Below are 130,765 nucleotides of genomic sequence, written 5' to 3' on the forward strand. Positions count from 1 at the left end.
CATTTTGATCACACCGGTTAAAATCACAAACTGCAAGATGACATGACAGTTAAAAAAATTGACACAGTAACACATTTAGCCCTCAAATTTTACATATTATATCAAATTAGTCATAATTTTAAAAAATTAACCTTCAAATTTTACAAATAATTTCAATATGATCCTAATTCTAAAAACTATTAATATTAAGATTAGTATTAAATAAATAAAAAAATGCCCCCTCAATGAAGATGATGACACATTTCTTTAATATCTTTAAAAGTAGGCAGAGACAATTCCAACGACTCAAACTCAATATTCATTATCTTACTTTCTCCGATCCTCATTTTCTCCTATCTCTTCCTTATTTCCTTCTTCTTGTTCTTTTTCTTCATTGTTTCTCTCTTTTTCTTGTTTGTCATCATCTTCATTGATCGTGGTAGATTTTTATTTTATTTAATATTAATATTAATAGTAATATTAATATAAATTTTAAATTTATTATTATATATTTTTAAAATGTTTATGTATTTTTATATATTTTTGAATTTTTAGAATTAATATCAAATTGTGACCATTTGTATGTTTAGAGAGTTAACTTTTTAAATTATGACTAAATTGATATAATATGTAAAAATTGAGTGCTAAATTTATCATTCTACCGACTTTTTAATTGTCATGCCATCTTGCCGCTTATAATTTTAACTGGAGTGACCAAAATGATCGAACTATAAAATATAGGTGGTTAAATTATAAATATTTTATTTTAAGTGCCTAAAATAAAATTTCTATAATTAAATGACTATTTGTATAATTTACCTTTTAAGCAAAAATGTTTTGTTGTATTCTAACAAGATATTGTAATTTCAACGTGCAAAGTGCCACCGCCACCCAGATTCTCTGTCGCCTATGGATTCTTTTTGAGCTATTCCCATCCAAGCCATCCAATTCTCACTTGAGTTCACGTTGCCCCTTCATTAAGTATTAGTATTTTCTTTTTATGATTAAGAGTGTAAAAAACTTTCAAGCTTAAAAAAAAATTAATTAAGTCATTATTTTTCTATTCAATTGGATATTTGAACTATTAAAATACATAAAAGACCCTTAATTTTAAAAATAATAATTAAGTCCTTTTTTACTAAATTGTACCTTAAACCATTAAAATACATCAAAAGATCATTTGACTATTAAAGTTAATCGCTTCAAAATTTTTTCAGTTAAAGTCACCCGTGTCACAACCACAATGTGACATGTGGTAAAAATTATAAAAATATTTAAATTTTATTAAAATTAGAAAAATTATAAAAATCGTAAAAGAAATATAAAAAATAGTGAAATTTTATAAAAATCATAAAAATATATAAAATGCATCAAAAAGACTTTTTAACCATTGATCGTTAAAGTTAATGACTCTCGTTTTTTTAAGGTAAAACCATAACGTGTTGCAACAAAGCGTGACATGTGACAAAAATGATAAAAATAAAAATAAATAAAAATTATAGAAATTTTATAAAATGATTCTTTTGGTACAAAAATTTATATATATTTTTTACAAATTTTATATTTCTTTACATTATTATAATTCTCTTACGACTTTATAAAATATTACAATTTATAATTCTCTTACGACTTTATAAAATATTACAATTTTACATTTTACATTTTATGATTCTTATAAAATTTTGTAATTTTTTATATTATTTCTATTTTTTAAAATAATTTAATATTTTATTAAAATTTAATAATTTTTATAAATTTTATTAGTTTTTTATTTTTTATAAATTTTTTTGCCACATGTCACGCCGTGATTGTGACACGGGATGGCTTTAACTGAAAAAATTAGTGGCAGTTTATTTTAATGGTCAATCATTAAAGTTAAACGTTAAAGAGCCTTTTTGATGCATTTTGAGAGTTTAAGTATCCAATTAAGTGTAAAAAAAAAAATAGAAGCTTAATTGCTTTTTTTGAAAAATGTTGAAGGCCTTATTTATATTAAATAAAAAATACAGAAATTTAAAATTTTTTTTTTAAGTTTGAGGCTTTTTACCCTTAAGCCATTTTCTCTACCTCCTTTCTTTACCCATCAAACAGTTTCCACCGTTCCCTATATTGTGATCGGATCACGCGGCCAATGCTGGCTTTGAAATCCCACGCCTACTGTAAAATATTCTCCACTGCTTAACACAATAATTTTCCTCCTCAACCGAATTTATAGTTATATTAGTAATTTAGTAATATTCAATGGGTGGATTTCCTAGTGTAATAACGTCTCGAATCAGTCTTTCTTTTTTAGTATACGCATAATTATTTTAGCTACTATTATTTATTTCATTTTATCACATTGATGTTAATTTTAAATATTTTACCTCTTAAATTTCAAATTTTAGTTAAATTATTCTTTTATATGAAGAAATTGATTGAAGGTTAAAGTTCTAACGATAATATGTGGAAAATCGTATGTACTTCAAATAAATATATAAAAAATTATTTAAAAATTCAAGAATGTTAAAAATTCTTAATTAAAAAATTATCCATACTAATAAAGTATATGTCAACTGACATGTAAGTTATCGTTAAAATTATAACATTTTAATATTTTTTTTGGTTAAAAATTAATTTGAATAAAATTTAAAGATTGATGTAAAAGGAGTAAAATCAAGTCGATCTCCTAATCATTTTAATATGCCATCATAATCAGATGCAACAAAGTGTTGGGTGGTGGAAGAGATGATACTGTGGCTGGAAGCCAAGAGCAAAGGAATGAGAAGAGAAATGATGGAAACAAGGGTGGCAAGGAGGGGAAGAATGGGTTAAGTAAGAAGATGATGAACACTAGTGGGGAATAAAGATAGTATAAAAAAAAAACGATAATATCAATTGTCATTAAAGGTTTAATATTTTAGTGACTAAAATAAAAAATTATAATAACGGTAACGAAATTACAATAATTTCTTTTACCAAAATGTAAACGCCCTAAAATTTGAGTGACCAATTAAATAATTTACTAAAACTTATAGAATTTACATATTATAAATAGGCAATGCTGATCAGTTACCACATTTACTATGCCAACAACATGAAATTTATGAAAATTTATACGGTGCGAGTATATCAAATATAAATAATAAATTAAATGTATAAGACTCTTAAAAGAGAAAAATTATTGCTTTTAACCATATATAAAATGCAAAATGACAAATCTACTTGATATTTTCCTTTTCTTTATGATAAAAATTCTCTTAAATTTGCTTCACGTGACTTTTATATCACAATACTCAATACATTCATTGATATAGATCTAAACATCCATTTTAATGTAGTCCTAACACTTGAGTTGCCATGTGGAAGAAAACCTGATTTAGATAGGGATTGTATAATATAAATTTACAGCTCAGATTGATTAACTTTGAAATTTCTGCCAAATATTTTTAAAAATTTAATTATAATAATATAAAATAATTTTAATAAATCAGTAAATTATTATTTTGAAATGATAAAATGATTTATTTCTCATGTTTTACCTGAACAAGCTCAAAGACATTTAAAGTATTAAATGGATACAGTAAGGTTTTTGAAATTAATTTCCTTTAATATAAGATGTGTTTGATAAATGATTGGAATTGAAAATTTTCAAATATTTAAGATTTTAAAATATTTAATAATTGATTTAAGTTTTACTTGATAAATATTTCAATAAAAATATTAAATAAAATAAGTAGTAAAAATATTAAATTCATGTTATTTTATTAAAAATTAAAGTAAATTATCTTTTTAAAAAACATATTCAAAATACACATCTAAAACTAATTAAAAATATAAAATATTATATTAAGAATATTAAAAGTAAAATAAAATAATATTTATTTTTATCAAATAATATAAATATATTTAATACTTCTATTTAATAATTATTTGGATAAAATATCGATACTTAATATTTTAACACTTAAATCTTTAGTTTATCAAATACACCCATAATTAACATAAAATGTTTGAAGAGTTTAGTCTAATCTTATTTAAGGTGGGAAGTATCTTATAATCTTGCGGCACTATATAAAATTATAACCACACTCTTTGTTGAAAACATATTAATAGGAATATTTTTTAATATATTGAAAAACCATTAAATTATTACATTTGTTTAAATAAATCTTTAAAGTATTTTTAGTTAAATAAGCTCTATTTAGTGATTTTATCTATAAATGCCTTTAAATTTAATATTAAAGTAAATTCATTTAGAATTCCAGGTTTTTATATTAATTTTTATTGATACAATAAAATTTTTATATAATTTTAATATTAATATAAAATTCAAAAGAGTAATTTTTTAAACAAGTGATTACGTGTGTTATGTACATAATCACTTTAAAGAAAATTTAAAATATTATTTTATTTTACTTTGAAAAAGTATTATTTTATTTTATTCAATAAATTATTCTTATCAAATTCACAATAATATAAAATATAAATTAATTTAAATTTTTAAATATTTTATATTAAAATAAAAAGGTTTTCAAGAGTAAAAATATAGGTTAGGACATATTTAACTACAATATAATAAAACTTTTATTTAAACAAGGTATAATTTTTTAATATATTAACTAATAAAAAAAGAAAAAAAAATTCAAAATATTAGAATTAAATGCGACGATGATTTTCAGTTAACCCCAACCTTTCTTTTATATTTGAAAATGACTAGCCACCTTCGCTTAGTTGGGACTTAATTTTATGGCAAAATACCGTAAATAATAACAAGTATAAGACTTAAAACATTAACCAAAATCGAATAAAAAACACTTCGTTTAGTGTAAAAACTTTCACTAATGTCGGTTTTAGAGCCGAATACCCCACTATTTTTGCCATGGTGGCGACCGCGAATGTACAACTTGACCTTCTTCGCCACCTACTGTCTTTGGACCCCCGATGACCAGTAAAAAAAAAACCTTTATGCTTTTTTGCCTTTGTATATAAAACCACATCGACATTTTTATTTGCTTCCATTTTTTTTAATAAAAATTGGTCTGTGAAAAAAGTGGGAAAAGAGAGCAGAAATCTTGAAAAAAATTGTTTTCTTCTTGTTATCGTCTTCTTGTGAATTCAACTGCCATCTTTCTGTTATTCTTCTTTTCAATTATACTTTTGCTGTTATAACTCTTGAGCTACCAGTCGGTTTTGGGGTCCGATCTGACTCGCCGAGTCTGTTTATCATCGACTTGGTTTTTTCTCGAATGAGTTGATAGGAGGAAGATCGCTGCATATCGTCATGGTACTCAATTGCTTTGACTGTTTTACTTTCTTTTTGGCTGAGTTGAATCGGTTGAACGTCGCATCTTGCTATTTGTTTTGTACTTTACTCTTTTTTTGAGTTATTCTATTTAGTTTCACTTATATTCAATATATCTTATCGTTTTGCAATCTTAAAAATATTGGTAGGAAATTCTTTGATGTATTCCTTGCTATTTCTTCTTCGCTTTTTCATGTTATATTGGAAAATGATGAATGGCTCTTGAATTATATATTACCAACATTCAAATGTATCAGTTTCTAAGATTAGAAAATTTGAATGTTTAAGCTGACTTAAAAATCGAAATGCATTCAAGATGTAAAGCTAGGTTTGATTGGTGTTATTGTGTTTTATTTTTGCAAGTGAGTTTTATTTAAATGAAGTTTATGGTTAGGATTATTTTATTGGATCAGTCTATGAGGATATAAGTGTAATCTAGTTTCTATATGTTTAGGATCATAAGATTTGAAATCCTTTTTGTTACCAATTATTATTAGCTCTCACTCGATGTCTAACTATTAATAAAATACTGGAGATATTAAGTTGGCAGTATCAAATGAATAACTTTTAGTATTGGGTTTTGGATGGTGAAAATTGGTGGTAGTTATTTGAATCATAATTAGACTTAAGTTGGCAGTTGAAATGGAGGTTGAGGTTGCCATGCTGAGGTGATGCCACTATGCCAGTTAGTTTGGTGAGTGGCATTGACTGTCAATTTATGATTCTTTTGGATTTTGAATACTCATGTTATGCTGCAAATTTGGTTCTCGATGAGGAATTACGTTCTTACGAACAAAGTTTAAGCGGTAGTACTTGATAGAGTGTCATGCCATTGTTAGGAAATTCACACAGAATCTAAGAAATATTTCTTTGTTATAAGCTTTTCTTTACTTCATTTACAAAAAAATAGCACTATTTTACTCCTTGCCAAACACTTAGGTTTCATTCTTGCTCATCTTAAACTGATGTGCTTTGTTTATGATATGTAATGTTCACTACTTTGACATACTGCTTGTTTCAGGAAATCAAAAATAATTCATTCTTGATCTTTTTCATGACCTATTCTTTTTTGCATTATTGCTTCAGACAGTCAGTACTGTTTGTGTTTCTAATTTTTTTTTTTTTTTTTTTGTGTGGCTAATACTTTCATATACTCGCAGGCTGCTCCAGTTAACATTATTGTAGGTTCTCATGTATGGGTTGAAGATCCTGCACTTGCATGGGTTGATGGAGAAGTTTTTAAAATCAGCGGTGAAGAAGTTCATGTCCACACAACAAATGGAAAAACCGTGAGTTTATCTTATTGTTGTTATGAATATCTGTAGTGTGCCACATAATTATTTGAAAAAAAAAATTGTATTAGATGTCAATATGTTTGTGATTATTAACTCTACTATTTCAATCCTACTACATAACATACAAGTTCTAAAGGCAGACACAGCCGTATCAAGCAACTCCTATCTTAGCCATTGGTCTGCAGAATCTGTTTGTATCTAGTTTGAAACGTGCGGAGTTCATTTAGTTATTTCAGAGTGAACTTTGATATTTAGAGTTACTAGATTGTCTGCTATTTTTTCTTATATTTTCTAGTCTGTTTTTAGATGGATTCTACTTTTAGTCTCTTACTATTCTTACTGACCAAAGAACTGATGGCAGGCTGTGGCAAATATCTCAAAGGTATTTCCAAAAGATACTGAGGCACCTCCCGGAGGTGTCGATGACATGACGAAGCTTTCATATTTGCATGAACCTGGAGTGCTGCATAACTTGGCCATGAGATATGAACTTAATGAAATCTATGTAAGATATTTTTTGTTCTCGCTTTTCTATTGGCATGCTGAAGTAGATTTTGAGCAAAGATAATTGTCAATTTGATTTCAAAGCCATCATAGTCTTGCATGCTGAACTGCAGTTCTTTTCTACTTTCCTCAGACATACACTGGAAATATCTTGATTGCTATAAATCCATTCCAAAGGTTGCCACACCTCTATGATACTCACATGATGGAACAATATAAAGGGGCTGGATTTGGCGAGCTGAGTCCTCATGTTTTTGCTGTTGCAGATGTTGCATATAAGTAAATTCCCTCTTTTCTACATCAGATGTTTCCAAGTAATAAATACCCTCTGTTCTACAACAGATGTTTCTGAGTAATTCTGTCACTGATTTATGGTTTAAATAGGGCAATGATGAATGAGGGAAAGAGCAACTCAATTCTCGTTAGTGGAGAAAGTGGTGCTGGTAAGACTGAGACTACAAAGATGCTCATGCGATACCTTGCATACCTTGGTGGTCGATCAGGAGTTGAAGGGCGGACTGTTGAACAACAAGTTCTAGAAGTAAGAAAATCTTAAACCTAACAACCTTCTTGGCTTCCTTGTTATTTGCTTAAATTCGTCATTCTTGTGTAGTTTCTGCTGTGGTTACCAAACATCCACCTGACTTGGTACATATGGATGTTTAACATTTGCAGTCTAATCCTGTTCTTGAAGCTTTTGGAAATGCAAAAACTGTTAGAAACAACAACTCAAGGTGAGTGTCTATAGGATTTGAAAATTACAACCTTCTTCATACATGATAGTCTATTCCACTCCCCATTTATAATATCAAATATAGGGTCTAAGGAGTTTTTCAAAGATGGGATTAAAGGTCAGTTCATGTTTTAGCCATTGCAGCTGGTTGGTCTATTTTAATACAACATGATGGCTTTTCCAATCAATTGTTTGATTTATCATTTATATGAATTAGTTTTTGTGTTTATCTGAGTTTTCTTGCCTGTTGGTCTGTTGGTTCTATGTAGTCGCTTTGGTAAATTTGTTGAGATTCAATTTGATAAGAATGGGAGGATTTCTGGGGCTGCTGTTCGTACATATTTGCTGGAACGGTCTCGAGTTTGTCAAATTTCAAATCCTGAAAGAAATTACCACTGCTTTTACCTTCTTTGTGCAGCACCGCCTGAGGTACTGATCTTTGAACTTATAATGAATATATCTGTTTTTGGCATCAACCTTAATGTGCATTTAGACTTGTCTATGATGCTAATGATTAGCAATTATTGGTTATGTTTTCTGACAATTTTCAGGTTAGAGAAAAGTTTAAATTGGGAGACCCTAAATCTTTCCATTACCTCAATCAATCGAGTTGCTATGCATTGGATGGGGTAGATGATGCTCAGGAGTACCTTGCAACTATAAGGGCCATGGATATAGTTGGAATCAGTGAAGAAGAGCAGGTCAGTCTTCTTTTCCATTAGTTTGAATTTGAAAATATAGTGAAGTTGCAGTTGCATTCATAATTTTCACCATGAATGATTCTTTCAGGAGGCAATTTTTTGTGTTGTGGCTGCCATTTTACATCTTGGAAATATTGAATTTGCAAAGGGAGCTGATGTTGACTCTTCGGTTATCAAGGACGAGAAATCTAGGTTCCATCTTAATATGACAGCTGAACTGCTCAAGTATGATCTATTCCTCTTCTTGTTGAATGTATTTCTTTATTGTATTATTTCTTTAATCAGTATGTCTCATAAACAATGTATATAACAGATGTGATATCAAGAGCTTGGAAAATGCATTAATAAAGCGTGTGATGGTTACCCCAGAAGAAATTATTACAAGAACTCTGGATCCAGTTGCTGCAGTTGGTAGCAGGGATGCATTAGCTAAAACAATCTATTCTCGCTTGTTTGATTGGTAAAGGAACTTCATTTCTGCTTTATATTCGACCATGTGCATGAATTTCTAAAACATTTTTCTTTGTTTCCATCAGGCTTGTGGATAAGATCAACTTTTCAATTGGACAAGATCCAAACTCTAAGCAATTGATTGGAGTACTTGATATTTATGGGTTTGAGAGCTTTAAGCTTAATAGGCAAGGCATTTTCCTCTTTAAGTACAATAAAATAAAGCGCTTGCTATTGTAGCTAACAAGGTTTCCATTATTTTCTTTTATCTACAGTTTTGAACAGTTTTGCATAAATTTTACTAATGAAAAACTGCAGCAGCATTTCAATCAGGTTTGTGACTTTTATATAGTTATTTTCCCCTTCTTCAGATGCTAACTTGAGCATGCTTATTCTGAATAATTTTGTCTTTGCAGCATGTTTTTAAAATGGAACAGGAGGAATACACAAAAGAAGAAATTAATTGGAGCTACATAGAATTTGTTGACAACCAGGATGTTTTGGATTTGATAGAGAAGGTCTGAAATTGTTGCTTGCTTATCTCTTCTTCGTTTATATGAGCTAATCTTTTGAAGAATATGATATGTTTTTGTTTCTTCATAAGTATTCTTCTCCGTCTTGTCATGTGTCATGTTGCATAATTACAATCACTTGGTTCTATCTTTCTGCAGAAACCTGGAGGAATAATTGCGCTTCTTGATGAAGCTTGGTATGCTTCTATTATTTTTCTTTATTTGATATTTATTTTTTTCGTATTAAGGGACCCAAGTAGCTATAGTTGCTGTGTAGCTTATAGTGCTTCTGTGAACATGCATATGATGCTTATTTAGCGAAGAAGAGATTACTTCCTGTATCAGTTACCATCCTGTACACTGTTGTTACTTTCGGTTAATTTCATGTTTACTTGACTGCTTCATGCAGTATGTTTCCTAAATCCACACATGAAACATTTGCTCAGAAGTTGTTTCAGACATTCAAAAACAACAAGCGCTTTATCAAACCGAAACTATCTCGTACTAGTTTTACAATTTCTCACTATGCTGGAGAGGTAACTTGTTTCGCCTTACAAGTTATATATCTCCAAAGTTTCTGTGACTGATGTTAACTTAACTGAATGTTTGTTGTCCTCTCCATAGGTAACTTATCTGGCTGATTTGTTCCTTGACAAGAACAAAGATTATGTAGTGGCTGAACATCAGGATCTCTTGACAGCCTCAAAATGCTCCTTTGTGGCTAGTTTGTTTCCTCCTCCTGCTGAGGAGTCCTCAAAATCATCCAAATTTTCATCCATTGGATCACGCTTTAAGGTATTATTGGTCCATTTATCAATTCTATTTTAAGTTGCACCTTGTGAAAAGTGAAGCTTTCAAAATGTTTCAAACCTTAAATAAAGGGATTAAAAATGCTCAGGCATCTAATTTAGAATATGGTCTCTATAACCCAGGTTTTGGGTGTCAGCATAGAGTACCTGTTCCTGGTCAGAAAACTAATAATAGGACCACGAGAAATAGAATTCTAAGTTCATCAGTATGGTTTATATAGACGCCAGACTTTTGACCTAGTGTTTCTTTTTGTATCTTGGATGAAGTTCTTTTTTTTTTTTGTGTGTGTGTGTGGGTGTGTGTATGCACGTATTTTTTTTTGGGGGGGGGGGTTGATCCGCTCATTCTAATAATACAATTATTATGCACCTATTTTGGTGGGTATATGGTATTAACATGAATGATTTCTAGAGACAGATGACCTGGTTGATAGATTCTTCTTCATTTGCAGTTGCAACTACTAACTTGGAATTTTATATAATTTCCTCTGAAAAGTAAATATATATTTTTAAATTGCAGCTACAACTTCAATCTTTGATGGAGACGTTGAATTCCACAGAGCCTCACTATATTAGATGTGTGAAGCCAAACAATGTCCTCAAGCCTGCTATTTTTGAGAATGCCAGTATAATTCAGCAATTAAGATGTGGTGTGAGTATAATTTAGCAGTTTAATAATTCTATTTGTTTTGCTCCAAATTATCAAATCTGGTCCTTTTGGTGGTTGTTATGAAGTTATTTGTGTCTTTTCTTTCTTGTAGGGTGTTCTTGAGGCAATTAGGATCAGCTGCGCAGGATATCCAACAAGAAGAACATTTTATGAGTTTCTTCATCGTTTTGGTGTTCTTGCTCCAGAAATTTTGGCGGGGAAGTAAGTTGTATAGCACAGAGATGGACATTTTCATCCAATGGATGCTAACCTTGATAATGTATAAGATGAAAAAAATGCATCACAGTTTTGCTAATTTAACATTACATGATAGACCAACTAAGATCTTTCTATTTAATATTTCTCATGAAGTGGGTGGTATAGAACTTCAAGTTGTGCTTTTGAAATTTTTGAGCCAAAGACTTGTACAATTGTACTATAATCCCCCCCCCTCCCTTTATGTTATATTGATTGATGTTGATATTAATGTAATGCATCTTTTGTCTACTTTAATTTCTCCCTACTATTGCATATGGTTTTACTTGATGATTTTACCATTTACTTTTTCTTTCTTTGCATGTGCAGTCATGATGACAAGGTTGCATGTCAAATGATCCTTGACAAGATGGGATTGAAAGGTTATCAGGTAACTGAAACACAACCTTACAGTTTTTTATTATGGTCATGACATTTAGGAAGTATAATGGGATGAGAGGATTAAGGGGAGGTCCTGTCCATCATAGAAATCTAATTTCACTTTGTCCTAGCCCTTGTCAATAGGAATAGGTGTTCTCACTTCCCAGTCTTTGCTCCAACAGGTTGTTGTTAGATCTGTGAGAAATGGAGAATAGCTAGAGGATTACCGATTTTCAAGTACCATAATCTCTTGAGCATGCCTCTAACTGATAATTGATACATGTGATGTATTTCTCATGCCACACCTTTTTTCTGGTTAGCTTGGGCTATTAGCACCGCTGAGTTCATGGCAGTAGGAATCAAGAGATGATTTATAATGAAAATATCTGCTTGTATCTTTGAATCCTACTCGTAAACTGGGTCAGTAATGGCTGATTTGTCCTTAACATGTTCCATGCAAAACAGGGCTGGAATATGTGAAATCCTTGATTAATTGCAGTTTACTCCAAGTAGTATGACCACAGGAAAAAAGGCTCCATGTTGGGCCTTGATTTGGCTTTAAAGACTACCTCACCCAGTTGTTATAGCCTGCCATCTCTATCGCTAAAGTACCTAATTTGGTTGGATTGATCATTGTTTCTTTCCATTTTCATTATGAATGCTGCTCATTTGAGTGGTTTGATGAGTGAATGTACCTTTGGTGAATTATTGTCAATTGCTATCTAGCATTTTTAGCTCTGTTAGAGGTGTAGCCATCTGTCTCTAATGTCCACTGTGATTAAAGACCTTGAGGGATCGTCCATGCAAAACATACACAACAATTAGTGTGCATTCACCGGTGGGTTTTTAATTTTGTGCATTACTCTGTTTAACATGATTGGCATGGCAGATAGGTAAGACCAAAATTTTCCTTAGAGCTGGTCAGATGGCTGAGTTAGATGCCAGAAGGGCAGAAGTGCTTGGAAATGCAGCCAGAACCATTCAAAGACAGATTCGGACGTATATTGCACGGAAGGAATTCATTGAACTACGTAAAGCTGCAATTATGTTGCAGTCACATTGGCGAGGTATCTTTTTAGTGTCATTTGAAGTTCAAAAAGCAATGTGTGAAGCTGATGATATTCACTCTTCAGAAGTAGGAAGTGTAGAAGTATTTTTTGAAATGCAATCGTGGTTCAGATTCTCTTAGTTTTGACATTTTAGCACGCTGAAATGCATATCCGGTTTATGTCATGACCTGTTTGTTTTTATTTTTCGCTGTATAGGTATACTAGCCTGCAAGCTATATGAGCAGTTGAGAAGGGAAGCAGCCGCTTTGAAGATTCAAAAGAACTTTAGGCGGCACATTGCCAGGGAATCCTATTTAACAGTAAGGCAGTCCGCAATCACATTGCAGACTGGCTTAAGGGCAATGACTGCTCGGAATGAATTCAGATTCAGAAAGCAAACTAAGGCTGCAATTATCATTCAGGTTCTGCTATAACTACTTAATCATGTTATCTTAGGCCTTGTTTGATGGACTATTGAAAAAATTAAATCTATTGAAAATTAATATTTTCAATGATTTAATTTTTTATACATGTTTGATAATCCAAAATAAAAACAACCTGATAGAATTTTTGTCTGAAAAAGTGTGGAAAATAATAAATAGATAAGAGCTACTTATCACTTAATGGAGAATATTTTCAATTAATTCAATTTTATTTTATTTATTTTAATATTATATTATCCTATAAAAACTTTATGTTTAAAATTTGATTTTTGTTTAGAGGAAAGTGAAATGTTTAAAATTAAGGATAAAATGTAGAATATAATTTTTTTGTAATTTAAAATCTATATTTATAAAACAACCTAATTGTATTCCGTAATTAATTTTAAGTAATAAACAATTTTATAACTTAAATTCAGTACTTAAATTTTCAATATTTAATTTTTCAACACTTATTTTTTCAGCACTTAATTTTTCAGTTTATCAAATAACACTTTAATCTTTATAAAATTAATGTGATTTTTGGATGAAAGTTGCACCTTATTGTGAAGCAATGAAGTTGTGGAACTCAATTTGGAGAATTAAATATTTACTTAATACTTTTCTTAACATTCAGGCTGCTTTCCGTTGCCATGTTGCATACTCTTATTATAAGAGTCTCCAGAAAGCTGCATTAACTACTCAATGTGGTTGGAGGAGAAGGGTTGCTAGGAGAGAGCTCAGAAAGCTCAAGATGGTTTGATCACTTTTTTTCTGTGCAACTTTGCTCAAAAAACCTTTAATGCACTTTGCATTTTAAACAAACTAATCATTACTTTAAATTTATTTAGGCTGCCAGAGAAACAGGGGCTCTCAAAGAAGCAAAAGACAAGCTGGAAAAACGTGTAGAAGAACTTACATGGCGTTTGCAGCTTGAGAAACGTTTGAGGGTAATTTATGCCATTTTTATGTTCTATCATACATTATTGTTTTTTTACAATTTTCTGTAAAACGTCATCATTACCTGTTTTAACCAGTAAAACCTTTACTTTTGATTTAATGACAGACTGATTTAGAAGAGGAGAAGGCACAAGAAATTGCCAAGTTGCATGATGCTTTGCATGCAGTGCAAATACAAGTGGAAGAAGCAAATGCTAGAGTCATAAAAGAGCAAGAGGCTGCTCGGAAAGCTATTGAGGAAGCTCCTCCAGTTATTAAGGAGACTCCTGTTATTGTTGAGGACACAGAAAAGGTTAATTCCTTGGCTGCTGAAGTAGAGAATTTGAAGGTAAGAATTCTAACCTTCGCAATTGTGGTCGGTGTATGTCTATTTCCCTCCTCTGAGATTCTCTACAAATATATATATCTATCTATCTAGAATATATGCTCTCAATGAATCTCAACTGTAGCACCATATGCTGACATGTTTAGTTGCTGCCAGCGGCTACAACATCATTTTGTTAGGGTGTAAAATTGAAAACCAGATGAAATTGCCAATCAAGACTGAGAATAGATGAATCAATTTATGTCAATGAATCTATGAAGTTACAGGATAAATGTCAGTCAAGGATTACAATAAATCAGAAATTATTTACTGTTTTTTTCCCCCCTTGTGTTTAATGTGGATCGACTTCTGCCTGCAAAAGATATTGGCAAACAACTAGCTCAAACATTGTTGGCTATCCTGGAGTCTTTAGAAACTTTAACTATGACAGCAAGGATGAAATGTTCATTTGTCATTGTAGGCTTCGTTGCTATCTGAAACAAAGGCAGCAGAAGAGGCTCGTAATGCTTGTACAGATGCTGAAACCAGAAATGCAGAGCTGGTGAAGAAACTTGAAGAGTCTGAGCGAAAAGTGGACCAACTTCAGGAATCAGTGCAGAGGTCTGTGTAGAAAAGAAAGTTGTTTGAACACAAACTAGCTTTACTTTGTATCTGTTGAGCATCCACCCTAAAGCCAGCTGGCAATTACAAGGCAGGCCCAACTTTAATATAAGACCATAGGGAACTAGTACTTAACAGATGTGGGATAACACCACTTAACAGTATCAAAATGTGAAAAGAAAAACAAAGGAGGTAGAAACGGGACCCAATCCCAATAATCTCAGAGCCGACAAATTGCAAAATTAATTCTCCTTTTTCGATCCTGTCTGGTTTTCAGTTGTTATGATGCACTAATTTATCTGCCACACATATATTACTTTACCTAATGCTTCAGTTTGCAAACACCCTTCCTTTGCCTTTTTCCCCCTTCTATGTCTAATTGAAACTTCTTGATTCAATATCGTTCAACCTATTAAAGTTGATTTGTTCTATGCTCAGGCTGGAAGAGAAGCTTGCCAATTCGGAATCCGAGATTCAAGTACTTCGCCAGCAGTCACTGGCAATATCTCCAACCGGGAAATCTTTGACTGCAAGACAAAGAACAATGATTCTTCCTGTACAAATTAGATATTATTAGTTCATTACGCATTCTCATTTTGTAAACTTTAATGTACAATCTTAGAGAAATATATTCTGATTATTTGTTAACTAATTTGCAGAGGACACCAGAGAATGGAAATGTTCTAAACGGAGAAACAAAGGTCCCATCGGTAGTGAACATCATTATTTGTGATAATGGGAACTTAAAATTCGTAAGATAGATGATCTTCTAGATTTTATATTATATTGCTTACTGCTCAATTTCTTCTCAGGATACAACTCTTGCCTTATCAAATGTACGTGAGCCTGAATCTGAGGAAAAGCCTCAGAAATACCTCAATGAAAAGCAGCAGGTTAGTGGCCGTTGAAATTCATGAAACTTTTTATGAACTCGTTCTAATATCTTATCTGAAACTTAATTTTGAATATGATATTCCTATTCATATGGATGTACCGGTTTTGATTATTGCTTCTAATCTGCCTTTTGTGTTTCAGGAGAATCAGGACCTACTGATCAAGTGTATATCACAAAATTTGGGATTTTCCGGGAGCAAGCCGATTGCTGCTTGTGTCGTATACAAATGTCTTCTTCACTGGAGGTCATTTGAAGTTGAAAGAACAACTGTTTTTGACCGCATCATTCAAACAATAGCTTCTGCCATAGAGGTAAGCTATAATTTGGCTTTTAAAGTTTTGTGCATTATTAGCCAATAAATTTTCATCAGCTCTGAAAAGCACATTCTCAAGGCTGATAGGATTAGATTGGAACCAACTGCAAGTCACCACTAACTTGTCTTTATATCATTTCTGGATGAAAAGATGAAAAGAATATCATTAATGTAAGCTATGTCTGCTTTACTGAAGGTCCAGGACAATAATGATGTCTTAGCCTATTGGTTATCTAATTCATCGACATTGTTACTGCTGCTCCAACACACACTTAAAGCAAGTGGAGCTGCCAGTTTGACACCACAAAGACGAAGAGCAACATCAGCTTCACTCTTTGGGAGGATGTCTCAAGTAAGCAACTATTATCTTGCTGAAATAATTATCCTAGCCTTTCCATATATTAAAGTAATTATCTTTTCCTGTTTTTCTTTTCTTTTAATATGAATACTAGGGTCTACGGGCATCTCCCCAAAGTGCTGGACTTTCATTTCTCAGTGGTCGTGGGCTTAGTAGATTAGATGACTTACGGCAAGTTGAGGCCAAGTATCCTGCATTACTGTTTAAGCAGCAGCTTACTGCCTTCCTTGAGAAGATATATGGAATGATAAGAGACAATCTGAAGAAAGAGATCTCTCCATTGCTTGGCTTGTGTATTCAGGTTATTGCTAAGTTATCTCTTTTTCAGTTAACGCTTTTTGTTCCCTTTTCACTTTTGAAAATGAAAATGAGAATGACAATTTTCTTTTTGGGAGAAGAGGGGGAGATGTGTGGTTGTGGGGGTTATGCAACATGGGGTCTCACTGCTATGTTGTTTATGGTTATCTTGTGACTAAGGATGCAAATAAGTATGAATAAATACACCGCAGCACCTTTAATTGCATATTTTCAATACATTGCAGGTTCCTAGGACATCACGGGCAAGTTTGGTGAAGGGGCGTTCTCAATCAAATGCTGTTGCTCAGCAAGCTTTAATTGCTCATTGGCAAAGCATTGTGAAAAGCTTGGATCGCTATTTGAAGATAATGAAATCTAACCACGTGAGATCTCAATCTTTGCTTGCAATTAAAAAATATATGTAATCTTTCCTCTCAGGATTTTACAAGTCTCACTTTTCTGGTCATACAGGTACCTCCCTTCCTAGTCCGTAAAGTATTCACTCAAATTTTCTCATTCATCAACGTTCAGCTATTCAACAGGTGTGAATATGTATGCACATTTGTTTTACTTGATTATATGACAAAGTAAAGGTTGTGTTTGCTTCCCATGATTGGCATTTGTCTTACACATACATATGCAGTCTTCTTTTGAGACGTGAGTGTTGCTCATTCAGTAATGGGGAGTATGTGAAAGCTGGTCTGGCTGAATTAGAGCAGTGGTGCAGTGAGGCAACTGAGGAAGTAAGCCATATATATGGAACCATTTGTGATTGTTATAACCTGCCATTTTTTCTTGTTACTTGACTTGAATTCTTGTAAACAGTATGCAGGTTCGGCATGGGATGAACTGAAACACATAAGACAGGCTGTTGGATTCCTGGTTAGATTCTTCTTATAGCATTTCTTGTCCGGTAACTGCTCCGAATCATTGATCTCAAATGACTAACTGATGGACCATTTCTTTGCAACTCAGGTTATTCATCAAAAACCCAAAAAGTCCTTGAATGAAATAACTAAAGAACTTTGCCCGGTAAATGACTTTCTCATTCAAGATTCCTCACCTCTTAAACATTTTCCTCCTTTAAACCTTCATCATTTTGTTTTGTTGCTGCTGTTTCAGGTACTTAGCATTCAACAGTTATACAGAATCAGCACAATGTATTGGGATGACAAATATGGCACTCATAGCGTGTCATCGGATGTGAGTTCAAGACACTACATAAGAAACGTGTTTATTTTGCCCCTTTTTGGAGCTTTGGAAATTTCTTCTTTCCAGACTTCTAATTTTATAGATAAACTTGCAATTGTGCAGGTCATTGCAAAAATGAGAGTTATGATGACCGAGGACTCCAACAATGCTGTTAGTAGTTCTTTCCTATTAGACGATGACTCAAGGTAGTTTTTCCCTTTTCGTTTAGAAGAGTACTTAAAGCCCATTTTGTCTTCACCAAACATATTATGATTTCTATATTAAAACTCATGTCAATGCAGCATCCCATTTACGGTGGATGACATCTCCAAGTCCTTACAACAAGTGGACATAACTGATATTGATCCCCCGTCACTAATTCGTGAAAACTCTGGTTTTGGGTTCTTACTTCCACGTTCGGAGTGATAAATACAGTGCACTCTATCCTGTAGGTATCAATTCTCTGAAACCAGTGTGCTAGTCTTGTGCATATAATTACATTCTCTTATCTCCATGTGTATACTATCTTCTTTTTTTTTTAATCCTCCCAGGCTGGTGGTTTTAAATGTCTGGGTCACATGATTTTTTCCCATGTTAAGAAAAAGAACATAGGGTATTTATTAAGAATAGGGTTGGTCTTCTGCCCACAACGGGCGTTTTGCTTTCCCTTTTTTCATTTTTTTACCGTCTTTTTGGGGCAAGGGGCTCCTTTTGCAATTTTTTATTTTTTTGGGTTGAGCTTGTGGTTTTTTCCTTTTTTGCTTCGAGTGTAATTACCTACCAACAGTTGCATTTTATAGGTCATGATTTGGTCAGTGTTGTAAATTCGATTTTCATTTAGTAGTGAATGAATCTATCTAACTTTTACTTCCGTCTTTGTATGCGGGTATTTTTGGAAGAAACTGTTTCTGTTTTAACTAATTAGTTTATGCATGAAGAATGGGCTAACCATAATCAGTTAGTGGTACTCCAATAGATAATTATCCATTTCTATACTGAGCCTATATGCATTAAAAGTATAATCCAGACTTAACGTAGAAGTTGCATCATGTTGTAATTAATGCCATTGAAAATTAAAGCTTTTTAAATCTAGCATTGAAAATTAAAAATCAAGGCTTAAACGCATCTAGATTTGGCTGGTTGGTAGGTACTGATTCCATAATTTTTTTGTTGGTCCACTATTCTCCACAGCTACATCACATCTGATAGTTGCAGTTTACAGCTGCATAAACATGGCATGTGAATAGAATTATTTGTTTGTTTTGAGTTGTCATTTTACTTGAACATGAATAAACTAAAGATATTTAAAATCTGCTTTTACAAAAAATTAAAAAACTCTGAAGTTTCAGTCACGTGATTTTCGGAGGGAAAGGGCATATCCCAAAGAATTTTTAGAATTTTCGAGTAATGCGGGGAAGGTAAGTATGGAGGGGAATTCAAATTTTCTATATTCTCAATTTTCAAATTATCTTCACCCGAATATCATGCAATTAATTCTTACATATTCTAAGCAAGGGCACTATCAACTACAGATAATTTTAATATTTTTAATCAATAGTGCACTATTCAAATATAATTAATTTGATTATTTAATATTTTATTTCATGGGTGTTCGAGTATTGGGTTTAACGTAAGAAAGGCTAATAAAGGAAAGTCATTGAGTTGCTTAATCATGTTAAGCAAGGAATTTATGCCGTGGCGAACTTGCATATTGTCAATGGGACAGCTAAGCCTAAGCTTTAAGCCAGCCAGCCGGCGACTACAAAATTCAAAATTCCAACAATGAAAGGAACTTTTTTATATTGGTAAGACCAAACCATGTATTTTTCATTAATTACGTTTCTGCCTACACTTTTTTTTCTCCTTACCTCAATCCAAATTCCACCCTCTTACATTCTTTTTTTTTCTCTTTACTCCATCAATTTGTACAGAAAATATCACTGAATGAATTTCCTTGTGTTCTAAAATTATGATTGATTGTTTTATTAGATTATTAGCTTAGTAACTTCATGCAAGTCTGTAACCAAGTGAAACCTTTTTCAATGACATCTACTTAAAACAGTAACTGAAATGCATAACCTTTATAATAAGTAGTATAATTATTGACACCAAATCTTCCCAGAGCTTCATATTTATTGCGATTTAAGGTTTTCGTTTTCCTGTGATCTTACTTTAACACCATGGTTGAGCGGTGAACAATGATAAAGAGGGGGTAAACTGCAAAAAATGGAAAATAAATAACCGTGGAAGCAAATTTCAGACAAAGATGAGACCCGCAGACGGTAAATACATGCAAAATAATTATAAATAATATATAATCTGTAATATGACATGTGTAGTCTTTTCGTAGTTTGATTTGAAATTTTGGACTAAGAAAAAGGCAGCGGCAATTCAAAGACGAAAGGGGCCAGCCAGTAAGTGATCCGTCGAGACAAACGCGGCTGAACAGTCTCAGGCACTTGAACTTTTCGTGTAACATTTCTTTCTTGTTTGCTTGTCTATTTGTTTGTTTTTAATTGATTACAAAATTCTTAACTCGGTTCTTGTAAGATTTCGAATTCTCCGCCCGGTTCTATTTCAGCTTCTATGTTTTTGTGGTTTCCTTTTCTTTTTCAAAATTTTCCGCCGAATTTTTTTTTTTGAATGGAGAGAACTTTTTTAAATTTTGGATAGGCAAAGGCCAAAGAGAATCTATGTATAGAACTCGCTAAAACAAGGCTTCTGATCGGGAACTTTTGGTCGCTGGAAAGATCAATTTGGTAATTTGATTTAATTTAATTTCGGAGTTTTTACTTGATTCATTTGGTTATTCTATGTTTTCTTAGATTTGGTTTGCTTAATGATTTTTTTTATTACAAAGGGAGTCTCTTTTTATTGCTTAATCTAATTATTTTATTTTGATGTAAAATAGATGATGTTGTCCAAAGTTGAAGCTAAGAAGAAGAATGGTGAAGATTCTGGTAATAGGAAGTTGTTGAATGAAATTGAAGCTATTAGCAGGGCTTTGTATTTGGACAAGAACCCTCCAAGGACTTCATTTTCTGCTTTGAATACATGGTCAAAACCAGCTGGGAAAACATACTATCCCGAACCAAAATCGAAGCTTAAGAATAGTAATGAGGACTCATCTCGTAAAGACAAGAAATCCATTTGGAATTGGAAGCCTTTGAAGGCATTCTCAAATGTTAGAAACCGTAGGTTTGCTTGTTGTTTCTCACTTCAAGTACACTCCATTGAAGGTTTGCCGTCTAGTTTTAATGATTTTAGTCTATGCGTGCACTGGAAGAGGCGGGATGGGGGGCTAATGACTCGCCCTGCTAAGGTTCTTGATGGAACTGCTGAATTTGAAGAGAAGCTGACACATACATGTTCAGTACAAGGTAGTCGAAGTGGACCTCATCATTCAGCCAAGTATGAGGCCAAGCATTTCTTGCTCTATGCTTCTGTGTTTGGAACACCAGACCTTGATTTGGGGAAGCATCGACTTGACCTTACACGGCTGCTTCCACTTACATTGGAGGAATTGGAGGAAGAGAAGAGCTCAGGGAAGTGGACAACAAGTTTTAAGTTATCAGGGAAAGCCAAGGGTGCTACAATGAATGTTAGTCTTGGGTATATGATCATTGCGGATGATTGTGTGCCACTAGGAAATAGTCAATACAGCTCCAATTTGTCACATCTGAAGAGTATGGGAAAATCAATTACTAAGTTTGCTAATGGTGACCAGAAGGGCACAATGAGGCGTGTTGAGAGTCTTCCCGGTTTTGTTAATTTTGGGTCTTTTGGCTCATCTCTTCTTGCAGAGGAGGTAAAAGATCTTCATGAAGTTTTGCCAGTGTCAAAGTCAGAGCTCGATGATACAAAAAGGGTAGATCAGAAATTTGATGACGACAAGGCAGATGCTTCATCTGCTTCTAAGCCAGGACCTGATGTGTTAGCTGAACAGCTTGAGCCCATCAAACCTCCATCTTACTTTGGACCTGAATCAAGTAAGGAGAATATTGAAAAGGAAACTGAAGATAACGACTTCTGTATTGTGGAAAAAGGGATAGAGGTATCTTCAGAAAAGCAGGCTCTATTGACAATGGAAAGCCCTGAAGATGTTAAAAGTAATCCCGGTATGGGAGTAAATCAGGAAAAATTCTCTCATCTTCATTCCTCAAATGAGGCGAGTAGTAGTAATCAAAGTGACGTGCTTGTGGTGCAAGACTGCAATTCCAAAGAGGATGATCAGTGCTCAAAAGAAACATTGATGAGAGAATTGGAGTTAGCTTTAGATGGCATTACAAACTTGGAGGCGGCATTAGATTCTCCTGATCCTGAAGACTACTTGGAGAATAAAGCTAATTATAAAACAAATAGGAAGGCAAAGTCACTTAGCTTGGATGAAGTTACGGAGTCCGTGGCAAGTGACTTCTTGAATATGCTGGGTATTGATCATAGTCCATTTGGCTCGAGTTCTGACATTGAGCCGGAGTCTCCAAGGGAGCGTTTACTTAGGGAGTTTGAGAAAGATGCTCTAGCCAGTGGTTTTTTGTTATTTGATTTTGACATGGCCGAGGGAGAGGACTTCGACACTTCAACTACATCTGGTTGGGGGAACTTGACTGATGATCTGTCATCTTTTATTTTAGATGGTGAGCAAGAGCGTCAGGTGGCAACTAATCAGAGCAGCAAAACAAGGGCTAAAGTGTTGGAAGACCTGGAGACAGAAGCTTTAATGCATGAATGGGGATTGAATGAGGAAGCTTTTCATCATTCTCCGCCTGGCACTTCTGGTGGATTTGGGAGTCCAGTTCATTTTCCTCCTGAAGAGGCACTTGAATTGCCTCCTCTTGGAGAAGGGTTAGGTCCATTTCTTCAGACAAAGAATGGAGGGTTTTTGCGGTCTATGGATCCCTCGCTTTTCAGCAACGCTAAAAATGGTGGGAACCTGATCATGCAGGTTTCTAGTCCTGTTGTGGTACCTGCTGAAATGGGTTCTGGTATAATGGATATACTTCAGCGACTGGCCTCAGTTGGTATTGAAAAGCTCTCTATGCAGGCAAGTAAGTTGATGCCTTTGGTGGACATAACCGGCAAGAATACGGAACAAGTAGCATGGGAAACTGCCCTTAGTTTGGAGGGACCAGAGAGGTTTGTGGCTCCATATTTCTTTCTTAAACTTTTTTTTTTGCTAAATCATCCTATGTACTGATATTGTATGTTACTGGTTCTTCTATCCAGGCAGTGTCTGTTGCAGAATGGGTTTGAGGTTGGGCAAGATCTGTCTAGTGGGCAAAAGGAAGTTAAAAGAAGATCACCTCTACTCAGCTCTAACAAATGTAGTTCGACCTCCGTCAACGGGATGGGCTCAGATTATGTATCCCTTGAAGATCTTGCTCCATTGGCAATGAATAAGATTGAAGCACTCTCCATGGAAGGCTTGAGAATTCAATCTGGCATGTCAGATGAGGATGCGCCTGCAAACATCAGTGCGCAGTCAATTGGGGAAATTTCGGCCCTTCAAGGCAAGGGGTTTGGTGTTAGTGGGTCTCTTGGTCTGGATGGAACCGGTGGGTTGCAATTGTTGGACATAAAAAACAATGGTGATGATGTTGATGGATTAATGGGTTTGTCACTAACTCTTGATGAATGGATGAGACTTGATTCCGGTGAACTCGATGATGATGATGATCAAATAAGTGAGCGGACTTCTAAAATCCTTGCTGCTCATCATGCTACATCATTGGACTTGATTCGCAGAGGGTCAAAAGGAGAGAAAAGACGGGGTAAAAAGTGTGGTTTGTTAGGAAATAACTTTACGGTGGCATTGATGGTGCAACTTCATGATCCTTTAAGAAACTATGAGCCAGTCGGTACACCCATGCTTGCACTTATTCAGGTGGAGAGAGTATTTGTGCCACCAAAGCCAAAAATATATACTACAGTATCAGCTTCGAGGAATGACAATCAAGAGGATGATGACTCAGACTCCGCGGTGAACGAGGTGGAGGAGGAGGAGATAAAAGAAGAAAAAGCTTCCCAAGAGGAAGAGATTCCTCAATTCAGAATCACAGAAGTCCATGTTGCAGGCTTGAAGAGTGAACCTGGCAAGAAGAAACATTGGGGTACCAAGACCCAACAACAGTCCGGTTCCCGTTGGTTGCTTGCCAACGGAATGGGAAAGAGCAATAAACATCCATTGTTGAAGTCCAACTCCAAGGCTGCTCCCAAAACTTCAACCCCTTCAACAACAAAGGTTCAACCAGGTGACACTCTCTGGAGCATCTCGTCTCGTATTCATGGTACCGGAGCCAAATGGAAAGAATTGGCAGGCCTTAATCCCCATATTCGAAATCCCAATGTTATATTCCCCAATGAAACCATCAGGTTGAAATGAGATGCACATGCATTGGAATCTTGTTGAAAGGGTTAAGCTCCTAAATTAGATGACATGACTGATGGAGAACCACATTATACAGATTTGAGATCAAACAAGGTTGATGGGTTCCGCCTCTGGAGATTATCTTGTGTTTATGTTGAATGTGTTCGTTCATGTAAATTCAAGTCAAAAGCAAAAGGTATGGTTACATTTCTCGTTTGGGTCTTGTAAATTATATGTTTTCAATGATCATAAGTGCTTGATGTAATTTATGTCTCACTTAATGCAATTGTGTTTTGCAAAAGACGGCCAAGTAAGGAAATTTTGTGGCATAAATTCTGTCGCGTTGGCCAGGCCTTGTTTCTTTTTACTTTATTGCTGCTGCTTCGGTTGTAGGTCAAATCCAACATTAAAGAGTTTATCTTTTACTCAAAAAATCATTAACTTAATTCCTACATGTTAGATAAAAAACAAATTCTGTTATTTTTTTTTAAATATTATTCATTTGTATTATTAAAAATTGGCACGACCAACAAAATAATCAAATAATGATACTAGGTTGTTATGTGTATCTCATTCTGATGCACAAAGATTATTTTTTAATAGCAAAAGTTATTGAAATTTTTAATAAAAAGATCAATTTGTTTTTTAATTTAACTTATAAATGCTAATTTTTTTTTTTTTTACTTTAAATCAAATGCATGATTGATGCACAAAAGTACTAAACTCTCATTAGCAGTAAAAGATCTATTTCTTCACAGCATGAGATGATGGCAAAGTTATGTTTTTGGATCTGCTTTTGAAGTGAAGGAACATTTTATATCTAAGCCCTACTGTCTCCCGATAAGGCCAATTTTGTGTACCAGAGGTTATTGGGGCTTCAAAGACTGGGACTAAGCCCATCAATCAACCCAAAGCCGAAAAGGTAAAGCACAGCAGAAAAGAGGATCAAACAGACACCAATCAATTCATCAAGAAGAGTATAAAAATGGAAAACATCAGGCGAGCCCAGACAATTACTACCATAAACCAATCTCTCTTTCTCTCTCTCGATCTCGATCCCCTCTTCACTTCTTGTAGTTCCATTACATGTAATATATATAGCAAAACCCCGCCAATTTCACATGGCATTGCAATGTCGATGAACACTATCCCGTTATAACGATTCCAGAGCCGTCCCCTCAAAACCCTACTTGCTTTTGCTTCCTCTTTTGCCTTACCCAAGAAAAGAAAAAAAGCAGCCTCTCTCTCTCACAGAACCGAAAAAGCAGACTAAAGGCAACTACTCGCCTCCGATGAGATTGAGAGGTGGTTTTAGTTTTTATTCTTTGCTGATTTTATCTCTTCTTTCCTTTTATTATTGTTTTTATATTGGGTCAGTGCAGAGAATCTCTGATCGCTTTAATTCTAACGTCGAATTAAAGAGCTCCTTACCCCCTTGACCGAGTCTCGTAACTCGAGTTCACTCAAACTCCAACTACTCATCTTCAGATTTCTGAGTACATTAGATTTCCGTACGGTAAACTTGACACTCATTTACTACTAATTATTATTAAAGTATTTATTTTACTCTGTTCAGAGTTTGATCACCAAGTTCTGACAAATTGTAAATGTAGTTATTTAATGTTATTTATTTGCTTTTTGTTCCTTTCACAGAAGACTTCTCGTTTTTTTTTTCTGAGAATTTCATAAACAACAATGCTGACGTGCATAGCTCGGTCCAAGCAAGCTGGTGATGACGCACTGGCTCAACCAGAGGAAATCGACTCGTCCAATAATCCGAACACTAAGCACAACCAAGCCATGAAATCCCTCACATCTCAGGTAAATTCACTGTTAATTTCACGGTGTCAAGCAAGATTTTTGAGCTCTTTGGTCTTTGTTTTGGCTTTAATGAGACGCGTTTCCCTTTTTTTCGTTTTTTTTGCGTCCGGGTGTATTAGTTGAAGGACATGGCACTGAAAGCGTCGGGGGCGTACAAGCACTGCAACCCCTGCACAGCACAGACTCGGTTAAAGAATCCTGGTGGTTCCGACGCCGACTCGGATCGTTACAAGTGGTCGTATCGTAGGACAGGGAGTTCGAACTCGGCGACGCAGAGGACTTGGGGAAAGGAGATGGAAGCGAGGTTGAAAGGTATATCGAGTTCAAGCGGAGAAGCGACGCCGAACTCGATGAGTGGACGCCGTGTCGAATCGATCGTGTTCGTCGAAGAAAATGAACCTAAAGAGTGGGTAGCTCAGGTGGAGCCGGGTGTACTTATCACCTTCGTTTCACTTCCTCATGGCGGCAACGATCTCAAGCGTATACGGTTCAGGTGCGCCTTTCAATTTTTCGCGGTTTCTGATTTATCTTCAACCGTTAGATCTTTATTTATCATTTGCATAAAATTTTAATTTAAAGGAGTTGGCTTTAATTGTTCTTTTTAGAATTAAATAAATAAAGATTTGGGCAAAGAAAAAGACAATTAAATGGAATTTCTTTAGTAAAAGGAAAGGTATTGCTTTTAAAATTGTTGATTTTCAGTTCACGAATTTTTATGCTTGAATTTAGACAGCTGTGAAATAAAAATACATATTTTGAGAGATTCCTTTATTCAATATTACATTAGCTACTATTTCTTTTTGTCGGTGTCCCAAATTCATTATTTTTAATTGTTTTTCTAATTAGGTTTAAGAAAAATAAAATATTTTAATTCAAAATTAGGAAATAGTTGGGAACTCTAATAATAGTAAGTATCGGATGTAATGCTTCATAATTTTAGGAGATGGACGTAATCACAAATACCAAGGATAATTTAACATAAAAAGAATTTATTGAAATTTTTAACTTAATTATTTTCTACATTTTTTATATTTTGTTTGTTTTAACTTGGCATCCAAACATTTGGCTGGCAACCTGGGCAAGAAAATGAAGAATTTTAGGTTGAGGGAGGGGACCTACAAAGAAACAGTAGGCTTCACTCACGCCTAATGAAAAGCAATCATCTGATAAAAGTCTAAAAGAAAGAACTCAAATTGTGCCTTAATTATCACATCCATGGTGGGTGGGACATTACAGGATTGATTGTGTTGGGATTGGAAAGCTTTTTCACTGTGCCTTGTCTTCTTGTCGGGGAAGCCTCTTCCTTCCCTTCTTTTCTTTCTTTTTTTCATTTTGAATAAAAAATACCCCCTTCCATACAGAGCCATTTCTTGTCATATTTGCCTACTATTATTAGCTAGGGACTGCCCACATCATTATCCACCCCAAAACTACATTCAAGACAAAAATTTAACCCTTGTCTATGCTTATCTGTTACCAACAAACAAACAATACCCGTCATCATCTTTGGGATGAAAATACACATTTAAAATCTGTTGGACGACTCTTTTGATAATATTTTTGTATCTATTGTAGAAATTTTATTTCAGTTGGTTTCTTAATTGACTGTATTTTCCACTTCCATTTTTCATGTTCATATGATTATAAATAGTTTAATGGTTGATAAAGCTCCTGATTGGTTCTAGACTCCTGATGCTTTCTTTCTTTTTTGGAAGATTAGTGTTCTTACTACTTTAAACACAATGATTACACTTAGAAAATATTTAATATTCCCCTTACCTAAGGTTGGTTGACCTTTTCTTTTATGATTCAAAGAAGGGAAAATGTTTAGTCAAAAGTTGCTTATGAGACGAATCTAGTGGCCCAATATTATAATTTAAATTTTCCATCCACAAAGAAAAGCATAATAATGCAATGATACTGTTCATGGTTGGATTTTCAAGTTATTGACCTGTGAAAAAAGAATTAAAGGTAATAATAGGATGTTATAGAGTAGTATCTTACTTTTACAACTAACGTTGAGGGCAGCCACAAATATTGAATATAGACCATAAAATAGATATAAATGTTCTTCTCTAAATAAAAAAAAAAAAAAATTGTGCTTGACATCCCTAATGCATGTTTGCTGTTACTGTTTTTTCTTAAACCAGTCATTTTATTTTTTAGTTACATGCTCAAATGAAGAACTAATTTCTGATTTCGGGTATGCTAATCTTATGAACATCAAGAATGCTAAAATGTAGTTTATTTTCTTTTCGTCAGCCGGGAAATGTTTAACAAATGGCAAGCTCAAAGATGGTGGTCTGAGAACTATGACAGGATCAAGGAACTTTACAATGTTCAGAGGTTAAACCGCAATGCATTTGCACTACCCACACCACCTATATCCGAAGATGAGGCAAGTTCTTAGGCTGTTGCCTGTTTAACAAAGTTTGGATGAATCAACCTTTAATTTTTTTCGATGTTAATAATGACGGTTCCTTTGATTCATTCCAGAGCTCAAAAATAGAATCAGCAGAAGCAAGCCCTGTAACACCGCCATTGACTAGAGAACGATTACCTCGTAACTTATATCGTCCAACAGGGATGAGTGTGGGCTACTCATCCTCAGATTCACTTGATCAACATCCAATGCAGGCTCGGAATTATTGTGATTCCGGTGTTACCTCAACTCCAAAACTTTCCAGTATTAGTGGTGCCAAGACAGAGATATCATCAATGGATGCCTCTATGAGGAGTAGTTCATCAAGAGAGGCTGATCGCTCCGGTGAGCTGTCTATTAGCAATGCCAGTGATCTTGAGACTGAATGGGTTGAACAAGATGAGCCAGGGGTTTACATTACTATCAAAGCCTTGCCAGGGGGTAAAAGGGAGCTTAAGCGAGTTAGATTCAGGTATGGTTTTATGACAGTCTTCTTCAACTTCACTAAAATTGATGAACAAATGTGCTTCCATGAATCTATCAGCCTAAATCAAATTTGGATTAGTTCGTACGCTCTCATTGCTAGTTTGCATCATAGTTTTGATGTTTCCCATGTGATGATTTCTTTTTATTTGATGGCTTTTCTTGAATTTTAAGGACCATGATAGGGTTGAATCTTGAATGTGATGTAACTTGCAATCTCCTCCTCAGTGACTAAACAGACTCTCTGTTTTAGAGATTGTTACCAAAATCTGCTATCCATGGAGGCCAAAGCTAGTGATCTATTATATGCATTGTCGTCACTAGGAAAAGTATTTCTACTTGATTGAATTAAATGAGAAATGTTGCATATGCTGTACCATCTTTTCTCCCCCAAAAACAGTTAAAAGGCTGATTAGAAATGCTCCAAAAAAGCCATATTTTTCTCCATTGATAGGCTGATGGGTTCAACACAAGTCAATTCTATGATTGAGGTCCACCTTAGAAAAACAACTATGATATGATATGATATGATATGAATTACTGATAGTCAGGAACAGATTTATGAGCTGGAAATCTTTGTATTTTGACAGCATCATTACTGCTTCACTTATTCTGCTGTCACCAATGATTTTACTCGAATCCCATCCCATGCGGAGCCAAATCTACCATGAACTTTTTATTTTTTGTTTTTACTGAGGAAATGTATTCGTCTTTCATTTCAATCACTTTATGGTTACATAATGCAGCCGAGAAAGATTCGGGGAGATGCATGCTAGACTGTGGTGGGAAGAGAACCGAGCCAGGATCCATGAACAGTACTTATAAATGAGCTAAACAAAGAAGGAAGGTAGCCATGTTCTGGGGCTATTTTTATGGGGGGTGAGTATTTTCATAGTTCTTCTGCCATACTTGTACAATCCCTTTTACAGAGATCTAAGCCAGGTGTTTATGCCTACTATGCACCTCTGTGTTCTTATTTGAGCAGCTAAGTTTTCCCAGCTTCCTAGTAGCTTAGAAATGTCATGGTGGGATTTTATATTAATATTAATAGTTTATTTAAAAAAAAAAGGCTGGTGGTTGATCATAAAGAGCATCAACTGTGTATTTGGGTGGTGGTAAAGAAAAATCAATATCAATGAGAGAATGTGTTTCCTCGTTTCTTCTTTGATACTTGATGCTCTGTCTGCTTACATGAAATTTAAGGCACTTAAAAAAGCATCAGTATCAAAACTACACAAATTTCTGGGACTACACCCTAAATTTTCCTATTGTTTAATCTAGAGATAACATAGTGGAGAGTGCTCAATTGAGTTCCTAATTGTGTTCCTCACCCTAAGGTCGAGGGTTTAAGCCCTAACAATCTCATCCCTCCCCCAATTTATAATGTACCCAAAAAAATGTGTTGCTACTCACCCCTACCCTTAGTTGGGTAAAACAGCAGCTTCAGCGATTCATCAATCTTTGTTTGTTGCATTTAATTTTTCATCTTCTAATTCTGATGTTGTAATTTAAACACGGCATTGGCCCAATAAAATCGTATCTAAAGAACTTGCCAACGGCCCACTGAATTGTGTCCAAATTGCTACCAACCACAAAAGTGAGTTAGATTTCCAACAAACTTGTGCATGGTTTACATTATTCGTTTGAATAAAATCATTTAAATATTTAATATATGTATCAAATAATAAAAACAACTTTTTTAATTTGAATAAACAACAGAATTCCCCTTGGCAATACCCCACCTTACTCACACCAGCTAAGTCACTGAGTGGCCAACCGTGAACTTAGATTCTGTCCCCAAATTTCAGAGTTGATGAGGCATTGGACCAATTAAAGATTACCTTATCCATCATTTCTACTTTAAAAAACCGCCACGTAGCATAGAGATAAAGATGACAAGGCAATTCCCCTCCCTCCATTTCCCTTCATACTAAAAACACTCACAGAAGAAGTTGCAGCGTTGCAGGTTTTCAACTCAGAGTGAGAAGAGAGAAATCAATGGCTTCCACTTCAGCAGTTTCAATGGCTCTGCCACTAACTCGTGCTACCCAAAACAGGGTGCCTGCCTCTGAAGCTTTCTTTAAGCCGTTGCCACTCAAGCCATCGGGGGCAATCCCAACTACAACATCCAATGGAAGGCTTCAAGTCAAGGCTGCTGCTTCTTCACTCAAGGACAAGGCAGTCACAGGATTGACAGCTGCTGCAATCACAACATCCATGGTCATCCCTGAGGTGGCTCAAGCTGCTGATGGAGTTTCCCCTTCTCTCAAGAACTTTTTGCTTAGCATTGTGGCTGGTGGTGTTGTGCTTGTTGCCATTGTTGGAGCTGTAATTGGTGTGTCCAACTTCGACCCTGTCAAGCGGACCTGAACCATATAAGCTCTCAGATGCTACTATGCTATGAGTTTTTTTTTTCCAACCTGTGTGTCTGTTTAATATTTCCTGTAATGAATTGTCTTTGGCTAATACCCTATGATTTCCTATAAACTTCTACTCTTCTTAACACAATTGTGGCGAATACACATCATCTAGGGATGGATTGCTTGGGCACAAAGTCTTGCAGATCGATAAATGTAATGGTAAACGAGTGTATTCAACCTCCATGGAAAATCCAGGCAATACTAGCTACTCATACCATTTTCAATATGAAAAGCACTGACAAAATTGCAAGTGAAAGATTGCCTGCGCAGTGCGCCCTACAATCCAGGCTTCTTACATTTGCTCAGCTGAAGTCACTACAACTTTAATGTGAATATGCAGATTTATATCATCTCTACAAACATTTGATCAACAGGCACCCCAAATTTTGAATCATTAAATAAGCGATAATGCCGTGAATACTAACATGGAACCACAGCTCCACCTCCTAAAATCATTAATTTGAAATTAATAAATTATTAAGGGTTTGAAATTTTCATATTTCACCAAACCAATCTTTGGAACACCATGATATATTAAAATATCGTGGAAGATAAAACCATATCTATGTAACTATATACGGTCCAAATTCTTTTTGTTGACAAGTGGCATTTCCACCATTTTTTTTATTAACATTTTATAAAAATATTAAATTTTAATTTTGATCTCTTTAATATACTTAAATTTGATATTTAATCTATAGTATAGACTTTAATTTTTAATATAATCTTATCTTTATAGTTTGATAATGTTATTAATTAATTCAAATAGTTAATATTATTAACTTTTCAATTAAAATATTATGTGGCTAAAACAGATATTTAGTAAAGAGATTAAATTCTTAAAAATAAAAGTAAAAGAGCTAAATTCTAAATGTATAAAGGATAGAGACTTAGAGTCATAATTATTTGAACCAAACCGACTCGCTGAATCGAGAGCTAACGGATATATCAGTCCCAAGAGAGGCACCAGATCAATTGTTCCATAAATCGATATGAACCACTGAAAAATCGATTGAACTAATTCTTTATTTTAAATATATATATTATGATTTTTTAATTATTTAATCAAACCGTACAAAAAAATAAACACATTGCTAATATATATTTTAATTCTCAAATTCTTACTTTATAATTTGATAAAATAAATAATTAACCCAACATAATGGGTAGATAAATCATACTAGTAATGATAAAGTGGCATACCCACCATCATTTCCTTTTTATATTTTATAAAATATTAAATTTTTAATTTTATCCCTCTAATATGCTTAAATTTATATGTAAACTTCTAATATAAATTGGCATACCCACCATTTCTTTTGTTGTAAAGTGGCATATCCACCATCATTTCTTTCTTTTATATTTTATAAAATATTAAATTTTTAATTTTGATCCCTATTTGAGATTTAATTTATATATATGTTAAACTTCTAATATAAATACAGCATATTAATTAAAAGTTGAGTAATTATCCATAAACTTAAAGGCTTCCATTCTTTTTAAGATTTGCATCGCCTTTTTATTACAGTATAAAATAATTGTCAAATTTTACTGAAACTTGAAATTTAATTTTAATATAATTTAAATAATTAATATTGGTAACTATTTGAATCAAAATGTATTCCAACATAAAAAAAAACATTACATCATGCTTTTAAGAAACAATCCTAATCAGTGTTAGTTCCATAACTATTGAGTGAATTTTTTTAATTTCAAAATGTTACACCAAAATTTTAATAAAATAATTTTATCAACGTGGCAATTAAATCAATATTTTTTAATTCAAGCAAAAAATGCGAATCATACTACACGAAGCAGTAGTGAATCATACCAGTTAAGGATTAACCGATTACGTAATAACTATAGTAGGAGAAACATTAAAGTACAAAAAGAAGAAACCGCAACCAGCAGCGGTCTTTGAGGCCAAACTTTTAGCTACATAAAACTAAGAAACTCGCATACTTCCTAAAATAAAAAAGATGTCAACCAAAACAGTATTTAAGCCATAACTGGAACCTCAATATTAGTTGGCTCAGGCTCTACTCTCCTGATTTCTTCATCCTCCTTGGGAGGGTGGATTGTGACTAGATCAGGTAGGGGAGTAGTAGGGCCTTGCTTACCCTTAGGATCCCAGTCAAGCATGATCTTGACCTTGATACCAAGCACCCCCTGTTATAAAAAAATCCCGATAAATTGGTCAAAACTGAAGGATCAAAAGGGTCATAGAAGAGTAAATACTAGACAAATTGATAGCAAACCTGTCTCAAAAGAACATGTCTGACAGCAGAGTCAATATACTCATTGACAGGATGACCAGAAGAGATCATATATCCATCCTTGAATTTCATAGATTTGGCACGCTGTGCCCTTAGCTTTCCACTAACAATAACCTATTGCAGAAGGAAGCAAATAACATAAGTTCTCAAAAGAAACCAAGTCAAGGAAAACAAAATAAATTAAAAACAAATTGGGTTTGGTATATAAACCTCGCATCCCTTGGCACCACTCTCCATGATGAATCTCAGTACACCATAGCAGGCCCTGTACAAACCATCCTAAAATATCTCAGCTTGAATGCAAGAATAAGAATTTACCAATCCATACCATTTATAATATCATATTCAAATATTCAAAATCAGTATAGAGATAAAAAATTACACCAAGAACTGAATAATGATTTAATGGAGGATTAGATTAAATCTGCCATCTTCCGGCACAATATCAGTATAGAAACAACCTATTTGCTTTATAGACCACTAAATATAATGTCAATAAATTTAAACAAACAAATGGAAACATTCAATTTGGATAAACAATAAATCAACATTTAGCATTTTCAAATTAATCTAAATCGGATGAAAATTGATTTCATTTTGCAATTAGATTTTAATAATAAGAAAAAAATTACAATGTTCCTTCCCCTAAGTTTACTGCACGAAAACCAAATGCATTTCAGCAGTATAAAATAAAAGAAGAACTATATTATTTGATTACTTTTGTCACCTTCCGACACAAAAAATGGCAGTGAAGTACCAAATTGCTTTGTAGATGACATTATATTAACAAACCCAAATATAAAAAATACAATTTCACAACAACAATAATAGAATGCTTTAAATCTGTAAAATCGAATACGTTTTGAGTATGTACCTGCGAACGGCAAGACCTCCGAGTAGCTTGTAGCGAAGAGACTCGGCCTGAGCAATAGCGCAAAGACCTCTGTTGTTGACCTTCTCAGCGTAAAGCTCGACGCTGTTTTCTGGGAACTTGAATCGCTTCTGAACCACTGAGGTAAGCTCCCTAATCCTCCTACCTTTCTCACCTATAATCCCCAATTATCAAAGTTTAAATCCGATATTGAAAAATAATTATCACAGTAGTGGAAATAATATTGTTTTTATAGAAAGTACCGAGAACGTTTTGGGTGCGGGTGGCTCTGATGATGATCTCGGTACGCATAGGAGTAACTCTGACTTCGACTCCAGAGTATCCATCCTCAGCCAGTTCCCTGGTCAATACCTCGTTGAGTTCCGCGAAGAAAACTCCATCAGCGACGAACTGAACGCAATAGAAAATAAGCAAGAACTACTAAGGAGAAATAATGAAACAAATGGAATAGTAAATAAAAAAAACCAGATCGAAGAAACACAATACCTTTCGCTTTTTGCTGATTTGAGCTGTCGCCATGATTTTTTAGGCTTGGGTGGAGGGAAAAAGAAGGGAATTTGCAGGAATATAAGATCTGAAGAAGACGGCTGAAGTTCACAAACCGTAGCAAGATAGATATATTGGTTCTGACTAGGGTTTTACACGGCTTCTTGTGCTTGGGCTCCAAATTTGGGCTTTTGTTGAATACTTTATTTAAGCAAAGTTCGTGATGATAGTTCTTGGTAACCACTTATCAAGGCCCGTAAAAGGATCCATTAACCTATTAATGGGCCTACATCGTCTCTCTTATCAAAGCTATCTAATTTTATTTGCATGTGCTGTCACTAAAATAAGATATGGACATCCACATTGACCATACGGAAGTTTGTTTCGCAAAAGGTATAATGACTTTTGTGATCTTCCAACTTTACAGAAAAATTCATTTTAGTCCTTCACTTATTTTTTCGCATTTTTAATCCTTAAACTTGCGTTTTTTATCAAATCCCCCAAAAAATGGATGGAAAAATTAGTGCTTTCTAACTTTTTTGATGTGACATATATGTAAATTATCACGTGAATTACATGTCAGCATTTAATGAATTTTTAAAATTTTAAAAATATTTTTAAAATTAAAAAAGGTATAAACAATTGTAATTTTTTGTTAAATTTTAAAAATTAATTAAATGTTGACATGTCATCCATATGGCAATCAATGTGTATATGTTATGTCAAGAAAATTAACAAACAAGAACTTTTTCATCTATTTTGGGATAATTTAATAAAAAATGTAAAATCAATAACTGAAAAAGGTGAAAAATAAATAAATGGATAAATTATTTTTTTATAAAGTTGGGAGACCAAAAAAAATCAATATTTTTTTTGTATGATTAAAAAATTAACACATTCTTACACTATACACACATACTATGGAGATAGTTTGCAATTAGACAAAGCATTAGTTTTGCCTTGGATACTGGCATGTCCCAGCTCATTGTGAAAACTGATTGCCTCCATGTGTTTTTTTTTTTTTTTACAGAAAACTCACTAGAGGATTGAGTTGCAATTTTAGAAAAGTTTCATAGACTTTTATTAAAAGAGATGGGAACTATGTTCCCCATGGATTAACTAATTTTACTTTGAAGGTTGCTTATGAACTTGTATGGATCAAGTAAAGTCCTCCTTTTGCTGGAGGGCTGCCTTGAATGCGCTCTTTCTTGATTATAATCTATATTAATGGACATAAGAAAAAGCTAAACTGAAAACAAATGTTAAATAATACATCATTTGGAAGACCCAGCGCACATGATTTTCACATGCGGATGTTATTGTCATACATATGTATGTGAGTTTTAATTTATATTAGTTTTTTTTAATTTAATTTTACTTTATAATTGTTTGATTATGTGTTTTAAATTGCGATGGCGTTATAATTATATTGTATTTATAGTTATAAACTAAAAAAATTGCACATTTTCAATAAATTATTGTAAAACTTATTAATTAGTTTTGTGCATTTTATGATTCTATAAATGCTTAATATGTTACAACTTGATTGTCATGTTTAATGTTATATTTTGTAGATAATGTATTTTTTTGTTATAAAATAAAAATATGTAATCATTTATTTAATATAAAATATTTTATTTATTATACATAAATTTAGAGTTACGTTCATCTTACATATCAAACTTCAAGATATTCTAATTACATATTCAATTATTAGTGTTATATCAATCAAACTATATTGTCATTAAAATCGTTGAATGACACAATAAATATTATATAGGAAAATTAAAAGAAATGTAAAATATTAAAATAAAAAAGTAAACGATGGAAACAAAATAAAACTAAAAATTATCAAAATAAAAATAAAAACTTTTTTTGCAGCTTTTAGATTTTTGGTATCAAGGTTTCGAAGTTTTACAGGAACTTCATTGTTGTCTCCTTTTATTTAAGTTTTGATTTTCATCTATTGTTATGTGAATTTTAGTAATGAAATGATTTGATGGATATAATATCAATAATTTAAGAATATAATTCAAATATTTTAAAGTTTAAGAATTAGTTTAAAATTAAAATAATAGTTTAAGGATATTTGATGCAATTAACTTATAAAATTTCTAAATATATTATTCTGAATTCCCATGACAAGAAACCATAATGCACTAAGTTATATAGGATTAAAGTAATACAAATGTTGTATAAAATATAATAAAAATATTTAAAAAAACAAATGGTAATTTTTAAGTTTAGTTATAGAATTAAATAAATATGTTGACATTTCTAAAATTGCTAAAATATAAAAATTTATGAAAAATATAACGTGTATAAGTAGGATTGGATAACTCCTCTAACGGATGATGTTTGTTTATAAAAGAAAATGCAGTTTAGGAAATGTTAGAAATTGGAACATAATTGTCCGACTTTTTAAGTGTCAGTGATGATTGCATGAATTAATTAAATTTAATTCTAAAAGATTAAAAAAGAGTGAATTTGAAGTTAGGTAGGAAATAATGCAAATCTATTTTCACTACATTTAATTGGTATAAACCAACAATCTTAAAATGTAAATTATCCAACTAATGATGTTGATAACCCCATTTAAGATTTTAGGATAAAGAGAGTGGGAAGCTTTTAGACTGGACATTAATTTCTTCATTTTCCAACCTAATTGCTGGAAATGTAAGGAACAAAAAGGAAGAAGGTGAAAAAGTAGATTCCCATTCTCACATGTTATGTTTTGTCTTTAGCTTTCAAGCTTTAGTATTATAGATTAGACCCTTTAGCTAGCCACCATCATTATTTAATCTTCAACACTTTCCATGATTAATTCCCTTAAACAAATTCAAATCGTTATTATCCAGTGTTTCTTAAACAATTGCATTTCATTATTATTATTTTTCAAGGGTCCCATTAAAATGGTTTTTATGAATTTAACCTAAAATTTATTATATGTCTATCAAATATGATGTTTTTGTCCCAATAATGTACATTTACATCATTAATTTGGTAATAGGATGGAATATTCTTGAGACTTGTTTTGGGGGCCGGCAAGACGACGTACGTAAAGGTAATCAAGATTTATGTTTAATTTAATATATTATCACAAATCTTAATTAAATTTTATTAGACGTTAAGTCTTTAGATTATGACAATGATTTAACATTAGGAAACTTATGTACAACGTTGTGTGTGATGTGTATTAGAATTCAGAAAAATAAGAATATCACAGCATTTGTTTATTCTTTTCAGACAGGAAAGAGCCTTAGTGTTCGATTCTAATTTGAATCCTCTTTATTCCTTTGTCCTTATGTCATCTTGTTTCTGACAATATAATCACCGCAAAAGGAGTTTAGGACTTGGGTGTACCAGGTTTAATCTCTCAGCTAGAGTTTAATTTGAAATTAGTTGGACCTCCCAAAATATTTTCACTTGTATATAAAACATCAAATTTTATATTATTTCTTTGTCATGTTTAGAATAAAAACAAACCATTTCCATGTGAGAGTGGGACTTTTCTTTCCCTCTCCAAGGATCAGAAATTAGGCTGCCCTTGGGCCCGGCATCAAAGAAACCTGCTCAATCAACTTGGTGGAAGTCATCAAACATATTTATTACTTATTAAAGAAGTTTCGACTGTTCAATACGTATATATTTTTTTTAGATTTTTCAGGAGTTCCTATATTTAATATAACTATATAAGTAGTATTTTTTAAGGTTTTTCTATGTAAATTTGAAGAATCTTTATGTTTTTTATATTTATATCCGAGGAATAAAAAGAGAAAGAAGGTGAGTAGGAAGTGAAGGGGATAAAAATGGAGAACAGGAGAAGTTCAGTTAAAAATCCCAAAGAAACAAAGAAACTTAGCTTAGGGGGCCCTTTGTCATGTTGTTGGCACATATCTGTGTGTCTCTTGTAGTGCTTTGTTTTAAACTACATTCTTTACAATACTTAATACTTTTTTTCCCTTTAATTAACTCAATACCCACCAAACACATCACCACTGGTTGCAACTTACAACAATTATTATTATTTTCTTCAAACATATATTTATTTATTAAGTCAAAAGCTCATCATCTCTTATCTGATATTTCAGATTCTGTTCCTGTTGTGGTATTTGATTAAGAACCAAAAAAAAAAAAAATCTAAAAGCTGCTTTGCCTTCCAGAGCATCTTCAATATTTATATATATATACATACATGCATGCACCTCTTTTCAGTTCTCCACAAGCACAAGCATATCAGAACATGGAGGAGAATAAAAAGAAAAGGCTTGGTATCATAGGAGAGGACTTATAGCAGTATATCTTCAGATTTCTGATCTCTTCAGCTTTTGCTTCTCAACTAAGGACTAAATCATATATATATAATACTTTGGAGTTTTGATTGAGATTGGAAAGTTGAATAAAGGGGCATATAATGGAGAGAGTCTGTTTCCATTGAAAAGTAGAAAATGAACCTTCATGGTAAAGAATCTGAGACAGAAAAATATTTGTAAAAGACTCATAATTACAGATATCAGCCTTTTTGACAAAGAGAAAAAAGGTTATAGACTAAACTAAAAGCTCTTAAACAACCTCTTTTTCCTTATCAGTGGAAAATTTAAGATGTTTCAAAGTGCATGACAGAAATAAAGATCAGTTCTTTGTAGAAAAAGCAACCAAAAATTTGACATTTATAAGATGGAAAAAAAAAAAAAAAGGGAAAAGAGGAAGAGATGGTTTAGCTTTACAAGCAACAACCTATTATCACCCATTTTCAAATACAGCAGCAAATTTAGAAATGAACATCCCACATATGCTTTTCATTTCAATATCAGATCCATGGTTACAAAAGGAGTTACAGTGCAAATAGAAGAAATTATAGAAGACCTATATTATTTTGGCTAACAAAAGTGAGCAGTCAGTTTTGAGAAATGAAGACAGTTCATCAATGATACAAAAGCGAAGAAGGGTTACACAGAATCTGATCAGTTTTGATCTAGTTTCTACTTGAAAAAAGTTTCTTCATTTGCCACCATGCAAAAGAATTGCCAACATAAAAACACCAACTTGTTTTTTTGTTGTTGTTTTCTCTTGAATTAAATCAAACAGGCCTGTTTCTTTTGTGACCAGCTTTGGCATCAGATCTCATAGCAACACTCAGATCCTCCTCAGATGAGGTATCCATGGATTTGGAGAAGGTACTTGAAAGATCAGCATAAAGGTCAACAACTCTTCTTATGTTGTTGTTGAGCTCCCTAATTAGACCAACATTTCTGCTCAAGTTGTCTGGGATCTTGGACTCATGATTCTGGTTTATCTCATTGATGAGCAACCTATTCTGGTCCAATATATTCTGAACCTGAACAAAGCTCTTCTGAAATATCTGCACCACCTTGCCATCCAACTGTGTTCCATTGTCAAGCCCTGAGTATGTGTCACCCTCCATTGTTTTTACTTTTTGAGTCAGAGTTCTATCAAATCAAAACCAGTCCTGAATCCAAAAATACAAAAACAAGTAAAGAAGAATGTGTTATATATTTAAAACTTGTAATAATCATAATCATATCTGAACTCCTAATATGGTTCAATAAAGCAAAAAAAAGAAGCCCAGACAAAACATGAAGAAGGAATTGGAATTGTTCAAGATAAGAGACAAAGGCCTGCGGTAGAAATCATGACCTCCATGGATTCTACTTTTCCACAGAAGAATTTTTGTTAACAAACATGATAATAAGATCAGTACTTAACATTTTTTTTATTACTATTATAGTTGCTATTATTAATATTATTTATGATGAGAATGTGAAAAAGCAAGATCCCGTTTTCCATAAAAGGGTCCTTTTTGAATGTGCTCGGAAAATACCCACATAAAGCACTGGGTTTCAAAGAAGAATCTCAAAGACCAAAAAAAAAACCGAGTCAATGATGCAGAGAAGATTAGTCTCACGAGTCATGAGAAAGTACTCAATTGATACAGGGAGACAGCATTATGTTTCCTAAATCTCTTTACAACCAAAAATGAAAAATCTGAAATATCGATAAACAAACAAAAATGTACACATCTTTTTATAAAAGTTAGATTGAATAAAAAAGAAAATAAAATTTATTCGAATTCTGGGAAAAGAAAAAGGGAAGAAATACCTGAAAACAATGACCTTGAATTGGGAATTTCAAAACCAAAACCAATAAAACGTACTTAAAGATACATAAGCATAAAAACCCATCACCCGTTTGGCAAAAGAAGATCTTCACAAGAAAAAAAAAATCATAAAATCTCCAAAATTCTCAGATTTTCACCCAAAAAAAGTGATAAAAAAAAAAACAAAACCAATAAACTAATAAGATCCAAACCTTTTAAGAAAGGGGAAAAAATTGTAAGGAAAGCCATCAGCTACAAAAAAATAAAACCATTAATTTAACTGTTGAAGAGGGAAACAAGAAGAAAAAGAAGAAGATATTATCACCGTATTTATTCGAAATTCTTTTCCTACTATAGCAATCATATATAAATATTATTTTATATACGTACCTTGAAAATCTGGAGCATTATATTCAGGTGAAGGAGGAGACAAAGATTGAAGGAACGAAAAGCAGAGATTCCCGAGAAACTGTGGGAAACGATCGCCGATTAAACCGAATCTTAAGAACCATAAAAAAGAAAGAAAATCTGAATTATGAGAGAGAGAGAGTTTTTAGAGAGAAAGAAAGAAGATGAAGAGAATATGTAGATTTGACAGTCACGCTCTCAGACCCCTTTGCTTTGTGTCTAAAAATATTACAGATAGTTCCATATATTCTCGATATATATATTTATATAATATCCATCTGTTTGTTTTTTTTTATTAATTTTTATTTTATTGTTATTTTTGGATTCAGTGGGGGATAGGATTGCTTTTCTGTGTGTTTGCTCAGATCCGGGGGATGATGATGATGAGTGATTCGAGCTGGTGTTCATTATTCGCCACGTGGCATCTCAACTATGATAAAATTACCATCTTATGAATTGAACGGGTCCCACAGCCCAAGATATCTTAAACAACTTTGTTTTTTATTTTGGTTTTATTATCAATTAAAGTTTGATGTTGATTAGTATTTTTAGTATTTGCATATATACCTTTTTATTTTTTTTGGTTTATTGATTTATTGGAAATAATACCCCAAATTTGTCAACAAACATTATTATATATTATGAAAAATTATATTAAAAATTAAGTAAGGAGTTGGTTGAAATTAGAGTTGACAATTGAGTGAGACGGATGTTAAATCTATTATTTCTCTATAGTTGTTACGCTTTGTTTCACCACCTGTTCCACTCCATTATAGATGTATAATATTAAAATTCACTATCACCTCTATAGATGTTGAATGCATTTATCTCACTTCACTCCACTCCACTTCAATTTAAATTTTTTATTTATCTTTAATATTTTTAAAGTCAAGTAAATTATTAAACATAATTCTTTAGAAAAAAAATATTTGAACATAAAATATATAAAATTTTCAATAATTATATATACAACGATAAAATGATAATTTTATATACTAGAGTAAGGCGACATAACTAATTACCATAACCGTCTCATACCCATTGTGTAAAAGAAAAATTCCTTCGTGGTTCGAAGTTTCCCATACCTAGTTGAAATGATTAAGTTAAAAGTTCAAAATTTATGTGCTTCAAAGTTGAAATTTCATTATGATATTACTTTAAAACATAAAAAGACAAAAATACATTTATATTAATATATATTACTTTCTAAAAGTAAGAATATTTTAATAATTTTTAAATTGAGTTAGTGGCGCTTAACTCATAATATGTATTAATATATATACGAATCCAAAATGTTGATGAAAATATAATATAAATAAATAAATTTTAGAAAGAGTGATTTATTTAAGTATATAATTTTAAAATAAAAGATAACAAATTAGAAAAAAAGTATATAGTTTGATGTATTATCTAATTAATTTATTTTATATTTTAAAAATTTCTCTATTACAAATACAAAAAATCAGATCAATTAAAATATAAAATCAAATTAATAGAAAACAATGCAATTACGTATTATGAGAATTAAACTTAATTTAACATCTTCAGGTTAAGCCAATATTTCACTGGCATCAATGATTAAATTGATTATTATTATGATACCAAATGAACGGCATATAAAAGAGAAAACTAGGAATTCTTCTCCATGGATACAACCTAAAAATATATATATATTTTATGACTCTTCTTTATCATATTATTTATGGTTCTTACTAATTAAAAATAATAACATCTTTTCTTTTACATTACATGTATAGTTGAAAATGAGATATCATGAATGATGTGAAAAAAATATTTATTTTTAATTAATAATTTTCTCACAGAACAACTGTTTCAAGCGAATAAAAGGTAGACACGCGTAGATTGAGGCTCGGGAGATCTATAGGTTCGTATCCGAGGCTATCCAGATTCCGGAGCCAGTGCTTAAAAATGATTCCTTCTCCTGGTAGGCCACATCTTGGGTCCCACACCTCAATCACGCCACAGGTGTTGTGATAGAATAGCGAGGCCGAAGGATTAAAATAAAATAATAATACAAATAGTAACGTGCTGTAAAAAAATAGGGGACACGAAATCCGACGCTGATGTTTTTGCGCCTCAATCAGTACTATACGGACGACGCACTTTCATTTGTCTCCTCTTTTTATTCATTCATTTATTTTGAAATTTAAATTTTACACAAATGAGATTAACATTTTAATTAGTATTTTTAAATTATATTTAAAATAAATTAATTTAAAATACATGAGAGCTTTATAATGTTTTTTTAATTTATTCAAACAAGATATACGTTAGTTACCACTACTAAATGTAACTGCTATAATAATAGAAACATTTATTTGTGCGCAATTATTTATAAGGGTTTATTTACTATTTAGCTTTTAAATTATATCTGTTTTTTACTTAAATTTATTTTTTTATTTTACTATTTAAAGCTTTAGTTATATCTCTTAGCGCCCAAAATTAATGGTGTTAAGAAAAGATCTTCAATCAATTAAAATATGTCACGTGTCAAACGTTAACTATTAGTGTGATTATTGGTGGGTTAAATTAAAAAATACTTAAAATATAAAATATTATTAAAATATTATTTTAAATTTATTAAAAACTTGTAGAAATTATTAAATATATATATAATTAATTTTTGCTTTGAGGTTATTTCTAAAAAACAAAGCTCTCCTTTCCCATTTATTTCTAAAAAGAATAATTTTTTTTCTTTTTTGAAGGCAAAATAGATCCAAAAATAAAACTAAAAATATCATTAAACCCCATAACAAATTTTGAAAATCTTCAATTTTATCCTTCGTGAAAGTTTTTTTTTTTTTAATTCTAGGAGTTTTTTTTTTAAATTTGGGTCGATGACAGAAAAGAAAAGAGCAACCCGAAATCATCGTGCCTACATCACCATCATCTAGGTTCTTAAATCACTGGTTTATAATGCACGCCTCAACGGTGGACCTAAAAGTTCATCTCTATTTTCAAGAATCCATTGTCGTCTCAAAACCGAGTTGGTTCCATTTCCAAATTCCACAATTCGATCAATTTTATCAAGGCTAAAAAAAGGTTTCGTAGTTTATTCGAGTGTGTGAAACCTTCATCATCTTCATCGAGCTTCAGTCCTAAAGAATCTTCCCCTAAAGCTGTCTTGAAACCCACAAAATCAATCACGTAATCGTCTTCGTTGTTTTATTAATCCTTAGATAATATTGCTCAGAATTGAAGTACAATTTGTTGTTTATTTTTTAGAGATAAAAAATAAAATTATTATTATATTAATTTATAATTTCGTAGATTTTAAAAAGGATTTAAAAATAATTTTATCATTTAGAAAAATCAAAGACACGAACCTCGTGTATTAACCTAGTGGTCAAAGTATTCATCACCCTAAATGTGACTTAAGTTTGAATCATGTTAATCGTATTGCTATTAAAATTTTATCCTCCTCTTATAATTAAAAAAAAAAAAACCGACGCTGCCTGTCTCTTAATTTTGGCCATCCCATATTAGTCATACGGATTCTACAATTATCGAGCAGTATAATTGAAAATTAAAGTATATCCCCTGTATTGGACATATAGGCTCTACAATTATTTGAGTTGTATAGTAAAAATAGAAATGACTTCAAAAATTATTTATATTTTGTTTTACATCTTTACTAAATGTGTTCATGCATAAGGGTGGACTGCAATTTGTGGAGAGTAAGGCCGGACTCATTAGGGAGTGTTAGTATTTAGTATAAGTAATTTTTTAAAAAATATTACGTTTTTATTTTTTAAAATATTTTTAATATTTTATAATATCTTTATAGGCAGGGCAGAGCCAAGGGGTTGGTTGGGGCCTTAACTCCCCTAAAATAGAAAATTTCAACTTTAGTCTTTTTATAATTTTTAAAATTTTAAATTAATATATGACAAAATTACACTTTGCACCCTTAAAAATAAAAAAAATAATTTAATCATTTGAAATTTATAAAGATATAAGTTATTAAAATAATGAAATTTCACTTTTACTATTATAAAAATATACAACTTTATTCCAGCTCTTAAATTTTTTTTTTGACTCCACCCTGTTTATAGAGCATTTGTCAACTTTTGACATTACTTATTTGTAAAATCTAAAATTACAAAAAGTCTAGACACGGAACGATAGACTTGATTTTTACCCGTGAATTTTGGAATATTTTAATATTAAATGCTTAAATTTTCATATATAAAATCAAAGAGGAAATAACCATTTGAGACGGATAAAGTGGCAAATATATAGGCTTAATAAGAATATAAATGGTAACAAAATTTATTATTAATAAGAGGATTGGAACTAATCTCATACCCGAAGGTAAATTTTAATCAACAAATCTCTTATCTAATCTGCTTTGGGCCATCGAAAATGTTATAAAATTAAAATTTTCACGTTTGCTATACCGCTAATTCCCTTTAGAGAAAATTTGTAGTTTTTCTATTAGTTTTAATATACTTTAAAATAATAATTTTTGAGTTAAAATTAACTCTTTTTTTTTAGATTAATTTCATAAGCAATCGAGTATGACATGTTGGGATGCTATTTTTTTACGGTAAGATAAAACAATTTTAAGCGACATTATTGAGATAATACATTAGCTCTTGTATAGTTAACATAATATGCTTGTATTAAATCCCGAATAAAATGAGGTGGATCTTTAAATACTTATGTAACACCCCTTACCCGAGATCATGGCCGGAGTCGAGCATGAGGCGTTACTTGACTTAACTTAAAAGTTCGGGGCATAAAAATTTACTTTCAAATTTAATTTCATCATTCATAATAAAGCTGTCCTCCTGTACAGCAGTCACTAAAATAATTATAATTCAAGCTACGAAACTCGAAATTTAGATCCGTAAATTTTCCATAAAACTAGACTCATATATCTATTCACCATAAATTTTTCAGAATTTTTGCTTTATCCAATTAGTACAGTTTATTAGTTGAAGTCTCCCCTGTTTCACTAATCGACTATCCTAACCACTCATCACTAAAATTTAATTATCTCTTATTAAAGGCTTCATATGGTGATTAAACTTATTTCTACTGAAAATAGACTCATTAAGGAGTCTATACATATAAATTATAACTCAAAATTCCTTCTGTACAATTTTTAATGAATTTCTAAAGTCAGAACAGGGGACTTCAAAACATTCTTGCCCTGTTTCACTAAAATTCAAATATCTAAAAGTATATAATTCTTTTGCTTACTCCACTTCTTTCCTATGAAAGTAGACTCTTTCAGCTTTAATTTCATATCTCACTCAACTTCTAATTCTATTTCCACTATTTTGGTGATTTTAAAAGTTACATCAATGCTGCTGTCCAAGAACTGCTCCATTGCAATTTTTAAAAAATTCAATATAACCCTTTATAATTGTCTAACATTCCCTGCAAATTTCAAATCACAACCAATTCCAAGATTTCATCTACTTCATTTAAATACTAATGAAGTTCAACCAATCAACCATTTCAAACTAAAAACATGTATATATTTCGATATCTAACGCAACCATAACATTCAAATTTACTTTTTACTTCAATTCCCTATACATGCCATATAAATCCAAAAAGTTGCTTAACATAAACTACCGGAGTATATCTGGGTAGTGTGATTCTTGATGTAGATCCGATCCTCCGAATGTATAAATACGTTAATCTACAAAAACAATAAACACACACATGTAAGCTTATAGAAAAGCTTAGTAAGTTCATAGGCATAAAACATAAATCTTACCAAACACTTGTACACTTATACAATATACACCATTACTAAATTTACCTCAACCACAATCTTTGGTGAGTTCCTTGGTATAAACTCACTACTACTTATTCTTTTACCATAATTCCTTTGGGCCCATTTGTCACTTACCATCCTTGATCAAAATTAAGGAACAGTTATGGAAATTTGAGTACTTCACTTTCACTTTGCCATATGACCTCTTATCACTTGTCATTGATCGATAAGTGTAGCTAGGCTACCACTTATCACTTTACCACTGATCGATAAGTGTAATGAAGCTACCACTTATCACTTTATCACTTGATCGATAAGTGTAGCCACTTATCACTTTGTTTCTTGATCGATAAGTGTAACCACTTATCACTTTGTTTCTTGATCAGATAAGTGTAGCTAAAACTACCACTTATCACTTTGTCACTTGATCGAAGTACTCAAATCCGACGCTCCACTTAATTTGATCATTTATTCGATTTTCACATTTTTATTTTATTCTCATTTCAACAATAAATTCATTTCACCATACATTGTATAATTCATGAAATTAACATTTAATCATTAAATTTCAGCCATATGAACTTACTCGGATCGATTTGCGAATTTGTAAAAGTTCGGGGACTAATCGGCTACTTTTTCTTTTCCTCGACTTGTTTCAGGTTCTCGATCTAAAATGCAAATTTATTCATTCATCAGCATTTAATTCAATTCTAATTCATTTCACAATTTATGCCTTTTAATTTTCGAAATTACACTTTTACCCCAAACTTTACAGTTTTTACAATTTGATCCCTACTCAATTAACCCCTCAATTGATCTAATTTTTCTCAATTAACACCTTTTCCAACTATTTTAGACTACTACATAGCCTTTCATACTCAAAACCGCAACACCAAACCTTAATTCCCAACTTTTTCACAATTAGGTCCCTAAAATCAATTTCTATCAAAATTACTTAATAAAATCATCATATAACAAAATTAAAGCTTCAATTTCATGTTTATTCATCATAAAAATCCAACACTAATCAATGGTAACTTTCAAAATCAGCCATGGAATCAAAAACTAATGAAATAATTAGTTGGACCTAATTGTAAAAGTATCAAAATCACAAAATTAGAAGAAATAATCAAGAATTAAACTTACATGATTCAAAAATATGAAAACCAGCTTATTCCAGACCTCCTATGGCGTTTTTGCTGATAAATTGTGAAGAGATCTCTAGATTTTTCACTTTTGTCTTTGTTTTAAATGTTTAATTTGTTAAGTTTCCAATTTTGCCCTGTTTCTCCTTACATTCTGCTGATTTTTCTTACCCAACCGTCCAGCCCATATAATTTGGGCCTAATAGCCTTTAAATCCCTCCACTTTAGTCACTTAAGCTATTTAATCACAATTTAACAAATTTTACACTATTCCCAATTTAGTCCTTTTAGTTAATTAACTATCCAAACGTTAAAATTTTCTAACTAAACTTTAATACCAACTCAATGACACTCTATAAATATTTCTAAAAATATTTATGGCTCGGTTTAAAATCTTCGAGGTCTCGATACCTCGTTTTTTATTTTAATTATTTTAATATTTATTCCTAGTACACTATTCACTATTTCAAAAATTTTCCTAACTTCACATTTAACTTATACTTACTAAATTTATAATATTTTCTACTCGTTTGTCAGATTTAGTGATCTCGAATCACCATTCCGACACCACTAAAAATTCAGGCTATTACAACTTAGACCTCTGTGTATCCTGTCGCCGTAACTTTTTCCATATGATTAGCAATTGCAATGTGAGTTCTTGGGATATGGCGAAAACAAATCTTCTAACCTCGACATATCATTTGATAAATAGAGCGTAATTCCATCAACTGACTATCAATTGTTCCTCCTTCTGCAATCGTCTCCGTCAGAAGAGCATTATTACTTTTAATTTCTAATTGATGAATCCCCTTCTCCCATGTTATACATATACCCTCTAAGATAACTCTCGCTTCGATATTAAAAATTTTATCTTTATCTAACAACATGGAAAACCTCATAACCAAGTAGCATCAGTATCTCTAAATACTTCTCAATGTGAAAATCATTATTATTTTTAAGTTATTTAGATTTGTATCATTCACGTATATGTTTTAAAAATATTTTATTTTCTTTTTCCGTAATTTATTCATTTAGATTTAGATTACATGTTATTTATAAAATTAATTTATCATAAACGGTTCGCGTGACATAGGCAGGCCACAGGCAGCTACTAGCTCAGCATCCCAACGGCAACGCCAATGACCCATCTTTTTATGTGGTGATTTAGAATTCGTTTTCATCACTAATTAAACCCTAATAACAATAATTAAAGGGATATTAAAAACATATGAATTCTATATTTTCATCCAATAGAAATAACGCGATAAATATAATTTTTAATCAATAATTTAATGGTTTTATCAATACATGTTCAAGAAAACCTTTAATCACTAAATAGAACATCAACTGCTTTTAATGACTAGCTGTTATCTCCCATAACAAGCTGTCTCTATGAGAGACATTTTCAGTTTCAGATTCAGTCCCCACTATGAAAGTAATAATCACCCATTGGCCATTTCTCTTATTGTTAATTCCCATTATTAAACCATACCGTTTTCATTTCATTTAAAAAAGCTTTATTCTAATTTTTTTTAAGTACTTATAATATTTATTTTATACAATATATAAAAAATTATTTATAATTTCACCTCAACCCTTAAATGCGTATATAATACGCTTCAAGGTACTCGAATTTATATTTTTCTGCATGAATAATAATATTAATACAAATTAAATTAAAATCCTACTCTAAATTTTACTTGTAAATATTATTATATTATGGAATCGAGTTCAATTAATATAAAAAATATTTTAATAGTAAAATCTTAAATATATTTAACATGTGGATAACATCAAAACAATAAAATAATAATGGGTATAGCAGTAATAATAATAAAATTGAGAGTGGGGACTGGGATGGATGAATAGTAGTGAAAGGACAAGCATGCATTTGAACGCGAGTGGGCTCCCACGTGGGGATTCATTTATTTGTGAGTGGTAAAGAAATTTTTTTAGAAAAAGACGAAGGTGACGAAAGACTAAAGAGAGCAAGTGGGTGACGATGAGCCCCAGCCCAGATGGGAGTAGCATCTTCATGACCAGAACAATGTGACGCCATGCCACTTATTATCATCAGACATTATTATTGGGATTGGATTTTGTCCACTCATCTGCCATACTGTTCTTCAAATTGTCGTCTGTATTATTTTTTCATGACATGAAAAACCGAGGCAAGCCCCAACCTTCTCACAATGAAACTTATCTTAACCCAAATAATAGTAAGAATAAAAATGTTTCCTAAAATTTTAAAAATGTTTGGTATAATTGTAAAAATAATAATTCCATTTATTAAAAATTTGGTATACCGTCGGTGTCAATTGACATTTATTTCAGAAATGGTAACGATATGAAAGTAAAACGAGGGGTCCTAAGAAGAAATAGAAAGTTATTTGGTTGGGACCAAGACATTGATTCCTGACAAACTCTTAAGACGAGTTACTAATAAAAAGGAGACAACGAGGAAGTGGACCAAGTCAATCCAAATGTGGTCCATATAAATTTCGGGTCCCACGATACATGATCTGTAATCACTAATGTGTTTGCATGAACAACATGATATTTCTACGGCAAAGTTCATTTTTCTTGTTTATGCCGCCATCAGTGTCATTTTGCCATTTATATAAACTATAATAAGTTAAGCTTCATTTATGTTTGTTTCAGAGTGTCTTGAAGAGGGCAATATTCTAAATTTTAAATTCTGGTAATTATTTCATTCAACAAGAAAAGGTTGTATGAAATAGTGACACTACGTTATTTATATATTTTTTTAATAGGTCAATGTCATATCAATATTTTTATTTTAAAAAATTTAAATTAAAATTATTAAAATTCAGAATAAAAATACTAATGTAAAGTTAAACTACTAAAAATATATATATTTTCGTGTTTGATAAAATCCTTTTTTCTTCGTCCAACAACAAAACATGCAGAATAAATTGATTTTTTGCAAAGAAGTTGGGTATAGAAATCATGATCCAGAACAATCAGTATCGTATTCAGCCCCTAAAGCCCAGTCATGTGCCGGCCCACGTAATGTGTTGCCGCTGCACACGCGCTCTTCACCTTCTTTGTTCAACAAAACAAATAACCCCAATCGTCTCCCATTGTCCAAATTCGCTGTTCTTTCAGTTCCAATTCCACCACAAAGTTTGGTAAAGCCGCAATAGTTGCTCTCAGGTCAATCAGTGTTAGTCGACTAGCCCATCTCCTTTATTTTTCTCTCAAGCTGTATATCTGTTTATTATTTCCCGCTTTCTATTTGCTCTTTAGAGCTTTCTCTTTGATTAAATGGATAAAGGGGACTCGTAAGGATTTTATTTTGCTTGTATCCGTTGGGATTTTTTATTATTACTCTCTGCTTATTACGCATTTACAAATAATGGTTTTGAGCTTCGTTGATTCATTTTTGTTTTATTGGATTGATTGATGTTATATTATGTTATGGTATAGGTAGTTCTCTCAAAGGGTGCTTATCACTTATTCATTTGATAGGCTGATGTTAATATTGGTTTTAGATTCTAACAATTTTGAAAGGGTTTGGTTGGATTTTGGAGTTGTTGAAATTGTGCTTGATTTTAAGTTTTGAGCTATATCTATTATGGCAACTTTTATCACAATATGATGTCAAATTTGCAGGTGGGTTTGATTTTTTATTAATCTTACTCCAGCTATTAGTCTGCTAGTTGATTTTGATGCTGTGTTTGAAAGCTCGCCCTCTCTTTTCCTCACCATTTCCCCTCAGTTTTTCTTCTTTCAATCACCTGAAAAAATCCTTCACTTTATCCACCAGAACCTCTAAATCCTCGACTGTCATGTCCATCATTGAGCATGTGGTTCTTTTCAAGGTCAAAGGTGACACAGAACAGGAAAAGGTCAACGCGATGCTTAATAACCTCAATGGTTTGGTCTCTCTGGATCCTGTCCTGCACCTTACTGCTGGTCCCGTCCGTCGTATCAAATCTCCTATCTTGAATTTCACCCACATGCTCCATAGCCGGTACAAGTCTAAAGAAGATTTGAACACATATTCCGCACATCCCGAACACCAGCGTGTTGTCAAGGAAAACGTCATCCCCATCTGTGATGATATAATGGCTGTTGATTGGGTTGCCGATAATGATCCCACCCCGCTGTCCCCGCCCCCTGGTTCTGCCTTCAAAGTAACCTTCTTGAAACTCAAAGAGAGTGTTAGCAATGAAGTGCAAGGTGGGATTCTAGGGGAAATTAAAGAGGTGAAGGAGGGGATCTCTGGTATTCAACAGATGACTTGCGGAGAGAATTTCTCACCTGCAAGAGCAAAGGGCTTTTCACTTGCCTCGGTCGCTGTTTTTGGTGGAGTTGGAGAAATGGAGGCAGCAGTGGGAAATGAAGAGTATGTGAACCTACAGAAGCAAAAGGTTAGGGACAATGTGGATGGTGTCATTGTTGTTGATTATGTGGTGCCAGCTTCTTCACCATAGATTGTTAACTAAAAGAAAGATCTTGGTTCTTGAATGATGGAAGCTTTGGATCAATATTTAAACATTGAATAATACTTGTGAGACAGATTGAACTTGGAAGCAAGGTTTAGCTTTGTGTATCTTGAATGCACATCTTTTATTTTGAACCTTTGGTTTTAGATTATAGCATGCAAATATTAGTTTTTCCCCCTTGTTTTGGATAAACTGCGAATAATAAATATGATATCTGAAAAACTAAATCAAAATATTATTTGAATTCATGATTCTTGAATCTGCAAAAAGTGAGTTGAAGCTGTCTGAAATCTAATTTCGTATAATTGCCTCTCTATTTTTAGGTGAACTTTTTAATTATAAAATCCAAGAATATTTCCTGTTCACAATCTCTACCCTGAAAAAAATTGCATCCCTATTTACCGAGAAAAGCTGCATTTTTCGGGTTAAGCTCTCATCCACTATGTTTTTATTGGTGAAAGTATCTGTCAAATCCATTATAGGATTAAATCAGTCCATTTAATATGTTATTAATCTCTCTACTATTATGTATCAATTTAATTTCTATATTATTAAAAGAAATCAAATAAAGTTAAATAGTAATAAAGTTAATATTTACAGATAAAAATGACGTGAAAATTATTTTTTTATTTGTTCTTTCGCGCCAAATAAAAAGTTCATTTGTAGAATCATAAAAAGCTTTCAAATTATTATTTATGTTTACAGTAAATGTCAGTTTTAAATATTAAAGTAACTTTGTTAATGGATTTATTTATTTATTAATAGTATAGAAACTAAATTAATCCATTTAACAATAGAGGTGTTAATTTGATTCGATACCTATGATAGATGAACTTAGTAAGTACATTCAATTATGTTTATTTGTTAGTATCTAATATAAATTTAAGGAATAATATTTGGTACACTGCTCGTGAAGTTTTTAAACTCCATAAGTAAGATAAGAGGTAGAGGCGAAGCCAAAAATTTTGTTTTAGGGGGTCGAGATTAAATTATAACTTTTATGATAGTAAAAATAAAATTTTTAAAAGATTAAATCAAAATTTTATCATTTTTAGGGGGCCAAAATATAATTTTACCTTTACTAATTTAAAATTTTAAAATTTTAAAAGGCCAAAATAAAATTTTTTCATTTTAGGGTGGGCCGGGACCCCTGTCAGCTCTCCTAATTTTGCCCTTGGTAAGGGGTTGATAGTAGAAAAAAATGCATAATAATTTTTTAAAAGTGCTTTAGAATAGAAAAAAAAGTATAAATTAAATTATCATTCATAGTTATAAGTTGAAGTGGGTCTTACAGATATGAGAGAGCAATTAAAATGTTTTGCCTCTTGGACTATGCTTTGGAAGTTAGGACCCAATACAAGTTCAAATTAAAGTCTATCGAACGAGCCGTATCATCTTGGGCTATGGCCTATTGCTTGCTGCAATGCTGCTTGCTATGGCCTACACAACTTGGTCTCCACGCATCTAGCTTTGGAGCGTATTGTCGTTATCCAAAAGAGTTTTAAAAAAGCAAGCAAGCAAACAATATAAAAGTAATTGAACCTTTGACACTTGTGCTTTCTTTTTCTTCTACAAGAAATGAACTTTGAAGTCAAATAATCAATCAGATAATGCAACACATAAGCTGTATGTATATATATAGCTGAAGTTTGGAGCATTTTAAAATAAATCATACAAGATTTCAACAAGTGTCTCATCAGATACTGAAATTCACTAAAAACATAGTATATGGATTGCTTTGTTTCAGTAACCACTTCATTGGTCTTCTTCATCCTCCTTTATGGGGTTGCAAGAGTTTCCTATTCCATTTGGTTGGAACCCAAAAGCCAGGAAAGGCTATTAAAGCGGCAAGGTATCAGTGGCAGAGCTTACAAACTACTGGTTGGGGACATGAAACAGTTCATAAAGCAGATAACTGAAGCTTGGTCTAAGCCTATTAATCTATGTCACCACATTGTTCCACGTGTTGACCCTTTCACACTTGATAATGTCCAGAAATATGGTAGGCTATAAAGCTATTTCATCTTATTCTTTTGTTATGATACAAGGTTTCCAAACATTTTGTTGTTCTTTTCCCTATTTTGAGTCCAGGGAAGATATCATATTGTTGGACTGGAACAAGACCAAGGCTGATTATACAGGATCCAGAAATGATGGAGGAGGTGTTAGCCAATAAGCAAGGTCACTTCCAAAAGCCACCGCTGAATCCACAAATTCTCATTCTATCTAGAGGAATCTCAACTCTTGAGGGAGAGCAGTGGTCTAAACGCAGAAAGATGATCAACCCTGCCTTTCATCTCGAGAAACTCAAGGTTCCATCAATTACTTCAATATTCTTTTTGTTTGTTAAAAGGATCAAACAGGTTCCACTTATTCAGTTGGGGTTGTCATTGTTTCTTGAATTGTTCTTTCAGGGGATGGTTCCAATATTCTCAGTCAGTTGTGGACAGATGATTGAGCAGTGGAAGGAAAGGGCTAGTTTGCAATCAAGTTGTGAGATTGATGTATGGCCTGAACTTCAAAAGCTTACTGCTGATGCTATTTCCAGGACAGCATTTGGAAGCAGCTATGAAGAAGGGAAGAAAATCTTTCAACTTCAAAAAGAGCTAATTTCATTGACTCTTGAAGCAATGCAATCAATCTACATTCCTGGCTTCAGGTGCATATTTCCCTTAACCCGATTCGACATGAAAGAAAAACACTCTTTCCTATCTTCGTACGTTGTTGGTTTGTTCTAATCTTGTTACTATGTACAGATTTATTCCTACAAAAAAGAATCAGAGGAGAAAGAAATTGAACAAAGAAATCACATCAATGCTAAGAAATGTTATCCAAAGGAAAGAGCACGCAATGAAGACGGGACAAGCGAGGGCCAATGACTTGCTAGGCATGCTCTTGCAGCATAATAATCAGTTTGCTGTTCTAGAAAACACAAATGGAGCAGAAGGAAAGATGACAATTGAAGATGTAATAGAGGAATGCAAGCAGTTCTACCTTGCTGGCCAAGAAACGGCTGCGAGCTTGCTAACATGGACGATAATAGTCTTAGCTATGCACCCAGAGTGGCAAGAAAAGGCTAGAGAGGAAGTCTTACAGGTTTGCGGCAAGGAGCTCGAATTTGAAGCTATAAACCACCTAAAGATTGTAAGCAACGATATGAACTGCAAATCTCTAGTTTTTTTTTCTTTATATCAAATATTAAATGATGTAGAATTTCTTGCAGGTAACGATGATACTTTATGAAGTGTTGAGATTGTATCCACCTGTAATAGCTATATATCAACATACTAACAAAGAAGCCCAGATTAAAGAAATCTCTGTTCCAGCTGGAGTTGATCTAACGCTGCCCATCCTGCTCGTAAATCATGATCCTGGACTTTGGGGCGAAGATGCTGAAGAATTCAAGCCGGAGAGATTTTCCCAAGGAGTTTCAAAGGCATCGAAAGATCAACTGGCGTTTTTCGCATTCAGTTGGGGCCCGAGGACCTGTATTGGGAAAAATTTTGCTATGATTGAAGCTAAGGTCGCTTTGGCTATGATTCTACAGCACTTCTCATTCAAGCTATCACCTTCTTACTCTCATGCTCCATACACTGTTATGACTCTTCAACCACAGCATGGAGCACAAATAATCTTGCACCAAATCTAGATGGCAAGCTGAGGTTCCTAATCATATGGCCTATGGTGGATTTCCATTTCGAACAAGAGAAAGAATTACATTGATTGTGTTGCATTTTCTGTATTGAGTGCTAAATAGACATTTTATTTTCTAAATTTCTTGTGTAAACCACTAATCAAATGTGAAGAAGCAGAAGCCATCAAAGATCAGTCAAATAATTGAAAACAGAATAAACATCTGGGGTTAAAATAGCTCGCTTGTCAATTTCCCCAACACCACAACAATGCTTCTTTCCAGTATTAACAGCTACAACGTCTTGGGAAAACTCGCTATTGCAACCTGGTGTGACCTGTATCAAATCGACAATAGTTTATCATTAATTCATCATGTAATCTGAAACATATAACAAGTCAGATAAATCATCGTTAACAGCTAATATTATAAAATGTAAGTTACTCACATCATAAAGGGAATCCCCCAACTTTAACTTGACAGCACCACTTCTATACACGAGCATTTTACCCATGAAACCTGCAGGTAACTCTTCTATGCCACGTGTCTTCTTTGCAGAACCTACACTCGCAGCCGGTTTTGAACGGCTATTGGTTTCATTCCCAGATATGTTTCCTGTTTGCTTTGTCATAGGTAATGTTGGTGGTAACTGAATAAAGAACATAGTTGCTTCTGAATTCTCCTCCTGGTAGCTCAACATCAGCGAGTTTCAGCATGAAGAAACCAGGCACAATATAATATTTGATTCAGTTGTTATGGTACTAACCATTAGACCAAGCTCTACTGCTGGCTCCACTGAATCTTCTTCGAAAGTTGCATTTGCTAAAGCAAACTCCTCCTCATCAAGAAACTCTACAGTGTAAATTCAATAAAAAGCTACTCAAATTCAATAAGATATTAACCAGTTAGGTGAAGAACAATGCCTGGTTCGTTCCAAAAATGGGAATCTACTTGCAGTACTATAATGGCCTACACCAACAATGGTTTTTCAACTAATCACATACCAGGATTTCCTGAATATGGTCTCCTCATAGGAAGGGTTACAGGATAGTAACTATAATAATCCTGCAGATACATCCAAACAAAGAAAACCCAATAAACCCAATATACCTTACATAAACTATCAATGGAAAATTAGAAAACCTGTAAACAGGTAAGGTCAATTACGGTTTGCATACCCATGGTTCTTTGTATTCTTTCTCCTCTCTCAAACCTGGAGTAGGAACACTACCTATTGAAACATCAACACACTAAGTATCAGACTGAAGGGAATCTCAATCACTAACGAGACAACTTTATATAAGGATAGTATGGTGTTAATAGTTTCCATTCTACTATACGGCTTGAACCTTTGGAAGCTCCAAATGTTTTTATGGAAGTTGACCCCGCTCCAAAACCAAATGCAACTTGTGAAGATGCAACTGCATATCAATAAAAAAAAGTGTTTTAAGAGCTCACATTTGTGTTATAGAATGCATGTAATATTTCAAAATTTCAGTTCTTTTAATAATGGTATTTAAGGTATTGGTTGCATCAGATTTTGCTTTTTTTCCTCTTAAATGCATTGGTGCCATCACTCATATCAATATAGTTTAGTTGAATTGATAAAGAATTAACCTTTCTTTTCAACTTTAGGCTTTGTCTTTGCAGAAATTTGCTGGGAGAAAAAGAAAGAAAAAGATCAGATAAGAAATAACATAACAAGGAAATCAATGGCAGATAAACATGAAGAAAAATGGAAATAAAAAAAGAAGAGAAAATTAAAGAAAGGAAAAGTAAGTACATTTAAACGCTGCAGCAAATCCCTGGCCTGAACAGCATCAGTGTCTTCGACCACTTCACTGAAACCCACACAAAAAACAACCAAAACTAAAGTGGACATAAGCAGATTAAAAAAAGTAAGTTTGAAAATGAAGAAAAAGGCGCCTTGCATTGCAATCCATGTACGGGATGATATATACGTTTTAACCTCGAGCTTTGGTGCTCGGCGAGTAGGAGCTTTGGGTGCAAATCTAACCTGCAAAACAGAATAATATCCAAAAAAAATTAAGAAAAATTATCGACTGTTGAAGTTCAACCATAGATGATAGTGATGGAACAAACCTTCCTGGTGGGAGCATTGGTTTTGTTAGTTTGTTGTTCCATTGAAGATGATCAAATTCAAAAGGTCTTCAAACAAGAAAAAAAATATACTTTGTGTGATGTTTTATGAATTGAATTGATATGAATATGGAGATGCGATTTGGTAGGGAAGAAAAACGGGCCAACTAGAATAGTTGTATCCAACGTGGAACAAGTACACTACATATATAACTGAAATCTTAAGAACCAAAAAATTAGGTCACTCGTATACTCCGTACCGTTCTGTTCCATGTGTAAGCCAGTATAACAGTGATTATCCTTTTTTTAGATAAAATTTTGCAAATTTAGCTCAATTTGCTTCAAAAATCATTTAAGATTTTAAAAAATTATATCAATTACTCCCTTGCGTGTTTTTCTCATATTTAATTAATAGATTTTTAATGGATATCTTATCTTAATTCAAGATTTGATATGAAGCATTATGGTATATGGAATTAATTCACATTTAATTAAATTTTTTTATTTCTCAATAATTAATAGTCAGACATTTAAAAAACAAAAACAAAATTAGTATAATTGTTTTCCAAAGCCTCGCAGTTGTTAGTATATTTGAGAGAACCAAGGAAGACAAAAGTTTAACAAACCAATGTAATGTCATTCAACCCATATCAAGGATCCAGATATTTTACAGAGTCAGTCATTCAATTTACAAGTGAAACGACAACGTTTCAAGAGTATTTCCATTTTAAAATATGGTAACTGACAAAAACCAAAAGGAACCATGAAAGAGTCTGAGGCAGATAGTCAGAGAGTAAGATGGGTGTGTGTGGGTGTGTACGTGCGTATAAATATGAGGAGGATTAAAACATAAAAGGTATAGCCTTCAGTTGAAAACTGACCACTGATGAAGTGATGTTAATGGGGTATAAGCCTTTATATGTAACCAAAGCAAAGCACCACCCCCACTTATCTGACTCACCCACCCACCAGAACCTTCAGACCATTTTGCAGACTTACTCTTCTTTTTTGCCTTAAGCTTAATCCCTGACCCGACCTCACCTGCTCCTCTTTGCTCTTTTTGCTTTTTTTTTTTTTAACTCATTGACCAACCAGTTTTTTGTAACCCCATCGTGACTCATTACCAAATTCCTTTTATGACAATATTATTAGCTTTCAACCCAAGATTTTTTTTTTGTTAGTACTGAGAAATGAGAAAACAGAAGGTTATATAATTTGTGAGTGAAAAATACCCATGTCTCCTCTAATGAAACATATAGTTTATGGACCAATCTAAGTCGCTTCAGTCTGCTTTTTTGTTAACAATGGTGAACCTTTTGTGTTCTTTAAGTTACTTTTGTTTTTTGGGTTTTAAATACAAATCAAAAAGTAGATACTGTGGGAAACTTTCGGTGATTATAGGTACATTACATACTGCTGTACTAAAGAAGACTTAGTACTGCAAGTAGTGCAGTGCAGGGGCAGTACATAAAAGAAAGAGATGGAAACCAAAAAAATAATAATAAATAAAAGGGGTTAGTGGAACACTAAAGATGAAGATGAACATGGTAAAAAAGTGGCTGGCCAAGCCTGCTTCCCTGAAACCAGATATATGCATGGAATGGAAGATGCTTCTTTTCTATGTTTTAATAGTGGAATGTTTTTTTCTCAAAAGCCTATGCAGAGTGTGAGAGGAATCGTTTCAACAGGTGTTTTAAAAACTACAGTTCCTCAACTTAGGTGATAAGAAGAAAAAAAAAGCATAGTCCTTTTAAGGCCTTGTTCCATTTCTGTGATTATTGTGGACCATACCGGTGATGTTTTTAAAGAGATGATTTATCTTGTTTTAGCCAAAGATAATTTTGATTTTGTTGCATAATGAAGAACAAAGGGAAAAGATTCATTTTTGTTTTTGTTAACTGGATCATATGGTTTGGTTTGGCTTGGCAGGGCTTGTGTGTTCAAAGAAAGAGGCATTGCCAAACGATCCCTACTCAATTAAGATGAACTGAGAAGCGACAAATTAGTAAATCCTGGGAATATAGGGCCAACGGGACCCCAACTATTATTACAATAAGCAGTGGGTTGGTTGAGTGCGTGCCTGCTTGAAGTTAAAGCCAACATAAAAAAAAAAATTTCCTCACAACACATTGACCTGTTAGCTAGCTACCGGCATATCATGTTTGGATGAGTCATTCAGTCTCGAGAATAAATTTGCAGTAGGAAAAGAACATAAAACCAGTAAGAAGTCATTGGATCATTCATTAATAAGGGGAAAAAAGAAACACAACCCAATTTAACCATATTTAGCAAAAAGAGAACAGAAAACAAAAAACAATAAAACAAAAAACAATAAAACAAAAAGCCAAAGGAGAAGGAAGAAATAAATGAAAGACTAAACAGTCAGAATTCACAGAAAGAAGTGATCCCCACTACGTACATCTTTGGCCTCTAATGCAGAAACCTACCACTGGACATTCAACCATCTGCAATTGAAACAATAAGAATAGATTTCAGGCCAAAAGATGAAACGAGTTAAATGCCTTAAATTATAGATGCAAAAAGAAAAAAGAAAAAAAAGATTACCATTATGAGCTCTTGAATTGAAAATGGGGAAGTCATGTGAAGTGGAAGGGATGGATATAGAGAGTCTGGTTGTTGAAACTGATGAGCTGTTTGATGATTTATCATCCAAATCAAGCCATGAATCTCTATGTTTTGGTGGCCATTCATCAAAGAAACGATGGACTGTCTTTTGGGGTTCTCCTTTCTCCAATTCATCAGTCATTTCATATTTGATATAGGAATGTTCATCATCATCCTGTTTGTTTTGTTTCGGGTTGTGATCAGTGAGGCTTTGAAGCTGCAAGTAAGAGTATTCACTCTGTAATCCAGAACAGTTCCTCTGCTTTGAGGAAGAGGAGCTCATTGTTAGTGGTGCAAGTTGCCATGAATCATCCACAGATGAACCTGAGAAACTCCTCATTGTACCGGAAGGTTCAGAGAAAAAAGCATGTTCATCTACTTCTTCTTTCAACCCATAAACATAACTGTTTCTCCTTCATAAAAAACAAAACTCATCAGCAAAATAATAATAGAAGTAAAAAAGAAAAACCAAGTACAGTAAAATTTATTTTCAAGGTTGCATTTGTGATGGAACCTGTAATCCATGTTAGTCTGGGAGTAAGAGCCAGAGCCGAGGAGAGAATGTGTGGTGTTTTCTTGAGGAGACAGTCCAACCCCTGGAGGTCTCGATGCATGGGGATACATAAAGGGGTGATTCGCCTGGGAATGATAACCATGGTAGCGAAGTTGGTGCTGCTGTTGGGATTCAGAAGACAAGGACATGGAAGAATGAGAAGAAAAAGAAGAAGGGTGGTGTGTCTTGGTGATCGATTGGATGTTTTGAGTTGCTGTTGAAGGATTTGCCATTGTTGCATTACTAACTTCCACAGGCTTTCTTGAACGGTTTTTGCCTCTATGCATGTGTCTTTCACAGTACTTTGAATCTGGGTAGGCTTCTTTAGAGCATCTCCATTTCTTTCCATCAGTTCTTCTACACCTTCCAGGTTCTGGGTCCACTTTTCTCCCTAATCCCATCTGGAAACAGTTCCATCCAACTGCCAAAAAAACAATAAGAGAGCTTTCATTGTTAAAAATCCAAAATGGAAAACAACAAATGCAAAGTTAAAAAAGTAGGTTTAAGTTTGGGGTTTTTTTACTATGTTGAGGCTGGTAAGAGAAAAGCCTTGAAGAAAGTGAGGTATCCAAGCAGCTTCTCTTGATGGTGAAGAGGAGATCAGGTGGTATAGGGATGCCTGAGACCATGTACTTGAAGATTAGAGCTTGATGTTCAAGCTCTTGATACTGAGATGCAGTAAAAGGAAACCTGTTTCTTCCACTCATCATTCAAAAGAGACCCAATGAACAAATTTGTTGAAAATCAAGCTATATAAATAAGAAAAAGAAAAAAGAGAGGCAGTAGGTTATTCAAGTGAAAGAGAAACAAACATGAAGGAGAAAGATTGAAACAGGTTTGGTTTGTCTGTAAGTGTTTAAGTTTGGTGGGTTGGTTCATTACTTGTTATTTAAGAAGCCTTGGTTGCCTGCCTGTTTGAATGCTGATGTAGACTGACTGTGTAATAGAGTAGGTATATTTATTTCAGGGACCATTTCACTGCAGAATCTTCTGTTCATGGATAAAACTAATGCTTCTGATTATAATGCTGCCACCTCCTTTCTCTCTCTCTCTCTCTCTCTCTTCACTCTGACACCTGACTTCTGAGGGAAGAGAACTGAGAAGAGAGCAGTGGCTCATATTATGACTGAACCTCTCTGGTCCTGCAGCTATGCTGCCCCTCAGTGGCAGCTCTTGTCTTTCTGACACCACTTCTGAAACCCATAAACTAAAGGTTAGTGGGACTTAAAAGACTGTAAAAAACAAAAGAGATAATAATTACTATTATTATTTTAACCTACATCAGTTGGTGTTGGTGTCTGAACCCAAACGCCTGCCTCCCTGCCCTTCTTCAGAATCTTGTACGGTTTTTGAGCTTTTACTGCTACTAAACTCTTTTACTTTTTCCCCTGTTCCTTTACCCTCCGTATCCTCCACTTACTATACCATCTTTTTCCACCTTTGGGATATAGGGAATGTGCTTGCTTAACCAGCTAGCTCATCTACCTTTTGTTTTTCTCAATGCTATATATATATATATATATATATATCATGTTCTGTCTGTTTTTCTTCCCTCAATTCTCAAATGAGATGAGCATGGGCTGGTTTGGCTTGTCTCTTGTAAAAGTAGCTAAGTCTGCAATTCTGTATTAACCACCTCAGTTAAGCACTGTCTTTAACCCAAGGATTAATATTCTTTTAATCAAACACTAGTAATATAAAAAAATACATATATCAGCTAAGCTAAGCTAAGCTCTACAGTAGCTGGTTCATTATCATACTCCTATCTGTCTTATAATAATAACAAAGCTAAGCTAAAATGGAGGGTCCAAAAGAAGTTAAAGTGGATGCAACTGTTTCCAACAGTTGTCAAATGAGTACTTGTTTGTCCCTGTACTTCACGACTATTGTATTGTATTTGTATGGAAAGATATCAAAGCTGTTCATGTGAGGAGAAAGGGGCATTACAGAGGAAAGGGAGAGAGTTTTGACCGTTTTTTTTAAAGGGATAATAGTTGGAGAAGAAACGACATTATCACATATTTTAAGTGTATTAGTAGTACTAAATTAAACCCTGGGGGGGGGGGCTTGGCTTGGCTTGGCTTGCATTTAATTCCCAGGCACTGTTGTTGTATTATAAGAGTGGCAGGTGTTGTACAAAGTAAGTAGAGGACTCTTTGGCACTGTTCAGAGCTGTCCTTATCTACCCTGCCAGCTTCAAACACATGCAAAGCAACTTTTTTAAAACATATATTTAAAAAAAATTACTGACCAGAAGTACGGTCCTCACCGTCGCAAGAAGAGCAAGTTTGGATCGGGATTTTCTTTTTTATTTTTACTTTGTGTGGGGGGGGGGGGGGTTATTTAGTGAAAATAATATAGTGAAGAAAATGAATTTTGGTCTTTAATAATAAGGATGATAAAAGTAAAGCAAAAAAAAACATTAAGTATTCTTTTAGCGATTATACAACAAAAATAAAAATGATCTTTTCAAATTTCAAACTTTTCCCACATCTAGGTTTGGTAGAACCCACTTGCATTACTTCACTTTGCTCCCAAAAGTAGTGACTAAGGGAACAATGAGAAATGGGATTTTTTTTTTAGATATTGGGGTCCTATAATTCAGTGAGGTAATGGAAAAATATTGATGTTCGTGGCAGAAAAATTAGGCACCACTCCACTGTTTTTACTTTTAAAGGTTCCAGCTTCCCAACTCAAATGTCAAATGTGGGTCAACATGTTACACCTGTAACAATTTTGACAGCTTATTAATATTATGTTCATTCATGTCTACAAAATTCCAGCAAAGTTTGATACTGAGATTTGCTTGTTTTCTCATTCATTACTCTCTCTGCCACTGTAATTATAAAAGCTTGCAAAAAAACTATTCCCATTATTACTTACTCAACAATCAATCAAAGTTCACTGTTCCTTCTTAATTTTCAATGTTCAAACTCCATTAATCCAACCCATGTTTGCTTCTATCAAGTCGACGAAACGAGAGCCACATGGCCCAGTAACTGGAACACCAACTTCTGCTGACTGTTTGGACATTGAGTGCCATTTTGAGACGAACAAAAAGAGGCTTCATTTCTATCAGAAGTGTAGTCTATGACCGTAGCAGAAGCTTTGATAGACCGACACTAGATTATGCACCATTAAACCAAGCCTGCAACTTGCTTTTTAAAGACAATGACAGTGTTGGTTTATGCCAAGGAAATGCATACCCCCTTGTCTTCTTGGCTGTACGCAGGCAGATAGATTCAGTGTGTTTTTCCAGGGTATTAGAGCCTTCCATATGATATCATATAACAACACATTAGAGGGGTTGGTGTAAATTACAAGATCCGTTTGAGGTTTTGGCCTTTGAAAGATTCCATGATTTTTATCGACAGTGTTTTCGAATGGATGAGGCTGAGACAAAATGGCATAGCACAAGTAACGAAGAAAAAGAAAAAACATTTCATCTCATTTCCAGCCATTTTCAATTGCACAAAGGTTGACCTGCATTTGCTTAACTGCCACTCTTCCTGCTAATAAAGTATCTGCTCAATAATTATTCCCTGGCTACAACCTGATCAAACTCCCATTCAAGATATAAATACTTCATTAAATTGTTATTATTTTTTCAATTTTCAGGTTGCCAAATGGCATGGGGAGAATTGGGTTGAAGGAAAAATAAATATATATACTTTTACAAACCCTATAAAATCCTTTTTCTTTTTCCTTTTTTTCTGCCGATATTGATAAAATAATTTGATATTATACATTGCTTAACTTATGTTCAAGTTACAACACTACAATAGCACACCATCTTTGGATGATTGTTGTCCTATTCCTTCTGGATAAATGACAGAACAAGATCTGTATGTACAGTAAAGAGTTGTGTGTCCACAAACAGCTGGGAAATGAAGGGGAGAACTGTCAGTATATTTTCAGCTATACATGCATATATTTGCTATTTTAACATTAAAAATGAAAATGATCATCCTGAAAGACACAAAAGATGATGAAAAACAAGAAATGGAGGAAAACAGGGTTCAATATTACTACAATTTAGCCTGAAATCATGAGTGGCAGCTAATATCTAGAGGTCTGATTAAAGGGACTCACCTTCATAAATGGTCGATCACGACTAGGGAATGAATCAATGAAACTCTCTTTTAAAAGCAACGATACCTGAACAAACAACTTCAGGATCTTATCTGTTTTTTTTTTGAACAATACATGGTATCACAACAAAAAAAATATAAATATTGCATTATACAAACTCCACCTTTCACCTGCCTGTGAAAGACTTGTACACACATAATCAACACTAAGCTCAATAAAAATGTTGTCTATGTCACAGGTTGGCCAACACAAAACTATATAATTACGTCTTTTGAAGATATATGGATCCTTAGAAATTTCCTCAACCAACAGGTAGGCAAAACCCCATAATTTTCTACTAAAAGTAGATTGGAAATGACCTAATTTTGTGCCAAGGATTCCCCACTAGACATTTTATGTTGAAATAATAAAAATATGTTTATCAATATATATTCCTATTTCCTTTTGGCTGGTACTACAGGGTCTTTTAACTGATCTTTCTAGAGTATTAATGCAATTGATTTCAATACTCACTCATGTCTAGAGCACATACAATATCTATGATAGAAAATCATATTCCTATCGATCAAATAACCCTCACGCTAGTAATTTGAATATGGTAACAGCAATATCTATGATAGAAAATTCTAAAATATTCGCATTTGTAGATATGTTGCTTTGCTGAAAAATTCTAGTTCAACGAAACACAAACCTTATCATTATTGGACTGTACATTTGTAATTGTGTGTGACCGCATGTTAGAGCAAAGAGAATCCAAGTATGATCTTAACACCGCTAAAAAACCTTTGGCAGCTTCAATCTATGCCATAAAACCACAACAATTAGCAAATCACCGAAATATGACAGTGGCACTTCATTAGATGACCTTGAACAAGTACTTACACACAACCCAAAACAGAACAAATAAAAGATGATTCAGTGATTAATATGGATAATTTCCCAAATAAAGAGACATGATAAAATTATAAACTTCAGAATATGGTGGTACTCTAGTCCACCCCAAAAAAGATATCATAATATCTAGTTAGACCTCACAATAATCAATGCATGATAGAGATATCAATAAGTTGAAAAAGCAAAACATTAATATCTCTCATATATGTTTTTGTTATCACCACAATGAAGAAAGGCTCAGCTTCTATGAGCCATTCATGGAAGGTAAACAATTCCCTTGTGCAAGAAACAATATGAGACAAAGTAATGGTGATGCTCTCTGCACATCAGAAACAATGCCAGACTACAATCTCACCAGTCAAGTTCAATAGTATGCTGCCAGGAAAGGGTTCATGTCATCTACAGTTCTATAAAAATGCCAACAATGATTTCTACGGGGTCCGCCTAAATGTCATATGGTGCCCATGTGAACCACACTCATGTTTGAATTGCATAAGTTCACTTGATAATTATATGTGAACTTGTTAGTGGTCTTTCAGATTTAGGATTTGCATGGAAAAAGCATAATTAATATTGATGGCAAAAAACCATACCTGCACATCTGTGCACTCATGTACTGGTCTTTTCCTCCCCAAATAACTTTCACCAACAAGCTTTGCATGATAAGGACTTAAGCATGCAAAGAGCTCCCTATGTTGTGGCAGCTGTGGTATTGTGGACGTCTTTATCTATCACACCATGCAATGAGAAAGTTAGAACAGAACAGAAGGGCCCAAATCTTAGCTAAAAGGCATCTCAAATGCACAATGGAAACCATGTAATGAAATTTAGCATATAAACTAGTAAGCACTACAAATATGCGAACTAAAAGCAAGCAATTTTTGTCAATTTGGTTTTCTGTTTGCTAAGCAAGAAAACAGGTTTTTACACGGTGTGATTAACTTCCTCCATTGATCTGAGAAAAATAGAACACATCTATGAGAATTGTCATATTAAATATATACAGTAGTATAACAGAAGAAGACATCAAACCGCTGAACCATAATTTATCAAGCACACCACCGCAATAGGAAAACAAATAAATAAGGAAATGAGGAGAAAGTGTAGAAGACAAGTCAAACTTAAACACTTACTTTCAGTAGCAAAAGGAAATAATACTGAAAATATATATTAGAATTTTTAATGAAAAAACATTATTATGCCATATGGTAACTCTCTGACTTAGAAAAAAGAACAAGTGTAATTTTCATTATCAAAAAAAAAAAAAAGAATTGCAACGCAATACATTTGAGAGATACAAACCTGGTTCTTATTAGCATCGACCAGGATTACATTGGCTAACTTTGACTGCACTTCACTTGTTTTGTTCTTTACACCAACCTAGAGGTGAGTAAAATTTTATTAGCCAGTACATCAAGGGAAAACAAACACTACTAATGAAAAGCTATGAAGTGTGCATTAATTCTATATCCACCACATGGTCCATTGCAAGCAACTTTATGGGGAGATAATTTATTAAAAAAGATCATATTACTTTCTATATGTCAATGATAACTAGAAAGAAATCTCCCCATAAGCTTGACATGAGTATTGTCATATAAACAAATTCTCACTTAAGGTTTCCATTGGAACTAAATAACTTGAGCATGCCAACATCAAGCCTGTTTTGAAAACTTACTATGTAAGGAACAGGCGCATCTAAGAAGTCTAGCATATCATCTGGCAAAACCTGCAAATGTTGAAAGTAAGTACAAAAAATATGAACAGTCTAACTATCAATTTAGAAAATCAGAAGAGATCGTTCAGAGATTATACCGGCATCAAGAGGCTTTGCCATTGGTATGGCCGGATCAGAGGGACAATTGACAAAACTATAGCAGATAAAATTCCCTGCAAATAATTTCTAAGCTTAATATAAATGCAGAGATTCTAAATTTCTATCTATCAACAAAAAACAAGGTAATCCATATCATTCAAATATAAGTTATAAACATCAAGCCGAAAAACTCAAAAGAATTGAGATGAAGTGTTCTAAATATAAAAATATAAATCCACATCCATGCAAACTCCAAGCAATAATCTAATTATAAAATGTTCCAGACTAGTGGATGCAACCAGCCCCAGAGGCCACGGAAGGAGAAACACCAGTTTTAAAGTTAGGACTGCATAATTGCAACACATTCATCAGGTTTTAACATAAAGATTAGTAGTTGCAACATAGACAATCGGAAAAGACTACACCTACCAAATTTGAACAAACAACCACAATCTGTTTCTCCAGCAATGCTGCTGCAAAGATTGTTAGCACCTGCGGGATAAGAAAAATCAATTCAGTGAAACTCTCAACAGTCCATACAAGACCAAGCAAGTCAACTCACACAGACAAACACAAAAACGAGATAAATGGTATTTGGTAATAAATAAAAGAAGGCTTAAAACATCAGGTCAAGTCTAACAAATGTTACAATTAAAATCAGGGTTGCACTTCAACAGAAACAATTTTAGATATAACAATACAGTGCCACCATTTCACCACTGGATATATAGACCCACTCGAGAAAGTGTAAAAGAAAATTATGTTATGTTGTTAAAATTTCACAACATTAAAGTCCATGAGGAAAAAGAATTTACATGACATCAAAATCAACTAGGAGGAAAACCTAAAACTGCATGTTATGCTTCTCTAAATAAACAAGGACATATATTTACATGTTCAAGCCGCAGAGATCCACACATGCATGCAACAGCCCACGTTGATAGAGCAGTTGCTTCCTCTTCTGCCAAAAGGGCAGTGTGTGCCTGATAAAAGCAGACAATGGTGAGATGCAATCGACCCACCAAGTTTCAAATGTGGAGTGCAAGATTATTCCATGCTATGAAACTAATAATCATGGTTACCTCAGCAAATTCAAGACTTGTACTGCAAGATCTCAAATCAATGGTTGAGCCAGCAATATGCAAAACTTTTTCATCAGGCCTATGATATTCCAGTGGATGAAGGTGCTCCAAAGGATGAAACCTAAGTTTTGAACCCCTTTCTGGACAAGGTAACCGATAGTATTCACATAGTATCTGCAATGATCCATGATTGTTCGCCTGGAAATTGGAGGGAACCACAATTTCTAAGATATCAGGGGGGTAAAACAAAGTGTGGCAAACCATAAGGGTAAGGTTAAAAGCTTAAATTAACTTGAAGCATTGCCCGTTCAAACCTTGGCCCATTCAAGTATATCAAGGTGATCACTGGAATCCTCCTGGCCAGAAATAGAAGCCTCTTCTGTTTCTGTATCATCAACATCACTCCTCAAGTTCCTGTCGTCACAAGGGGAACCTTGAAAACTGCAGACACATAAATACCATAATAAATCAGACAATGAGGACCAAGTCACCTAACTCATTTGCAAAGTTGCAGATGTAGAAAACAACAGATAGCATGAATGTGTTACTTTCTGAATTATTAAAAGAATAGCCAAAAGATAAGACTCCTAAATGCAAATGACCCAAAGCATACTTCAACAAAAACAATATAAAACTTATTCACATATAAACATTCATAGAAATGAACCAGTTAAACAAATCGGAGCACTGCAAAAGTTATACCTGCAGGAAGATTCAGAACTTTCATACTGATAATAGCGTAGAAATGGCAAAACAGCATTTGGCAAATGTCTTTCTGCTGCTTGCTTATTTGTTGTGAAATCATCAACATCAGTATCACAATCTTCAGGATCTGCACCACCGGATTCTTTTCCTCTTTTAAACGACTCAGTTTCCAGGTCAACTGGAACAACAGTATCATGATTAACAGCTTTGTTTGAGTCAAAGTCACTCTCAAGCATTTGATGCTCCAAGCCATTCCCATCATCATTACCTCCAAGTTTAGAATCTCCTGAACTTATCTCAGAGGGTTCGGTCATTGTGTTCTGCATGTCCTCCAGAGCTCCTTGATCTGTTAACACATCATCTATATTTGCTTCATTGCTGTAACTCTCCGACAATTCCAAATCTATATCACCAATACTTTTTGTTAACCGTTCCAACCTTTCTTCATCAAAGATGCTGCATGAAAATTTTAAGATGAAAAAGAAGTCATGAAACCAGTGGAACGAACTAAAACCATGTTGCTAGCATCAAATCCTCAAGATTTCATCCAAAAACCTTATCAAGAGAGACTATCTCCATCAAAGCATGAATTTAAAACAATTTTTCGTGTGCTAAAAGCAAATAATAAGTTAACAACAACAATAATAAGTTAACAGGTCTGTAAGTGATCCTCTTTATCATTTGTTGTATCTGATGTGAAATAAAACACACCTATTCAGAACACCAAAGTGCAATTCAAAAAATGGAAGCCTCGAAAGGATGCAATAACATCTGCGAGTGGTCATCACATAACGACTCAGAGACGGGTAGGCAGGTTGTCTATCTGAAATCAAGGAAAGCAATCCAGAGGGCTTCTGTACTATTTCTTCAACTAACACACAGCACCCATATAAAGTGGAATTATCAGCAACCTAAAGCAAAAAGGGACAAAATGTCACAAAAAGAAATTTAAAGGTACCATAGTTTACACTGTCATATGGAAATTAGAACAGAAACAACAAATCAACAGCAAATTAAACTTCTTGTAATCAAATGAAGATATAAAAGAATCAACAAAAAGTGATCACCATTTAATATACACATGAAAGTACCACAGGCAGCAATCTAGTGAACTTAAAATCAAAGTATAGCATACAAATGAGTAAAAGATTCAAAATTTACATATATGTCTGTGTGTGTGAATAACAACCATAATAAAAATTAAAGTGAAATCTGTTAGCAGATATTAGCAAAGAACAAGGACTTTGGGATCCAAGACAAATAAGACCAAGTCAGTTCAACAACATTCCAGAATACATTAGCCTCTATTATCAGTCTAGAACATGAACAAGTCAGATATATTCACATGAGTTCACTTCTCAGTATCAATCTCTGCATCTATAGATATTTAAAATGGTCATCAACATCCACCGTCAAACTTTGATCATAAAGAAGCAGGTAAGAACTCAAAACAGAAAGCAAAGCTGAAAAAGATATTTCAACAGTAGTCTCCCAAATAGCATAATATTTCAAAGATTACCTGCAACCGGAATACAAATGACAGGTCACTTTGTTTTAGGTGTTCCTGCAAGAAAAGGATTGTGACATAAAAATATTAGCATTTGATGTAATTCAATTTGTACCGTTGGATCTGGGGAGCTCAACTATAAATAAAGTTTTTCCCCTCATTTGCACATTCCATTCAGAGTTATTGAATATATTTGAGAGCATTTACTCAAACACCTTATGTGAATTGCTTTCTTGTGGCTTTTTCGGTTCTTTCGTTGCTTCTTCGCTTTATGTTTGCTTCCGCTTTAGTGCCCTAGAGAATTTCCTTTGTAAATTCTCACTTTATAGAGTTAGGCAGATTTGAAACTAAGTTTCTGCCTAAAGCCACGCGATTTGCGAGACTAAAGTTCTAGCCCCATGAGATATGCATGTGCTTACATGAGTCTCCGACATTGAAATTGTAATGGAACTAAATGCAGGGGCTAAAGTCAGGTCATATTGCGTATAGCTACAAGTGCTAGCAATCTGATACCAGTAAAAAAAAAAGGTCTGGTTTACATTGTCGATCAAGTGATAAAAACTGAAATCATGCTGTCTGAAGTATTTAGTTAAATAAATTAGAACTCAATAAGACAACTTTTTTTATGATAAATCTCCAAATAAGGATTGTTGAGAAGGTACAAAAGCAAACAGCTCTAGATAATCTATCATCAAGATTTTCAAGTTGAAGAGCATTAACATCAGATTTTAGTAAAAATACCTGTGAAAGAAGAATTTCATTCAGCTCACTCATTGAAGGAGTTTTCTCAACGGCATGAACCTAAAATAGAACAAACTGAATTTAGAAATACCAGCTTAAATGCACATCAATACTGCACATGCATATTTACACAGGAAAGAAACAAAATATAAATTGACAAAACCACTCAACTGAGCAACATATTACAGCATGAGTTAAACTCTTATTAGTAAGTCCATTTCACGCTCAACTAAGCACTGCAAAAAGTAAACAAGTAGAAGAAGAACCATCAGCCAACCTCTATGCCTCCGGGGAAGCAAAATGAAAGAAGATCCTTGTGTTTAAGTGGCAGTGGCTTCTCTGGGGGATAAACAAATAAAACCTGAAAGTAGAGAACAAAATCAATATCCAAAGACATGATCCCCACCCCAATCCCACCTCCGAAACGCCCTTCAAGATATAAGGAATCACTTGTTTTATGAAGAACACTCACCTGGGGTTCAAGGTAAGGTTCGACTCGAGAATTATTCTGACAACTTAGAGCACTTCGCAACTTCCCCGAACCTTCAGATTGCCTGGTGACATATTGCCTTTGAAGTGCCTGAATATCACAACTAGGAGGAAGTCCAACAACAACCATGCTCTCAAACAACCTTGATGGTCCTTTAAAAGATCTATGATCCTGCACACTTAAGAACAGAATGTTATGAAAACACTTGGAAATTCTTCGTTATTAGTTAAAAATAATAATGGATATATACAAGTAAAATATAAGAGGTTTATCAGACATCAAGGTAGGCCTTGCAATAAATATAAATTGAATGTAATTAGACAAGCTGTATTAAAATAACAGCTGCATAAAAAAAGTTGCATCCCTCAGTAGATACTTGCTGAGAAGAGTCCATACACAGGTACGAGTAACATTAACAAGAAAATGTTCACTTGAATTAAGTACCGTACCAAATGTTGCAGCTGAAAGTTTGCCCACTGACGCTTTTGGCTAGTCAGAACTTCCGGATTGTAAGTTCCACGTCTCACTTCAGGGGGTTGCGAGAAGCCTTTTAACACTCTTGCAACATGATGCTGTAGCTTCTGAAATTGGCTACCGCTATTCTCATCTTTCAATGAATATACAGCAGATGGTCGGGGAGAATGAACAGCAGTTGCAGCTGCAGCAGCAGCAGCAACTGCCCTTGCAACATCCTCCTTCGTCGGCATGAAAAAGGATGCAGTCCATCCAGGGCTACCAGAATCTTCACTTTTGGACATCCTTAAAACTACTCAACTGCTAACATACACAAACAAACAACAAATAAACATAAACAATTGCTAAAACTCATGGAATTCGACTTAAAATACTAGCTTCATAATTTCCGCTTTTCAAGCAAAAAAGAAAATGACAACCCATCTTTCAATAAATCGTAATCGATCATCTAAAAACATTACCGATCTAATCAACAAATACAAGTTGAAGAAAATACTGAAATCGACCTTTGGGCTCAAACAAATTATCCTAATTAAACGTCTATCTCAGTTGAAAAACCCATTCAGTTACTTCCATTCTATTTAAAAAAAAATTTACTTCAGTACAACTTACAGCAAGCTTTGAGAATTTTAAAAGTCAGAAGTTGGAACAGATCGATTTTCTTCAATAGAGTAGGACGCTCCGAAATACAGTAATTTGCACATAGTTTTTTTCATAAACTCGAGCACTCAAGCATAAAAACAAAACCCCTAAATAAATAATCTAAAGAGAAACTGTGAATCCATGAAGGTCAGAGCTACAAAGCAACGGCCGTAAAAACAAAGAAAAAAATGTTTTCCAGATAAAGATGGGTACTGAAAGTTAACCTCAATAGAAACTAAACCCAGAAGAAAATCAAAACCCCAAAAATAACTTACCTCCAAAAAAAACGATTTGAAGCTGCCACGAAGGGATTTTTCGTCTTTAAACTTCACAGATCGATAAATTAGGGGGGAACCCAAAATTAACAAAGAGAGAATGAAAATACTGAGGGTTTTAAGCAGCCGCCATATAAGGAAAAAGGAGCTCTCTGCTTGAAGTCAAAAAAACCTTCGGTTTATTATTTTCTTTTCCTCTTTTTACCAAAGCAAAGAGATAACTGTATTAAGTTTCTGGTAATTAATGAGGGTTTTTAAGAAGCAATTTTTTTTATAAAAAAACTAATAATAAGAAAAGGTTTTTTTTTCTTCCCTTTTCCTCGTATGCGTCGTAGAAGATGATGATAACAAAATAAATATTATAAAAAAAAAAAAAACAGAACCACCAATAAGATGCTCTAAAGCTGCAAACGAATAAAAACGACAACAAACGAAGCAAGGAGACGGTCAGTTTCAGTTCCTTTGTGTTGCAGTTCTTGTTTTTGTCATGCTGTTTAGGCTTAGTGAAAGCTTACTTAGACAGGCATATTGAGAAATTACTGATAATGAATCCCAGAATAAAGATTTATTTGGAATATAATCCATTTAATTAAAAGCATCCGATGCATGAAATCTTTTACAATTTAACCATGAGTTTTAAAAAAAAAATTGAAGGTAAACATTAATTTTAATTATTAATTAAAAGCATTATTATTAAATTTTATTAAAATTTGAGCGGTAATATGCATATAAATTGTTTTCTTTTGCGCGCAATGCGCCACTATAGGAGGGAGAGATTTATTTGTTAGGATTCGTCAGATCAATCTGATATGGCGTTAAATATTGACACGTGGATATTTAACCACGTGTGCGGACAGGATCCTCGATATACGGTTCGGTGAATGTAGTTGTGGTTTGCCTTTGACTACGTCTTACCGCTCACCTTTATGCCTAGAAAAAGTGGTATCATGAAAAGCTTTGCCAAAATCAAAATCATACCTCAGCTCTCATAATGAAACAGTTAAAAAGTTCTCATATATATTTTTTACCATATTAAAGTTTGTGTTGTTTTAATATGTATTTAAAATATTTATTTAACTTTGAAAATAAATATTAATATTTTAAACATTATTTTAGATATGTAACAAAGGTCACCTTCTTCTTAGTTTTTTTTTTTTGAATATATTATTATAATATAAAAATACTTTTTCTAAAACCATCTAAATTTAGTCATGTAAATCCTCCCAAGCGTCAAAATATTATATATTCTTAATGGAAGTCTAATATTTAAGTGAATTAATAATAATCCAAAATAGATGGACAAGTGATTAGGGGTGGAAGATTATTTTATAAAAACAATAATATGAAGGGTGGCGTAGGGAAGTAGGCAAATAATTAAGAAGCAAGCATGATAAGGGTTGCCCAAAAGTGTTCCCCTTTGGGTCCTGTGTTTTCTGGTTGTTGTTTTGCTCAGTAGTTGAAAGACTTGGATTAAGGGTGGGGACCAAAGACAATTTGTATGATGAAAGTTGAAAGCCCACATTTGTGTATGATTGCATCGAATACAACAGACATGAAGGTGTTGCTGTGGGCACCACCATTTTGCTTTTACTCACTCACTTCCTTGCCCACAAATTTTACCTATCTAAAACCCAGCGAGTTACTCAAGCTATTCTTTAATTTTTTACCATTAACAACAGCTTTAGGAAGTAAATCAGGGTTAGCAGAAAATCCATTTATCGACAAAGCCACTGAAACTGATTTTTTTAATAATAATAATAATTTGAAAGTTGGAGTGAACTTGTCTCTATGTTTAAGTTGATATATTCAATGGCCATTTGATACTCTTGACTGGGTTCATGTTTAAGAAACCCAAAGGCAACCAAATAAAGATAAACATTAAACATAAATAATTGAGGTAGTTAGGATTGAGACGGCGTTTATGCGTATCTTTCATTTCTTTTTTTCACTTGCTGACGCAAATCGGGTAGGCAGGGTCCATTTCTTATGATTCAACCATCATCTAAAGTCCAAAACCCGTTTGTGAAAATTCCGCAATGAGAAAACGATATGGTGGTATTTTCTTTATTCAGCCTTGGAAAGTCCTAGTTTCTAGTTTCTACCCACCCATTCTTCTTCTCTTCTATATTTTAAGGAAAATATTAAAATATAAGGAAGAGGGCGTTGAATTTATTTTGATTGAGGAAAAATAATTGAATAATGAATTTACGTCTTTTGTTGTGTTTTACTAATATTATTAGTATATTTTAGCATTTCTTTTCATATTTATATCAATATTTTATTGTTTAATCATTTTATTAAATTAATGTCACTTAGGTCATGAACTTAGTTGTTAAATTACAAAAATAAATTTCGTAATTAAAATAAATTATATTATTTGATAATATTTTAATTTTTATTTAAAAATTCAATAAAATATACATATAATGATATTTAAACGTGAATTAATTAAACATTTAATTTACCATTCAAATAAAATTTTATTTTAATATTTTTATCTATTTTAATTTTAATTATGTATATTTTATTATTTTCATCAATTTGATGTTTCTTTTAATATTATATTAATTTGTTAATTTCTTTTTAATATTAGCAAAATCTATGATGATTTAGTCCCCATCCCCACTTGAAAACGTGCATACCAGCAGACAAGGCCTGACATAAAAAAGGAAAATTCTAATTTTGTTATTTAAAGGAAAAAGAGAAACAAGTGGATTGAAAATAAATAGGAAATTCAACACGCATTTTGCAGCCATTATTATCACACCTCTATAGTTACAAAATAGAAAAAATATATATATTCAAAGAATTTCGTCAAACTGTAAATGAAGGCCCCACTTTTAGGTTGTAAATAGGATACCATCTCCAATCCAATAATATTGGGCTTGAATTTTAGTTGGAGTCCAGTGTAATGTGATAAGTCCTAAATATAGTTTCACTTTACACGTCGGTTTTAAATTTTGTACACTCGAAATCATTATAAACTTAATTTTATACCCATTTTATATATTAGAAGTGCATTTCTTTTATAGATAAGATATGCGATTAAATCTGAATTCTCTACTCGTAAAATAAAAACTTTCCATCATCAAATAATTACTCTTATATATTATATTTATAATTTTGTATGCTATTTATTTTATTATGTAACACAATATTATATTCTCGCCACAAGTGGCGTAAGTTAGAAAATTTTTTGAAGTCGAAATTAAATTATATATTTTTATAATAGTAAAAATATAATTTCATTATTTTAATAGTCTATATCTTTATGGTTTTTAAAATATTAAATCAATATTTTATTATTTTGGGGGGCTAAAGTGAAATTTTACCGCTACTAATTTAAAATTTTATAAATTATAAAAGAGTCTAAATAAAAAAAATTCTATTTTAAGGGTGCAGACCCCTATTAGCCCCCTTGGCTCTGTCACTGCCTGCCACTTACTTTTTAAAAGTAACTTGTTTTATCATAATCCTATAATTATAAAAAGAAAATATTCAATTCTATTTGGTGGTTAAAGCTCTTGTCAAATATCAATCATTCATTTAACATGAGTTCGAACCATGTTACCATTACCTTTAATGTTGTATAAAAAAAAGCACCTCTTCACACATATTAAAATATATTGTCATAAAATGCTTTACTATTTTAATTTGAAATTTTCAATCTAATTATTAACATCTTTAGTATTTTCATTAAAGTTTGTCAACTTATCATGTTGATTAGACTCTCATTATGTTGTTTAATTCAATCATTAACATCGTTATCATTTTTTTGTTAAAATTTGTCAAATTGACGTGTTGACTAAACCGCCTCAGATTATGGGGATAAATAAAATGTCAAGTTAATAAATTTTAACAAAAACTACTAAGCATATTAATGATTGAATTATGCTTTGTAAATTAAGTATTAAATATAATATTTATAATACAACGATGTTGTTTTTTTATAAAATGCTTAGAATTACCCCTAATCCCTTCCCACCCAAGGGCTAGGAGAGGTCCCGACCAATGGCGAAACTAGGGGGCTGGTAGGGGTCCCGGTCCCTCTAAAATGATTTTTTTTTATATAACCATTTAAAATTTTTAAAATTTAAATTGGTACATGTAAAATTGTACTTAAGCCCCCCTAAAATATATAAAAGTTTGATTTAATCCTTTAAAAATTATAAAGATATAGTCTATTAAAATTGTGAAATTGCATTTTTTCCATCATAAAAATTACAATTTAATTTCGGCCCTCTAAAATAATTTTCTGGTTTCGTCCCTGGTCCCGACCACCCCTCAGAATGGAAAAGTTTCTTTTAGACTCCTTTATAATTTATAAAATTTTAAATTAATAATGGTAAAATTATATTTTAGCCCCCCAACATGATAAAAATTTGATTTATTCATTTAAAATTATAAAAATATAAACTATTAAAATGATAAATTTGTATTTTTACTATCGTAAAAATATACAACTTAATTTCGACCCTCTAATTTTTTTTAACTTCACCCTTGTCTCCATTATTAAATAATAAAATAAAGATATCTCTTCGAACTTGCGTCCTCTTATTTTAACAATAATGCTTTGACTACAATAACACAGTGTTGTTAATGTGTTAAATATAAAGCAAATATATATATATATATATATATATATATTGAAAGAGTAACTATTATTGGTAAAAATATATGTATTTTAACAAATAGTAAATATATATTTTAACTTTTCATATACGACACGGATACCTATCCAATATTGTATAAAAAAATTATAATTTTAAATATTTGAAAGAAATAGTTTTTCTTCCAAAATGATATTTTTATACAGTCAACGCGAAACTCAGCTGAAAAGAAAATGCGTGTATGTTACACGACTGTGTAAAGCAGCACATGAAACCCATGCCAAGAAAAGCATCCATACAACGCTTGCTATCAAAGAACTTTCAACTCTGGCACATGTTCATATTCTCTCTATTTAAATACATGGACTTCAGTTTTAACCAATAAAATATACTAATAGTGTTTTCTTAAAATTTTCAATTGGAGAGCATACCGAAATACCGTCAATAAGTTCATTATCATAAGATGGAGCATGGAGAAAAAGTAAAAATGGCGGATTCTCAAGGAACCCCTACGCTGTTCTCTCCTTACAAGATGGGCAAATTCAATCTTTCCCACAGGTTTGTCTACCCTTCAACTTTGACTACTCTGTCGTTTTTTTCGCATCGATTTCCGGGATCCAGGGGGAGCTTAGATCCTTGTCTTTAGGGCACTTTTGTGTCAGGCATGTTCCGCCACGATCTCCTCGGATTCTGTATATCCGAGGAAAATACGGAAGGGCAATTTGGTGAAATTAATCTAAGTCCGACGGGTTGTTTCTGATGGCAGGGTGGTGCTAGCGCCTATGACGAGATGCAGGGCGTTGAATGGAATTCCAAGGCCGGCGCTTGCTGAATATTACACGCAGAGGTCCACTCCTGGCGGCTTTCTCATCACTGAAGGAACGTTGATCTCCGACACTGGAGCAGGGTAATTTCGTGATTTGATTTTGATAATGAAAACTCGTACCACTCACTCGCATTATTCCAGCAATAGTGGCTTCTGGTCCCATTACAGCATTACCCCCAATTTCGTGCTTTTTAGGACCCACTTAACTCTTATCTTAATGTATTAGTGTTACCAATGGGTCATTGCTGACTTTTGGCCTGAAGCAGACGTTGATTCAGAGTGTAAAGTTTTACTTTAAAACTATGGACAAATATTATAATATTGTAATTGTATCTGAAATAATTGTACCATTGCTCTTTTGACTCCAGACTTTGTACTGAGTTTTAATGAAAGTAATTTACCAATATAATTTATTATTTGAGTTAATTTAGTTATCTGTTTTTCGCAGTCCCTGTCGGTAATATCATATTGCATTATGCAGACATAGCCTGCTACTCCCCTAAAGTTCATATGAAATCCTTTTGTTACATTTTGTTTATGGTTTTCACTCTTATCTATATGTGTCTCAGAGCATTTCTTTTAACTACATCATTATCTCGTATTGCATTGTTGAAGCAGGTTTCCACATGTTCCTGGAATCTACAATGAAGAACAGGTGGAGGCATGGAAGATGATTGTGGATGCTGTTCATGCCAAAGGAGGCATCATTTTCTGTCAACTATGGCATGTTGGCCGAGCATCTCATACAGGTAACTCTCCCAATCTCTTGGTACCCATTTTCACTTTAATCAAAATAATTCTCAATATGAATTCATTCATTCATATACTACATAGTGGGATTACATCAACTGTTATTCACCATGCTTTTTTGGGTGTTGAGCATTTATTTGTATGTTTTATTTGGTTGTTGGCTAATCAAACAGTGTATCAACCTGGTGGAGTGGCACCAATATCCTCAACAAACAAACCCATCTCAAAGAGGTGGAGAATTCTTATGCCAGATGGTAGCTATGGCATATATCCCAAACCTCGACCCCTGGAAACATCAGAAATACAAGAGGTTGTAGAGCATTACCACAAAGCAGCCTTGAATGCCATTCGAGCAGGTTAGTTTTAATATTAATCGTCATATTCTATTGGTACAATGCCCTCAGTATTCATTTCAATTTACGGGTTTGTTGGAGGCCTCTAGACAAAGACATCATCTTATTCTTAGATAGCAAACTGAACTTGGGAAATACAGAGCTACCTTTTACTTTTGTCAAAATAACAGTGTCTGCTATATTAAAATTTTACTAGGGTACATGGATCTTTCTTATGTTTTTGAGTTACATGGGAATACATTGAATGGATATGATTATGTCTTTTTACAGTGGCTAAATATACGCAGCATGAGCAGGGTCTTATGATGTCAAATTTCATAATCAAATTAGCTACAGCACTAGTTTGACATATGAACTTGTGTTTATGGTCATGAATACCTGTACAACGATCAAGCTGTTCAGTTTTCCATATATTCTGTCAGCACTGATCAATATCTTGAAAAGCTGTGGCAAACAACTTGAAATGTCAAATTGCTTCCTTCCCATTGGTATGGTAGAACTTTTCATTGGAGAGAGAAGAATTTACTTCTGAATGAAGTTATATAAACTAACATCATATACGCTATTTCTTACCCTGTCCAGTTTACAGTCTTTTTTTTTAATTAAAAAGTTTATAATTTTTCTTAGCACTACATTCATATGACAAATATATAAATTGTGCAAAACCATTAAAACTTGCAGGTTTTGATGGGATTGAGATTCATGGAGCACATGGTTATCTCATCGATCAATTCTTAAAAGATGGGATCAATGATCGCACAGATGAGTACGGTGGATCATTGGCAAACCGCTGCAAATTCTTAATGCAAATTGTTCAAGCAGTAGCTTCAGCCATTGGTATAGATAGAGTTGCGATCAGAATGTCGCCTGCAATTGATCACCTCGATGCAACCGACTCTAATCCGCTCAACCTAGGCTTGGCTGTGATTGAGAGACTTAACAAGCTTCAGTTACAGCTGGGGTCAAAACTCGCTTATCTTCATGTGACGCAACCTCGTTATCATGCTTACGGGCAAACCGAATCAGGCAAACACGGGAATGAAGACGAGGAAGCTTATTTATTGAAGGAACTGAAGCGGACTTATCAGGGAACTTTCATGTGTAGTGGCGGGTTCAATAGGGAGCTGGGAATGCAAGCTGTGGCCGAGGGTGATGCAGATCTTGTATCTTACGGCCGCCTTTTCATCTCAAATCCTGACCTAGTCTTGAGGTTGAAGGTCAATGCACCATTAAATAGGTACATTAGGAAGACGTTCTATACTCATGATCCTGTTGTTGGGTACACAGACTATCCATTCCTGAACGAAGAGAAAGGTAGACAAGTACAGTCACGCCTTTGATGTGCAATCGCCATTGATTGTTTAATATCAAACATTTGCCATAAAAGTTGATTGAGCAAATACTAGGTTCAATCGCCATTGATTGTGCACGTATTCCTCTTATGTACCAATGTTATTTGCAATCGATACTCAGCTACCTTATTTTAGCTTGGTTTCACGTTGAGAAATCTTCGGTGAATCTTTTCAATCGGCTAAGAACTAAACAGGTTTCATGCCAAGTCCTAACTTTTGCTTGTTAGAAGAAAAAAAGAATTAAAGTATCATGGAAATTTATGTACTAAGCATCAAATTGTATTTTACCTCATTTACTAAAAGAATAGGTAAATTAATTGTTAGAAGTTGTGTGACCTAAATTCAAATTTAACATAGTGAATGTTCTTTCTTCTGCTCGTGATTTTTTCTCAAAAGGGTTTTCATGTAAAATTTTGTATGTTCTATTTTTCTCTCTTTTTTTACGATTCATTGTTGATGTTCAATTTTTCATTAACCAATGTGCATTAGATCCAAAAGTAAACTAGTCTTTTCTGTTAAAATTTTCATACATTTGTATTATTAAAAAAATGACGTAATTGACAGAATAACTAAATAGTGATACATGGTGTGTTATGTGTACCTCATGTTACTGCACATGATCAATTTTTAACAGAAAAATAGATGAATTTTTTAACAGAATGACTATCTTGCTCTTTGATATAACATATATGAGCTAATTTACTCATTTTTTTTAAATTAAGAGGTAAAATATAATTTAACAACTAATAGAATGAGTTCTGGTACTTTTAACGTAAAAACGAGGCCCAACTTGTTGCTCTACCTCCAGCTAGTCTTATGTTCTCACCGAACCATGCTTGATTGAGGAATAAAGCTGAATGCTGTAAATTGCGCTTGGCTCAAGTGTCACAGGTCTCACATCCACAACTATAGTTTATCTTGAGATTAAGTGTTCAAATAATTTTTAATAGGTCTCGTGATTGAGGTCCAATGAATTGAAAAAGATAATATCTTGTAAACTAATGTTAGCCCCGAGCTTATTTTTAATGGTCCGCTGTCTAGAGCACTAGGCAAAGGATATTCACATGGATAGGGAGGGGAAATCCCTCTTACATTAAGATCCCGAGAAATCAGAATGTCAACCACTAGGTTGCTAGCTTGGACTGCCTGAACCATGAAGGGTGGGTAAAAGCTAAGAAGCTCCCAAAATGGCCAAATGAAGGGTGGGTGGAAACTTAGCAGCTCCCAAAATGGCCAAATAAACCAGAGAGGTCATTCTATTATTTATTTTAGACAATGAAAATCTCCAGACAACGGGGTTGTCTTTTCCTTTGACACCCTCAAAATGATCTCACAAGACAAGTAATACAGAATGTCAATAGACTCTATGCATGTCTTGGAGGCTGTTTGAAGGTTGGAAAGATCAAGATATTTTGCCTCCAAACGGATTATCAGCAATGCAGGAATTGCCTTGTTTTGGTCGATAGCCTTCTACTAGTTTGTCTTTGTGCTGATGTAAATTACCTTAGTTCATTGTGTGAGAAACGACCAAGTTCATTATTTACAGTGAAATTGATTTCTCGTCTTGTGTATATATATATCCTGGTTTCTTCATTGCCATCTGATCTTGTTGATAGTCGAACCCGACATGTTTTTTACTTGTGAATCAAGAAAAAAAAGGCTCCACCGGAAGATCATATCATGAAATCCAAAGGGCAAAAACCTTGAATGATGATGATATAATAATACAACAGTAACAAGGGAATCCGATTTTTCCAGCTAGAAACTGAATGCCTATTGGCTTGGTTCTTACTCTTCTGTCATTGTCAAACCTTATCTTTGCTGACACTTACACTGTTAGGGAACCGGCTCCTACCCTTCATGCATTAGGAACCGTTAGCTTTACTTGTAGATGGATTAGATATTTACCTATCTCTGCTAGAATATTCTTATTTGGTTCCTTGATTCTTGTTGGCTTCAAGTTTGAGACAAATAAGCCATTAACTCGTACCCTGAAGAAGGAGAATTACTCGAACTTAATCACAAGTAAATCAGATATATTAGATAAAACATTTTTGCAAACAATTCTTATCTAGCCACTTTGTGTGAATATATATATATATATATATATATATATTCCTTGCTTATTGTTCTTGGAAGTAACTGCAGCTGAATGGTGAATAAATTGTTTCCACAGTTTCTAGTAGATTCAAGTGAGGGCCCTGAGGAAGGGCAATGAGATGCTCAGGGCAGAGATAAGATAACCCTTGCTAGGTCTGCCTGGGTCCACGAAAAATGCTTATCAACTAAACTTCCAAATTTACAGTTTTGATATTTTACATTTTCCTAAGGATCTTGCATTGTCATGAAAAAAAGTTTGAGAGACAACTTTTTTACCCAACGTAATATAGATATGCCTTGTAAGACAGGGAATTAGCAAGCTCCACATATTTTTTTTCCCATGGAGATAAATCACTTGCAGAGTCTCTTCTTATTAGCTGTTAAAAAATGTCTTCTATCGCCCTAACTTACTCCCTTCTAACGTGCTGTGTAGCCAATGGACCACTTTTTGATATCACTTTCATACTCTTCTTGACAATGATCTCGGTTTTCCATGTTTAATTAAGCCCCTTAATAACGGGTTATGCTGTTTGTATTATTGTCAATGTATATAGAAAACTTTGAACTGATGTTTGTAAAGATGTGATTGCATTGAAAAATAGATCATATCACCTTCAAAGTCTCCCTTAAATTATGCAGAATTAGTAGTGTTACAATCAGTCTATCATCTCTGATACCAACTGTTTGATGGATTCACCTACTGAACGTTTCATTTAAGGAAGAGAAGCCTTTGCTTTCATCGAAACATTTATGATACGCATGCACTCAATGAAAATTCCTGTTTCCTTAATGCTAGCAGAAAGTCCAAGGTTGCATATATCAGGGATTTAAGTAGACATTTACCACAATTAACTATGATGGCATCTAAATCCTGGAATATATATCAAAAGCTGATGCTAGATTATAAGTCATTTTTCTGAATGTGTAGAGACATGGCCATGGCTGAAACCTGATTCTCCTTGTAAAATGATAAACAGTAAAAACATATGTGACATGAGAAATGAAAATTACCTGAAACAATTGGATGCAAAAGATATTTTTTTCCAATCCAAAAGAGTATTCTTGTTGTTTTCTGAGAAAAATTTTCCTCTAATTCACATGCATCACTGCTTCAAAATCTGTCGTTTCTCACATAGGGAATCAGTCTCATCATCATCACATGAAAGTATGCATGGACATACCTTCAAGGACCAATTGCAATGGCTCAAAATATCCATGCTTTTTGTTCTATATAAAGGGTGAGCTCAGCTTGCAACATTATTTTCACCCCTCAAAAACCAGTGCCATAAACATGTTTATCCCAATCTTTTTCATTTTATCTTTCCTATTTTCCTCCACCAACGCAGCCGACTTCTGTGTTGGGGACTTGAATGGCCCTGTAGGCCCTGCAGGCTATTCTTGCAAGAAGACAGTCACCGTAAATGACTTCGTTTACTCCGGCCTCGCTGCCACAGGCAACACTTCGAACCTCATAAAAGCTGCAGTAACACCAGCCTTTTCGGCTCAATTCCCGGGTGTTAACGGACTCGGCATTTCAATAGCTCGTTTGGATTTAGCTGTTGGTGGAGTGATACCTATGCATACACACCCTGGGGCTTCTGAAGTCCTTGTTGTTATTCAAGGCACAATTTGTGCTGGTTTCATATCCTCAGCTAACAAAGTTTACTTCAAATCTCTGAATAAAGGAGACATTATGGTATTCCCACAAGGTTTATTACATTTCCAAATCAATGCAGGCAAAACTCAATCCTTGGCATTTGTATCCTTCAGCAGTCCAGACCCTGGTCTCCAAATCCTCGACTTTGCCTTGTTTGCAAGTGACTTGCCGACTGACATTATTGAAGAAACCACTTTTCTGGATGCTGCTCAGATTAAGAAGCTGAAGGGTGTTCTTGGAGGAACTGGTTAATATTATTTGAACTTGTTGAGAGTCCCTTTTTTTTTTCTTTTTTTTTGGTATGCTTTCACGTTTGCTTGTGTCTTCTTGTCAGTGGTAGTTTGTTTGAAATTACTAGCAAAAGAGTGAGTCTCTGTTGTGTTTCTTTGTGTTCCTTCTTCAGGTTCTATTGTGAACCAAAAATGTAATAAAAAAGACCATCCCTTTCTCGATCTGAAAAGGTTTAAATAAATGCAATTATGTTGTTTATCTTTCTCCCTTAAAATGGGAAATAGCCAACTTCATTAATCTCCAAAGATGATGGTGAGTAGCTGCAATTGTTTGGTGGGGAATACTGCACTGACAGAATTTTTGGGATGACCATATACCCCCCTTCTCCATTAAGAAAGAATATTTTAGTCCAACCCGGATTTAAGATATTTAAAAATATTTAGATAAAATTATGTAATCTTTTACAAGAGAATATATATTTTGGTTGGGAGTTGGTCACTATTAAAATTGATTACTTTCGTAAACCTTATCAAGTAGTAGTACAATATATGGTCCAAATTCTTTTGAAATTTATACTGCACTAGTATTATGATCAGCAATCACTGAATCAGATATGTTTTGGAGTGTATGGCAAAACTCCCCTTGATGCTAAACAAGTGAAAAGAGGGTTTAATATTAGGATCAATTCCACCGTACATCATTGGATTTAGATTGTAAATTGGTCAAAATTTTTAAAATACTATCAATATCATATTAATTAAAAGTTAGTTAAATATGAGCTCAATTCAACATATTTTTATAAAAAAAAGGTCCAATTACAGATACATATGTATTTATTATATAAACAACTTTACACCCATTGTGTTAAGAGGGAAGAGACTGTCTTCCTAAATTTTAATGGCATTGTTGCTTTTTTGGCTCATCATATTCAAAACATTCTTATATATATACTTTTTAATTTATATTATAAAAGTTATTTACATCGTATCTGGATTGATATTATTGATATTATTTAAATCCAAATATGATAACCTTCCAAACGATAAATCTGGAATCCAATAATCACCAGTAACAGAAATATTCATACCGCTGCCCACCTTCCAGCCTACTCCCTCCGATACCACACCCTTAGTGGCCCAAATACTTTTCCAAGTATACGAAACATTATTCCCCAACTGTGAATTTAATATTAATAACTTAACAATTAATAAAATATTAATATTTTGAGAATTTAATTGACATATTTTAAAATTTAGTAACTAATTCCAAATTTGAGCAACAATTTAGGGTTTCTAACTCCATTTTTTTAAAAAAGCCCGATTTCTGCTGCTCGGTAGAAGAAAGTATTTTAGTTAATAGTATTTTACAATAAAGCATTCTCACCGTTGTCTCAAAGCAAACAAAGAGACGAAAAGAGTAGTACATCAGTAATTACTTCTAAATGGCATGTCCATGGTATACCTACCACTTCAAACCACAAGCATTAGATCAAAGCAGAACACAAGTGATCATCTCAATGACTAAAACTACAAGCCTTTTGGCCAGTTCTGTAATTCTAAAAGCGAAACTGTGGTTAATTTCAACGCAGTTTGTTGCCTTCATTACCACTGTGAACAGCCAAACCGGCCATGTTAGCAACAAACTGTAGATCAGACAAGGAATAAGACCGGCAAGGAAGGTTTGGTCGAGCAGTTAATGATGATGATGATGATGGGAGTTGATTTTTTACACTGTGGATGCAGAGGTGGAAGGCAGTTAGACGGCGGTGATGCCATTGATATTTTAGTTCCAATGTTTCCCAAAGGATTATTGGGTTTCTGGTCCAATGAAGAACTGCGAGCTAGTAAGTTCTTGCGTTTCCTAATGTAGGGATATTCAGGCCTAGCAAAATCTTTAACAGAGGAAACAGCAGCCGCATCGGCTAAACTTGTAAAGGACTTTGATTTGCCACCATAAAACTTGGATATGCCTTTTCTGTAATCAAACAAAACCCGCAAAGAAAAACAAATTGAAGAACCCATAAGAAAAACTATGCAATATCTTATTAAAAGACACCATTTTCTTGTTCTTCAAGCAATGGTTAGTAGGAGTAACTAGTATCAAACCCACATTTCACTATTTTTTTTTGAATTATAATAATAGGATAAAGCCCAAACAACAAACACCAATAACCATCAAGCCATCACATGGGGTTCACATTTCACTACTTTAATACGCTTTAAATAATACATGTCCTTACATTAAAAGTTAAACCACTTCATCTTTTTGGAAGAAATTGCCAAACAAAACCCTCGCTATTTTTTTAGATTTACTCGCAAATTTCAACGAAGAATCGAGTTTAAATCAAAACACGTAAAGAGAAAACAAGCCAAATATTTTAATTTTTATATTTTGAATGTTAAAAATGGTTTACCTCAGAGCATCCATTGTATCCAAAGGTCCTTTGTACTTCAGGTGCTATCTAAAGATATTGGACAATTAACATGATTGTCAACTGTTTCCATAAATTCAAATAATTAGGAGAAATCAACATTGAAATAAGTAGTTATAATTATTGACAACTGTTTCCATAAATTCAATTCAGTAATAGTTATATTAAATGGACAATTAAGGTTGAAATAAATAGTTATATTTATTGTCAACTGTTTCCGTAACTTCAATTCATTAGGAGAAAACAATTAATAAATTATATTATATTAAAATTAGATTTACTTTAGAGAAGTATAAATGTAAAAATACAATATAAAAAATGTTTTAGAATTAAAATACTATATTAAGTTTAAAAAATGATATTTATTTGTAAAATTAATGAAATTTACCAGGACGCAAAAGATGTTTTCTTCCAACCCAAAAGAGTATTCTTGTTGTTTTCTGAGAAAAATTCCCCCCTAATTCACATTATAGGGAATCAGTCTCATCATCATCACGTGAAAGTATGCATGGACATACCTTCAAGGTTTAAATGGCTCAAAAGATCCATGCTTTTCGCTCTATATAAAGGGTGACCTCAGCTTGCAACATTATTTTCACCCCTCAAAAACCAGTGCCATAAACATGTTTCTCCCAATCTTTTTCATTTTCTCTTTCCTATTTTCCTCCACCAACGCAGCCGACTTCTGTGTTGGGGACTTGAATGGCCCTGTAGGCCCTGCAGGCTATTCTTGCAAGAAGACAGCCACCGAAGATGACTTCTCTTTCTCCGGCCTCCGTACCGCAGGCAACACTACGAACCTCGTAAAAGCTGCAATAACACCAGCCTTTTCGACTCAATTCCCGGGTGTTAACGGACTCGGCATTTCAATAGCTCGTTTGGATTTAGCTGTTGGTGGAGTGATACCTATGCATACACACCCTAGGGCTTCTGAACTCATTCTTGTTATGGATGGCACACTTTTTGCTGGTTTCATATCCTCAGATAACAAAGTTTACTCCAAATCTCTGAATGAAGGAGACATTATGATTTTCCCACAAGGTTTATTACATTTCCAAATCAATACAGGCAAAACTCAATCCGTGGCATTTGTATCCTTCAACAGTGCAGACCCTGGTGTCCAAATCCTCGACTTTGCCTTGTTTACAAATGACTTGCCGACTGACATTATTGAAGGAACCACTTTTCTGGATGCTGCTCAGATTAAGAAGCTGAAGGGTGTTCTTGTAGGAACTGGTTAATATTATTTGAACTTGTTGAGAGTCCCTTTTTTTTTCGTATGCTTTCACGTTTGCTTGTGTCTTCTTGTCAGTGGTAGTTTGTTGGAAATTACTAGCAAAAGAGTGAGCCTCTGTTGTGTTTCTTTGTGTTCCTTCTTCAGGTTCTACTGTGAACCAAAAATGTAATAAAAAAGACCATCGCTTTCTCGATCTGAAAAGGTTTAAATAAAGGCAATTATGTTGTTTATCTTTCTCCCTTAAAATGGGAAATAGCCAACTTCATTAATGTCCAAAGATGATGGTGAGTAGCTGCAATTGTTTGGTGGGGAATACCGCACTGGCAGAATTTTTGGGATGACCATATACCCCTTCCCCATCCATTAAGAAAGGATATTTTATTCGAACCCGGATATAAAATATTTAAGTATATTTAGATAAAATTACGCAATCTTTTACAAAATAATATATATATATATATTGGTTAAAAGTTGGTCACCATTAAAATCGACTACTTTCATGAACCTTATCAAATAGTACTATATAATCCATAGTCCAAATTCTTTTGAAAAATTATACTGCACTGTTGAAGCCAATATCTGGACAAATATTTGTACTAAATGTAGACATAATGTTGGTATAAACTAAAAATTTTGATATGTTTGAGTGAATACTAAACAAGTGAAAAGAGGATTTAAGCTTTAGGTTAATTGATTAGAAAATTTAAAATATATCAATCAAAATTGGGTAAGTATTAAATGTAAATTCAATTTAACATACTTTTATAAAAAATATTCAATAACAAATACATATGTATTTATTATATAAACAACTTTGCACCTAGCTTTCTTAATTTAATTTATATATTTTAAAAATTATATACATCATATCTAAATTGACATTTAACGAATAACTTGGCGACTAAATTAATAAAATATTAATATTTTGAGAACTTAAATTAAAACATTTTAAAGCTTAGGAACTAATTTCAAATTTGAGCAATAATTTAGGGTTTGAACTCCATTAAAAAGACAAGCCCAATTTTTGCTGCAAGGTAAAAGAAAGTATTTTAGTTAATAGTATTTTACAATAAAGCATTCTCACCATTGTCTCAAAGCAAACAAAGAGACGAGAAGAGTAGTACATCAGTAATTACTTCTAAATGGCATGTCCATGGTATACCTACCACTTCAAACCACAAGCATTAGATCAAAGCAGAACACAAGTGATCATCTCAATGACTAAAACTACAAGCCTTTTGGCCAGTTCTGTAATTCTAAAAGCGAAACTGTAGTTAATTTCAACGCAGTTTGTTGCCTTTATTACCACTGTGAACAGCCAAACCAGCCATGTTAGGAGTTGTAGCAGCAACAAACTGTAGATCAGACAAGGAATAAGACCGGCAAGGAGGGTTTGGTCGAGCAGTAAATGATGATGATGATGGTTTGATGATGGTAGTTGATTTTTTACACTGTGGATGCAGAGGTGGAAGGCAGTTAGACGGCGATGATGCCATTGATATTTTAGTTCCAATGTTTCCCAAAAGATTATTGGGTTTCTTGTCCAATGAAGAACTGCGAGCTAATAAGTTCTTGCGTTTCCTATTGTAGGGATCTTCAGGCTTGGCAAAATCTTTAACAGAGGAAACAGCAGCCGCATCGGCTAAACTTGTAAAGGACTTTGATTTGCCATTATAAAACTTGGATATGCCTTTTCTGTAATCAAACAAAACCCGCAAAGAAAAACAGATTGAAGAACCCATAAGAATAACTATGCAAGATCTTATTAAAAGACACCATTTTCTTGTTCTTCAAGCAATGGTTAGTAGGAGTAACTAGTATCAAACCCACATTTCACTGCTTTAATACGCTTTAAATGATTCATGGCCTTTCATTAAAAGTTAAAGCCACTTTATCCTTTTTGAAGAAATTGTCAAACAAAACCCTAGCTATTCCTCTAGATTTACTTGCAAATTTCAACGAAGAATCGAGTTTAAATCAAAACCCATAAAGAAAAAACAAGCCAATTTTTTTTTTTTTTTTTTTAGAATGTTAAAAGTGGCTTACCTCAAAGGCAAAATCTCCTGTAGAGCATCCATTGTATCCAAAGGTCCTTTAAGCTGGCTTTGTACTTCAGGTTCCGGTGAGTCATCATCATCCGATGGTGATTCACCGGAATCATCGCTGTTCCTTCCTATCGACGACGAGCTGCAAGACCCCGACTCATCATCGTCTCTCTCTTCCTCCTCTTCCTCCGTCGAAAGCAACCGCAACCTATCATCTCTTTTCTCCTCCGGCGAATCATAGACGGAGATACACTGCATCCCGTGGATAAACCCCGAGCGTCTCATTGAACTACTATTTTCATTATTCCTATCATAGACAAGCGACATCGTTTAGGGAAATGAAAAGTGCAGAGAAAAGCAAGGGAACTTAAACCCAGTGGGTATTAATAATAATATCTGGTGAAGTGCACATGGGAGATGGCGATATTTCCGCCATTGTTGAGATAACACAGAGAGAGAAAATAAAAAATTAAAAGAAGTTACTTTAATTTTCTACAGAAAAAAAAAAAAGGTTAAATATTTAAGTACTCAAAACGGAATAAAGAAAAACGAAATTCTTTTCATCGGAAATTGTAGAGAAAGAAAAAAATGAATAAAAAAGATTATCTGAAATTCTGGATAAAGATATTTTGATTTGGTAAGAATTAAGAAAGAGAGAAAGAAGGCAGGACTATGTTGTAGGCCAGGATACAATGATTCGCGTTTATTCTACATTTTGATTGACTTTTACCTGACGTGTACGGTTATGATTCACACTTGATCACATGATGTTGAGATTTGTGTGGATAGTGATGATAACGTATTTTTGTCAGTTGAATAAGTGAGTATTATTTGAAGACAAGAAAGAAATATATGAAAAAAGGTTTTGCCGTTGATTAGGGAAGATTTTTGTTTAACTAAGACTTTCACGTTTTCTAATAAAATTTTGATATTTTATAATTAAGGATTAACCATAATAAAACAAACCTGTTTTCTTTTATCCAAATATATTGCAAAAAAACAATTTATTTTGGATTTGTCTTTTCACTCTTTTATAGGAAATATATTTGGTGACAGTCTGCAACAAAAGAAAACGTGGCAACCATGCGATCAACGAAAGCGACACGTGTCGGTCATACTTTGGTCTTGATTGTTGAGCTTTTTTGTGTATGTGTCATTGACAGTTATCTTTGAATTTCGAGTTTAATTAGAAAATTGAAAAAAATTGTTTTAATAGGCCTATAGCCAATAGGCCCAATATCGAAAACTCTTCTTTAGCTTAAGCATTGGCCCAATTGAGCTTCAATGATCCAAAGTTCAGGAGATAAAGCCCAAGACTTGGAACCCATTGTCTCGTTTCGCTAGGACGGAGCAGTGGGAGCCAGCCACCTCTAACAAAGCCAGGCTACATTTCCCACAAGCGACGCTGAAAACCCTAATTTTGCCGTTCCTTCGCATCTAGCATCGAAATCCCCCCCCCCCCATTATACCTGACAGTTCTAAGATCTTTTCTTTTTTCCCATTTTCTTGTTTTCTTATTTCGGATTGCTTTCGTTTTTCCAGTTTTTGGTTGTCAATGTCAATCGTTTCAATGCTCAGTCATCATCCGATGATCTAATTAAGTTATTTAATGCTTGAGATTTATCTGGGGTTTTGGATCTTTTTCTGGTAAGATATTTTATCGTTTAGTTTGAGCTATGAATCGATTTGCTATGGTACCCTATTTGGATTTCTCGCCATCTCCATGAAGGGTAGAGAGTACTATCAAGGACCCAACTTTGAATCTGGGGTTCCCAGTAGAAATTTTGGCCATTGCCAAGAAGAGAATTTTGAGTATCTAATTAGGCCTAGATATGGTGTGGGCTTACATATGACCCTTTTTTCATTCACAACTCGTGCCTCAAGGGTTCGACCCGCCTCCAAGCTCTTCGTTCCTCAGTATCACATTCAATTTCACGGAGGATCTCACCCGCCAGGCTATAAAGATGTAAAGGTAGTTCAAAAGCACGAGGCTTGGTTTGTTAAGGTTGTTTGCACTCTATTTCTTTATTCCCAACCTTTGAGTGATCGCTCTCTGGGTTATTTGAGCAAGCATTTGTCACCTTTAATTGAATTACAAGTTGTTAAATGGTTAAACGATCCAGCATTAGGGTTGAAGTTTTTCGAGTTCAGTAGAGTTAATTTTAATATTACTCATTCATTTTGGACTTATACTTTGCTTATGAGATCACTTTGTAATATGGGTCTACATGAGTCGGCTAAATTAGTTTTTGATTATGCGAGGATTGACAGGCATTTGCCTGATGATACTATGGTAGGATTCATGATTTCGTCTTTTGCGAGGGCAGGTGACTTTGGAATGGCAAAGAAGTTGCTTGCTGAGATTCAGTCCGATGAAGTTGGGATCGACATTTTTGCTCTAAACAATTTGTTGCATATGATGATTAAGCAAAATAAACTAGAAGAGGCAGTTAGCTTATACAAAGAGAATCTAGGATTGAACTTTAACCCAGATAATCGGACATTTAATATTCTAATTCTAGGCCTGTGCAAAGCTCGGCAGGTGGACAAGGCTTTTGAGTTTTTTAATGATATGTGGATTTTTGGTTGTTTTCCTGATATTCTTACCTATAACACCATTATAGGTGGGTTATGTAGGGCAAATGAGGTAGATAGAGGTCACGAGTTATTGAATGAAATTCGATTGAGAGATGATTGTTCACCAGATGTTGTGACTTATACATCAGTCATATCTGGTTACTGTAAGTTGGGTAAGATGGGGAAGGCTTCTGCTCTTCTTAATGAGATGATTAATTCAGGAACGGTGCCTAGTGCCGTCACTTTTAATGTTCTGATTGATGGCTTTGGCAAGGTTGGAGATATGCTTTCTGCTAAATCCATGTATGAGAAGATGGTTTCTTTTGGTTGCGTTGCTGATGTTGTAACCTTTACTTCCTTGATTGACGGATACTGTCGCAATGGAGATGTGAACCGGAGTTTGCAGCTTTGGAATACAATGAAAGTGAGAAATATATCTCCAAATGTTTATACTTTTTCTATTATTATCAATGCTCTATGCAAGGAAAACAGACTGCATGAGGCTCGTGAACTTTTGAAGGAGTTGACATGTACAAATATTGTTCCGAAACCGTTTATCTTCAACCCTGTGATTGACGGGTTCTGCAAGTCTGGGAATTTGGACGAGGCCAATTTGATAGCAGTGGAAATGAAGGAGAAGAAATGTTATCCTGATAAAGTGACGTATACTATTCTCATTATCGGGCATTGTATGAAAGGAAGAATGCTTGAAGCAATTGGCATTTTCGATAAAATGTTATCAGTTGGTTGTACACCTGATGATTTCGCCGTGCATTCTTTGGTATCTTGCCTTTTCAAGGCCGGGATGCCTAATGAAGCCTCCCGTGTTTCAACAATAGCATCACAGGGCAAGAAGTCGGCAAGTTCATCATCTTTGGATAACAATATTCCTTTGAGGATAAACAGAGTTGTGCCTGTTGCTGCTTAAGAGAAAAGCCCCGTATCATTGAATTTAGTCTGGTCCAGAGATGTTGAAAAGGCCCTACAGCATGCGTCAAGTATCCAATTAAGCATATCCAGCTTGAACCACAAATGACCTTCCATTAAGTAAGTCTCTTTTTTGTTTTCTTTTGTTCATGTCATAAACTTTTTGATCATGCTGTTTAAAAAATGTACTTATAAATAATACAACTGAATGATTTTCTCTTTCTCCCAACCAAGTGACTTGTATTAGCTAGCAAGTCGATTGATTCAGTTGCTCCAGTGTACCATAAGGTTAAAAATAACATTTATACTCATTATATGAGTTCTAATCCCTTTCTTCAATCATGCTCCAAACTATATAACTTGTAAATGCTATTTTTAATAGATAAAGAAGAGTGATGTCAAGTTGCATTTATTTTCTTCAACGATTATTCTTAACACAATTTTTCTTTTCTATGAGTTTGCAGGATAACAAGTAAGCATATTTCCTTGTATTCTGCCATTGCCTCTTTACATTATATGAGGGTGTAATAACATCTTAAATCTGAATTTGGTAGGAGATCATCTCCAATGAATATTTTTGTTTGGCTTCAAATGCTGGATAATGCTATAGAAAACAGGCATGATGCTAAATGAGTGGCACGTACCACGGAGGTTGGCCCTTTGTCCTTTCACTTCTGTATGTCAAATGAGAAAACAAAGCAATTTCGTGTTTTCAGTAAGGAACCTGGAAAAAAGATGGATCAAATTCATGTTTTTTCCTTATTTATTCTGGACAATTCAATACACTCTGTTTTTTGGCCCCCCACATTTTAGTGTGTACAGAACTTTAGAAAATTTCAAGAATGAATGAAATGTATTTGAGGACATGCTGATCATCAATAAAGGGATTTCTGTTTACATGGTTCTTTTTTGTTTCAGACGGGTCCATGAGTTATATTCTTGTATTCCAAATTTATGCTTTGAATAAAAGACAAACATAACAAGGATATAAATTTATTTTTCAATATTGGCAAATTCATTACACAACAAGCATCTAATTGAAGAAAATTTACAGTATTGTCTTTGTTGTGTACAATACATTTGCTTCTTTTACGTGTCTTGGACCTTATTGTAGGCTGTTAAGCCACAGCACTTTGAACCAGTTCATGATCTCTCCCTCAGATCAAGCAACAACGGGGTATGATGCACATGTTGCCACACCTGGCAGCGAAATTGGAGTTACGAAGAATAACAAGGAATTAAATGATAATCAGAGATTCAATGAGGTTGAGACTTACCACACATGTTTTTGCCCATTTCCATCTTGAAGTAGCCCTTGTCACCCCATTCTGCTCCCCATGAGTTCTTAATGAGCCAATACGGGACTCCATTTTCAATTCCATATCCAACTGCAAGAACAGCGTGGTTCACATCCTGCCAAATAACCACCATTGCTAGTAAGAAAACGTCGATCCATCATATATACATATATAAACTGGCCATCATTCAACCCAATTGAAAGGCGCAGTTTTGACCAAAAATACAATTTTTTCCAACTCCGAGCAAAAAAAAGGTAAAACATAAGGAACTTACCGAGGAAGTGTTGCCACATTTGTCACTGGTGTAAACCCCGCTTTTGTAAAAATTGAAACTTGGGACAACTTCAAATGCCACGCTAACTGGTCGAACCATAGCAACTGCATGCTTTAATTCATCTTCAGAACCCTGTGTTTGATCGTAAAGATTTGAACATTCCAAATGATGAAATATAATAGTTCAATACATAGGACAGTTACTCCCAAGTTATTTGTTTCGGACTACGGATCTGATTGAATTCCAATATTCAGCTAAGGTCGCAAGCTAGAATAGTCGATCACAGCTATGTATATGGAACTGCTAGGATTTAGAACACTGAAAAACAACGATAAACACATTTTTTTAAGTTGCACATTGGACAGGTTTAGAACTAGACATAAATCGATACAGATTATCCAATCAAATTCAGCCAAGAACAAGAGTTGGTCATCTATTTTTTGCTTCAGGATCATGATCATATTCTTAGCGGAAAACCAGAAGAGTTATGAACTTACCAAGGTAATGTTGACAGCGTCAATGACTTGGACACCAACATTTTCGGATGAGAATGTGCATTGACCATCTTTTGCTGTATAAGGGTATGCCTCCTCCGTATCAAGGCCACCGTTGTATTTGATATACTCAAAGGCTTGGGATGGCAAACCACCATTGCACCCAAAGTTGTTAAAGGCTCCAGCACAGTCCACAAGCTGCTGCTCCGAAAGAGAGATTCCTTTCCCAAATGCCTGATGGTAAGCAGCTTCAAGAGCTCCAGTAGTACTGCAATATGCAAATGCATAAGGTCAAAACTTACTACTTTACAAGCTAAATCTAGTAGCTCGGTAAAAAAAAAAAATTCTCTAAATCATAATCAAAAGCTAACCTGAATGCCCAGCAAGATCCACAGGACCCCTGATTTTTGACCGGGCTAACTATGCCTGATTCCCTCCAGTCTTTCTGTCAATATCATATCATATATCAAAAGAGTTACCATTAATCAAGCCCTGCATTCTTATGTCATATGGCGACTGTCGCAGATTATATCGGCTCATAGATTTCAGGTTATACCTTGGCACATTCCACACCAACGAAGAGCTGGAAGACTGTCTCAATAAATTGGCCACAGTTTTCGGCCGAAAAAGGATTGAAATATTTGGTACATGAAAGGCATAACATTAGTATCTAATTCTTATTTTCTAGTGGCTCCCCCTCCTTTTGGCAACTTACACCATGAACTTTCCCCAAACGTCCTACCCAAACAATCTCGATTATCGCCTTTTTGATGAGATCTTTCAATGAAGGTAATTCCATTGTTGGTTTTCAATCCCTTCTCAGTTGAAAATTGTGGCAATTTATCGAAACATAATTTCCAAACTCCTCATTGGCATGAAATGTGCCCTGAAATGTCCACGCTTTCCCCAAACTATCTATAACATCCATGCAAAACAGAAAACCCTTCTTTGAAAGCTAATGCAATAACAGGTATATATCTCCATAGCTAAAGCAAAAAAAATCTTAAGTTTACCGCTTAGCAGCTTTAGAGAACAAGAATATCAGCCAAGTCTTGGCACACCAAAAGATTCCACCATACTATCTTTTACAACTTGTTGCATGATGAAATCATACCGACTACTGGATTGTATTAGGTAGATTTATTGTCCAATGAATTATATAGAAAACATTGTTAGAAAACCTTAATCTTCGTATCTAATGGTTTCTTTTTATATTAAGTGAAAGTACCGATTCAGGAAGGACGACATCAGTGAGCTGGTGATTGCCCTTTCTGGTGGCAGAACAGTTTTGAGCAGCTCCAATTCTGTGTTTTCGAAACTCATCCCATGTTAAATCAGCAAACTCTGCATCGTTTGAATCAATAAGAAAAAGAAAGATGAGTTAATAATTGAATGCAGATTAAGCAAATTTTATTTGTACATATCACCTGCAAGTGCAATAATCAACATCATTCGCTCACTGTTAAAGACAGGTTGATTTTTCTATTGTGAACCTCTAAGCCTACAGTTGGCCTTTAACCATGGAAATCAACCGAACTAAATTAGATCCTAGTTAAGTCAAAGTTGGTAACTAACTTGATTCGTCAGCGGAGCACAGATATACAGTGAAAAATCTTCAAAACAAAATTAAAAAAATAAAAAAATTTAACGTACGATTCACAGATAGAGAATAAGGCAATCCCTTCTTGTTAGCAGATCTGATTAAATCCATATTATCTTTGAAAATCTGAAACCGTAGCTTTATCTCCTCAACATCCTCGTACCTCTTTCCATGCCTAACCAAAAACGATTAAAAAAAGAAAAAGAAAAGAAAATTTAATATCAGCTTCCATCTTCTTTAACTTCTATTTTTCTGGAGAACAAACGTAAGAATTAAGATAAGTGTAATGATGCAATGTTGGAGTTTACTTGTAAGCAAAACGAGCAAAGGAGATAGCACGACGAGTATGACCGATGACACGAAGAACAGAGGAGTCGAGACCATCGGATACCATCTGAATGGGGTTCGTGTCCTCGAAGGTTGATGCTGAGGCGAGGCAGCATAGCAGAAAGATGACGGAGGACATTAACGTTAAGCCAGCCATAATTATGTTGCTTTTTCACTGACTGTACGTTTCTTTGTTTTCGGGATGTTTAGGTTATGGAGAGAAATTTAAGAAGGCATGGGTAGTAGTTAGGTGAATCGAAATGATTAGGATGTCGATCCCAACGGGGGTAAATCCGCAGATTAAAAGTCTTTTATGATTAGGAAAGTTATGGTCGAAGCAAAAGCAAGGGAAAGAAAAACACAGATCACAATTATTGTGTTGTGTATTCATATTTTAGATATTTTCAAAAGTAGTTAAAACTAGATCGTCGAATATTATACCATATTTTAAATTAATTTTAGAAAATATAAAAGATTGAATTCCAAAGAGAATGAAAAACAGATCAAGGCTCCTTAATTTATATGTACCAACTACCAAACACAAAACACTCCTTAATTTATCCATTAATCTATCTCTGTTGTTCTGATCCATATTATCAAACCAAAATATATACGATTGTATACATGCTATTCTATATCCCTTTACAATTATTTAATGATATTTCAATGATGTTTTTTTATGCCATTGACACATGATTTTGGTAATCTTTTTAATCTGAACTTTGAATCTCAAACCTTAAACATAAACACAAACTAAAAACCATTAAACCCGAATCCTGACCCCTGAACCTTGAACTAAAAAGTTAAGTTCATGATTTAAGGTTTAATGTAAAAAATTATCAAAATTGTATCTCAATTATATAAAAAAAAATTTGTTGAAATATTATAAAATAATTAAAAAAATACAGAATGACGTAACACACCTATTCCATACGATCCTTTCTCAATATACAAATGCACCCCCCACTAGAAATATCTATTGATACAAATATATAAACCAACGAATCTTTGGTTGGTAGTAGACCTGTCCATGGGCCGGGCCGGGCCCACAAAAAATTTTCAGCCCGTTTACTAGGCCAGGGCCCGAGCCGGCCCGAAATATGGGCCTGAGATTTTGCCCAGGCCCGGTCCGAAAAAAATATTGGGCCCGAGCCCGGCCCGGCCCGTTTTTAATTAAAATTAAAATTATTTTTAATAAAATTAAAACTAATTGTTAGTAAAATTATAAAATTATTAATTGTTAATTGTATTAATTGTTGTAATAAAATCTAACATTTGATTAGTAAATTTATCAAATTATTAATTGTATTAATTGTTGTAACAAAATCTAACATTTGATTAATAAAACAAACTTGATGTTTTATTATTATTTTGTAACACTAGTCAAGGAAATGAAAGTAAATAAACTTAAAATAAAAAACTATTATATTTTAAAAATAAAAAAATATATATTTAATATTTTTTGGGCCGGGCCCGGGCCAAAAAAATCTTGCCCGAGGGCCGGCCCATTTTTTAAACGGGCCTAAAATTTTACCCAAGCCCATATTTCGGGCCTATATTTTTACCCAAACCCTCTCATATTTCGGGCGGGCCGTCGGGCCGGGCCGAGCCGCCCGACCCATGGACAGGTCTAGTTGGTGGTGGGGAAGAATTTAAGATTTTAAATTTAAGTTTTATAGTACGTAGGTTTTTTTTAAATAATTTAATTATAAGTTTTGATTATATCTATTCATTTTGATACAATACTTAGAATTACTCGTAGTCCTTCCTCAAACCAAAAATAAGAGGATAATGTGTTTCAACGTTCTCGCATCCATGCCCTCCAGCATTGACAACAATATCCCTGTCAATTAAGTTAAGACTCAATCAGCAGTATATGAACTCTTTTTTAATATTATTTAAGTTGTTAAAGTTAATTATTGATTATAATTATTCAAATTTATTCAAAAAAAAAAAGGCATATGTCTTGTAATTTTTTTATATATTACATAATCGTTTTGTTCAAAATTCTAAAATATTCCGTCTTCCGTTTTCTTGCCAGGCCTTCAATTATTGTTGGATCACCAAAATATTCAACCTTAACTACCCACTAAGCCCAATAAGCCGCGCCTCAATTTCTTCCTGGCGGGATTATCAAATCCCTAAAATGGATGTGGCCCAATTGAAATATTGGTCCGGTATTCAGTTTATTATGAAAAAGAGAACAGATGTCCAAGATTTAGACATTTTCACATTCAGAAGTGTCATTGTCTTTTAAAGTTACAACTTTGTTCATAAAAAAGAAATCCTAATTTAGAGATAGATAATATAAATACTTGCATTTTAGAATCAATTCTATTACATAATTAATATGAAATTTAAGGCTCCTCCTCCATCTATTAGTAATTTGCGAAACTGGAGCAATGCAAGCGTGCGTTTAAAGACAAAAGCCAAATAAGTTATCCACTAAGACAAAACCCAAGGCCGTTAAAAAATTTGACTTTGACTCCCTTATTCTCCATTCGATTCATTCCTTGTAGTTCATACCTTTGATACCACTTCCAAATTTCAACCATTTTTCTAAACTCCCCAAACAACACTTATCCAAGTTTAGTTTTTCTAGAAACTAACATCAATGTCTTTGGTAGTTTACCTGAAAAAAAAAAAAACCCATCTTAGTCATGTTTTGCAGACTTTTGCTTTGCATGGTACGTAATTATTTAATACATTAGTACTTGCAAAACCTAATATATTTAATTTAGGAGTAAACTATGACAAAAGTAGATGTTGTACAAGAAACTTTGAATAGTCAAATTTTTGGGTATAAAAAAGTTTTGATTTTTGATTTCTATAAAGGTTTTTTTTTTAATTGTTCGGTGAAATTCCATAAAAAGAAGGTGAAGTAGTTGTAGTTTGAATGGTTTGTTAATCCCGATTTCTTGAATTCAAGGTAAACTATTATAACTAAAAATAACCACAGAAGGACAGCAATTTTACAGCTAATTACAGTACAAAAGCAGCCACTAAGCCATAAGCTGTCAAATGATAAAACGAGACCTAGCTTAATCATTTTACTTTTTCAATCTAATTAAATTATTTCCACCTGCTGTTTAAGATGTCAGAATTTCACAATATAGTACGTGAACATGTGTTATAAAACATGACATGTTTAGCAAGTATACTTTGATATGTTTAAACCTAATAAATATTATATACAATGTAATATTTAATCATTTATATATATAAATCATCAACAAATTATTATTATTATTAAAATGTAATATTTATATGTTACTTGAGTTTAATTAGAAATTATAACAATATTTGACTAGAGATTCAACAAATAAACATTTATATATATAAAAAATCACAATAAAATATGAAACAAACTTAAACTTGCTACGAGCAAGACTCAACTTGATTGCATCCTACCAATTACTTCCTTATTAATTCATTTCCTTTAATACAAGATGCTACACAATTTCCCAGTTTTTTTTACTCTTCCTTTGGAAATTGTCAACTGTTGAGTATTCTTTTAATAAATATTATTTAAAAATCAAAGGAAGAAGTCGAGAATTTCAAATAGAGTTGTTTAGAACAAGCGAAGAATGTTTGAAAAAGAAAAATCAGCCATAAAAACCATGCAATTTCAATATTACTTTATTACCTATCCGAAATAGTTATATTCATGCAAAACGCAGTCGTAGTTTCCTACACGAAATGACAATATTACCCATTGACTTTTTTAACGTGACGACATGACGAATTGTTCTCTCAAATCACACACCTACCCCCTCATTGACAAAGTTGCCTCCCCCATTTCATCATTTCTCATGGATTAAGACATACGAACTCCATCTTTTACCTTTTCCCTCAACCATTTAATAATATTATTAAATATATTATTTTGGACATTGCAACTTGGCCCAGATTCCAGACCTGGCCAAATTTTTCCGGTCAAATTTTTGCTTCATAAAATAATAAATGTAATAAAAAGATGAGGTTAATATTTTCATCCATTAATTATAATACTATGTTTATTAGTGGAGATTCTAATGTTGATAGTAAAAGGATAATGAGCTGACCCCGACGAACTCACCAGCTTCTGGAACCACATTATTATATTATATAAATCTAAGGTCAACTTCAAGGAAAAATCAGGACCATTAAATCCAAATGAAGGGGATAAGTCCACATTTTTCGCGGTTGTGATGAATTGCCAGTACTTATTTGTCGTGCATACGAAATATTTCCATCATGTCAGGTATGTAAATAAACAACCCTAAATCCGTATATATTAAGGTCGGCATGATAAAAAATATAAAAAGATTATTTATCCGAATTCTGAATAAAAAGAATATTATTTAAGGAAGATATAGATAGTAGCACTATATATTATATTGTTATTGAAATCTATTAAAATAAACCGTTAGTGTCAGTCTAGTTTTTAAACTTTTCAAGCAGGTTTAGGAGTTGACAAATGTCTTATAAGAATTGGCGTATCTAGGAGGAAGCCTGGCAGGAGCCCCACCATCCCTAAAATGGAAAATTGTCTATTTAAGTTTTTTAGAAATTTTAAAAATTTAAATTAGAAAAGGCTCCTCCTAAAAATAATAAAATTTTAATTTAATTATTTAAAAATTAAAATTTAATTTCGGTCCTTATAAGGTTTTAAAAATATTTTTTAAAAAATTCACCAAAAAATATTTTGAAGAAAACATGTATCAATTTTTAAAATTGATTGCCAAATAAAAAAATTGACAATATATCAAATATTTATTTTTAAAAAATAATTCATAATTTAAATCTGAAGAAATTGCCTAGACTGCCAGCTTTGAGCGTATAATAGTTTTTCTCTAAAAAAAGAAAATAAAAGATAGCGTATAATAGCTTGAGTAGAAAATGAGTATAAGAGTTATACACCACATATATATTTAATTTGAAAAAACTTTTCATTTGTTTAAGATTAAGTGATTATCCAAATATATTTATTGCTAAATTTGTCTATAAGTACAAACTGTCCGGAAACAATATGCTTGGAGAAAAGGGTGAGTACGAAAAACCCATAGTTTTGATTTCATTTTGTTACCTGCAGTCAATTATGAATCGGTAACAAAAGCAGCCGTAAACTTGAGTCATCAACTGAGCTTTCATCGGAACATTCCGAAGCTCAAAAAAAATCTTCTTTTTTTCTTTTTCGGCCATGAAATAACAAAGTCAAGGGGGCGGGGCAGCAGCGTCATTTCCTTGAACCAACTTTTGTGGACTTGTGCATTCAGTTTCACTTGATTGGTAGATTTAATCAAAATTTTAAAAAATAGTATGATTATAAATGTAAGAGATCAATAGTTTTAATTTTGTCACGTGCGATAAATTTTTTTAAAAAAAGTAAATAATAATAATAATAATAATAATAATCAATTTTACTGCTTTAATTTGAGTGTTCTTTTATCTTTACAAATTTAGGGAAGTGATGAGATTATCAACATTTTAACTTAATTTTTAGTAGAATTTTGATTCAAGAGTAGTCGAAATTTGATCTTGAAATTGAATTTGATGATATGTTTACTTGAAAATTTGATTTGATTGAATTCAAAAGTCCTTTAGACTTTGAATCAATGATACATACTTTAAAAGTCGTAGAGACTTAATCTTAAATTTGAAAAAGCCTTTGAAGTTTGGTATTGGATGGTTGATTTTACTTCAAGGGTGTTTTAAACTTGATTTTGAAGAACGAATTTAATCTCCTTTGCAACTGGATAGGCTATTTTAGAAAAAACTGACCTATATGATTCCGTTATAAGATCCTTTTAGACTTAATCTTGCAGAATGAATTGAATAGGTTAGAAGTAATCTTATTCTATAGTGTTAATCATTTAAACAAAGGAGGATTTATTCAGAAATATATAAATATTTAAAAAATATCAAATTAATATAAAATAATAATTTAACATTATCACAAAAATATTTTAGTTTAATTAATGATAATATGATTTATTATTATTAAATTTTAAATTAATTAAAAAATAATTATGATGCCACTTTGTAATTGGTATGAGGATATCTTTGTGTACACGTATGATTTATGATATTAATTTTCTTAACGGAACTTGGAAGAATTCCATTTATTTATATGTTGTATAGAATAGAGCCGAGAATGATACCAGGAAAATTTCAAAGCAGTGTTGCTAACTGGAAAGTTGTGTAACGCTGTCTCCATATTGAGTTTTCAGAGGAGTTGGTGATTTGATGTTTGAATATTTTCAATATTTAAAGCCTCCCCCTCTCTTCTTTATTAAAGTCCTTCCAAACCATTGCTATTTTTCTTCACCCTTCTCTAATATTTTCTAACCTAATTGTCTGCTTATATCAAATCATTACCTGAAAGTTGTCGGCTTTCCATCTAATCTACTTTTGCTTCATATATATATATATATATATACTGAGCCTCAACAAGTGAATTTGTAAAATTATAGTGTCATAAAGAAAAAAAAAGGAAATGACTGTGATGAAAATTACATGGAGATCCATCTTCCCCAGCTGTTCCAAAGGTGTAGTGAAACCAGAAACCAAGCCTAAGAAGGAAGTTACAAAACAAAGTTCATTTAACAGGCTTGCGATGTTAGAGTTGAGTTATCCCAGCACAATGCTTACTGAAGATCTGTCAACTTCGCTTGCTGGTTCAAATCTTCATGTTTTCACGCTTGGGGAGCTAAAGGTGATAACCCAGAGCTTTTCATCTTCTAACTTTCTTGGTGAAGGTGGGTTTGGACCGGTTCATAAGGGTTTCATTGATGACAAGCTTAGGCCTGGATTGAAAGCTCAGCCTGTGGCTGTTAAACTCCTGGATTTAGAAGGCTTGCAAGGACATAGGGAATGGCTGGTCAGTGTTTTGAAACCAATATTTGCTTACCTTAATTTGGACGGCATTTGTTTGTAATGCTTGGTTCTTAATAAATGTTTTCTTTTTATTTTCTGGAACAGACCGAGGTGATCTTTCTTGCAGAATTGAGGCATCCACATCTTGTGAAGTTGATTGGATATTGTTGCGAGGAAGAACATAGGTTACTGGTGTATGAATACATGCCTCGAGGCAGCTTGGAGAATCAGCTATTTAGAAGTATGTTTTCACTCTGCAAATTTATCGTTCTATTTTACGGAAAAAAAAAAAAAGAGAGAGTCAAAATTAATGTCAATCTTCTTGTTTGCAGGGTATTCAGTTTCTCTTCCATGGGCGACAAGGATGAAAATTGCTCTTGGAGCTGCCAAGGGTCTCGCATATCTTCACGAAGCAGAAAAGCCAGTCATATACCGAGATTTCAAAGCATCGAATATATTGTTAGACTCTGTAAGTGTTGCCCTTTTTTTCTTTCAGTATTTTCTTCAATTTTTAATGATGTTACGTTTTGAATTTTTTTTCTTGTTCCAGGATTACAATGCCAAACTTTCTGATTTTGGTCTTGCAAAAGATGGTCCAGAAGGGGATGACACTCATGTTTCCACCAGGGTTATGGGGACTCAAGGCTATGCTGCCCCTGAATACATCATGACAGGTAACAGCATTTGATTCAATATCGTTTTCAATGGATTTAATTTGCTAAAAGCTGATATATTTGATTGGCGTTGTTTCAGGTCATTTGACGGCAATGAGTGATGTATATAGCTTTGGAGTGGTACTATTGGAGCTTTTAACAGGGCGAAGATCCGTAGACAAGAACCGATGTCCTAGAGAACAAAATTTAGTGGAATGGGCAAGGCCCATGTTGAACGATGCCAGGAAACTCGGCCGAATAATGGATCCTAGACTCGAAGGCCAATACTCGGAAACGGGTGCACGAAAGGCAGCTGCGTTGGCTTACCAATGCCTTAGCCATCGCCCAAAGCAAAGACCCAAAATGAGTGATGTAGTGAAGACATTAGAGCCCCTCCAGGACTACGAAGACGTCCTTGTGGGTCCCTTCGTTTATACGGTTCCAACCCAAAGTGACAAGCCAAAACAAGACGAGGACACCGTCACTAAAGAATGTGAACCGAAGAAAGAGAAATGTCATCATCACGAAAACCATAAACACCATCACCGCCACCACAGGCACCAAACCAGATCATCAAGGATGTCTGCAATTCACTCGGAAAGAGACGCCCTGAAGCGAAATCATAGAAATGGGTTGAATTCACCTTTGCACTATGAAGTCAGGGAAGCAGCATAAGAGTAGGGATTAGATTACTACAAACTGTAAAAAGAAAATCACACAGTAAATAGGCAGTAATTAGAGATTGCTCAACGTGGCAAATTTTAAAAGTGCAAGTTTTTCTTTTAGACTAAAGAGTTGTTTACTCAGGTCGTTCTTTCAAATATAAAGTGCGGGGGGCGGGGGGCTTGGTTTAATTTTATTTTTGGTATGGTTCATTATTTTAAATATAAAGTCTTAGATATTTAGAGATTCACATATCTACGGACAAAATAAACTTTTGGGTTTAATTGTTAATTAAGCAAATGAACAGTTCACCAACCAATGTGTATCAGAAGGCCGGGTCTTTAAAGAAAAGGACCAAATCTTATACAGAATAATAGATCGAAGATGTACGACTCAAATCAAAATTGGAAGTTTAATTTATACTAATTAATAAGTTTTTATTCGAAATTTAGCCTTGTTTTATTTCTAAACTATAATTATATTTGTCGATAAGACCGAGTCATGGTCTACTTGGGCTCCAAATGTTCACAATAATCTTAAAATTATGTATAATAAATAATAAACTAATATTACGACTGTTGAATAAATTTGGGGTGACAAATGTGAGAAATTCCAGATTCAATTATTTGCCTAGGTTGCAGGCTCGTGATTGATTGTTGATAATAAAGAGAAAGAACCAAAGATATTGTCCCCTGGAGATACAATCATATCCGGTTTTTAAGGTAATTTTCTCAAATCTTGTTACAATGGGAAATGCGACAAATCTCCACACCTAAAAATCTTCCTCACCAACAGCCAAATTATTCCTTTGTCGGTGGTTTTCTTTGGGAGATCATATGAGCTGGTAACTTATTTGAGAAGAAAAAGGTTGGTAGATACCATCTTCGTGTATTGATTTAATGGTTAGAGTGTTTATCATTATAAATATGGTTTAAATTTTAACTGTGTTACTGTTAAAATTTTATCATTTTCTTGTGATTTCTAATATAGCTAAGATTTAATACTAGAAGGGTGCTTTTGGTTCACATTATTTAACATTTCACTATTTAATTTCACGTTTGAAATTATAAATATTATGTTCGGATTCAAAATATTCCTATCATCCCATAATTTTACATACCACTCATTTGTTAAGTTATTTAAAAATACGGGTGGAATTTGAAATTTTAATTTATCTTTCGTTTTATTATTTTAATTAGTTTCATCTTTTTCTCCAAATAAAATTGAAGTTTAACTAAAACAAAACTATCTCTTTTTTTTTAAGATTTAATACTTTAAAATTATAATTATTATATTTGCTATAAATATTTATCCATTAGCATGTTAATTATGATTTATAAATTATGGTCGGTGATGCAATCATTTACCATGATTTTTATAATTATAATTTATAAATATATTTTAATGTTATATATATTTATTAATATATAAATTATAATAAAAACAAAAAATTATCGTAATTTTATGTAATTTGAGATTAAAAAATTAAAATAAACTAAACTTGTCTAAAAAAATTATATAACAAAACACCAAAATCTTATAATATTGCGGCCCTTGAGATTGAAGAAAACTCCAAATCCCTCAAGATCTATTTACCAAAATCTTATAATATTGTGGCCCGTGTGCTAGGCCGTGTGACACACACGGTTGAGACACACGCCCGTGTCTCTGCCCGCGTGAGCAATTCGAAGCATTCTGTTTCTCAAATTTTAAGAAGTAAGGGACACACGGCCAAACCACACGCCCGTGCACATGGTTGTGTGTCACACACGGCTGAGACACATGCCCGTGTCTCTTCCCGTGTGGACAAAATAAGGCCATTTCCAAGCCTTATTTCTCACCCAACCTGGTATCAACCTATCCAACCAATTTTTGTACCATTACAAGTCACAATAAGACCCTTCAATTCAAGCAAATTTCAAGTTCAATACATGTCATAACATCACATTTATCTAAGTATTTAATCTTATACCTAACTGGCCATATAAACATATAAGTATATTTATGTAACTTCCATCATTCAACCATTTCAATACACACATCAAGCATGATAAGGTCTTATATAACTACATCAAAACATGATTAACACTAGTCATTCCAATGGCTAGTTACAACCAAAACATTTCATGATTATGCCTACTTAGCTTATACATGCCATTATACCAAAAGTTAACTTGCTTTATATATCGAGAAGTCCGAGGGATAGTGTGATGTGTCTCCGACCAAGTTCCAACCTTCACAAGCTTTCGAGTACTATAAAACAGAGGAAAGAAAAACTGAGTAAGCATTTAAGGCTTAGTAAGTTTGTATAACTGAAAATTTAATTTACCATTCATTTTCATTAAAATAAACATATAAATGACATCGAAGCAATTTGGATAAGACCCTAAAACACAACTTCACTAATCATGTTAGTCAAGTAATTCACATAAATACCAAGAACATGAATGAGCTCATCATGTAATAAATTTCATATACATATGCTTTTCATATCATATTTCCATATAATATATACATTTCCATGACAAATCATCTCAAGTTCAGTTTAACCATATCAGAACTTTTCCCTTTAAATTTATTTGAAATATCGATAGATACACATGTAGTACACTAGAGGTGTACAATTATAATCCGTCAATTCATATTCAGGGATACTCATTAGAGCACATAATCAGAAAGCACACTCTCTCGAGCAATATAATAGGAAGCTCATGTGAGCCATGTAACAGGAAGCTTATCCGGGCTATAACAGGAAACTCATAAGAGTTTAAAATAGAAAGCTCATGTGAGCTTAACAAGTACCTCTGAAGAGTTATTATCAGGGAGCTCCGGATAGCCATATGTAACACCCCCAACCCGTATCCCTCGCCAGAACCAGGTTACGGAGCATTACTGGAGATTACAAATCAAATAGACAGAAATCTCAAACATTTTATACCATCAAAACAAGTCATCAAAGAATCATTTTAATCCAAATTATAAACTCTTAAAAATAGATCTTATAACTTCATATTACAATCAAACCACAAAATAACTAATATTTAGACACTCTAGGTACATGCAGACACAAAGAAATAAACATCACCATATTTGAGTTCGGGATCGTTTGTTGGATGCTGAATCAGCGATCAAACTTAAGTACTTAACCTGCGCATGGAAAACAAAACCGTACGCTGAGTAAAAACTCAATGGTATTTCTATAATCCAAATATTTAAAAATAAAATAATAAAATATGTATAATAAAATGTCAAGCACATTTGAACATTTAAAATCACACAATACTCGATTTTCATCACTTGCTATATATAATACCTTTCCATAATTTATTCACGTATCATTTAAACAATGACACTATCCATTCCACAATCAATTTATAAGTATATAACTTGTGTATTTCATGTATTTACAACATATTTCACATTCTATTTTCAGTTTACTATCTCATATTCTTATTCTTAGCCCAAAGTAGATTTTATAGAACACATCGGATATATGGAACATATGCAGAGGTGCATTATCATGCACTAATGAACAGAGAGCACTGACGTGCTAGTAATCAGAGAGCACTAACGTGCTAATAATCAGAGAGCACTGATGTGCTAATAATCAGAGAGCGCGCTAAGGTTCCTTAATGGCATGCCACTAATATTGCAGTAATTCTAAATTCCGTCTACTTGGGCATTAAAACTGAATTTTATACATATAAAAAATAATCTAATTATCATATTTGCACAATTTCACATTTACACTTATATATTCATAATATATATATATATATATATTCCAATTTAATTCAACCAATATAATTTCATCACATACCAAAACAATCCATTTCAATTGTAAAACACAATAATTCTCACCTCAATCACTTACCATAACATTTAATTAAAAATACAACAATTAATAATTAGATTCGAATTATAGAAATACAAACCAGGAATCCCGAGCTATTCGATGTTGACTATATTTTTCCCCTTTTTAGTCGAGAATTCCGGTACGACGCTAGCTACGGAATTAAAACGATTAAAAATTATCAATACAACACCATTCAATCTCACATTAAATATTTCAATTTTTACTCAATATTTGCCAATATTCCAATTTAGTCTCTAAACCAAGACTAACTTTTATTCTCAAAACTAATTTCATATTTTCATTCCATTCCCACTTTAAACTAATTTAACTCTCTAATTTCACCATAAATCCTTAATTTTGAAATTTTTGAAATTCTCTCAATTTAGTCCCTATTAATTCAAAACCTATAATTTATTTTACAATTTAATCCAGTTCTCTATTCTAACTTGAAATTTTATCAATTTAATCCCTAATTCTTCAATTAATTCAAGATGAACAACATCTAAAAATTTACTAACTTTCAAAATTTCAACTTAAATCAAGTAGCATTTTGTTCTAGGATTCCAAAAAATCAAAATTATAAGAATAGGGACTAAATTGACTTACCAATCAAACCTTGAACCTTGAAATCTCAAATTTTCTTTCTTTCCTTCCCTTTTTCTTTTTCTTTCCTTTCTCCCCTGTTTTCGTTTTGCTATTCTGTTTCTATTCCCTTTTTCTATCTTTTATTTCTTTTATTTAATTAATAATAATATAATAAATAAATATCTTTTACTTAATTAATAAGTATGTACATATATTAAATACAAAAGTATACATATATTTATTACACATTTATTTATAATTACCACACACTTGTCACTTTTTATGGTTTAATTATTAGTTTAGTCCTTTCACCTTTTCTATTTTATAATTAACTTTCACGCTTAATTCAATTTAGTCCTAATACTCAATTAACTTTAATTTAACTAAATTCGCTTAACTAAAATCCAATTGGTGATATAACTAATTCTATAAATATTTTTAATAATTATTTTACGAGTCCGTTTTACCAAGAAGGAGACCCGATAATTCACTAATTCAAAAATATTTCTAAAATCACGCTTAACTTATAATTATTAATTAATAAAATTTTCTAACTTTTTCATCGGATTTAGTGATCTCAAATCACTGTTCTGACACTACTAAAAATTGGGCTGTTACACCATATACTAGAAAGTTCAAACGAACCATATCAGGAAGCTCACAAAGAGCCTATATCGGGACACTCATAAAGAGCTGCGGTATATCCGCAATACATGCAGGATCAATACTGATCATATGACAAGACGCTCACAAAGAGCTGTGGTATGTTTGCAACACATGAAGGATCAATACCGATCGGGATGCTCGCAGGAACCATGTAACGGGAAGCTCAAGAGGGCTTATAACAGGATGCTCGTAAGAGCTATGGTGTGTCCGCAACATATGCAGGACCACAACCAATACGGGAAATCCTATATCCATCGAGTTTCATTTATTCAAACGAGACTTTATACTTATCAACCATTGTCGGATATGTAAATACTTTCATATACATGACAATAATACAAACACATACATACAATTCAATTAACACATATATATTCTCAATTTAGTTACCTGAACTTACCTCGATAATTGTTCGTGTTCGTAGGCTACTAATCTGATACTTTTTATTTTCCTCGATCCAATTCCGAACTAGTTCTATCCAGATCTATATGAGTAAATTTAATTCATTTTAATACAATTCACATTCAATTCCATCCAATTCACATCCTAGGAAAAATTACTATTTTGCCCCTATACTTTTAATAAATGACGATTTTGTCCCTAGGCTCGGAAAATAAAATTAATGCAATTTAATCATCATTCCAAGTCTAACTGAATTTTTCATATAACACTAACAGTCCATAAATTTCACAAAATTAGAAATTTTCCATGAATTTTACATATTTACAATTTAGTCCCTAAATTTTAATTTCATGAAAATTTCCTTTACAAAACTTGTTTATCTATCAACAACCTTTCATTTTCTACCATAAATTTCAAAATTTAAGCATACTCATCCATGTTAAAATTTTAAAACTTTGATAACTTAGCAAATTGATCCCCATAATAGATAGATTAAGTTATTACGATCTCGGAAATATAAAATTACTAAAAACGAGACAAGAATTCATACCTAATTGAACCAAAACAACTTGCTTGAGGTCACTTTCTCTTAACTAGGGTTTCCATGTATTTTAATTTGGGAAGATGATGAAATAAGATGACATTAATTTATTATCATATTTAATTATTTCAATTTCAAATTTAGTCCTTTTCTTTTCTAATTTTCCAGGGATGAATCATCATAAATATCTACTAACTACTCTTAATGGTCTATTTGCCTTATAAAGACCTCAAATTTTTGAATTCCATAGCTATTTAATCCCTCTAGCTACTAGAATTTAACTTTTGCATTTTATGCAATTTGGTCCTTTCTATAGAATTAAACATATAATCGGTAAAATTTTCATAAAAAAAATTTCATATGTCTTTCTTATCATAATGCAGACCATGCAAAAATCTTAAAATAATTTTCCTTTCGGGTTCGGATTTGTGGTCCCGAAACAATTGTTCCGATTTCACTGAAAATGGGTTGTTACAAAAAGTAAAATATAAAGTAAAATTAATATCTCAGAATTAATATTACAATCAAATAAGGGTATATTTGGTGTATTGGTAGTGCACTTTTTTATTTTACAAGCAGCTTTAAAAAATGTACACATGTCTTATTTTTAATTTTTTTATAATATTTTACTATATAGAACACTTGTCAGTCTCTTAATCTTGTTTATGGAGTCTAAAAATACTACTTACAGTGTACCAAATAATTTCTCATTAAATATTTAACATGTTTGTACATGAATAATTATGAAACAATAAACATAAAGTAAAAGAAATAACAAAAATAGCATATAATTATCATTGCTAGCTCTAGTGATATTGTAGTTAATTACCCATAAGTACCCTATATGCTACACAAGTTCAAATCCCGTCAAGAACAAATTTTGAGATTTCCTTGGTGGGTAACCAGGCACGTTTGCATGGTCTACCTTATTAGACACTGAAAAGACACTCTCACTTTATGAATTTGTTGCCTCTTCAAACACTAAGGTTCTCATTAGTGTTAGAGACAACCATCAGCGAGGAAATATCGACCCATTAAAGGGTCTTTCTACTCCCATTAGACAATACTTTACAAATTTCTCCCGACAAAGTCAACCTCCCTTAACAAGGCCTTAGCTTAATGACAAGGTTAAAGCATTAGAACTTTAAGATCTCAAGTTCGAGTCTTACTCTGTGCAAACCATGTATTGTTCTGAATCAATATTTATTCTAGTTTATGATCGCCTATATGTGGACTTTGTATATATTGTTTTGGTATAAGTTTGGATATATTTTTATTATCAATTTGGTCATGCTTTGTAATGATTAATTCTAGTTATAGTCATTTTGATGTACTAGCTTCTAATGACACATATGTTGCATGTGATTTCACGTATTTAATATTTAAGTAATTTTTAAATATTATATTCTTAAATTTCAATAATTAGCATAAAATAATTTTTATTTAAATTATTGAATATAATCAAAACACATTAACTTATTAATTCAAATATTATAATAGAAAATTTTCAAACCATAATTAAAACATTTTAGTATATTCAACATACAATTTAGTTTTACTTTATGTAATTAATGCAAGTAACATTATTCAAAAATAATAACTAATTAACATAATTAACTCTAACAATAAATAAGTTATAATTAAGATGCTTAAAATTCTATTAAAGTAATAACTCAATTTCACCTCAATAAAATCAACACAACTTTAAAAAAATAGCACAACTTCTTTTTGTATCAATTTTTAATTAATAATTGTAATTATAATTATAATTACCGTAATTTTATCTTATATTTTATGCTTAGAGTTCTGTTTAAGTGAAATCTCTATTTTAAAATTAGTACAAATTTTTAACTAATAATTGTGAATTAAATTATAATTATTTTTAAATGTATAGTTATTACAATTTTTTAAAATTATAATTATTTAAAAATATATAATTATCACAACTTCTATTTTACTTCAACTTTTTTTATTTTTAAACATAAATTTAGTAATATGATGAAAAATATTGTGTATTCTCGTCAATTCAAAAGTTTTTCCAAACTTGTGCTTTTATAAATATTATAAATAGATTTTCAATTATGTTTAACACATGATTTATTATATTATAATACAATACAATTTATAATTTTATTTAATAATAATTAAAACTTTAATAGGAATAGAGAAATAAATTATATTTGACTTCAATTAATTTTAAATATTTTAAAATTTATATTTAATATTTTCTACAGATACATAAATACTATACATTTGTATTATATAAGGATATAAATAATTAAATTTAATTTAATTTTTAATATGTTGATGAACAAATTTTAATTAATTAAAAGAATTATATACAAAATAAAAATAAAAATTTCTAGTTATAATTTTATTGTATCTCCATTTATTTTATATTATTTAATTATAAATTATTTTATGATAAAATGCTTAAATAATAAATTAATATAATTAAAATCATAATTATAATTAATTCTTTAAATCCCGGATGTAGGCGGTTTCAAAATCTAGTAGAATTTTTGTCGAAGTAAATCTAACTCTACGTGACAAGTTCTACATGGCATAGGAATTCAGTTTGTTTATGTCTTTCATGGCGTCTATATATATATATGCAACCAATGCCTGTTTAAGGTATATGTGAGTTTTGTGAGAGATTAACAAAAGCAAAAAGAATTTCTTCCCGCCCTATTTGTTGGGTCCCAGCCATGTCTACCCAAACTTCCGGCAGCACCGCCCCTTCCTCCTCCACTGAGGAGCCCAAGCACTTCGACATGAAAAAGTGGAGTTCGGTTGCCTTCTGGTCCTGGGGTACCTAACCCCCTTTCTCTCTCTCTCCCTATCTATCTACCATATATATATATTGTTATTATTGTCTAAATTTTTCTTACACTGGTTTGGTTGATGGATTGCAGATATTGCCGTGGATAATTGTGCGGTTTGCAGGAATCACATCATGGATCTCTGTAAGTCCTTGTGTTTAACTTTCTTTTTCCTTCAAATTTTGATTCGTTTAGTTTACGGATTTTTTTTTTCTTTGGTTTTATTAATTTCTTAATGGTTAATTTGGTTGTTCAGGTATCGAATGCCAAGCCAACCAAATACACGGTGCCGATAATGAATGCACTGTTGCGTGGGGTATGTTTTATACTGTTTGGTAGTGTCTTAGTTTCATTGTTGGGGATTATATATTTGAGTTTGCAATGTGTATAACTGTATATATTGGCGAATCCTTAAAAAAGTTCTGCTAGGGTTACTATTTTACTAACATATAATCTTGTTTGAATTGCATATGCGTTGTTTACTTTGGGCACTGGTGCTAGGCTGTCTGGTACCCAACACAAGGGTTGAGCTTTAGAATCTATTTTTGAACTAGTTTTTTTGTTGCTGGTTTCTTGAAGTAGAGGAGCGAATGTTCTTGTCTCTGGGTGTAGGAGATAAGAAATCATGACTAAATTTTGTGGAAACTATAGTGATTTCATGAAGTAGAGGAGTGAGTGTTCTCGTGTGGATGACAATAAAGTGATAGTAAACTTGTGTTGCAAGTAATAAAATAAAGAAGATTTAGATAAAGAATTGAGGCATGAAATCACTTCAAATTTGTTTTTAGGATACACAAGTTTCATCCAAGAAAATTTCACTTAATACATAACTTATGACACAAGTTACATTTTTCCATAATATAACTTTCTTCTACTACAACCATCTTTAACGGCATTAATATATTTACTTGTCAATGACGTTGTTTTGCTTCTGGGATTTTATTTATTTATCTTACATATAAACTCTAAGTGTGCCAAGCCTAAAAACTTGGGCATACTTGATTCAATATTTAATCGCTTTATGTATTTAGGTGCATGCAACCATGCATTCCACTTTCACTGCATCAGTCGATGGCTGCAGCACCGGTCAGTGTGTCCTTTGGGTATGCTATTTGCCTCCCGTGCTTATCTCGCTTGGACATTTTGCCTCATCCCATTTTATTTTACTGCATATAGCATTGATGTTTTCATTGTTTTGCTTTTTGCAGATAATGCTGAATGGGAGTTCCGAAAGTATGGTCGCTAGATCTTTTAGGCTTCTACGGCCACTTCAACTCGTGGAAGAAGGTTCCTCATATTTCTTCAGCTTTCTGATGATTCGACCGGAGTTGCTTGTAATTTTTTTAGGGCGAGTGCTATGTTCTTTATTTGCATGGATTAAGTCACATTTTAATTGTCATTCGATTTACCATCTTCTACGTTCATGTTTATTTATTTTTATTTAGTTTGCAATTGGAATATTTTATATTTAATAAATTAATCTCCAATTCAATTATAAAATTACAGAAATATCATTTCTTTTAAATTATAGTTAGACACTCATTCTTTCATACTTTTATATCATGGATCTAATACATGTTTAATAATATTAAAATACAATACTGTTATCACTCCGTGTCAACAATTTTATAATTTAATTACAATTGTGATACTAAAAAGAAAATACTAACATAATATAAATACAATAATGATTAAACCATAAATTGTTGAGTAAGAGTACTGCAAGAGGATTAGAATTTTAATCTTAACAAATCATGCGGTTTTAGGCGATTTTTTTGGCTTCAAATTCGCCTAAATCAGCTTTACGCTCGAAAGTGAGAATTCACAAAGTAAATTCTCTAAGTCATGAAAATAAAACGGAAGCTAGACATCGACATAAACCAAAAGCAAAACTCAAAAGACAAAGAAGAATGAATCGAACAGAAAAGGAACAAGAAAGTAATGCACATAAGGAATTTGAGTAAATGTTCTCAAATATAGTTTTTATTTATAATTGAGCTCCTCAACATTTATGAATTAAAGCTTATATACAATATTAGAGTCTTAAGGGATTTGAACTCTATACAATCCATTTGTTTCACAAGTCGAGTCAGTTCAAGTAGATCAAATCAACTCTATTTAATTAGTTAACTTATGAAATATTTTGTGCATTCATCACGAGTTTAAATCTAGACCCATGACATGTGCACACGAGCTTTAAGAAATAGACTTGCTGGCTATACACCTCTCGAATCATGCTCATTTCTGATTACTTTTTCCTTGTTCCCTTTAACCTTTGTTTTCGGTAAATTTGGACTCAATATTATGCAAAGGTTACTTACTAATACCTTTCCCATTTCCAAGGATGCTACCTTTTCTTTGTTTCCAATTGTAGAAACGTGCGTCTTCTGCTTATATTAAAACTAAACACTGTCACGCTGTTGAATTCAAAGAAAATCAAGTATGTATTTAAGGTTGAACAATATTCCATTATCCTCCCTTTGACAACAAAACCGACTCTTGATCTTGTTTCTCAGCACTTTCTAGGGTAAGCAGGTCACCAGTCTTGCTTATTTTGTCCACTTTTTTTTTTTTTTGCGCTTTAACTGCAATATTAATTATTTGGCGTATCATAAAATTAGCCCTTAATATACTTATCTTTTATTAATTTGGTTCTTATTTTTTTAGTTAAACTTGGCCCTTAATCTTAAAAAAAAAGTTAAATTTAACCATCAACCTTTCCGAAAGAATTGAATTATTGTTTTTTCAGTGAAAATACTAACTAAAACGTTAAATTTTAAACATGATAGCATGCGACAACTTATGTGTAATTCAATTTTTTGAATTTTTATGAACTATTTATATTTTTTATTTTTTTTATTTTTGAATATTTTATAACTTTTAAATCATTTGTTAAAGTTGCCAACTTTGTTAAAAATTTAATGTTTTAATCAATATTTTCGTTAAAAAATAATTTGACTCTTTTAAAGGTTGGGGTCAAGTTTAACTAAAAAAGAAAAGAAAGAATAAGAGCCAAAATGCCAAAAATTACAAATGTTGAAGGTTAAATTCATCATTATACCTAATTATTTCAAAAAGCTTATGTTGATAATTTATGGGAAAATATTCTATTATTCTATTATTATATTTAAGGTTCATCACGAAACTCAAAAAATTAATTAAAAAATATTAAAGGCCTATTTGGACAACAGAAAGTAATTGAACGAAAATACAATTATTAGGGTAGTAATTTCACCTCTTCTAATTAGAAAAAATTGTAATTCCCTAGATGCCTTTGGTTGATAAAGTATATGTGATGTTTGTTAGAGTTGTGTGACCCAAATCCTAAGAGATTGCTTGTAAGTTAAATTAAACAAAAATATATTTTCTTTCTAGAAGATTTAGCATTTATTAGTATAATATATTTAGCATTTATTAGTATAGTTTATTTGACTTACTAATTTAGCCTATAAATAGGCTCTTTTACAATCTTAGAAAAAAACACCCATTAGATTAGAACTCATAACACATTCAGAGAATTTTGTGTTTACGTTTTGAGGGTTCTTTATTTTTCGAGTTTCTGGGGTTTAGTTTTATCTCCATCTTTTGTACTTCATTCTTTTGCCATTATAGTAAAATTATCTTTGCCCGTGGTTTTTTATCCTCTTTGGAGGGGTTTTTCCACGTTAAATTTGTGTGTTCATCTTCTCAATTTCTTCTGTTATTTTTACTTGTCTGTTGCTTAATCGGGACGATCCTAACAAGTGGTATCAAAGCTAGTTCAATTTTCATAGATCAGCCCGTTCAGAGATGGCAGCAACAAGGTTTGAAATTGAGAAGTTCGATGGTGAGACAAATTTCAATCTATGGTAAATTCGGATGATGGCAATTTTAGTTCAAAATGGCTTGAAAAAGGTTGTTACAGGGAAAAAGCCTGAAAATCTAAATCAAACAGAATGGGAAGAGCTTGATGAAAAGGCCTTGTCTGCAATCCAATTGTGCCTCGCGAATATAGTATTGCAGAAGGTATTGATGGAGAAGACCTCATCCGCCTTGTGGAAAAGGTTAGAAACTCTTTATGCGACTAAGTCTCTGGCTAACCGTTTAGTGTTGAAACGTCTATTTACGTTTCGCATGAACGAAGGTGAGCTTCTTAGAGATCACATCAGTCAATTCATTACTCTTTTAAATGATTTAAAGAACGTTGAGGTTCATATTTACGATGAAGATCAAGCTATGCTATTATTATGCCCTTTACCCTCTTCATACAAGTCTTTCAAGGAGACCCTGATTTATGGCAGAGACAAACTCTCGTTCGAAGATGTGAAGGGTCGTTTGTTGAGTAGAGACAAACTCGACAATGAGTTTGGTTTGAATAGCAAAGCAGATAGACAATTTTCCGTTTTGGTAGCATCAAAGAAACGAGACAAAAGGTGTCGCTATTGTAAAAAGTTAGGTCACGTCAAAGCAGATTGTTATAAACTGTGAAATAAAAGAGCTGCTGAGAGTAACGAGGAAGATGTAGCTGGTGCTAATTTGGTCAATGAAGGTGGTGATGATTTCTTGTTAGTGTCAACGAGCGATAACTCCAAGCTTACGTTTGAGTGGATCCTAGATTCAGAATGTGTAGCACCCCTTACCCGAGACCGTTTCCGGAGTCGAGTACGAGGCATTACTTAGCTTATCTTACTAATTCGAAGCATAAAAACTTGTTTTGAAAATTAATCTCACTATTTACAGCAATCTGTCTAATCGCGCAGCAGTTACTAAATTAATTATAAATCGAGTTACGGGACTCAAAATTTAATTCCGAAAATTTTCCCTGAAACTAGACTCATATATCTTCCTACTATAAAATTTTCAGAATTTTTGGTTCAGCCAATTAGTACAGTTTATTAGTTAAAGTCTCCCCTATTTCACCACTTGACTGTCCTGACCTCTTGCCACTAAAAATAAATTTTCTCATTATAGGATTTTCATATGAAGTTATTACTCGTTTCTACAGAAAATAGACTCAATAAGGAATCTATAGATATAAACTAAAACTCATAACCATTTTTGTGCAATTTATAATTATTTTCTAAACTTAGAACAGAGGACTCCAAAAACAGTTCTGACCCTGTCTCACTAAAGTTCTCATATCTCAAAATATAAAATTTCTTTTGTTAAACCGTTATTTTTCCATGAAAATAGACTCAACAAGCTTTAATTCCATATATCATTCACCCTCTAATTAATTTTATACTATCCTAGGTGATTTTTCAAAGTCACATTACTGTAGCTGCTTGAAATCTGTTTATTTGCAAACTTTTACTCTTTCATGATTTCCATGCATGATTTATCATCTAAATATACATATTACCAAACATTATCACATACTCACACATCTTCCTTTAGCAATATCATAGATAAAAACATTCAAAATGACTAATCCCTATACATCACTTAGGTATAAACATTACTTAGGTACATGCCACGTTATCAAAAGAAAGGTACATCGCTAAATTTCTCTGAGGTCGGGATTACTCTGGATGCTGGACCGAACACTGGATTTCTACTAACCTGCGCACGGAAACAACCGTACGCTGAGCATGGGAATACTCAGTGGTATTACCATAATTAAAATTAATAACTTTAATCGATAATTTATATACATTTAATTTATGTCTACAATTATTCGTTAATTGCCTCATACTTTAAATCAACTTGATCATTAATAACAATAAGCAATATTTCAATCTTATATTTAATTGTATTCATACCTTGTTTCACTATCTAAATTTTATTGGATTTTCAACATCTCATTCTAATAACTCATTCCAATCCATACAAACTCAATCATTTCATCAACTCATTCATTATCATTTCTATTTATATTCAATTTTACACTTATAATCTTTTAACACTCAATTTACACATTAAATCCATAAATAAAATTCAATAACTTGTATTCAATTAAATTCACATATTATTTCACTATTTCAAATCATTTTATTTTCACTTGTCATTTTACATCATTTCATATTACCAAAAACTATTTCATAAAATTTATCATTATTTGTTTCTTGAACCATAATTCTCACATTCCATTTTCACATCTCAATTCAATGTCTTATTTCAAATCAATTTACTTCAATTCAAATTGCTTTTAATTTCCAATCCATATACCTTCAAATATTCACATAATTCATAATTCAATATCATTTCTTACTTCAATTCTTTTATTTTCCCCCTATTAACATGACTCGGACTTTGGCGGATACATGGATCCAACCAAACACACCAGTGCGGCACCCAGTGCCTCATCGGATAGTTCGAAGCAATAGTTGACACCCAGTGTCTCATCGGCAAAGCTGAAGTAAGTTGGTACCCAGTACCTCATCGAATCTATCCGAAGTAACAGTATGACACCCAGTGTCTCATCGACTCAAGGTCGAAGTATCCCTGAACACTTCCAATCCTATGGCATGCCAACTATATCCGACTCAGCCCGACTAGTTAATAGGGTATTCAAATCATTTTTCTATTTCAAACTCACTTTCGATTCAATTTACAATTCAATTCAAATTCACCTTCCACTTTCAAATCAATACACAATTCAATACCAATACATATTTCAGATATTCACATATAATCATACATCGATTCAATTCAAACCACTTTTCAATCAATACAGAATTCACATATTCACATAATTTCAAATCTCATATCTCGATTTCCAAGTCACATATCAATTCACAATTCACATATTCACACATAATCATAATTTAATTCACTTTCATTCAATTCATATTTTAGTTCATTTTCCAACCAAATTCAAATCACTAATTATTTTTCATTCAATATACATTTCAATATCACATTAATTCTTTAAATTCAAATCATATCACTAGTAATTTCCATTCAATTCACATACAATTCAATATCATTTAATTCAATATCGATATTCACCTTATTTTTATTTACTAAACATATTATTCAAAATTCAACAATAATTACTATTAATAGATTCAATACTAATACGTATTTTTCATTTAATTCAATCATGATTCTTACCTCAATTTGCTCATCATGTATATTAATTTAAAATTTAACAATTAATAATTAAATTCGAATTATGGTAATACTAACCGAAATTTCTCTCGAGTCAATCCTTGTCCACCTTCTCCTTTCCTTTCTCGGACAATGACTCGTACACGACATTAGCTACGTAATTAAACAATTAAAAATCATTAATACTCAATTTCATCAAAATATTTCCATTTATACCTAAACTTTACCTAAATTCTAATTTAATCCCTTATCAATACTAATTTTATTTTCCCAATCTAACTCTATTCTCTCTTAATTCTTACCATAAACTCAATTTAGCTATTCAATTTCACCATAAATCCCTAATTTCGGGATTCTTTCAATTTAGTCCCTACTATTCAAAACTTACACTTTATTTTACAATTAAATCCTTTACTAACTTCTAACTTGAAATTCAATCAATTTAACCCCTAATTCATCAATTAATTCAACATGAACAACATCTAAAAATTTACTAACTTCCAAAATTTCAACTTAAATCAAGTAGTATTTTGTTCTAGGATTCCAAAAATATCAAAATCATAAGAAAAAGGGACTAAATTGACTTACCAATTAAATTTAGAAATTTTGAACCCCTGAACCGTCGCTCTCTTTCTTTTTCTTCTTTCTCTCTTCTCTGTTTCGTTCTGCTCTCTGTTTCTTTCTTTCTCATTTCTATTCTTTCTTTTGTTATATATATATATAATATAATATAATATATTAATAATAATATAATATAAAAACATAATCATTACTTACGTTTATATAATATAATATATATTTTAAATTAAAAAAATATCTTAAGATTTTTAAGGTTAAACCGCCTCAACTTTAGAAAAAGGCATAATTGCCTATTTAGTCCTTTTAACTTTTCTTTAGTCTATTATTCAACTTTCATATCTATTGCAATTTAATCCTTTTAATCAATTAACTATCGGAACATTAAAATTTCTTAACGAAACTTTAATACTACCCTAATGACACTTCGTAAATATTTATAAAAATATTTACGGCTCAGTTTATAATATCCAGGTCTCGATACCTCGTTTTGACCCAATTTACCTAATACTTTCTTTTAAATCACAAAATTCACTCATTCAAAAATATTTCTAAAATCACGCTGAACTTATAATTATTAATTAATAAATTTTTCTAACATTTTCATCAGATTTAGTGATCTCAAATCACTATTCTGACACTACTGAAAATTGGGCTGTTACAAAATGTTCTTTCCACATGTGTCCCAATAGAGAATAGTTCTCCACATATAGTTCAGTTGAAGGTGGAGTTGTGAACATGGGAAACGATTCATCTAGTAAAATAATCGGTATTGGTACTGTTAAAATTAGGATACACGATGGGACGATTAGGACACTCTCAGATGTCAGGTATGTACCTGATTTACGAAAGAATCTCATCTCATTGAGTATTTTAGACTTGAAAGGATGTAGAATCAACATCGAGTCGAACGACATTAAAGTATCTCGTGGAGCTCTCGTTTTGTTAAAAGGTAAAAGAACTAGCAGTCTTTATATTCTGGAAGGTTCTACAGTGACCAGTGAAATCGGACGTCTCTCGTCCGTTACAGAGTCAAAGTCAACTCGTTTGGAGCGGAGGCAACTTGGTCATAGGAGGGAAAAAGGTATGACCGTTTCGTTGAAGAGAGGTTCTCTTTTGGATGTATGTTTTGAAAAGTTAAGGCACTGTATTCGTGAAAATCAGACCCGGGTTAGTATTGATTTGGCAGTGCATAAGTCGAAGGCTAGAAGTCTTCCAGCTTCTAAGCATAGATTCGACTCAGTTAATTCCCTGCATAGTTCAAGATAGGCCCGTGGCGGGTTTTGACAAAGATTACGTTGAAAGAATTCGTGTCAAGGTGGAGTTTGTTAGAGTTGTGTGACCCAAATTCTAAGAGATTGCTTGCAAGTCAAGTTAAACAAAAATATATTTTCTTTCTAGAAGATTTAGTATTTATTAGTATAATATATTTAGCATTTATTAGTATAGTTTATTTGACTTACTAATTTAGCCTATAAATAGGCTCTTTTACAATCTTAGAAAAAAACACCCATTAGATTAGAACTCATAACACATTCAGAGAATTTTGTGTTTACGTTTTGAGGGTTCTTTATTTTTCGGGTTTTCGGGGTTTAGTTTTATCTCCATCTTTTGTACTCTTCATTCTTTTGCCATTATAGTAAATTTATCTTTGCCTGTGGTTTTTTATCCTCTTTGGAGGGGTTTTTCCACGTTAAATTTGTGTGTTCATCTTCTCAATTTCTTCTGCTATTTTTACTTATTTGTTGCTTAATCGGGACGGTCCTAACAATGTTTGGTAGTACAAATTATAATTATAGAGTTGCATAATTTATATTTTAAAAAATTATTAGTGTGATAAAAATAATTTCTAAACAAGTAACAAAAATTAAAATCAATTCATCATATGTATTATGCTAGTCTAAAAAGTAATTGATAATACAATCACAGATAAAACTTATAAGAAAAATAAGCATCATGTGCAATTTTATTTAATTTTTTGTTATAACTTTGTAAAGCACACAAATTATTTTTATAATTAATTTTTATGATTTATAAAATAAGATTTTTTTACCATAATTATCTCAAACACTTATACATGTTTATGTGTATAATATAATTTCTATATTTTGTATTTTTAAAATTAAATTTGGGTGTAATTACTTGTTGAATTACTCTAATTTTCACCCTATCCTGAGAAATGGAAAGTGTAATTGGGATACTGCAATTACACCCAATTTAGTGAGACTTACTAATTACAATAATTACCCAAACACGCCACAATTATATAATTATAAATAATTACATCCAAATCCAAATCTAATTATTAAGTGAATTTCCAAATTTAACCTAAAGTTTTTCTTGGAAGGTACCGATTGCATGACCACATTCAAGTTAACTGAAAAGTGTGAAAGGGAACGAAAGTACATCATCTATGAACTTTTCCAGACTCGTTAATTCTAATTCATCCACCCTTTTAAAATACCTTTGTTATCACACTGTCATGTCAATGTCGTGCTTGTTAGTTTGCAGAGTCTGGAAGAAGCAATAAAACTGAAGAATCCGTATAGATCTAGCTTTAGACCTGAAGTGATATTATACCAGCAAAATGAAGAAAACAAAAAACAGTACATTGGCGACGTTTCAACATGGTAATTTTCATTCATCTTTATTCCTAGCAATTATGGAAATGAAACTACCCTTCGGCACAAGTGATGAATTTAGGCCCATGACTAGGCTGCTTGTGAGTTATATGTTAATGTACTGTCACTGTCTGAATTTTCTATCCACATAATGGGTCAATATTTCCATGCATGCAAAATCTGATGTCAAGATTATGCTCCCCTTGCCAGTTTTACCATACCACAAAACATAAAACCAACAGCTCTGATATTGAAACTATGGGTGTCTTTACTCTCAGCCTCCCGAGTAAATACAAACGCTTAAAGCATTGTTGATGATTTGATGTTAATAGACATGTTGATTATGGCTACTGCTGTTTTTCGGGGGGCCATTGGAATAATCCATGATATCTACAGATCAGGTACATCGCTCAGTTTTGTACTCCAAGGATCCTGTTGAATCTTTGGGGTTTTGCATTTTAGTCCTTCCAGAATTCAGAGATCTCTAGATTGTTTTTTTTTTGCTTGAGAGGATGCATTTGAGGTGTGTTAGTTTATCAATGAGCCAAATGTCACACAGGGAGCACTTCAACCGGTTAAGTGTGAAACTACCTCTAAACAAGTTCCCCATTAAACCAGGGAACTAAACAATGAATTTTAAGAGGTAATGTGGCCTAATCCTATTGGTGTGTGAGCAATTTTTTATTTTTTATCAAAAATATCAAGCACAACTATGGATCAACCTGTCATAAAAGGAAAAGGCCAAGATATATATATTTCTTTTTTATTTGATTTGATTTTACATGTTGGTATTTCAGACTGGCAACTACAGTTCCAACTGGTTTCATATGTGCTGTTCCAAGTCATAATAATATGAAATGAAAAGAGATCATGGACTTAATATTTACCAAAGGGAATGGCCATCAAAGAACCGTTCCGGCTTTTTCCCTGTTTTATTTCTTGTCGGATTTGATCATGTTTTCAAACCATTGAAAATAATACATATATATATTTGGCTGGATATGTCTGGAAACTTCAGTTATCTACCTGGAAAGAGTTATGGCAGATGGCTATTATAATCTGCAGCAACATTTGTATTATTAGAACGAAATTACACAACATGAATCTTAAAGATATTTCCTTTGCTTGTAGGAAATTTCCTTTCTCTTTTTCCCCTAATGTGCGTGTTTACCTTTTATGCCAGAATTTATTTACACCCTTTCCACATAAGCCATTTTTCACAGCTGTCCAAGCTGAAATTTGATTCACTAAACATTACCATTTTCATAAAACATCACATGATGTAAGATTCTTTACCAAATATCCTAAAATCAAGACATACCAAACTGTTATCTTCAAATATTATCCCCAAGATTCAAGAATATAGAAGATTAAAACAACATAGGCTAAATCAAAGTAACTCTCAAACCTAAAGCAGTCATCATATACACACACTCAAAACACCATAAGATAGATTAAATTTCATATACCCAAACATTTGAGCCATAAAGACCCTTTATATATGTAATAATCAATCGGATAGGTTTCTTCTTTTTTGGTTTTTTCCTGATACATTTACCTTTTGTTGAGATTTAGATAGAAAGAGCTGAGAAACAACTATCGGATCGAAGAAGAGAAGGGCGTTTGACTCCTTCAAGTCCGGGCAATACGCTACTTGATTTAGTCCTAAGAGGTCTGGGCGAATCCAAGCTTCGTCGAAGAACTCTTCCCATGGCAAAAATGGGGTGCTCCGTTTCATCTGAAGGACTCCACGCCCTGAACTTGTTACAGAAACTGATGTGACGATCCAATGCTTCCTCGGTGGAGATAAGCGTTACGGATCTCAAAACCTCATCTTTGACCGCCTCGATGCAGAGCCCGCAAATCCAACGGCCCTGGTAACGTTCACGGACACGCATGATATAAGCAACGGTGCATTCCTCGGTGAAGCCACAAGAGTCGCATTTAACGCAGTGAGTCTCGAGGGGGGTACTCAGTTTGCTTGTTGGGTTTTGAGTGTCTGAACCTGAAATCGCCATTGCATGGAACCAAACATTGAATGCTGTGTGTGTCTTTTTGCTCTGTAAGTTTTTTATATATTGTGAAGTGAGTGGAGCAGGGGAGTGAAAGAGATATGCGCCATGTGGGTGATATAAAGAGAGACAAATCAAAGCTGAAAAAGAAATTAATACACACAGTGCTTTCTACGTTTGTGGGCTGTGTCATGGGTTTTACATCAAACCAGGGTTAAGATGTGGGCCTTTTCAATTTTTGGCATTTACTAAATTATGGATCCCCATTTACTATATTTTAACATATTTATTAATAATAATGATGAAAGAAAATTTAGGGTTAGTTTGATTTTAAACCAAGGGTGATTAGATTAAAATACCTTTTTCTTTTTGTAGTAGATTAGATTAATGTACTTCCCATATTGAAACGGTTTGGTAAACCACCCAATGATTGATACTTACTTTGTGCACTGGGTTGTGTGATTTTGTAAGCAAAATCCTTTCATTGACAAATTCCAAAATGCCCTATACACCTCAACTTTCAATTGTCCACTTTCTAATTCCATTTTTTTTAAAAGGGTTGTATGGTAAATTTACCCCTTTTTGCCTCCTCTTCCTCTTACACCCCTCTCCTCTCATTTCAGTCATATCTCATTGGCTGAAAAATAAAGCTTACTGTTATTTGTCTGTTTTTTTTTAAATATTTATTTATTTAAATATTTTACTATATCTTATAGGGTATTTATCAATTCATTAACCTTGTTTGTCAAGTCCAAAAATTTCAATGTACTAAATATATTCTCTTTTCAAGAATAAGATAGAATTTAATATGGGTGAGCATTTGATCGAATCGAGTGAATAAATTTCGAGTTAAGAAGCTATATTTTACCCATTTGAAAATTTTCATGTTAGAGGACATATATATTTGAAAGCTCTTTCAAAATAAAATAAGAAAAAAATTTAGTATGATAAACTTGAATTGTTAATTTATTTATTTAGGTCTCAAAATTATTATTTTAGACAAATTTTAACTTTTCCATATATTCTTTAGAATTTTATAATTTTAAAAATATATATTTTAGAATTTCTATAAATATCTTAAATTTTACAAATTATTTTGTAGTTTTTGTTGAGAGAGCCTGATTTGTTCATTTTCAAAATTAATAGGGTCAAAAGGGTATTTACACTAATATTTTATTTGAGTTATTCCAAATTTAACTTAACTCGAAACTTGAATTACTTATTCGAGTTTATTTGAAAAATCGATTCGAGTAACTCAAAATTTAATTTTTTTCGTAAATAGAAATAGTTGAGAGAAAAACTGCAATGGTCGGAAGCACAGCAGCAGTATAGAGGCATGCATGATTTTACAGCATATGCAGTTTCCATGTTCGTTAGGGCTTGTTAAAAGTAATTAATAACTTGAGTAGGAAGAAAGAAATTTATCAGGAGAAACAAATAATTAACCAGCTATTTTTTTGTAATCATATTCGGGATCCAACAAAAATAATATCACGGCATATAGGGCATCATTGCATAGAAACGAGGCATGTGCAAAGATTTGTTCAGTTGTGATGGGACAAAAATGTATCACTGGTGTGATAGTTGTGGCAGAGATTTCGTTATGAAAAGGAAGACCCATTTCACGGTTTTCAGGTATTTATGCAGCTAAAAGCTACCGCTAAGGGAATCTTTTTGCCATTTCACTGCGGCCCCTGCCCTTTCTGGACTGGCGCCATATCATTCTGGACCTCAGTTT

General features: G+C 33.0%; 20 protein-coding genes and 1 long non-coding RNA gene across 38 annotated transcripts; 12 read left to right on the top strand and 9 right to left on the bottom strand.

The window, feature by feature from the left end:
- Nucleotides 1–4,958: 4,958 nt before the first annotated feature.
- Nucleotides 4,959–18,830, top strand: LOC105768244 (myosin-17). 2 transcript variants are annotated; one of them, XM_012588069.2, is made up of 39 exons: nt 4,959–5,245; nt 6,424–6,552; nt 6,920–7,063; nt 7,196–7,341; nt 7,447–7,603; nt 7,738–7,796; nt 8,065–8,224; nt 8,347–8,496; nt 8,585–8,721; nt 8,810–8,956; nt 9,033–9,134; nt 9,222–9,279; nt 9,363–9,464; nt 9,618–9,655; nt 9,868–9,994; nt 10,083–10,253; nt 10,788–10,919; nt 11,029–11,138; nt 11,502–11,562; nt 12,442–12,619; nt 12,818–13,023; nt 13,658–13,777; nt 13,872–13,970; nt 14,087–14,308; nt 14,766–14,905; nt 15,344–15,461; nt 15,565–15,606; nt 15,718–15,798; nt 15,941–16,111; nt 16,310–16,465; nt 16,566–16,772; nt 17,014–17,151; nt 17,240–17,310; nt 17,412–17,511; nt 17,594–17,650; nt 17,744–17,800; nt 17,891–17,971; nt 18,083–18,165; nt 18,262–18,830. In XM_012588069.2, exons 1-39 carry the CDS (start codon nt 5,243–5,245, stop codon nt 18,383–18,385), a joined length of 4,584 nt encoding a protein of 1,527 aa, XP_012443523.1. In that variant the 5' UTR covers nt 4,959–5,242; the 3' UTR covers nt 18,386–18,830. The 2 variants fall into 2 exon arrangements, with proteins under 2 accessions (XP_012443523.1, XP_012443521.1); XM_012588067.2 differs by having other exon boundaries at nt 4,961–5,245; nt 15,565–15,615.
- Nucleotides 18,831–20,293: 1,463 nt separating this feature from the next.
- Nucleotides 20,294–24,659, top strand: LOC105768246 (protein PLASTID MOVEMENT IMPAIRED 1-RELATED 1). 3 transcript variants are annotated; one of them, XM_012588071.2, is made up of 4 exons: nt 20,294–20,431; nt 20,633–20,718; nt 20,871–23,095; nt 23,186–24,659. In XM_012588071.2, the coding sequence occupies exons 3-4, from the start codon at nt 20,871–20,873 to the stop codon at nt 24,339–24,341; spliced, it is 3,381 nt and encodes a 1,126-aa protein (XP_012443525.1). In that variant the 5' UTR covers nt 20,294–20,431; nt 20,633–20,718; the 3' UTR covers nt 24,342–24,659. The 3 variants fall into 3 exon arrangements, with proteins under 3 accessions (XP_012443525.1, XP_012443527.1, XP_012443526.1); XM_012588073.2 differs by having other exon boundaries at nt 20,310–20,718; XM_012588072.2 differs by lacking the exon at nt 20,633–20,718 and having other exon boundaries at nt 20,310–20,431.
- Nucleotides 24,660–25,330: 671 nt separating this feature from the next.
- On the top strand, nt 25,331–30,222 carry LOC105769808 (protein Brevis radix-like 4). Of its 4 annotated transcripts, none has more exons than XM_052631198.1 (7): nt 25,331–25,631; nt 25,704–25,837; nt 25,980–26,147; nt 26,267–26,640; nt 28,410–28,545; nt 28,644–29,041; nt 29,799–30,222. In XM_052631198.1, exons 3-7 carry the CDS (start codon nt 26,022–26,024, stop codon nt 29,875–29,877), a joined length of 1,113 nt encoding a protein of 370 aa, XP_052487158.1. In that variant the 5' UTR covers nt 25,331–25,631; nt 25,704–25,837; nt 25,980–26,021; the 3' UTR covers nt 29,878–30,222. The 4 variants fall into 4 exon arrangements, with proteins under 4 accessions (XP_052487158.1, XP_052487157.1, XP_052487156.1 ...); XM_052631197.1 differs by having other exon boundaries at nt 25,709–25,837; XM_052631196.1 differs by having other exon boundaries at nt 25,331–25,842.
- A 723-nt stretch (nt 30,223–30,945) lies between these two features.
- Nucleotides 30,946–31,560, top strand: LOC105769810 (uncharacterized). Its single transcript, XM_012590697.2, has one exon. The coding sequence runs from the start codon at nt 31,051–31,053 to the stop codon at nt 31,420–31,422; it is 372 nt and encodes a 123-aa protein (XP_012446151.1). The 5' UTR covers nt 30,946–31,050; the 3' UTR covers nt 31,423–31,560.
- A 1,730-nt stretch (nt 31,561–33,290) lies between these two features.
- On the bottom strand, nt 33,291–35,283 carry LOC105770451 (40S ribosomal protein S3-2). The gene is made up of 6 exons (XM_012591656.2): nt 35,127–35,283; nt 34,883–35,030; nt 34,623–34,794; nt 33,959–34,013; nt 33,731–33,862; nt 33,291–33,641 (listed from the first exon to the last, which is right to left on the bottom strand). Exons 1-6 carry the CDS (start codon nt 35,157–35,159, stop codon nt 33,471–33,473), a joined length of 711 nt encoding a protein of 236 aa, XP_012447110.1. The 5' UTR covers nt 35,160–35,283; the 3' UTR covers nt 33,291–33,470.
- A 4,613-nt stretch (nt 35,284–39,896) lies between these two features.
- LOC105770729 (protein ELF4-LIKE 3) lies at nt 39,897–41,900 on the bottom strand. Of its 2 annotated transcripts, XM_012592052.2 has the most exons (3): nt 41,635–41,900; nt 41,457–41,496; nt 39,897–40,596 (listed from the first exon to the last, which is right to left on the bottom strand). In XM_012592052.2, exon 3 carries the CDS (start codon nt 40,549–40,551, stop codon nt 40,207–40,209), a length of 345 nt encoding a protein of 114 aa, XP_012447506.1. In that variant the 5' UTR covers nt 40,552–40,596; nt 41,457–41,496; nt 41,635–41,900; the 3' UTR covers nt 39,897–40,206. The 2 variants fall into 2 exon arrangements, with proteins under 2 accessions (XP_012447506.1, XP_012447505.1); XM_012592051.2 differs by lacking the exon at nt 41,457–41,496 and having other exon boundaries at nt 41,635–41,896.
- A 9,673-nt stretch (nt 41,901–51,573) lies between these two features.
- Nucleotides 51,574–53,158, top strand: LOC105770342 (stress-response A/B barrel domain-containing protein UP3). Of its 3 annotated transcripts, none has more exons than XM_012591503.2 (2): nt 51,574–51,739; nt 52,189–53,158. In XM_012591503.2, exon 2 carries the CDS (start codon nt 52,245–52,247, stop codon nt 53,010–53,012), a length of 768 nt encoding a protein of 255 aa, XP_012446957.1. In that variant the 5' UTR covers nt 51,574–51,739; nt 52,189–52,244; the 3' UTR covers nt 53,013–53,158. The 3 variants fall into 3 exon arrangements, with proteins under 3 accessions (XP_012446957.1, XP_012446958.1, XP_012446959.1); XM_012591504.2 differs by having other exon boundaries at nt 51,580–51,729; XM_012591505.2 differs by having other exon boundaries at nt 51,585–51,739; nt 52,343–53,158.
- A 1,522-nt stretch (nt 53,159–54,680) lies between these two features.
- LOC105771230 (cytochrome P450 CYP72A616) lies at nt 54,681–56,798 on the top strand. Its single transcript, XM_012592638.2, has 5 exons — nt 54,681–55,026; nt 55,116–55,336; nt 55,439–55,683; nt 55,781–56,168; nt 56,248–56,798. Exons 1-5 carry the CDS (start codon nt 54,753–54,755, stop codon nt 56,671–56,673), a joined length of 1,554 nt encoding a protein of 517 aa, XP_012448092.1. The 5' UTR covers nt 54,681–54,752; the 3' UTR covers nt 56,674–56,798.
- Nucleotides 56,767–58,910, bottom strand: LOC105771231 (uncharacterized). Of its 2 annotated transcripts, XM_012592639.2 has the most exons (10): nt 58,759–58,910; nt 58,617–58,672; nt 58,439–58,496; nt 58,273–58,312; nt 58,005–58,076; nt 57,834–57,886; nt 57,660–57,720; nt 57,422–57,507; nt 57,104–57,340; nt 56,767–56,992 (listed from the first exon to the last, which is right to left on the bottom strand). In XM_012592639.2, the coding sequence occupies exons 1-10, from the start codon at nt 58,798–58,800 to the stop codon at nt 56,843–56,845; spliced, it is 855 nt and encodes a 284-aa protein (XP_012448093.1). In that variant the 5' UTR covers nt 58,801–58,910; the 3' UTR covers nt 56,767–56,842. The 2 variants fall into 2 exon arrangements, with proteins under 2 accessions (XP_012448093.1, XP_052487677.1); XM_052631717.1 differs by having other exon boundaries at nt 58,439–58,672.
- A 2,059-nt stretch (nt 58,911–60,969) lies between these two features.
- Nucleotides 60,970–62,982, bottom strand: LOC105770617 (growth-regulating factor 1). Of its 2 annotated transcripts, none has more exons than XM_012591894.2 (4): nt 62,457–62,982; nt 61,895–62,354; nt 61,321–61,784; nt 60,970–61,220 (listed from the first exon to the last, which is right to left on the bottom strand). In XM_012591894.2, the coding sequence occupies exons 1-4, from the start codon at nt 62,641–62,643 to the stop codon at nt 61,213–61,215; spliced, it is 1,119 nt and encodes a 372-aa protein (XP_012447348.1). In that variant the 5' UTR covers nt 62,644–62,982; the 3' UTR covers nt 60,970–61,212. The 2 variants fall into 2 exon arrangements, with proteins under 2 accessions (XP_012447348.1, XP_012447347.1); XM_012591893.2 differs by having other exon boundaries at nt 61,321–61,793; nt 62,457–62,975.
- A 2,519-nt stretch (nt 62,983–65,501) lies between these two features.
- Nucleotides 65,502–75,169, bottom strand: LOC105769311 (uncharacterized). 4 transcript variants are annotated; one of them, XM_012589856.2, is made up of 20 exons: nt 74,652–75,169; nt 73,710–74,034; nt 73,243–73,431; nt 73,048–73,131; nt 72,771–72,830; nt 72,042–72,086; nt 71,234–71,433; nt 70,791–70,978; nt 70,520–70,700; nt 70,132–70,258; nt 69,818–70,015; nt 69,629–69,718; nt 69,165–69,227; nt 68,735–68,809; nt 68,598–68,648; nt 68,222–68,299; nt 67,513–67,647; nt 66,717–66,824; nt 66,026–66,091; nt 65,502–65,813 (listed from the first exon to the last, which is right to left on the bottom strand). In XM_012589856.2, exons 2-20 carry the CDS (start codon nt 74,016–74,018, stop codon nt 65,745–65,747), a joined length of 2,316 nt encoding a protein of 771 aa, XP_012445310.1. In that variant the 5' UTR covers nt 74,019–74,034; nt 74,652–75,169; the 3' UTR covers nt 65,502–65,744. The 4 variants fall into 4 exon arrangements, with proteins under 4 accessions (XP_012445310.1, XP_012445305.1, XP_012445304.1 ...); XM_012589851.2 differs by having other exon boundaries at nt 70,520–70,978; nt 73,710–74,037; XM_012589850.2 differs by having other exon boundaries at nt 70,520–70,978; nt 74,652–75,168.
- A 4,351-nt stretch (nt 75,170–79,520) lies between these two features.
- On the top strand, nt 79,521–82,676 carry LOC105768288 (12-oxophytodienoate reductase 3). The gene is made up of 5 exons (XM_012588145.2): nt 79,521–79,819; nt 80,028–80,168; nt 80,706–80,836; nt 81,011–81,193; nt 81,872–82,676. The coding sequence occupies exons 1-5, from the start codon at nt 79,725–79,727 to the stop codon at nt 82,528–82,530; spliced, it is 1,209 nt and encodes a 402-aa protein (XP_012443599.1). The 5' UTR covers nt 79,521–79,724; the 3' UTR covers nt 82,531–82,676.
- Nucleotides 82,677–85,798: 3,122 nt separating this feature from the next.
- Nucleotides 85,799–86,788, top strand: LOC105768289 (auxin-binding protein ABP19a). The gene has a single exon (XM_012588146.1). It carries the CDS (start codon nt 85,802–85,804, stop codon nt 86,549–86,551), a length of 750 nt encoding a protein of 249 aa, XP_012443600.1. The 5' UTR covers nt 85,799–85,801; the 3' UTR covers nt 86,552–86,788.
- A 1,376-nt stretch (nt 86,789–88,164) lies between these two features.
- On the bottom strand, nt 88,165–92,881 carry LOC105768291 (protein OXIDATIVE STRESS 3 LIKE 1). 2 transcript variants are annotated; one of them, XM_052631642.1, is made up of 2 exons: nt 92,245–92,881; nt 88,165–88,504 (listed from the first exon to the last, which is right to left on the bottom strand). In XM_052631642.1, exons 1-2 carry the CDS (start codon nt 92,568–92,570, stop codon nt 88,180–88,182), a joined length of 651 nt encoding a protein of 216 aa, XP_052487602.1. In that variant the 5' UTR covers nt 92,571–92,881; the 3' UTR covers nt 88,165–88,179. The 2 variants fall into 2 exon arrangements, with proteins under 2 accessions (XP_052487602.1, XP_012443601.1); XM_012588147.2 differs by lacking the exon at nt 88,165–88,504 and adding an exon at nt 91,220–91,893 and having other exon boundaries at nt 92,245–92,859.
- On the top strand, nt 89,470–90,428 carry LOC105768292 (auxin-binding protein ABP19a). The gene is given in 2 exon segments (XM_012588148.2): nt 89,470–89,486; nt 89,488–90,428. Coding segments are annotated over 2 exon segments (732 nt in total). The 3' UTR covers nt 90,203–90,428.
- Nucleotides 92,882–93,580: 699 nt separating the features above from the next.
- Nucleotides 93,581–96,644, top strand: LOC105768889 (pentatricopeptide repeat-containing protein At2g06000). Of its 2 annotated transcripts, none has more exons than XM_012589135.2 (2): nt 93,581–95,867; nt 96,212–96,644. In XM_012589135.2, the coding sequence occupies exon 1, from the start codon at nt 93,967–93,969 to the stop codon at nt 95,746–95,748; it is 1,782 nt and encodes a 593-aa protein (XP_012444589.1). In that variant the 5' UTR covers nt 93,581–93,966; the 3' UTR covers nt 95,749–95,867; nt 96,212–96,644. The 2 variants fall into 2 exon arrangements, with proteins under 2 accessions (XP_012444589.1, XP_012444592.1); XM_012589138.2 differs by having other exon boundaries at nt 96,302–96,644.
- A 67-nt stretch (nt 96,645–96,711) lies between these two features.
- LOC105768892 (thiol protease aleurain) lies at nt 96,712–100,092 on the bottom strand. The gene is made up of 8 exons (XM_012589141.2): nt 99,722–100,092; nt 99,467–99,588; nt 99,042–99,157; nt 98,185–98,258; nt 97,817–98,081; nt 97,320–97,451; nt 97,025–97,160; nt 96,712–96,947 (listed from the first exon to the last, which is right to left on the bottom strand). Exons 1-8 carry the CDS (start codon nt 99,895–99,897, stop codon nt 96,910–96,912), a joined length of 1,059 nt encoding a protein of 352 aa, XP_012444595.1. The 5' UTR covers nt 99,898–100,092; the 3' UTR covers nt 96,712–96,909.
- A 5,815-nt stretch (nt 100,093–105,907) lies between these two features.
- On the top strand, nt 105,908–108,185 carry LOC105768891 (serine/threonine-protein kinase RIPK). Of its 2 annotated transcripts, XM_012589140.2 has the most exons (5): nt 105,910–106,602; nt 106,704–106,839; nt 106,931–107,067; nt 107,149–107,272; nt 107,352–108,185. In XM_012589140.2, exons 1-5 carry the CDS (start codon nt 106,219–106,221, stop codon nt 107,924–107,926), a joined length of 1,356 nt encoding a protein of 451 aa, XP_012444594.1. In that variant the 5' UTR covers nt 105,910–106,218; the 3' UTR covers nt 107,927–108,185. The 2 variants fall into 2 exon arrangements, with proteins under 2 accessions (XP_052486817.1, XP_012444594.1); XM_052630857.1 differs by having other exon boundaries at nt 105,908–106,602; nt 106,931–107,272.
- An 8,372-nt stretch (nt 108,186–116,557) lies between these two features.
- On the top strand, nt 116,558–118,032 carry LOC105767665 (uncharacterized). The gene is made up of 6 exons (XM_012587233.2): nt 116,558–116,591; nt 116,671–116,775; nt 116,880–116,930; nt 117,043–117,102; nt 117,818–117,889; nt 117,995–118,032. Exons 1-6 carry the CDS (start codon nt 116,558–116,560, stop codon nt 118,030–118,032), a joined length of 360 nt encoding a protein of 119 aa, XP_012442687.2.
- Nucleotides 118,033–121,871: 3,839 nt separating this feature from the next.
- LOC105767712 (uncharacterized) lies at nt 121,872–124,488 on the bottom strand. Its single transcript, XR_001125580.2, has 3 exons — nt 124,407–124,488; nt 123,897–123,971; nt 121,872–122,327 (listed from the first exon to the last, which is right to left on the bottom strand). It is a non-coding gene; the product is annotated as an uncharacterized LOC105767712 (long non-coding RNA).
- Nucleotides 124,489–128,440: 3,952 nt separating this feature from the next.
- LOC105770971 (uncharacterized) lies at nt 128,441–129,143 on the bottom strand. Its single transcript, XM_012592349.2, has one exon. It carries the CDS (start codon nt 129,031–129,033, stop codon nt 128,587–128,589), a length of 447 nt encoding a protein of 148 aa, XP_012447803.1. The 5' UTR covers nt 129,034–129,143; the 3' UTR covers nt 128,441–128,586.
- Between the last annotated feature and the right edge of the window lie 1,622 nt (nt 129,144–130,765).

This window comes from Gossypium raimondii, chromosome 5 (assembly GCF_025698545.1).
Source record: "Gossypium raimondii isolate GPD5lz chromosome 5, ASM2569854v1, whole genome shotgun sequence".
Taxonomy (NCBI): domain Eukaryota; kingdom Viridiplantae; phylum Streptophyta; class Magnoliopsida; order Malvales; family Malvaceae; genus Gossypium; species Gossypium raimondii.

What these genes read in the sequence shown, in the direction of transcription:
- LOC105768244 (XM_012588067.2), top strand. An exon ending in AGGCTGCAATTATCATTCAG is followed by an intron (nt 13,024 to 13,657) that starts GTTCTGCTATAA and finishes CTTAACATTCAG; the next exon opens with GCTGCTTTCCGTTGCCATGT. An exon ending in CTGAAGTAGAGAATTTGAAG is followed by an intron (nt 14,309 to 14,765) that starts GTAAGAATTCTA and finishes TTGTCATTGTAG; the next exon opens with GCTTCGTTGCTATCTGAAAC.
- LOC105768246 (XM_012588071.2), top strand. Translation starts at nt 20,871, where the DNA reads ATGATGTTGTCCAAAGTTGAAGCTAAGAAGAAGAATGGTGAAGATTCT. An exon ending in AGTTTGGAGGGACCAGAGAG is followed by an intron (nt 23,096 to 23,185) that starts GTTTGTGGCTCC and finishes TCTTCTATCCAG; the next exon opens with GCAGTGTCTGTTGCAGAATG.
- LOC105769808 (XM_052631196.1), top strand. Translation starts at nt 26,022, where the DNA reads ATGCTGACGTGCATAGCTCGGTCCAAGCAAGCTGGTGATGACGCACTG. An exon ending in CACCTATATCCGAAGATGAG is followed by an intron (nt 28,546 to 28,643) that starts GCAAGTTCTTAG and finishes GATTCATTCCAG; the next exon opens with AGCTCAAAAATAGAATCAGC. An exon ending in CTTAAGCGAGTTAGATTCAG is followed by an intron (nt 29,042 to 29,798) that starts GTATGGTTTTAT and finishes TACATAATGCAG; the next exon opens with CCGAGAAAGATTCGGGGAGA.
- LOC105769810 (XM_012590697.2), top strand. Translation starts at nt 31,051, where the DNA reads ATGGCTTCCACTTCAGCAGTTTCAATGGCTCTGCCACTAACTCGTGCT.
- LOC105770451 (XM_012591656.2), bottom strand. Translation starts at nt 35,159, where the DNA reads ATGGCGACAGCTCAAATCAGCAAAAAGCGAAAG. An exon ending in CCGCACCCAAAACGTTCTCG is followed by an intron (nt 34,795 to 34,882) that starts GTACTTTCTATA and finishes TGGGGATTATAG; the next exon opens with GTGAGAAAGGTAGGAGGATT. An exon ending in GTGGTGCCAAGGGATGCGAG is followed by an intron (nt 33,863 to 33,958) that starts GTTTATATACCA and finishes CTTCTGCAATAG; the next exon opens with GTTATTGTTAGTGGAAAGCT.
- LOC105770729 (XM_012592052.2), bottom strand. Translation starts at nt 40,551, where the DNA reads ATGGAGGGTGACACATACTCAGGGCTTGACAATGGAACACAGTTGGAT.
- LOC105770342 (XM_012591503.2), top strand. Translation starts at nt 52,245, where the DNA reads ATGCTGTGTTTGAAAGCTCGCCCTCTCTTTTCCTCACCATTTCCCCTC.
- LOC105771230 (XM_012592638.2), top strand. Translation starts at nt 54,753, where the DNA reads ATGGATTGCTTTGTTTCAGTAACCACTTCATTGGTCTTCTTCATCCTC. An exon ending in TTCATCTCGAGAAACTCAAG is followed by an intron (nt 55,337 to 55,438) that starts GTTCCATCAATT and finishes TTGTTCTTTCAG; the next exon opens with GGGATGGTTCCAATATTCTC. An exon ending in CTATAAACCACCTAAAGATT is followed by an intron (nt 56,169 to 56,247) that starts GTAAGCAACGAT and finishes AATTTCTTGCAG; the next exon opens with GTAACGATGATACTTTATGA.
- LOC105771231 (XM_052631717.1), bottom strand. Translation starts at nt 58,800, where the DNA reads ATGGAACAACAAACTAACAAAACCAATGCTCCCACCAGGAAG. An exon ending in ATTTGCTGCAGCGTTTAAAT is followed by an intron (nt 58,313 to 58,438) that starts GTACTTACTTTT and finishes TTTTTCTCCCAG; the next exon opens with CAAATTTCTGCAAAGACAAA. An exon ending in GCCTAAAGTTGAAAAGAAAG is followed by an intron (nt 58,077 to 58,272) that starts GTTAATTCTTTA and finishes ATTGATATGCAG; the next exon opens with TTGCATCTTCACAAGTTGCA.
- LOC105770617 (XM_012591893.2), bottom strand. Translation starts at nt 62,643, where the DNA reads ATGATGAGTGGAAGAAACAGGTTTCCTTTTACTGCATCTCAGTATCAA. An exon ending in CTCTTACCAGCCTCAACATA is followed by an intron (nt 62,355 to 62,456) that starts GTAAAAAAACCC and finishes TTTTTTTGGCAG; the next exon opens with TTGGATGGAACTGTTTCCAG. An exon ending in CAGACTAACATGGATTACAG is followed by an intron (nt 61,794 to 61,894) that starts GTTCCATCACAA and finishes TTTTTTATGAAG; the next exon opens with GAGAAACAGTTATGTTTATG.
- LOC105769311 (XM_012589851.2), bottom strand. Translation starts at nt 74,018, where the DNA reads ATGTCCAAAAGTGAAGATTCTGGTAGCCCTGGATGGACTGCATCCTTT. An exon ending in TCGATGCTAATAAGAACCAG is followed by an intron (nt 67,648 to 68,221) that starts GTTTGTATCTCT and finishes ATGGTGTGATAG; the next exon opens with ATAAAGACGTCCACAATACC. An exon ending in TACAGTCCAATAATGATAAG is followed by an intron (nt 66,092 to 66,716) that starts GTTTGTGTTTCG and finishes TTGTTTGTTCAG; the next exon opens with GTATCGTTGCTTTTAAAAGA.
- LOC105768288 (XM_012588145.2), top strand. Translation starts at nt 79,725, where the DNA reads ATGGAGCATGGAGAAAAAGTAAAAATGGCGGATTCTCAAGGAACCCCT. An exon ending in ATCTCCGACACTGGAGCAGG is followed by an intron (nt 80,169 to 80,705) that starts GTAATTTCGTGA and finishes TTGTTGAAGCAG; the next exon opens with GTTTCCACATGTTCCTGGAA. An exon ending in CTTGAATGCCATTCGAGCAG is followed by an intron (nt 81,194 to 81,871) that starts GTTAGTTTTAAT and finishes TAAAACTTGCAG; the next exon opens with GTTTTGATGGGATTGAGATT.
- LOC105768289 (XM_012588146.1), top strand. Translation starts at nt 85,802, where the DNA reads ATGAAAGTATGCATGGACATACCTTCAAGGACCAATTGCAATGGCTCA.
- LOC105768291 (XM_012588147.2), bottom strand. Translation starts at nt 92,570, where the DNA reads ATGTCGCTTGTCTATGATAGGAATAATGAAAATAGTAGTTCAATGAGA. An exon ending in CAGGAGATTTTGCCTTTGAG is followed by an intron (nt 91,894 to 92,244) that starts GTAAGCCACTTT and finishes GTTTGATTACAG; the next exon opens with AAAAGGCATATCCAAGTTTT.
- LOC105768889 (XM_012589135.2), top strand. Translation starts at nt 93,967, where the DNA reads ATGAAGGGTAGAGAGTACTATCAAGGACCCAACTTTGAATCTGGGGTT.
- LOC105768892 (XM_012589141.2), bottom strand. Translation starts at nt 99,897, where the DNA reads ATGGCTGGCTTAACGTTAATGTCCTCCGTCATCTTTCTGCTATGCTGC. An exon ending in TTTGCTCGTTTTGCTTACAA is followed by an intron (nt 99,589 to 99,721) that starts GTAAACTCCAAC and finishes GTTTTTGGTTAG; the next exon opens with GCATGGAAAGAGGTACGAGG. An exon ending in TTATTCTCTATCTGTGAATC is followed by an intron (nt 99,158 to 99,466) that starts GTACGTTAAATT and finishes CAAACGATGCAG; the next exon opens with AGTTTGCTGATTTAACATGG.
- LOC105768891 (XM_052630857.1), top strand. Translation starts at nt 106,219, where the DNA reads ATGACTGTGATGAAAATTACATGGAGATCCATCTTCCCCAGCTGTTCC. An exon ending in AAGGACATAGGGAATGGCTG is followed by an intron (nt 106,603 to 106,703) that starts GTCAGTGTTTTG and finishes TTTCTGGAACAG; the next exon opens with ACCGAGGTGATCTTTCTTGC. An exon ending in GGAGAATCAGCTATTTAGAA is followed by an intron (nt 106,840 to 106,930) that starts GTATGTTTTCAC and finishes TCTTGTTTGCAG; the next exon opens with GGTATTCAGTTTCTCTTCCA.
- LOC105767665 (XM_012587233.2), top strand. Translation starts at nt 116,558, where the DNA reads ATGGCGTCTATATATATATATGCAACCAATGCCT. An exon ending in TATATATGCAACCAATGCCT is followed by an intron (nt 116,592 to 116,670) that starts GTTTAAGGTATA and finishes GTTGGGTCCCAG; the next exon opens with CCATGTCTACCCAAACTTCC. An exon ending in TGAATGCACTGTTGCGTGGG is followed by an intron (nt 117,103 to 117,817) that starts GTATGTTTTATA and finishes TTATGTATTTAG; the next exon opens with GTGCATGCAACCATGCATTC.
- LOC105770971 (XM_012592349.2), bottom strand. Translation starts at nt 129,033, where the DNA reads ATGGCGATTTCAGGTTCAGACACTCAAAACCCAACAAGCAAACTGAGT.